The 144,128-nt window shown below is 42.0% G+C and overlaps 1 protein-coding gene across 1 annotated transcript; it reads left to right on the top strand.

The window, feature by feature from the left end:
- The first annotated feature begins 35,245 nt into the window (after nucleotides 1–35,245).
- Nucleotides 35,246–133,214, top strand: IMPG2 (interphotoreceptor matrix proteoglycan 2). Its single transcript, XM_040336602.1, has 20 exons — nucleotides 35,246–35,638; nucleotides 39,702–39,947; nucleotides 81,697–81,863; nucleotides 83,199–83,230; nucleotides 84,411–84,434; nucleotides 105,168–105,217; nucleotides 106,894–106,982; nucleotides 110,084–110,245; nucleotides 110,470–110,528; nucleotides 110,670–110,690; nucleotides 115,561–115,814; nucleotides 120,519–120,604; nucleotides 120,992–123,811; nucleotides 125,007–125,226; nucleotides 126,063–126,273; nucleotides 126,900–127,088; nucleotides 127,683–127,884; nucleotides 128,961–129,040; nucleotides 131,100–131,172; nucleotides 131,598–133,214. The coding sequence occupies exons 1-19, from the start codon at nucleotides 35,560–35,562 to the stop codon at nucleotides 131,137–131,139; spliced, it is 5,031 nt and encodes a 1,676-aa protein (XP_040192536.1). The 5' UTR covers nucleotides 35,246–35,559; the 3' UTR covers nucleotides 131,140–131,172; nucleotides 131,598–133,214.
- The last annotated feature ends 10,914 nt before the right edge of the window (nucleotides 133,215–144,128 follow it).

Genomic DNA, 144,128 nt, shown 5'->3' with positions numbered 1-144,128 from the left:
ATGAATGCCTGGACTGTGAGCATCTCTGGGTGTAGACAGTGCCCCAAATGTTAGCACTGCTTAGTGCACGGTCCACCCACAGTAGCTGACAGCCTCTGAGTTTTACAGACTGCTAGCAGCATGGCTGACAGTGTGCCTGTGCTTTCTGTCCCCACCTAAAAGCCAAGAGTCATGCATCAGGACTAAATGGCCAGTGTGCATGAGGCCTTAATGTGATGAATGGAGAACATAGTGTCAGTCAACCTGCTCTGCCACGTGTAATGATTGGGGAACATATACTGTACATTGCACTCACCAATTCTGTGGAAACCACTGTCTAAGACAGGGGTCTCAAACTCAAATTACCTGAGGGCCACAAGACAAGTTTTCATATGCCATGGGGGGCCGCATGCAAACTTTCAAACTTCAAAAACAACAGTACTGGTGTCAGCGAACACATTATTAACCCCCAGCACTGGTGTCAGTGAGCGCATTATTACCACCAGCACTGGTGTAAGTCAGGGTTTGACAAAATTGCTTGGAATCTAGGAGCCAGCTAAAAAAGTTAGGAGCCAGAAAACGCACCCCGTCCCGACGAGCTTGCGCGCAGAAGCGAACACATACGTGAGCAGCGCCCGCATATGTAAACGGTGTTCAAACCACACATGTGAGGTATCGCCGCAATTGGTAGAGCGAGAGCAATAATTCTAGCTCCTCTGTAACTTAAAACATGCAACCTGTAGATTTTTTTAAACGTCGCCTATGAAGATTTTAAAGGGTAAAAAAGTTTGTCCGCATTCCACAAGCGGACACAATTTTGAAGCGTGACATGTTGGGTATGAATTTACTCGGCGTAACATTATCTTTCATAATATAAAAAAAAAAAATGGGGATAACTTTACTGTTGTCTTATTTTTTAATTAAAAAAAAATGTGTAATTTTTTTCCCAAAAAAGTGCGCTTGTAAGACCGCTGCGCAAATGCGGCGTAACAGAAAGTATTGCAACGATCGCCATTTTATTCTCTAGGGTGTTAGGATAAAAAAAAATATAATGTTTGGGGGTTCTAATTAGAGGGAAGAATATGGCAGTGAAAATAGTGTAAAATGACATTAGAATTGCTGTTTAACTTGTAATACCAACGTCCACCACCAGATGGCGCCAGCTCACATCTGGTGGTAATAACTTGTAATACCAACGGCTCACCACCAGATGGCGCCAGCTTCCACCCTGCCTGCGGGCCATTTATAACTGGTCCGCGGGCCGCAAATGGCCCGCGGGCCGGTACTTTGAGACCACTGGTCTAAGACCCCATGCAGTTTGCAAAATATAATACATGGGTATAATGAAAAAAACAAACAAAAGTATAGTGAATGTAAAGAAATGCATCAGAAGTAACATGCATTTAAAAGTAGAAAACTGTACCTCATTAGTATAACACACACAAATGTACATACCGTATATACTCAAGTATAAGACCCAAATAGAAGCCGAAGCACCTAATTTTACCACAAAAAAAAAAAAAAAAATGGGAAAACGTATTGACTCGAGTATAAGCCTAGAGTGTCCATCTGCATGCCTCACTGTGCCCATGCCTAGACTTACGTTTAACATGGGAGTATATAGAAGGGGTGCCCCTTTTTGAAAAAAAATTAAAAAGTGCTTCCCGGCTATAGGTCCCCAAAGTCCAGGAGATTAGGCGCAAAAAAGGTGACTCGTGTATAAGCCGAGCGGGGCATTTTCAGCGCAAAAAAAAAAAGTGCCGAAAAACTCGGCTTATATTCGAGAAGGTAATACCTCCTTATACAGCTCAAAATAAATTGTTATCATCAACCCTCAAAAACGGGATAAAAAACTAAAATAAAATGGACATACCGTAGATGTTCGATTATGAGAAAGCTGCCAAATACAAACATTTACAAAATACTTTAATAAAGATTAGAAATGTATGCATATGTACCATGACCTGCCTGACACCTGCAAGTGTGTTGCAAGACGATTAATGGGGGTTAATGATTAATATGATGATGCTCACTGAGAACAAAGATACGGGCGGTCCCCTAGTTACAAACATCCGACTTACAAAACTAAGGGAGACAACAGGAAGTGAGAGGAAATCTACCCCATGGAAGGAAAATTCACTCCTGTAAGAGCTAGCATGGGAAAAGGGCAACTCCACTGAAGCTTCATCACCAATCCTGGTTTCCACAACAACCCAACATTTTCTAAATCCAGTGGTCATTGGGACAGAAAGTGAGGTGAAATCTTCTGAACAGGGGCACAGACAGCAAAACAAATGTTACAGGGGTGTTAACCCTTCCCTATGCCAAAAAAAAAACAGATTCAACTTAAAGCGGAGGTCCAGCTGTAAAACTTTTTTTTTTTTTTTAAGTCAGCAGCTACAAACTGTAGCTGCTGACTTTTAAGCACACTTACCCATCCAGGGTGCCTGCGATGTCGGCCGCCTGAGGCCGATCTGTCCATCAGATCGGGCCCCGAACCCCGCCATTCGAAATAAGGGAAACAGGCAGAAAAACTGGTCAGAAGACCATGCTTGCCCACCTGCATTGCCAGATCACTCGATTTTCAGAACGCCAAGTCGATTTACTTTATACTTTCTGTGAGAATGTTTGCACCACAAGGGGACAAAGACTCTAGGTGCTTATAAGAGGTATTTGAGCAAGCACTCTCTGAATCAATAATCGGCAGTTTGTCATCTGATACGATGCAGTCATGAGAATCATGGATGAACTGTGTATACAAGACGATCGACGCACAATGCCATAACTCCATCCAGTGTGTCCCGATTTCCAAGTGCCGCTTTTTGCTGCAAGGTGGCAGAACACAAAAAAAAAAAAAAAAAAAAAAAAAAAAAACACTTGCACACAAGTATGTTGAACAGGTGATCTATAGTTCTAAATGGATCTTGCTGCCCTCCAGGATGAGGGTTTCTTAGCAGTCAAAAAAGGAATAGAAAAGAGTTTGCACCAGCATTGTGCATGATCCTTAGATAAGTTTATTAAACAACATAAAAACTGCTCACAAGCATGTGAATGAAACCGCATTGTAAAAAGCCTTTAAAAATGGTGGCTCAGAGCCTCAAAGCTTCTGAGGAAGAAGATTATCCTTTAAAATGCATCAGCCAGCAGTGGTGCTTGCGTCCTCTCCATCATCTGGAGACTGGCCATCAGACCGATTGCCGTCATTTAAAGGCTTTTTACATTGCGGTTTCTGTCATATGCTTGTGAGTATTTTTTATATTATTTATTACACTTATCGAAGGACAATGTACAATGGACATCAGGCTCCTCCCACAGGAAACAATCTCTCAGATGCTGCCCTGAAAGACGCCTTGAGAAAAATAACTAATGAAAAATGCACACTTGGAAGTTTTATGGTGTGCACCAGGATTTTCTTCACAAGATTCACTTTGGTTATTTTTTTAGGGACTTTTGATCTTTTCTTTGGGACTATTTTTGGTTTATTATGCATTTATAATAATTTAATGCATTTGTTACTGCATGCACACTAGCAAAGAAAACAAAAACAAAACCCATTAGCAGCAGCTTTTGACCATTTTATTTTCTGCTTCTAAAAGCAAACACTTATCGTATATCTGTCCATGCACTCTATTTTAGTCTAGAGGTGCTTCAGCTTCTAGGAGTAGAATAAAAACATATTTTCTTTATCGTACATCACGGGACACAGAGTCTAGTAATTACTAATGGGTTATATTCCACCTTCAGGTGCTGGACACTGGTGTAATCAAGTAGACAGGAAGTTTCCTCACTATATAACCCCTCCCATGCTGGGAGCACCTCAGTTTTTTCGCCAGTGTCTAAGGTGTTGGTCACGCGTGAAGATGTCCACTGGAGGGATCCATGCTGGATTTAAATAGCCTCCATAAAGACCAGATCCATCCAAAGTGCCTTGGGCCAATGTGGATGGTACCTGGGGTACAAGGTTTTTTGAAGCACAAGGTTTTTGCCTGTAATGCCTCTCTTCGGAGGGCTGGATCCTGGGTTCCAGTACTTTGGTTATAACCACATACCAAAGATTTTCTGGCAGGATGCGGTACAGGTCCAGGGGAGTGGAAACCCCGTCTAGTATCCCGGTCCCTGAAGGTCTGTTGACTTAACCCGCCGTGATGGGTGAAGATTGGGTTTGTCTGTGCTCTCGTAGTCCCTAGTAGTCCGGGTCCACGGCGCTCCTTGGAGGATCTCTCTCTTCCCACGCCTTCACCATTTCCCTACGTGCGTGGGGGGCGCACTTTTGTAGGTGGAGGGACAATGTGGTTGCCGCTGGCGCACAAGCATATGCTTGCCGGCTCATGGTGCAGACGCAGGGCAGGCCCTTTAAAAAAGCCCAGACAACAGAGCTCTGTAAAGCCAGAGGGACACAGCAGCTTGGGGCACATAAACACCTCGTGTGTGTTGGATACAGACATACCGAAGACGCCTACTCAGCATCTAGCTGTGATTAGCAGGCATTGTTTTTTGCTAGACTAAGTTCAGCTGTTGATGCACCTGTGTTAAGTTCCTCTGCTTTTAGCTTAGGACTTTGTCTCCCTGTAGAAAAGGTTCAGGGACAGGAATAAAAAAGGGCACCAGGGTATTGCCACCTGAATCTGGTGGCCCTTATTATGCCTGCATGATACCATCCTCCCCTGTAGAGACTTGAGGCAGCCCACAGGTTGATGACGACTCCTGATGAAGTCACGCAACGAATGCAAGACACCAGAGGTGACGTGTGTGAGCATGCTGCTCGTTTTTTGCACTTTATTGTGAGTACCCTGATTTGTGTTTTTTTATCAATAAATATTTTAAACTACTACACCATTTGCGTATGCATCTCCCTTTGTGAGGATCACTGCTGATATATCAGACGGGGCCCCACAGGGAGACTCTGTTTAGAGTCCTATGTTAAACAGTATCAAGATACGCCTCACCAGGAAACGGCTGGAGTCTATGCCGCTTGTACCTAAAAAGATCTTTATATGCTGTTACCTTACAGCAGTAAGGTAGGGGACATCCTCACTAATCACAAGGGGAAAAGGAGCACTTTCCTATTTGATATCCACTTTGGAAACCTGACACCAGCACTGGCACTTTATGTTGTTGCTGTTTGCACATTAATACTGAAGTTTATACATTGTTGCAATATTGAAGATTTTTGGATACAACATTCTATTTGAGGACTTTTTTTTTCGTTATGCATGTTTTTTTGCACAATTGCACTCAGCACGTTAAATTTTTAAGGTTTATTTATTTTGACTTCATATTTGCTTGAGTGTTACATACTGTATGTATCATTTGTTTTAACATAGGTCTTACATTTGATTGACTGATCACCATTTAATACTAGTTATATTCACCTAGTCCTTTTCCACTCACCCTATACAGCGCATTTTTTTTTAGCCCACAGGTTGAGCCATCGGCCCTGTCAGGCATTGCAGCCTCCCCCAACATTGCAGCCACTCTGCAATGCAAAAAAATATGCATTGCATTTGTTGGACTATAAGAGGTTAACTTGCTATATTCACAGCATCCTCACAAGAAGCAGAAACCAGGGTGTGCCCCTTTCCCTGCTCTAAATCCTCAAACAAAGGGATTAAAAGACCCAAAGATGAAAGTTCACCGTCAGAGGACAGGGAACAGGTGCAGTCTAACAAGGCAGAGGTATCTAATTTTTTAGGGACTCAATGACAGGAATAGTACCATTGGATTGGCGCAGGGCCAATGTGGTGCCCATATTTAAAAAGGGAAGTCTTTACCAAGTAACTATATACCTGTTAGTTTAACTTCTATTGCTGGGAAGATCCTGGAGAGATTAATAAAAGACCACATAGAGGAGTTCTTGCTGGAAAAAAAAATGATTTAAGCAACAGACAGCATGGATTCCTGAAAGACAGAAGTTGTCAGACAAACCTGATTTTTTATGAAGAGGTAAGTATAACCTTGGACAGAGGTGTGGTTGTGGACGTGGTATACTTGGATTTTGCAAAAGCGTTCGATACAGTTCCGCACACACGGCTCATGTGTAAGGTAAAGTCTACAGGATTGGAAATATCAGTTTGTAAATGGATAGAAAACTGGCTAAAATACAGAATTCAGAGAGTCGTGGTTAATGATTCTTACTCTGAAGAGTCTAAGGTTATCAGTGGTGTACCCCAAGGTTCAGTGTTGGGACCCTTACTTTTTAATATATCTTTATAAATGATATTGGGTCTGGGATCAAAAGAAACATTTCTGTCTTTGCAGATGACACCAAGCTATGCAGTGGAATAACATCCTTACAGAATGTCTCCAATTTACAAGCCGACCAAGTGGCAGATGAGGTTTAATCACTTAAGGACCTTGGCTATTTTTCAGATTTGGCGTTTACAAGACTAAAAAAGTTGTTTTTGCTAGAAAATAACTTAAAACCCCCAAACATTATGGCCCAGATTCAGGTAACACTTACGCTGACGTATCTTGAGATACGCCGCGTAAGTGCACAGATGCACCGTCATATCTATGCGCCCGATTCTTAATGCAAGATACGCCTGAAATATGGCTTCTTCCGACCGACGTAAGTTCCCTACGCCATCGTATCTTGGGCGCATATTTACGCATATTTATGCGCCCGCTCGTGGAATGGCGTCAAACTTTTACCCTTAAAAATCTCCATAGGCGACGTTTAAAAATTTTTTATAGGTTGCATCTTTTGAGTTACAGAGGAGGTCTAGGGCTAGAATTATTGATCTTGCTCTATCGATCGCGGTGATACCTCACTTGTGTGGTTTGAATATGCGGGCACTACTCACGTATGCGTTCGCTTCTGCGCGTGAGCTCGTTGGGAAGGGGCGCTTTAAAAAAAAAAAAAAGTTTGGGGGTTTTCTTATTTCTTTTTTATTATTAATTTCTTTTTTTTTTTTTTTTTGTGTGTGTAAAAAGATCACTTTTATTCCTATTACAAGGAATGTAAACATCCCTTGTAATAGAAAAAAGCACGACAGGTCCTCTTAAATATGAGATCTGGGGTCAAAAATACCTCGGATCTCATATTTAGAATTAAATGCAAAAAAAAAAAAAAAAAGCATGGGCGGAAGTGATGTTTTGACATCACTTCCGCCCTGCTATGCTATGGGAACGGGTGGGGGCCATCTTGCCCTCATTCGTAGCCCAGGGGACAGCACCCAATCGCCCACGCCACTACCGACTGCTCCGGTGAGCGGCGGGAGGGGGGCCCTCTCCCGCCGCCGATAACGGTGATCTTGCGGTAAATTCGCCGCGGAGACCACCGTTATAGTTTACAGGACCTCTCACAGTAAAGATGGATACCTCGGTTGTGGCAGCAGCTGCTGCCGTTACCGAGATATTCATCTTTAAAGTACCGACGTATATGTACATGAGCGGGTCCTTAAGTGGTTAATGTTGATAAATGTAAAGTCATGCACTTGGGGGCTAAGAATATGCATGCATCATACATACTAGGGGGAGTACAACTGGAGGGATCCGTAGTGGAGAAGGATCTGGGGGTTTTGGTAGATCATAAGCTCAATAATGGCATGCAATGCCAAGCTGCGGTTTCCAAAGCGAGCAAAGTCAAGAAAGGAATGAAAAGAAAATTAATTTTGCCCCTGTACAAATCATTAGTAAGACCTCATCTGGAATATGCAGTTCAGTTTTGGGCCCCAGTTCTCAAAAAGGATATCAGGGAACTGGAGAAAGTGCAGAGAAGGGCAACCAAACTAATAGGAGGCATGGAGGAACTCAGCTATGAGGAAATATTAGAGGAACTGAATTTATTCACTTGGAGATTAAGGGGGGATATAATCAACATGTACAAATGTATAAGGGGTCCATATAGTGAACTTGGTGTTGAGTTATTCACTTTACAGTCAACACTGAGGACAAGGGGGCACTCTAAGTCTAGAGGAAAAGAAATTTCAGCTCCAAATACAGAAAGGTTTCTTCACAGTAATGCCGCGTACACACGGTCGTTTTTCGGCATGAAAAAAAATGACATTTTTAAAAACTTCATTTAAAATCATCGTTTTTCGGCTTTTGAAAAACGACAAAAAAATTATTTGAACATGCTGCATTTTTTGAATGTCGTTTTTCGGCTTGTAAAAAATGATCGTGTGTGGGCTAAAACGACGTTTTAAACCCGTGCATGCCCAGAAGCAAATTATGAGACGGGAGCGCTCGTTCTGGTAAAACTACCATTCATAATGGAGTAAGCACATTCATCATGCTGTAACAGACAAAAAAGCGCGAAACGTCTTTTACTAACAAGGAATCAGCTAAAAGCAGCCCAAAGGCGAATAGAACTTCCCCTTCAGAGTGCTGCCGTACGTGTTGTACGTCACAGCGCTTTGTTCATCATTTTTCAAAAACGATGGTGTGTGGGCAACGTCGTTTTTAATGATGAAGTTGGAAAAACATTGTTTTTTGGACATGCTGAAAATTTTCATTTTTTTTAATGCCGAAAAACGACCGTGTGTACACGGCATAAGAGCTGTGAAAATGTGGAATAGACTCCCTGCAGAGGTTGTTCTGGCCAGCTCAGTAGATTGCTTTAAGAAAGGCCTGGATTCTTTCCTAAATGTACATAATATAACTGGGTACTAACATGTATAGGTAAAGTTGATCTGGGAAACATCAAATTGCCTCATGGGGGGGGGGGGGGAAATCAGAAAGGAATTTTTCCCCTGCTGTAGCAAATTGGATCATGCTTTGCGGGGGGGGGGGGGGGGGGTTGCCTTCCTCTGGATCAACTTTGGGTATAGAATTGGGTATATGCGATTGGATGATATCTTATTTCTTATGGTTTACCTTGATGGACTTGTGTCTCTTTTCAACCTGACTAACTATGTATCAGAAGCCTCACAAGAGGAATTCTTGCTAGAAAAACCTCCACAGGGTCCTCATCCTGGTGCTGGCTTCAGGCTAACCAAATGCACAACTGTGGGACGCACAGTTGCTGGTACAAATTGCCAACGCACAGCAGCTATATCGCATGATTGCAGAAACGCATGTCTGCAGAGAACTTCCTCTTTACCAGTCCACATGATTGCATAAAATACATGAGTTTGGAATGTTCAAAATGCATGTGGGGAAAAAACAAGTAACAGAACATGTTTATTGTTGATCGCATAAAGCTACACGTTTGTTTGTATGGGTTTACATGTTTTTTACATAGTCGCATGAGGATGCTTGGTCACATTAAAGCTCTTAAGTCGCACAGAGAGGCTTATTTGCACAGAAATGCCAAAAAAAAAACGCATAAAGATGCTGGATCACACAAGGTTGCCTAATCACAGGAGTCCTTGATTACCCAAGGATACTTGGTCTCAGAGAGGCTTGTTTTCACAGAAGTGCCTAAAATCGCATAAAAATGCTTTATTGCATAAAGAGGCTGCATGATCACACAAGAGTCCTTGGTCACTAGGGTTGTCCCGATACCACTTTAAGACCGAGTACAAGTACCGATACTTCCCTTTCAAGTACTCGCCGATAGCTCCTACCGCCGCTCTCCATCCTGACAGAGGGGCCGAGGAGGACATGGAGGGGGACACAGAGCACGGAGGGGGGGAAGCGGCAGCACGGAGGGGGGACATGGAGGGGGAGAGCAGAACGGAGGACAGCAGCGGCACAGAGGGGGAGAGCAGAACAGCAGCGGCAACTGGAGGAGGATACAGGGAAAGTCAGATATCTGTAAAGTATCGGAGCATTTTCCCCTGAGTACAAGTACTCGGGGAAATGCTAGGTATCGGCCCCGATACCGATACTAGTATCGGTACAACCCTAATAATAATAATAATAATAATAATGTATTAATTATATAAAAACTCAAAAAAACTATTTATTAGAAAACTCCAGCGCTGTCTGATGGACTAGGGGGGAGAACTGCAGCAGCACCTGCAAATCTGATCCTAACAGAAAGGGTGATAATAATGTAAAGTATGGTAGCTGCGCTGTGGGGAAGGGAATGGAAAAGGGGGAGTGAGAGGTGGGAGGGATCGTGGGTGAACTCAGCAGTGAAAAAAAAAAAAAAAAAAAAATGTATGTATGTATACTGTACATACTAAAAACAATACAGATGAAGGTGAACGAACACCTATAATCCTGTGACGGTTTAGCAGTGAAAATACATAGTAAAATTGCTACTACATATACAAACACAAAAACTGGCGTAAATAATGAATTCGGTGGAACAAGTATTACATTGCCTGATGTCATATGTGTGACCAGACCTATCAGAGAAAAAGGATTGGCCATGTTGGACAAATTGGCAAGTCAAACATCCTCTTTTTGCACTGGAATATACCGGTTCTATTAAAATAGGACCCAATATCCATAACTTTATCTTTACTGGGATTTTTTAACTTGCTGGGAGCTAAGATGTTTTTCAAAGTCCGACTTCTTTTAAAAGTGACCTGTGGAGCTGGAGGTAAAACAGGTGCCAATCTCGGATCCATCTGCAAAATATGCCAGCGTTTGACAATACTTTGAATGGATCTATATATACACACACACACTATTATATTCAGTTATAAATCTAATGGTATTAACATCCGATTTTTTTCAGAGGTTTAACAGATGGTATATTTAATTTGAATTTGTCATGCGCTGCTTGTATTAACTCAGCCGGATAACCCTTTTGTCGAAATGTATTAGTGAGGGACACACTAACTCATATTCACTATCATTAGTGCAATATCTTCTCAACTTTTGAAACTGACCACTTGGGATGTTTTTGTCCAAGATGGATGGTGGCAACTGGTATAGTGCAAGTAGGAATTTCCACTAGTTGGTTTACAATAATTTTTTGTACAAATAGACCCACCATCATGGTATAGGGTCAGATCTTCTGGCGCCAGACTTTTTTTTGTTGTTTTCTTGGCTTCCATAGAGGCATATGGCTTTAACACTTGCCACATACACATATGGGGAGCCATTTGCATATGTGTTTATTTACATGGGACTGCAGAGGTTGTCTGCATTTCGCAGGGGAACAGCACCTTCTCCAGTTGGTGGTCTTGCAAGGCACAGTTCCTTACATTTGCCTTTTGCTTAAGGTGCTAGGGAAGATGGTGGCTTCATTCAAAGCAGTTCCCTATGCTCAGTTTCATTCAAGGCTGATAAACACATTCTGTCGGCCTGGAACGTTGATCCTAACCTAGCAGTATCCAAAGAGTCTGGCCCCAGGGATGCGCTGGAGTTTTAGTTGGTAGATTGACAGAAAGATCCTTTATGCCTGTTACCTGGGAGGTGGAGGCTACGAAGGCTGGCCTCTAGGGATGAAGGCAAGGCCTGGAAGAGACCACTTCCCAGGGTAAGTGGTCAAGCTGCAAGTGAACCTTATCCGTCAGCATTCTAGAGCTACAGATGGAGCATTTGGCTTAACCTCCCTGGCGGTATGATTCTGTCTGGAATTACGTACCAAAAGCGGTACAATTATTTGCAAGGAAATTTGGCGTTTTATACTGTAGGCCTGTAATTCTTAGGAATAACTCACTTAAATCTGACCAAACAAGAATCTAATAGGCATCCCGAGTATGACATTTTTTTAAAAACAAAATTATAAATTATAATATAATAAATAATTATAACAAATATTATAATTCTAATAAAAATTATTCAATAATGTAATCAAATCAAAATCACTGAAATTTTCTCAGTTGCAAAATTGTCGCTGTAATTTTTTTTTTTTTAATGACGAATTTCCCCACAAATCGCTATCGCACAATTCTGCAAGTGATTATAATTTATTATCGCTATTTTTTAGCTGATCTAAAACCATTTTTGACATAAAGGGACACTTTTGGTTGCTATGGACAATCTACAGTTTGCAGGGAGAAAGAACCGTTTTTATTATATAAAATGACATGTAGGGCACTGGGCAGACCACTAGGGACAAGGGGGGTGTGTTTTTTTACATACAGTATTGTAATCTATAAGATTACAGTATACTGTATGTATTGTGTTTGTTTACGTTTTTGAATTTGGCGCCGATCTCCGCTCCCGTGCGTCGTAACGTCGCAGGGAACGGAGATCGGCGGCACAGGAGGACGCTGTGTGAATCGAGCGAGGTCCCGCTCGCTCACACAGCGCGGTGGCATCGCTGGATCCAGGACAAGGTAAGCCAGCGCACGCTGCAAGCTCTGCATAGCTTACCCCGAGCGTGACTCAGGGTTACCGATTTCAGCATAAAAAACCCACCCCGAGTCACGCTCGGGGATACCGCCAGGGGGGTTAAGGGCCTGGATGTTTAGGTTGCAGGATTGTTCTGTCAGAGTACAATCAGACAATGCCACACCAGTGATTTACTTTGTTTACCAAGGAGGCACTAGAAGTCACACAGCCAGAGGAAAGTAAGCCATGTTCTGGCTTGGGCAGAGGAGCTTGTGCCTTGCCTATTGACAATCTTCATTTCATGGAATGCAGAATTGGCAGGCGGTTCTCTGGGGCCGTCAACAATTGTTCCTGGGAGAATGACCTCTACACCCCGACTTTTTTCTGACCAAATGCCAGAGAAAGGGTACCCTGTACATAAAATGTATTGGCGTCCAGGTCAACAAGAAGTTGGATAGCTTTGTGTCAAGGACAAAAGATCCACTCTCATTCGGGACAGATGCGTAAGTGACCCTGTGGGACCAGTTGTCACTGGTTTATGCGTTCCCTCCCCCCAGTGCCGTGACTTCTATGCAACATCAAAGGGGAATGGAAGCCGGCCTAATTGCTCCAGGAATAACCCAGACGACCTTACTGTGCAGGAATAGTAAGGGTGGTAGTAGAGGACCCAGGATCCCTTACATCTTGTCCAGGCCTACTTTGCAAGGGGGTATTCCATCTTGTCTTTCAAACATGGGAATTAATGGTCTGGCTGTTATAGCCCGCATTCTTGAGGATCGGGGCTTTCAGAATCAGCGGCAAAATTCCTTGATTCATACAGGAGAGCTGGCCTCCAGGACCATGTATCAAAGGATCTGGAAGGCCCATGTTCCTGGTGTGAAACCAAGGGCATTGGATAGAAAAAAGGTCTGGACTGCCGCACTCCTTAAAACGATGTCTTTATTATACAAAAAAAAAAATCCAAAAAACAACCAAAGCGATGCAGTCAAAATTAAGTGAACAAAAGGAAAAAGGTGGCTGACATGTTTCACATCATGTGATGCTTACTCGTAGCTGGGGTGGCATCCTTGGAAGTATGTCATATAAAATTCTTGCCTTCCTACATTAGGAAAGGAGATGGAGCTAGCCTTAAGTTCCATCAAGGACCTGATCTCGGCCTTGTCAGTATTTTCAAAGGTCGCTTGCTTCCCATTCTTTGATCCGGGCCTTTATACAAGGGATAACGTGTATAAGTCTGACAGTTTGGTCGCCCTTGTGCTCGAAGGATTAAGTCTAGTTTTGTCAGCACCTTGGGCCGATGCACCATATTTCCCTTCATCCTAACAAGGGAATTGGTGTTCTTTGTTGCGGTAGGCTCTGCAAGAGAGTTTCAGTATTGGCAACTTTCTTTGTATAGAGCCATACTTTAGTTATTCTTAAGGATAGGGTGATGTTAAATCCTCACCCAGCCTTATTTCCTAGAAGGATCTAGTTTTCATTTGAATCAAGATATTCTTGCCTTCCTTTTTTCCAGAACCTTGTTCTGCAGAATGAAAAGTTATTGCTTTACTCTCAATATAGATGAGAGCAGTTAAAAATAAATAAAAAAAACCCTATCTGAAGGTTTCAGATATAGGAAACTGACGTTTAGTTGTGCTGCCAGAAGACCCTAGAAATGGGCAGGCAGTGTTCAGATCAGCTATTAAAATGGTTACACTCCCTCGTTAGAGTAAGAAAAGGCAAGGCCTATCTGAAGCGGCTGCTCGGATACGGAAAACTGACGTTGTTGCGCTACCAGGAGGCCCCAGGAAAGGGCAGGCAGCGTCTAAATCAACTGTTTTCAATGCTGATTCATCAGGCTTGTGGTCTAAAGAGAGGGTTTCCCCCTGTTTCTTTTAGAGTGCACCCTACCAGGATAGTAAGCGCTTCATGCGTGGTGCATTACCAAGCCTTTGACTCAGATTTGCAAGGCCGCAACTTGGTCATCGGTGCTTATGTTCACCAATTTCTATCAGGTGAATGTAAGACGGCAAAAGGATGCCGCTTTTTGGCGCAGTATGCTGCAGGCAGCAGTATAGGTCCTCACGTCTGATGGCGCCACCTTACACACCTGTGAAACAGACGCTTGATGTCGGAAAGCCCAAGAAGCACCAATTGCCCTGGTCGAATGTGCTGTGACCGGAAAGGGGGCGCTCGCCCCTTAAGAGCATAGGTCTGTATGATGGTCTGCCTGATTCACCGAGAAATGGTGGCTGACAAGACCGCCAGGCCCTTATGTGGACCAGACACCGACACAAAAAAAAAATGAGTCAGACCTCCGGAACGGAGCCGTAGCAGACAGATACACTGCAAAGCACGTACCACGTCCAAAGTACAACCTCCTTAGGATGCGCCGGCCGAGGACACAAGGATGGAAGTACAATGTCCTCATTAAGGTGAAAAGCCGAAACCACCTTCGGAAGAAAGGAAGGTTGTGGGCGCAACACCGCTTTATCCTTATGGAGGACCAAGTATGGCGACTTGCAAGACAAGGCCGCCAATTCAGAAACACGTCTGACAGAAGTAATGGCCACTAAAAAGGCCACCTTCTGGGATAGAGTCGAGAGGAATCTCTCTCGTTTTCAAAGGGGGGTTCCTGAAGAACCGAGAGCACCAAATTCAGATCCCATGGAGGAAGAGGTGGTTTAAGAGGGGGAAGTATATGACGAACCCCCTGCACAAAATGGTACCCACCAGAGAATGGGCTACTGAAAGAACACAGCCAAAGCTGAAATCTGTCCCTTAATGGTGCTTAAGGCAAGTTTCTACTCCACGCTGTAAAAACAGCAGGACCCTGGAAACCGAATAGGTCCGTGGACGCCATTGCTTCACACAAAAAGATGTAGGCCTTCCAGGTGCGATGGTAGATCTTCCTGGAAGAACGCTTCCTTGCCCTCAGCATGGTTGAGATGACCGAGTCGGAAAGACCCCGGTCCCATAGAACCTGGCTTTCAATAGCCATGCTGTTAAAGCCAGCGACTGTAAAGCAGGATGAAGTATGGGACCTTGAGACAGAAGGTCCTCCCGCATTGACAGCCGCCAGGGTGCAGCCGCCACCAGGCGCATGAGATCGGCATACCAAGGATGCCGAGGTTAGTCTGGAGCGATTAGAATCATCGGGATCCCCTTGGCCTCCACTCTGCCGAGGAAGCAACTTGGGGGAAAGGCATAAATTAGCCGATACTGACCCCAAGGGGCCACCAACGCGTCTGGATCTCTGGACCTGGCCACAAACCGACACTTTGTGGTTGAGGCGAGAGGCCAGGTGATCCATGTTCGGTGTGCCCCACCTCCTGCAAAAGAAGTTGAAACACTTCCGGATGCAATGACCATTCCCCCTGGTCCAGCATCTGGCGACTCAGGTAGTCTGCCTGCCAGTTTTCTATGCCCGGAATGTAGACGGCCAATAGAGCCGGCACGCTTTCTGCCCACCGCAGGATGTGAGCGACCTCAGATGCTGCAGCCAAGCTCTGTGTTCTCCCCTGATGGTTGACATAAGCCACCGCTGTGGCATTGTCCGACTGAATCCTGATTGGGGGACCTTGCAACCTCCTCGACCACGAGGAGAGGCATAGCCTGATCGTTCCAGGACATTGATTGGCAGACAGGATTCCTGTAAAGTCCAGCGACCCTGGGCTGACTGGACCCCCCAGACGTCCCCCCCAACCTGTGAGGCTGGCGTCCGTCGTAACCACCGTCCACTGGAAGGGAAGAAACTACTTCCCAGACTGAAGAGCCGGGGGATCTCAGCCACCAATTCAGAGAGACTCTGACTAGGTGGCATACCTGAATCTGGCGATCCAGAGACGGTGGAGATTTGTTCCATTTGGACAGGATCTCCTTCTGCAATACTAGTGTGGAACTGGACATACGGTACTGCCTCGAAGGAGGCTACCATCAGACCCAGGATTCGAATGCAAAAAACAGAGAGACGACCATTTGCGTGATGCCAACAGCTTTACCGCAGACTGCAGAGTCTGCAATTTTTCCAGGGAAAGAAAGATTCTCGATTTTGGAGTCCAGAATCAATCCCAGGTACTCCAAACGCCGAGTCGGTACCAGGACCAACTTCTGGATGTTTAATACCCACCCAAATTCTCGCAGGGTCTGGCTGGCTATAGACACATCCACCTCTAATTCTGGGCCAGAAGCTGCTCTCAGAAGAAGATTGTCCAAGTAGCCCATGATGGCAATGCCTCCCCATCTCAAAGCTAGAATCGGGGCGAGCACCTTGGTGAAAACTCTTGGTGCTGACGCTAGGCCAAAGGGAAGGGCCACAAACTGATAGTGGTCTTCTATCGCAAAGCGCAGAAACCTCTGGTGACTTGCGCAAATTGGGACATGCAATTATGCGTCCTTGATGTCCAAGGACGCCAGAAAGTCCCCCAGATGGAGCGCAGCCACCACCGAGCGAATGGATTCCATACGGAACTTCCATACTCTTACAAAAGCATTTAGGGCTTTGAGGTCCAAGATTGGACGGACCCCATCCTTTCGGGACCACAAACAGATTCAAATAAAATCCCTGAAACCTCTCGTCCTGTGGAATAGGTAAAATTACCCCACAGCCCAGCAAGTCCTGCACTGCCCCAATAGGGCAGATAGACGAGCCGGCAGATAGACGAGCCGGAAAGGAGAGGAAGATTTGAGGGAAAGAATCTGTTTGGTGGACAGGAAAGAAACTCTTGTTCCCCGAAGAGATCACCTCGCAGGCCCACTGGTCGGAGAGCAGGGAGGTCCACCGAGCTGTGAACCTGCAAAGCTGTCCCCCCACCCATGAGTCGGGCAGGGGCAAAACATCATGCGGTGGCGGGTTTGAATGCTGGTTTGTTCGGCTTACGCACCCAGGGACATGTTTGTCCCCCAGCTGAGCCTTTGTCGGCCTAGGAGGGTCTTCCAGTGGGCCCTGACTGACGAAAATACCGCTTCTGCGTGGGAAATGAAGGACTTGGCTTACGCGGCTCCTTCCCTTTGGGGGACTGAGGGAGAAGAGTGCTCTTACCTCCAGTGACATCCAGCGAGGTACCAAGAAGTCTCCCACCTTTGAAGGGTAAATCTGCCAGGGCTTTTTTGGATGCTTGGTCAGCAGACCAGCATTTAAGCCAAATCAGGTGGCGCAAGACCACCGCCGAAACAGAGGCTCTGGATATCAAGTGGGCTGCATCCAGTGTAGCATCACAGACATATACAAGGCCCTGGACCAACTGGTCGGCCAGTCTAATAAATTCAGGAGGGAGCAGGTGCTCCTCCACAGTCTGGTGCAAAACTTTTGCCCATTTAGTGAGTGTCTAAGACACCAAGGTTGCAGCCACAATAGGCAGCAATGCAGACCCCAGCATGGTAAACATGGAGCGGGTCAGCGCCTCTTAACACCTATCAGTATGGTCCTTGAAAGCAGGGGTCCATTCTATAGGGAGAGTGGTTACCTTATTTAACCAGGCAACCGGAGGGTCAACTACCGAAGGAGAAGCCCGTTTTTTCAAAAGGCTATCCTCAAAAGGGTAACGGACCGCCAAGCGCTGAGGAACCACAAAGGACTTCTGCGGCTTTTCCCATTCCTCATCAATGAATCTGTCAAAAAAGAACACATAAGGAGATGGCTGGGGAGGGGGTGCTTTTTACCCCCCTTACGCCCGCATGCCGCTTCCACCCTGGCAACAAATGTTTCCAGGACTGTCGACAAAGTGTCCATGGGAACTGCAGGTGCAGGGGCACCAGCTGCCACCTCTGGCTTGTTAGGTGAGGAAGGGCCAGATACCGACTCCATAACCACAGACAGCTCTCAGGGACCTATTCAAGACCTGAAAAAAGTCCCCCCCCTTGCAGAGCTGACTGGGGGGGGGGGGGGTTTCCCAGGGGACTCACCAACCCAGCAAGAGGACTGCTCAGCGCCGCTGTCCACCCTCTGTACACAGCGTGTGTTGTGAGGAAAAAGCTGTGAGGTAAAGCCGTGAGGTAAAAATCTGGAGATATGTGCTGCGCGCCATTGAGAAAGCCAGCACTAGAGGCCAAAACCCCCACACAAAATGGCCGCCAGATGCCTCAGATAACAGGGCATGGCCACAGTAAAATGGCTGATCGCAATAACAAGCTGCGCCATAGCGCGACCACAAAATGTCCGCCAATGGGAAATTGCAATGTAAACAGCAGACTGCAAAAAATGGCGGGAAAACACTGCGATGTGGATAAGAAGGCCGAATGGGGCTTTCCTAAGGCAAAGCACACCCCACAGTTAAAAATGGGCCCAGACACCCCACAGTGCCCCGGTGGGCAATGGAGCCCCCCCACAGGTCCACCCCTGTAGCAGCGGTAAAGCAGCAGAGGGAAATGTGACAGAGCAGGAAAAGGGAGGATAGGAGGACCCCCTAACCCCAGGAATGCCCAGTCGTACCGACCCGCCAAGGCAGGAAGGACTGTACTTACCCGTCCATGCGAGGACCCGCTGGTGCATTCCTGACAGGCATACAACCGCGTTGGAGTAGCTGTTGGCCCAGTCCACTGTGAGTGAGACAACACCACAGCCCAGTCATGTGTGGACCCTGGAGCAACAATCTCACTGGCCATCCCCGGAGTCATGGCGTATGTCGTGGCAGACCCAGCCCTTAGCTACGGTGTGCTCACGCTCGCTGGCCGGACTGAGGAGACTACAAGGATCTATATATCCAGACTGTCACCCAGCCGGCAGTTGATAGAAGAATCTCAAATAAATAAAATAAAAAAAATTAAATTTCTTCAGAGAGCTGGGCCCAAAGGGCCCTCCTTCTCCTCTGGTAAGCAGGAAAAAAAAAAAAAACACACTGAGGCTGCATGCTGCAGGGAGGAGGGTTATATCCGGAGGGGCCGCCCCCTGGGCGGGGCTGTTCAACTGTGTTAAAGTAACATGTATTTAAATATCTAACATGTTCTGCCTAGTCCTCTATGAACAGGAACATAACCCATATGTCAAGACTTGTGAAAGCTGTGTCAGTCCATGGATGATAAGAGAAATTGAGGATTATGGAATGATCTAGTCAAAGGCCTGATTTGAATGGTCAAAAATTTCACAGAAAAGATGTCAGACTGATAAACAGTTATGCAAAATACCTTTAAGAAGTAATTTCTGCTAAAGTGGGCAATGCCAGCTCATGAGGCCAATGTGTTCTTACTTTGTTTACATTTTAGTGAATAAATAATTTTACTTGTATTTTTATTCCTGTATATCACTTATTTGCAGGTTTTAAACGCAGATCTATTACAAGCCTGTCCACATACAGTATGTTGAGAGAAAAAAAAAAAAAACAGCAGTCTATGGGATGTACTTTTTCACATGACTGTATGAAATACTTTTAGGCCTAGAACTATGTTGAGAGTCTTGCTGAGAAAGAATAATAATGCATAACCCAAAGTGCTACTATATGCTCTTCAGTTCTGGCCCACATATAGTTGCCAGGGGAGCGAGAAATAAGGGATACATAGCTGCTTATTCCATTACCCCTAGACAAAAATGAGCATTTGACCTTTGCAGCTGGAAGGAAGCCCTACTGCAAGAATTATTTTTAAATTTAACATAATTATACCATCTAATGTAGGGCCTCCCTTAGGCTTGATTTACACCTATGTATTTTTAGTGCTTTTTGCATATTTTCACTACAGTTCATTTACTATGGTTTCCTATGGAACACATTCTGTAGTGCAAGTCTAAGAGAAAAAAAAAAAAAACACAAAAAATAATAAAATGCATAGGTGTGAATCAGGCCTTATATTCCTCTCATCACTAACCGCTGTAATGTTAAGCCCCCTCATATTCAGACCCCCTTTCTCATGCAAAGCTCCCCTTATATTCATCACACAATTTAGACTCCTACACAAAGCTCCCTGATACACATGTTCAGTGTAGATTTCTCTATGACAGGGAGAATCTACACAAACCACATGTAATAAGCCACTTACAGTGACCACCAATGTAACAGAGGCATTTACAGTGACCACCAATATAACAGGAGTATTTACACAGTTGTAAGGTACCTGCTGTGAGGTAGATTCAGAAGTGGAGCTTAGGCTGAGGGTTGAGGCGTAAGCATAGTTAGGCAGGCTGGGTTAGCAACAATTCTGGCAGAAAGATATAAAATTAGGAACCAGAAAAACAGTCAAGGGCAGGTAGAGGTCATACACGTTCTAGCAGAATCATCAGGCAAAATTTCAAAACCAGTAGTTCAGCAGTTCACACAGGAAGGCAGACAGCTAGGCAACAAATCCACACAAACATGCACAAAGCACAGTGCTGCTATTTAAAGGCTGAGCTGATTGCACATTCACTGCAGGTGGAGCTATAGAGTCCAAGGGGCAGAATTACTAAGCAGAGTACATGCTGCAGAGACTCAGATCTTCCTGTGGCAGAATGAATAGAGCTATAGCACCTGGACCAGAGGGATCCAGGTTCAAAGCCATCCAGACACATGACAACAAACCAAAATGCCGCCAATTTAATGGAGGTTAGAGTATATCTGAATTACAATTGGTAGTCTGCTACTTTGGTGATCAGTGTAAATGCCCCCCATTAAATTGGTGGTCAGTATAAATTCCATGGTTAGATTGATGGACAGTGTCAATGCCATTGTTACATTGGTAGTCAACTGTAATCCCATGTTACATTTGTGGTCAGGGTATATTTCCCCAATACAGTGATGGTCAGTTTGAATTATACTGTTACATTGGTGGTCAGTGTAAATTGACTTGTTCATGACCAGTATTGATTCCCCTGCCTTACTGTGGTTTGGCAAAAATGCTTTCATTTTATTGGTGTTCAGATGAAGAAATGTGCTATTACATTGGTGTTCAGTGAAGTGTCCCCAGTTTTTTGAGAGGGGCATTTAACAAAGCAAAAAACATTTAAAAAAATGCTGCACTGTCGGGAGAGAGTGTCTTTTTAATGTGACTGAGTGTGACATGGGAAAAACACCAGTCCAATAAATTACATGTTAGGCAGATTCCTTTAAGCTGTATGTGGGGTTACATAATACTATTGTAGGGCTACCCCTGTAGGAGTTGCTGTCTAAGATGGGTCGTTTATTCTTTGCTGCGACCTTGCCAAGGGCACCAGGCTGAGTGTAAAGGCAAGTAAACACAGTGAAACACTAAAGTTTCAGCGCTATACCAACACCGGCAGCGAGCAGTGGTGAAACTTGATCTACCAATGCAGGGGTTACGCTGCCGATATGCACTAATGGTTGCTACAAAACTAACTGGGTAAGCGTTTTAAGGTTTGAACAATATAAACAAAAGAATAGAGTATAAGGAAAACCTGTAAGACCAATATTGGGGTCAGTCTTCACGGTTAATCTTCCGCCGGCTTACACTGAGACACTTTGAATGAGTGGCGGTGCACTTAAGATAGTCCGTCAACTCTGTGAGCAGTAAGATGACAACGGGTGCAGCTCAGTTCAATGCAGGGGTAGAATAATAGCAAGCCAAGGGGTAAGAAATATTGACGTAGCATGACCGCAACCCTCAATCGGTAATGGTGCAGTATGTGCTTAAAGGGGTTGTAAAGGATTTTTTTCCCTAAATAGCTTCCTCTACCTTAGTGCAGTCCTTCTTCACTTACCTCATCCTTCCATTTTTCTTTTAAATGTCCTTATTTCTTCTGAGAAATCCTCACTTCCTGTTCTGTCTGTAACTCCACACAGTAATGCAAGGCTTTCTCCCTGGTGTGGAGAAAGCCTCTTGAGGGGGGAGGGGGCGAACAGGAGTGTCAGGACGCCCACTAACACACAGCTCCTTTCTCTATCTGCAAAGTAGAGAGTGTCCTGACTTGCCTGCTCACCCCCTCCCCCCTCAAGAGGCTTTCTCCACACCACGGAGAAAGCCTTGCATTACGGTGGTGAGTTACAGACAGAAGAACAGGAAGTGAGCATTTCTCAGAAGAAATAAGGACATTTAAAAGCAAAATCGAAGGATGAGGTAAGTGAAGGAGGACTGCACTAAGGTAAAGGAAGCTATTTAGGAAAAATGTTTTTTTCCTGTACAACCCCTTTAAGTAACATAATACCAGATTGCTATGGCTGGATTTGGATTTGGTGCTATGATTGTCCTGTTCTCAGCTGCTTTTCTACTGCTAACAATAACAAGGTGGGCTGGCGGCACTTTCACCAACACCCTAATGTGACAATAGGCTTTTGTCATGGAAGGAGCCCCTTTTAGACAAGCTCTAGTGAGGCTGTAGCTTGAACAACAGAAGAAGCAGAGGGTCTGTTAAATGCAGAAACCTTGCAAGGTGTACTGGACTGACAACTACTGATCTCCAGTGGTCTCCTCTCCAGCACCAGGCTTTTTTTTTGGGCTACCTTGTTTTCCCCCACTGGGACAGACAGGTCTTGATGCGTTGGACTACTGTGGCGCCAAGACTAGGCTTTCCTGGACGATTCAATAAAAGCTCTTTCTGGCTCCTCCTGCTTACACAGATTCTTGTGGAACCTGTAGTTCAGAAAGCTGGCTAGGTCGATGCATGTTCCCCATGACTAAGCTCCAGGGGGCAGAACAAAACACTTTGGGGAAATGGCCTGGTTGGAGTCCAGGCTGAGGTTGCCACTCCACTCACCCTGTCATAATGTCATTGAATGTGCATCACTAGGAGACTCCCTTTCTTCTTTTGAACCACTACAGGGGCCAGGACGGACTCCATCCCCTGCTTGCACGCCTAGCAGCAGTCACGGAGGCAGGCACCTGTTTACATATCCCCTGTGTATCGAACCTGAGCGGCACACATCCAGAGCTAATGAGTCACAGTAGGTCAATGCATTGGTGCCGCCTTGAACTACAACACTCAGGGTTCCAGGCGTGCCACATTGATGTCTATGAGTTCACTGGACTTGGATCTCTCTGGCCAGAGGAGTGTTGTGCAGTTCAATGTTAGCAACACAAAAGGGGGGAATAAATAAAGAGCGATGTCTAATTCTCCATATTGTTGTAGTCCAATATCTTGCTACAGTACGATTTTCACAGACAGTCAGCAACACCACATCCTGGCATCACATATTTTGGATGTTTAATCGACTGTATACCTTTTATGTTTAGCTTGGATTAAAGGGGTTTTAAAGGTAAAAAAAAAAATCAGTAAATAGCTTCCTTTACCTTAGTGCAGTCCTCCTTCACTTACCTCATCCTTCGATTTTGCTTTTAAATGTCCTTATTTCTTCTGAGAAATCCTCACTTCCTGTTCTTCTGTCTGTAACTACACACAGTAATGCGACACTTTCTCCCTGGTGTGGAGAAAGTCTCTTGAGGGGGCGAGAAGGAGTGTCAGGATGCCCACTAACACACAGCTCCTTACCCTATCTGCAAGTAGAGAGCGTCCTGACCCTCCTGCTCACCCCCTCCCCCCTCAAGATGCTTTCTCCACACCAGGGAGAAAGAGTTGCATTACTGTATGTAGTTACAGACAGAATAACAGGAAGTGAGGATTTCTCAGAAGAAATAAGGACATTTAAAAGCAAAATCGAAGGATGAGGTAAGTGAAGGAGGACTGCACTAAGGTAAAGGAAGCTATTTACGGATTTGTTTTTACCTTTACAACCCCTTTAAAGTGGATGTAAACCCCCCCAATTTTTTTTTTAATTAAGACTCATATCTGTTACAGCAGAGGATTTTCATTTCATCTGTGCCCAGTCTTGCCACGAAGAGTTAATCCAGCTCTGAGCAATCCTTTTATCTTTTTTCAATAGGATAAAAACAGACACACAGAGAAAAAGATGTCTTCCCCCTTGCTGTGACTGACAGGTGATTTTATTATCTCATGCAGGAGTATAAGAGAGGCATTCTGTGTACTTCACATCCCTCCTCCATTCTTCACCGGCTGTCCCAGGATTGGCTGCTCCACACCTCAGCAAGATTGAGCACGCTGAAGTCATGTGGTGATTTTCTTGGGTTTTGACTGGATGTTAGTGATCATTGGGCATAATCCACGACACCAGCAGAAGTTCAGTGTAAGAAATAGGGGTGCAACAGATCGATCCGATCCGTGAGTTTTTTGATCCGTTGCACCCCTAGTAAGAAATATTGATGCCTGGCCAAGGGGAGTGTAGAGGTGGGTGGGAAGCCTACTGACATCACGACTCTGCCCACCGAGCCCTGGACAACTGACCCGCCCACAGAATCCAGAGTTTTGCATGGCTCCAAACAGCTAAAGGGGAGATATTTGACAGGTAAGGATACATGCAGGAGGCGTGTATATCCTTATGGATCAGCACTATGGAAGTAATTTAGAAATTATGCAAGTATGTTTACATCCACTTTAACCACTTAAGGACAGAGCCTCGGTTTGATATTTGGTGTTTACAAGTTTAAAACAGGCCTGTAATTATGCTGTGTGCTCTGGACAATGGTCTGAGCAGGCCTGTAGTGCTCTGGATGTTTGTCTCAGGCAGGTCTGAGGGATGGCCTGTAATGCACAGTGCCCTGGATGCTGGTGATCAGAGGTGGACTGTTGTAATGCTGTATAGTGCTGCATGGTGGTCTCAAGTCTGAGGGATGGCCTGTAATGCACAGTGCCCTGGATGCCACTGCCAGTGGTCAGAGGAGGCCTGTAATGCTGCACAGTGCCTAATTGTGGTCGTCTGAGGGATGGCCTGTAATGCACAGTGCCCTGGATGCCACTGCCAGTGGTCAGAGGACGAGGAGGCCTGTACTGTTTCACAGTGCTGGATGGTAGTCAGAGGAGGCCTGTAATGCTGCACAGTGCTCATACCTCCCAACAGTCCCGTATTCCACGGGACTGTCCCCAAAATTTTATGTAAGTCCCGGGTTCTCCCGAATGTGAGCTAATGTCCCGGAGCCCACTGCTGGAACAATTGCTCTACTCCGTGGTATATTCAGGGAGGATTCCTGCATTCCTGTGCTTTCTGCTTCTCCCCCTCTCCTTCATTCTTCTCAGTCATTGGTTACCAGGACCGCCGGTGTCCTGGCAACCAATGATGTGCTTTGCAGGCAGTTGTGTAAGTCGGAGGAAGCCAGGGTCAGAAAATAGTCCCGCTCTGTCCCGAGCCACATGTCCTGATGAATGACTCCTCCTTGAAGATGCTCTATGATTACCTCCTGGCAGGTGCATCTTTAACCGGTTAACGACCGACTCATGAACATATACATTGGCAGAATGGCATGGCTGGGCAAAGTGACGTATATATACATCACTTTAAATTCCCCTCCGTAACCGTGCCCGCGGGATCCGAGGACTCGATGTCCGCCGGTGTCCCGCGATCGGGTCACAGAGCTGCAGAACAGGGAGAGGCTAGTGTAAACAAGCATCTATCTGTTCTGCCTAGTGAAACTGACACTGATCGTCTGCTCCCTCTCATCGGGAGCAGCGATCAGTGACGTGTACTCGTAGCCACGCCCCTAACAGTTAGAATCACTCCCTAGGACACACTTAACCCCTTCCTAGCCCCCTAGTGGTTAACCCCTTTACTGTTAGTCACATTTATACAATAATCCGTGCATTTTATAGCACTGATCACTGTATAAATGTGAATGGTCCCAAAATAGCGTCAAAAGTGGGAGCCACAACACACGACCGCGCAATTGTCAGTTAGAGCGACGCAGTGCCGAATCGCAAAAAGTGGAACGGTCATTTGCCAGCCAAATGGTCCGGGGCTGAAGTGGTTAATCAGCAGCCCCCTAATATGAACAGCAGCCCTCACCCAGCAGGTCCTCGGTAGTGGGGCTGACTGCTTTATCGGCTCTCCTTGTTGGTCACCTGATCCTCGCAACACAATCCCTGCTCCAGTCTAGCACAGTTCCATCCGCCCTGGCTCTCCCCTTCCTCTCTGGTTCTATGAGCAGCTCTGTGTCTTTCCCAATGGCGGTTTCTCTCCTCACTGCTGACAGTCCCGGCTCTTTCCACCTCTCTGGCAAAGAGGTGCAGGCAGCAACATCCAGCGACATGTTTTACACATGTAAGTCAACAATTGCTTTATTAAAATTACCTTTTGGATGTAACTATTGTGTTATTGATCATTTTTGACAGCCACTACCGACAGGCTAAGAAGCAGTATGTGTGTGTGTATATCATGTTGTATGGGTCTTTATGTGTCTACATGGGAGTGTGTATATATGTGTGTATGAAGTTGCATGGGTCTGTATGTGAGTGTGTGTGAGAATGTCTGTGTGTCTTTCTGTATGTGTTGAGCTGTCAAATAATAAATAATGTGAGCTCACTATAAATGTATTAAATGCATAAATACATATAGTAATATACTGTAACTACTACCATAAACAATAAATACATTTAAAGTACAAAATTCATATAAAGGGAAGTGTAAGACCCCCCGTACACACGACAGAACATGTCTGCTGAAACTGGTCCGCGGACCGGTTTCAGCAGACATGTTTGGCCGTGTGTAGGCACGAGCAGACCATTTTCGGGCGGATCGGACAGGTTTCCAGCGGACAACTATTTCCTGGACTTGCTTTAAAACAGTCCGCTGGAAACCTGTCTGCCCGGACATGTACGGTCGTCTGTACAGACCTACCGTACATGTCCGAGCGCCCGCCGTCCCTCGCATGCCTCGAATGACTTTCACGCATGCGTGGAAGCATTTAAAAGGCAGGCCTGCCCACGTCACCGCCGCGTCGACGGCGCGGACACGCCCCGCGTATTGTTTACGCGCGGACTTCTGTTCGATGGTGTGTACAGCCATCGAACAGAAGTCCCCGGGCAGACATGTCCGATGAAAACGGTCCGTGGACCGGTTTCATCGGACATGTCTGCTCGTGAGTACAAGGCCTAATATAAAAATAAATCAATAAATAAGTGATTTGGAAAGCTCATAAAAAATAAAGAAATGCAAATAGGTGATTGAAGTTCATGAAAATTTTTAGATAATAAAAGAACCAAGTGCAGTACTGCATGAAACAAACATGCTCTAATTGTGCACCTTGCAACAATCACAGTGATCCCGTACCTCCAATCCTCACCACCACGCACACCACCAAAGGAGTATATTGAAGTCTCATCCCGGAAGCATAGACCTCTGTAACAGAAGGTCTGACAGCACTTTAGGGAGAAATCCCTTCTGGGATGGATCACCGCTCAGTTGTAGTCAGCCAACTAAAGCAGTCTATAATGTCACCACTCCTTATATCACCAACATACACCAAGCCCAATTCTGCAATAGATCAATCCATAAACCCACATATGAAAAGAAGGGGATCGCTCATGGTGCAGTATGTTAAAAGTAGGTTTATTTAAAACAAGACCTATACTCATATGTTACAGTATTGATGTCATCCTACCTGCCGGGACACTGAATGCAGTATACACAAAATACTTTGTTGTTGTTTTTTTTATGTGAGTATATGACTTAGAAGAAGGGGGCACAGTGACCAGGAAAGGGGGTGGAGGGGGCAGATAACACCTTCTAGCATAAATCTTCAGCATATCCAAAGACTGGGTTTTGTTTAACCATGCCTTTTAAAGCACCTCCGGCCTTTTTGCTGCGCAAATGTTAGTTCATAAGGGTAAACGTCCCTGCCTCACATTTTCATCCTGTTTTCGTTAGTTAACTAAAACGGATTTGATTTTCGTCATAGTTTTCTTCAGTGGACAAAAATGTGCTGTACTTTTCGTTTCGTTTCGTTTTCGTCGCTGTAAAAATGCTACTGAGGAAAAGTTTGACGAAAACTTTTTCATTGACAAAATTAACACTGGCAGGAATGCACTGCAATATACTGCATTAAACCTGCAATAATGCACTAAAATATACTGTGTTAAACCTGCAATAACGCACTGCAATATACTGCAGTAAACATGAAATAATGCACTGAAATATACTGCGGTAAACCTGCAATAACCCACTGAAAAATACTGCAGTAAACTTGCAGTAACGCACTGAAATATATTGCAGGAAACCTGCCAAAATAAAATGACACTGAAGTAAAAATGAACGGTCACATTACCACACTGAAATATGCTGCAGCAAACGTGCAATAACGCACTGAAATATACAGTGTTAAATGTGCAGTAACACACTACAATATACTGTGGTACACCTGCAATAATACACTGAAATATACTATGTTAATAGGGCACTAACGCACTGCAATATACTGCGGTAAACGTGCAATAACGCACTGAAATATACTGCGTTAAATGTGCACTAATGCACTGCAATATACTACAGTGAACCTGCAGTAACGCACGGAAATATACTGCATTAAACGTGCAGTAACGCACTGCAAGATACTGCAGTAAACGTGCAATAAAGCACTGAAATATACTACTTTAAATGTGCAGTAACGTGCTGCAATATACTGCGGTAAGCCTGCAATAACGCACTGAAATATACTGCGTTAAATGTGCACTGCAATATACTGCGGTAAACATGTAATAACGCACTGAAATATACTGCATAAATGTGCAGCAGTGCACCGCAATATACTGCGTTAAAAGTGAAGTACCACACTGCAATATACTGTGGTAAACCTGCAATAATACACAAAAATATTCTGCGTTAAGCGTGCATTAACATACAGTGGGGATCGAAAGTTTGGGCACCCCAGGTAAAAATTTGTATAAATGTGCATAACGAAGCCAAGGAAAGATGGAAAAATCTCCAAAAGGCATCAAATTACAGATTAGACATTCTTATAATATGTCAAAAAAAGTTAGATTTTATTTCCATCATTTACACTTTCAAAATTACAGAAAACCAAAAAATGGCGTCTTCAAAAGTTTGGGCACCCTGCAGAGTTAATATCTTGTACTGCCCCCTTTGGCAAGTATCACAGCTTGTAAACGCTTTTTGTAGCCAGAAAAGAGTCTTTCAATTCTTGTTTGAGGTATCTTTGCCCATTCTTCCTTACAAAAGTTTTCCAGTTCTTTGAGATTTCTGGTCTGTCTGTCACGCACTGCTCTTTTAAGGTCTATCCATAGATTTTCAATTATGTTGAGGTCAGGAGATTGTGAAGGCCATGACAAAACCTTCAGTTTACGCCTCTTGATGTAATCCCCCGTGGATTTTGAGGTGTGTTTAGGATCATTATCCATTTGTAGAAGCCACCCTCTCTTTAACTTCAGCTTTTTCACAGATGGCATCAAGTTACCATATAAAATGTGCTGAAATTTTATTGAATCCATTTTTCTTCTACTTGTAAAATGTTCCCTGTGCCACTGGCTGCAATACAACCCCAAAGCATGATTGATCCACCCCCATGCTTAACAGTTGGACAGAGGTTATTTTCATTAAATTCTGTGCCCTTTCTTCTCCAAACGTGCTCATTCCGGCCAAAAATTTCAACCTCATCGGTCCACGGAACTTGTTTCCAAAATGCATCAGGCTTGTCTATATGTTTATTTGCAAAGTTCAAACGCTGATTTTTGTGGTGAGGACATAGAAGAGGTTTTCTTTTGATGACTCTTCCATGAAGACCATGGGCTGGATTCAGCAAGAATTTAAAGCGGAGTTTCGGCCACAATTTCACTTTTTAAATTTAAATACTCCTGTAATACACAAGCTTAATGTATTCTAGTAAAGTTAGTCTGTAAACTAAGGTCCGTTTTGTTAGGTTGTTACATCATTTAGACACTTTATAAAATAGAAATTGACTGGGGCCATCTTAAGTGTGGGCATCATGAAGCCAGACTGTATGACTTCCTGGATTTCAGCCTTGTAGATCTCGCACATGCTCAGTGCTGCACAAGCAGTGTAATGGACCGTACAGGTGCTGAAACCTGATCTGAAACCTAAGTCACATGATTCTTCGAGAATGGGGAGTGCACAGACTCCTGGAAAGTTACACCCACTACATTCCCAGGAGTCTGTGCGGTGTAGGTTAGGAAGCTTAAGCACCTAGTTGCAGGAAGAGGGAAGATTAACTATTCTGCCTAGCAACAACACTTTGGGTGGAACTCCACTTTAAATTCAAAGCTGCGCCGGCGTATCTTTTTTCTGTATTCAGAAAGCAAGATACGCCGAAATTAGGCTAAGATCCGACTGGCGTAAGTCTCTCACGTCATCGTATCTTAGGGTGCATATTTACGCTGGCCACTAGGTGGCGCTTCTGTCGTTTTCGGGGTAGAATATGCAAATGACCTAGATACGCTGATTCACAAACGTGCGTGCGGCCGGCGAAATTTTTTTTTTACGTCATTTGCGTAAGGCTTTTCTGGCGTAACGTTGCTCCTGCTTCTATGAGGCGTATGCAGTGTTAAGTATGGACGTCGTTCCTGCGTCGAATTTTGAATTTTTTACGTTGTTTGCGTAAGTCGTTCGCGAATAGGGCTGGACCTAATTTACGTTTACGTCGAAACCAATACGTCCTTGCGGCGTACTTTGGAGCAATGCACACTGAGATATGTACACGGACGGCAAATGCGCCGTTCGTAAAAACGTCAATCACGTCGGGTCACCACCCATTTACATAAAACACGCCCCCCTCATCCTCATTTGAATTAGGCGCGCTTACGCCGGCCCCATTTACGCTACGCCGCCGTAACTTAGGAGGCAAGTGCTTTGTGAATACAGCACTTGCCTCACTTACTTACGGCGGCATAGCGTAAATACGATACACTACGGCGCCGTAACAATGCGCGATTCTACCTGAATCTAGCCCCATATTTGTATCTCTTTATAGTGGAATAGTGTACCACAACTCCAGTGTCTGCCAGATCTTTCTGGAGGGATTGTGCATTCAAACGTGGGTTTTCTCACAATCCTGCGAGCTGTTCTGTTCTGAAATTTTTCTTGGTCTTCCAGATCTTGCTTTAACTTCCACTGTTCCTGATGACTGCCATTTCTTAATTACATTCCGAACAGAGGATATTGACATCTGAAAACGCTTTGCTATCTTCTTATAGCCTTCTCCAGCTTTGTGAGCGTTAACTATTTTCAGTTTCAGTTTTCTAGACAACTGCTTAGAAGAACCCATGGTGCTGATTGTTGGGGCAAGGTCAGATGAGTCTGGGCATTTAAAACCTTTGAGATTGACATCACCTGGTCTTCCCAGACGATGATTGAGAACAATCCATGACACTGGCGGGTCTCAGCTTTGCAAAAGGGGCAGTGCATGCTATAAATTCTGCAGGGTGCCCAAACTTTTGCAGATGCCATTTTTTTGTTTTCTGTAATTTAGAAAGTGTAAATGATGGAAATAAAATCTATGGCCCAGATTCACGTAGAATCGCGGAGGCGTAACATATCGTAGATACGTTACACCGCCGCAAGTTTTCATCGCAAGTGCCTGATTCACAAAGCACTTGCGAGAAAACTTACGCTGGCGGCCTCCGGCGTAAGCCCGCATAATTCAAAGGGGCGTGTGCCATTTAAATTAGGCGCGCTCCCACGCTGGACCTACTGCGCATGCTCCGTTTTGAAATTCCCGCCGTGCTTTGCGAGAAGTGACGTCATTTTTTCGAATGGCGACGTGCATAGCGTACTTCCGTATTCCCGGACGTCTTACGCAAGAAGGAAAATTTTTAAATTTAGACGCGGGAACGACGGCCATACTTTATACAGCACATACGTGTGCTGTGTAAAGTTAGGGCACCAAAAACGACTACTAACTTTGCGACGGGAAACTAGACTAGCAGCGACGTAGCGAACGCGAAAAACCGTTGTGGATCGCCGTAACTACTAATTTGCATACCCGACGCTGGTTTACGGCGCAAACTCCCCCCAGCGGCGGCCGCGGTATTGCATCCTAAGATCCGACAGTGTAAAACAATTACACCTGTCGGATCTAAGGGCTATCAATGCGTAACTGATTCTATGAATCAGTCGCATAGATACTCTGAGAGATACGACGGAGTATCTGAGATACTCTGTCGTATCTGAGATACTCCGTCGTATCTCTGCTGTGAATCTGGCCCTAACTTTTTTTGACATTTTATAAGAATGTCTAATCTGTAATTTGATGCCTTTTGGAGATTTTTCCATCTTTCCTTGGCTTTGTTATGCACATTAATACAAATTTTTACCTGGGGTGCCCAAACTTTCGATCCCCACTGTACTGCAATGTACTGATGTAAACCTGCAATAAAGCACTGAAATATACTACGTTAAATGTGCACTGCAATATACTGCGGTAAACGTGCAATATCACATTACAATATACTGTGGTAAACATGCAATAACTCACTGAAATATACTGCGTTAAATGTGCAGGAACGCACTGCAATATACTGCGGTAAACAAGCACCAACTCACTGAAATATACTACATTAAACATGCTCTAACATACTGCAATATACTGCTGTAACCCTACGATAACACACTGAAATATACTGCATTAATAGTGCAGTACCACACTGCAATATGCTGCGGTAAACATGCAATGACGCACTGAATTATACTGCGTTAAAGGTCCACTAACACACTGCAACAACGCTCTGAAATATACTGCGTTACCATGAACTAACGCGCTGTAATCTACTGCGGTAAACCTGCAATAACGCACTGAAATATAATGCGTTAAATCTCCAGTAACACACTGCAATATACTGTGGTAAGCTTGCAATAACGCACAGAGATATACTGCGTTAAACATGCAGTAACGCACTACAATATACTGCGGTAAATGTGCAATAACGCACTGAAACAATACTGTGGTAAATCTGCAAAAATGCTCTGCAATCAAATAAAGACTAAAATTTAAAAAAAAAATTGTGGTACATGTACATAGTACAAAATCTTCCCAGAGTTCCTCTATCCAGACGAAAGCAAACTCTCAGCTACAAGCATATTCCTATTTATCAGGACAGGGAGGAAAACCAGGCTAAAAGTAGAGCAATTAACAAGTATTACACATGGATAGATACCAGGAAAAACCTTCAGTTGGCATGTGGACACTCAGGATCAGGTGGAAGTGGGAATTACATTGTTCTGTTGTTGTGTGTCAAAATGAATGGCACTGCATTGCACCAACACATGCAGGGCCGGACTTACCATTGGCCTTGACTGGGCTCAAGCCCAGGGGCCCCACCCAATAGGGGGCCCTCTTTAAAAAAAAAAAAAAAAAAAAAATTTTTTTTTTTTTTTTTTTTTTTTTTAGGGGTCCGGAGGTCCCCAGGGGCCCGGAGGCCCCCAGGGCCCCGGACGGCAACCCCCCTTTTTTTTATTTATTTTTTGTAAAAAAATGTTTTTTTTTATATATTTTTTATTTTTATATATATAATATTATATATATATATATATATATATATATATATATATATATTTTTTTTTTTTTATTATTATTATTAAAGGGCCCAGGGGTCTCCAGGGCCCCCGGATGGCAACCCACCTTTTTTATTTTTTTATAAAAAAAATTACATTTTTTTTATATATATATATATATATATTTTTTTTTTTTTTATTAAAGGGCTCAGAGGTCCCCAGGGCCCCATGTGGCAACCCCCCCTTTTTTATTTTTTTTATAAATGTTTATTTTTTTATTTTTGTTTATTTTTTTATTTTTTATTAAAAGGCCCAGAGGTTCCCAGGGGCCCAGAGGTCCCCAGGGCCCCCGGGTTTGGCAACCTCCCTTTTTTTATGTATTTTTTATAAATGTTTTTTTTTTATTATTAAAGGGCCCAGAGGTTTATTTTTTCTTTTTATTAAAAGGCCCAGAGGTCCCCAGGGCCCCGGATGGCTACATATATTTATATATATTTGTTTTCTTCTTTATTTCTTCTTTTTTTTGTAAAGGCCCCCCCGCTTCTCAATTTGCGGCAGCCCCCACGCTTCTCAATTTCAGGCGGCAGCACCCCCACCCCCCTAGGTTCTCTGCTTCAGGGGGCCCATGCCTTAAGCTGTGCAAGGGGCCCCAAAATTCCTGATGGCGGCCCTGCACATACCTCCCAACACGCACGGATTCTGTGGGACTTTCCCGCACAGACAGCTTCTTCCCGCAGTCCCGCGAAAGGGTTAATTTTCCCGCACTGCAAGAGGAGGCAGCACGGAAGCAGGAGGAACCGGAGTGGTGTGTGGAGGACTGTGGCTGCTGAAGGGAAGATAGCCGACAGCCGGGCTAATGACAGTCTGTGGCCCCGGCTGTTGGCACAGGTGAGAGGCACTCCCCCCCTCAACAACTGCAAAATCCCCCCCCGCTCAACAACTTTAATGCGCTTCCCCCCGCTCAACAACTTCAATTCGCCCCCCCCCCGCTCAACATCTTCGATCCCCCCCAATTCTCGGCTCCAGGGGGCCCCTTCAACACTCAAGCCCAGGGGCCCCCACCACCCTAAGTCCTGCCCTGAACACATGTAATGAGTATTGCCATCAGTGGTGGCTGGTGGTACATTTTTTTGGGGGGGCAAACAAACACCTGCCACCCCCCCCACACTGTTCGGTCATCGCTGGCTCATCTGCCCACCAGCCCCGCACTTACCCCATCTAGGACACGACAGCTTCGGCTCCTTCCTGTGTCTCCTCCTCGGTGGCTTCACAGCAGCTTCCTCTGCATTTCCTCCTCCTCTCGGGTTTCTCCTCGGCAGCCAATACGGTCGCTTCTCCTCTTAGAAAATCAGGTCTTAAGACACGCTTCCTGATTGGCCGGGAGGAGAATCAGGAAGACAAATGCAAATATTAAGTTGTTTTTGGCACACAACTGGGTGGGCTCAGGGCGCAGTGCTCTGCGCCCCGAGCCCACCCATTTTTGAAGCCAGTTAGAGCCTCAGGATCTACTTGTGCTTCCAAAAAAAAAACATTGAAATCAATGCGTCCGGTGTCCTGCATGTAGATTAGGGGCCGGATGCATTGATTAGGGGGGCTCTGCCCCTGCGTACCTTATGGACTGGCCACCACTGATTACTATAATTGTTGCATTATGGCAGGGCAATAATGTGACTGGGCCTTAAATATTGACTTATTTATGGTGCCTTCTGAACTTTATACCAGACAACACTGGGCAGCAGCACTCAGGTGAATATGTCAAAGAGATTATGGTCTTTGAAGATAAAAAATAGTGGGTGTTTGATATGCCCCTCGATTTATATTACACATGTGTCCCTATGTTGTTGCCTACATATATTTTAAATATCTGATGTTGACATAAAAATAAAACAAACCTCCCCAAAAAAAAACTTTTTTTTTACCAGCATCTAACCACTGGCTAATGATTATTGCCCGCTTTAGCATTTATTTGTTCTTGTCATCTGGGAATTGCTATTGCACAAACTGCTGCGACACTGAATGAACAATAAACAAGTTTAATTAGGTGTAAAATGCTCTTCCTATCAATGGGCTGTCTCTTTACAACTTGACAGGCTCTGCTAAAGAGCTTACCAGTGCAGATTAAGCCTTCTCTCCCATCTGTTAAGGAGTTGTCACTCGCCATTTAGCTGCCAGTCTAAACTAAGTTGGAAGACTGTTTTTTTTATATTTTGTACAATATTTTTTATCTTTATTCATACTTAGCCTTCATATAATTTTACCTTCATGGTAAAATAACAATACATTTATTGTTTTTGTTTCTTCTGTAACTATAGTGAGAAGAATGCTTAATTTTTTTTGGAAAATACTTTTGGGATTTTTCTTTGTGACGATATTGGAAGGACAGCTACAAACTTTAACAGGTAATGTTTGGATTTATAACAAAAACCTACCTATGGCAAGATATTGCATCGAACAAGTTATTTTATTATCAATTTAAATATTTATTTAGAATTGTTCTTTTTTTATGTTGTATCATACTACATGTATGTATATTTTATTTGCCAAAAATAGGGATGTATTTAATATAAATTGTGTTTACACTATTAATGATAGCACAGTACTTTATAGTCTAAATTTTTTACTAGTTCTCAACTACTTTTCACTAACTTGTCATGTAAACCTTTTGTCTTATGAATCCATAACCTCAATTAGGATGTTGTCTCCAAATGCTGATAACGTTGCCAGTTGGCATGGTATACTTTCAACAAATTTCTGCATTACTTATGTGAGCTTTACTTTAAAAAAGTTGTTAGATATAAAAGTACAAAATTAAAATATTGAAGTGTCCATTGAAAACCATTTGAATTTTTTTTTACATTCTCTTTTTTTGCTGTAAAGGACTCATCAAAAAAAACATGGATATAACATGGAAATCAAATAATTTCTGCTGCCAACATGATAACATATATACTGTATTTATTGGCGTATAACACTTACTTTTTTACCCTAAAAATAGAGGGTAAACTGTGCCTGCGTGTTATACGCAGGGGGCTGTGGATTTTTTTTTTCCTGAAACTTCCCACTTAAAGTTAGGGTGCGTGTTATACGCCTGTGCGTGTTATACGCCGATAAATACGGTAACTATGAAGTTTAAAAAGCCTTTCAAGCAGTAAAACGAAGAGGTTCCTCTTCTATATATTGTTCTCTTAGGCCGCGTACACATGATCGGTTAAACCGATGAGAATGGTCTGATGGACCGTTTTCATCGGTCCAAACCGATCGTGTGTGGGCGCCATCGGTTATTTAACCATCGGTTAAAAAAAGCCAACTTGTTTTAAATTTAACCGATGGATTCCTAACCGATGGGAAAAAAACGACCGTTAGTAGGCACAACCATCGGTTAAAAATCCACGCTTGCTCAGAATCAAGTCGACGCATGCTTGGAAGCATTGAACTTCGTTTTTTCAGCATGTCGTTGTGTTTTACGTCACCGTGTTCTGACACAATCGTTTTTTTAACCGAGGGTGTGTAGGCGTGACGGACCATCAGTCAGCTTCATCGGTTAACCGATGAAACCGGTCCATCGGTCCGTTCTCATCAGATGAACCGGTCGTGTGTACAGGGCTTTATAAATATGGCGCACCTCTGCATTACTAAAGCTAGTGAGACATGAAACCATTGCTGGTATTGGTAAGAGTTGTTTGCATTTATCTGTTGCATAATGGCAATACTACTATAAGCTATAGATCAGTTTGTGTGTGACTTTTGGTAAAAATGTTAAATCAATCAGAAACTGCAATGGCAGAAAGTTTGTAGAGTGGATTGAGTGAGTCTGCAATAATTTTAGGTGCTATATTATTGTATAGAAGATTTTAGCGAGTCATTGCTCAATACTAAAAGAGAGGATTTTAATGACATTCATAGGTAAATATGTAAAAATGTCTGAAATTTTTAATTTCACATTTACATAAGTGAGAATGTATATGAACTTAGTCCAAAAGGAATGACATAATTGTATAATCACAAGGCACTTTTGGCCATAAGAACATGGAACTTGCCTGGCTAGAGAATAAAACCTTAGAAAGGGAGTAACTGGTGTTGCCTCCAACAGCTAGGACATCCTGAATCTATTGGTTAACTTGTCCTACAGACCTACAATAATTAAGAAGAGGAGGTGTTGGTTGGCCGCATATCACTTTTCCACTCTTTAATTCACTCACAGGGTTTAATTATTTATTTTTAGGTACATTGGTTCTTTAAAGGGCAGCTTTTTGAAGAACAACAACACAATGATAATAATATTCAGCCAAACAGAACCAAAGAAACATGCTTATGTTATTAATTAAAATTTGGCACACTGTGTGAATTCAGAGGAAAGTGGCCAAAAATGCTGAACTCGTATTCCTTTGTCATACAGTCTCTAATAGACGGGTAAAGCATATTTAAAAATTCCTGACTCAGGCTGTTCTATCAATGGACCTTTTCCCCTAATATTACACAGTGAAAGAGAGTTTACTAGTGCATATTCATGACAGTTAGCGCAGTAAGTAATTTGACTGGTTACTTTAGATTATTTCCAATTAATACATCTGAGCAGCAATCTGGAAGTCTGGATTGTTAGTGGAACATGAGGACTAGGAGACCAAAGCATCGAGAACATCGAGGGGTCTCTGATAGAACTAATGCATTCTGAAACTTGCTGGTACATAACAATTTTGGTCTAGTATTAGCCTTTTAATTAAGTTAAGTTGTGTGTTATAAATAATAAATGCTTTTAGAGAGAGTATATTTAATTTAGGAAATAGTATGCAGGCATTTTTAAGCTTGAGCAAGTTTTATATATGTCTGCAACAGAATGTTGATTATTCTGATAATCTGACAAGTGACAATTGACATATTAAAGCATTTTTTTCTTCTTTTTGCACATTCATCTTCTATTTGATTTCGTTTTAAAGCAAAGCTGTCAGAAAGGAAATATGAGTGCTTCCCCTGCTGACATTTTTTTTTAAAAGCTGAGCTCCAGGCAAACAACTAAATACACAATGGAACACATGTAAGGAGCTGATTTACCTGCCAAATAATTTGTCCTGTGCATTAACTTTTACGTTTACACAGTTTTTCCATACAGCACAGCTCTATCTAATAGGGCAGGAGACTTGATTTGTTTTTCTCTACCGCTGTCAATTAGCCTCAAGTTGCCCTCAACCCCCCAACTTGTGACTAGACAGTGAAAGCAGAAGCAGCTGACTGATGAGCTCATCTCTCTATCACACAGCTCTCTCCTCCTACCAGCACGTCCAGCACGTTCCATCAACACATAAACATATGACTGCTTGGGCTTTCTTTTCCAGTCTAAGCTCTGCTGTAAAATGAACAGTAAGAAACTGATACTGGGTCAAATTCAGGTGCTTTACACTGCTTGCATTTACAAAATACATTTAATAATTTAGTGACCAACACAGGGCTGCATTAATTTATGTCTTCTATACCTGCCGGTTCGAAACTAACGTCATACTATAAACTTAGCTATTTCCCTCTTCCCTGATATTCTATAACCTAAGCCAACACTAAAGCCCCGTACACACGATCGGACCTTTGTCCGACCAAAATCACATCGGAATTCCGACGGAATTCCATCGGAGCAAAAGGGAACATGTTCTCTATCTAAACTCCGATGGAATTCATTGGAATTTCCGATAGAATTACTCCAAGTCAGTCAGTCTGACTTTTTTCATCGGAAATTCCGATCGTGTGTACAGGGCTTAAGACTGCCAGGAAGTGCGGAAATACTTATAATCGTGTTACTGGTAATTCACTGCTCCAAGGCCTGAGCCACAACTGGGGGAAGATAAATGAGCTGGCAGAAGTACTGAATAGAAGATCAGGCAAAGTCAGCCAAAGAATGCCTCTGCCAACACACAGATCTAAGTTTCAGATCAGACCCAGAAGCAGAGATCCACTAGTAAGCAGACAATCAAAGCTCCTAAAATTTATTTCTGCAGCTCCCATGGCTGTTAATGCCTATATCGAAGGTCAGCTTGGGAAAGGGAAATATCTACTGTGTATTTTCAATTTTACTTTAGATCTACTTTAAAGGTGCAAGACTGTCATGCTCATTCTTCCTTCATTGCTGAGTAATGGTCAGGAGCTTAGAAAGTAGCAAAGCTTTGATCAGAAAGACAACCCCAAGTCAGTAGTACCACCTCTGAAATCTTTATGGTCCCATTAGACCCGTGCTTCCCGTTATCCATACAATATCCTAAGTTGTTAAATAACTTTCTCTAGATGTTACATGAAGATCTATAACCATTTTTGACAAATATATAAAAATGTGTCCTGTGGTAGAGCAAGTGGTAATCTAAATTTTATTTCTCTACCACTACTGGTAAATATTGGTTGTATTGTATAATTTTTTTTCATTTAAGATTTACTTTACAGGTTTGAGGAGTTCATGATTTCCATTTTTGCCCCATCTTGTTGCAGATTCGGGAACACTTTCTGATGGTATTGTATATAGAGGACTTACAGACGTGCAGCATGAGCTGGAAGAAGGGAGTGGATTATTGCCAGAAAGCAATCCACCTATTGCTGAATCAGAAAGCCAACACTACAGGGGTTTCCTGAAGAGAAAAAAGAGGGCCATTTTATTTCCTAGTGGAGTCAAAGTGTGCCCTGAAGAAACATTTGATCAGGCCCTTGTCAATCATATGAATTTTTTTAAGCTTAGAGGTAAGCTACTTGTGTTCAATACAACAGAAATGTACAGAATCAAATGCTATTTTATAAAGACAGTTATAAAAAAAAAAAGCATGTCAAGTATGATTATTATAGTTCTGCAGTGAAATAGGTTGTGTATCAGGCAAGTTTCCAAAGCTCCAATGTATTAGTGACAGATAGCATTAATCAGCACTACAGGGATCTTTAGGGAGATTAATTCTGATGATGAACTCTGTATTAGGCGTATACCTTCTGTGGTTAGCTTCCATAAATAGCACCTGACACTGTCTAAACAAAATACTACTACTAAATATTAACGTAACTGTCATACATGTCAGACAGTTATACATGCGTAATACGTAATTAGTAAAAAAGTGAGTATGTGGTATTTCACTGAATGTCAGCCATAACTGTCTACTGTAACACACTGTAAATTGTCAATTTATTTTTTTTTTTGCTTAAGTATAGCATGTTCTTGAAGCACATGTGATATAATACAGTCTTTACGAAAATGTTTAAATATAATAGAAGGGACACACATTCTGGTGTTAAGTTCTAGGTTTTGCTAGAAATTAGGTCAATCCTTATAGTGTTTCTGTGTTGAAGACACAAGGTTAGCATGTGGGATTTTTGTTTGTTTGTGGGAGTTGGAGGTATGGCAAGGAAGAAAGGGGAAAAAGTGAGAAGGAAAAAGAGGGAACTCCAGGAAAGAGCTTCCCTCTGATTGTCCCTTGCCTGAGGTCCAGTCAGCAGAAATGTAAGCCAGGAGTTTCTTTGAATATCTGATTAAGTCCTAGTAATACGCTCAGGATGTGTTGCAAGAAGGGTTTCCTGTGTGAAACGGAAATAATTCCAGTAAAACCAGGTGCAAATAAATTTGTCTTCCCTATGAGTCAGTGGCAGTAAGACCTTCCATATGATTGATCTCATTAACTACTGAAATCCAGAGGCCTAAAGAAGGAGGTTCAGTACTCTACTTCTACTTCAGTGGTATGCATGATCTCGCTTTGTTGATAAGGTGAATGAGCGGGGATTTTTTTGTGCTGAGTCTTGGGTAGCACAGTCATGTATAGGAAAAGGGCCGTGGGGTCGTCCATGAGTACTATTCCTGTGAGTTTTTTGATTAGTCTTTGGATTTCTACCCAAAATGAATGCAGAAGTAGACATTTCCAACAAATGTGTATTAGAGTTCCCCTAGAGCCATTGTTGTTGGAGAGAAGGTAACAAACCCATCAGTGGTTCCTACTGGCAAAGGCACCTATTGGAATGGGTATTATGGTATGTCTAGGGATGAATTGAAGTCATTGTATTTTATGAACATCAAGATACTTTATTTAACAAAAAACATGTTTTGTGGCTTGAACTGGCCACTTTCTCAGTTTAAAGGTGACACACAGATGTCTATAGATACAATTACATAACTTCACCTTTATACTGAGGAAGTGGCGAGCTTAAGTTACAAAATGTATCTTTGGTGAAATAAAGTAACTTAATGTTTGTAAAATACGATGACTTAAATTCATCTCTAGACACACCAAAATGCACATGCCGATGGGCAGCTCTGCTGTACATCACCCTCCCAAAAACTGATTGACACGTAACCTTCCATGGAAACAAGTGGAGAATACCCCTGTCCCTGCCCAGAATAGTTAGTCACTCTTGATATAGAAACTTAACCATAAAACGCTACAGCGCTAACAGTGTGCCCATCCTGTAGTTGTAAGTTGTCATATAACAGATGATAGATTATTAAAGGGGAAGGGAAAAAAGTGCCAAACCGGCATAGTGTAGCAGAATTTATTAAGTAAAACAAAATATAAAACAAATTGCACCCACAAGCGGGTGAGAAGGAAAGAGAGAATGACAGGTCGCAGTGGATTTGTAGTCTGGTAGTAAGCTGGGAACTGTGTGATTGTCCATTCATCAGACTGATGAAAGAGGTGTGGCTAGCTTCGGAAACGCATTCCTATTGGCTCACACAGCGGATGAACTGACATCTCCTCTTACTACTCCTGCTGGACACATCGTCTCTGGGGGGGACATCCGATTTCTGGATCTACCATCAGGGCCACACAGGTAGCCCGACACCAGTCTCCCTGCATGGATTCCAGGCTCATCCCGCTCCCTACAATGCCGGCTTTCTTCTCCACCACAGACAATTACACAGATCCCAGCTTACTACCGGACTACAAATCCTCTGCGACCTGTCATCCTCTCTCTCCCCTCACCCACTTGTGAGTGCCATTTGTTTTATATTGTATTCTACTTAAGAAAATTGTGCTACACTATGCCAATTTGGCCCTTTCTTCCCTTCCCCCTAGTCCCTCTTGATGTCTAGGGGGCCCCTGTCCTAGGTCCCAGTAGGGACTTCAAGCTAATCTCCAGCTTTAGTTTCAGTTTAAATAGTTTGTTTGGGCCAAGCTGACCCAAAGGAACTTGTTCCTTCAACCAACATGTGTGGCCCACTGGGTATGCTGTATTAACTGTATGTAGTTCAGGCTACATACGATATACAACACAGTGCTCTGGGTACGGGACTACACCTTCCTGCCTCACACCCAGAACAAAATAGTGTCGGTTTGAGTGGTGCTCAGCCATTCATGGCAGCTTTGTATTCTATCAATGAATTCAAAACTCCCTCTGATTGGCTCAGAGTCAGAGATTGTGACATCAAAATTGGTAATGTCTGATCTTCATGACTTGCCAGTGCTTTAACGTAAATCATGAATAGCGAACAATTTGCGGTGTTTGAGGGGCAAATTTGAAAGCTGCGGAACACCCTTTAAAAGTCTATGGGAGAAATCAAAAGTTCTAATTTTAAAGGCATAAAAAGTGTTTGGGGACCTGGGTCCTGCCCCTGGGTACATGTATCAATGCAAAAAAAGTTTTAAAAAGCAGTTATTTTAATCATGCTTAAATTGAAACAATAAAAGTGAAATATTCCTTTAAATTTCGTACCTGGGGGTGTCTTTAGTATGCCTGTAAAGTTGCATATTTGTACCGTGTTTAGAACAGTCCCTGCAGCAAAATGACATTTCTAAAGGAAAAAAAGTAATTTAAAATGACTCGCGGCTGTAATGAATCTGCAATACAGATAAAATTCATTGAAAAAAGCAGCTTGTGTTCCCCCCAGTCCATTATCAGGCCCTTTGGGTCTGGTATGAATATTAAGGGAAACCCTAAACCAAAATTTAAAAAAAATTGCATGGAGGTCCCCCCAAATTCCATACCAGGCCCTTCAGGTCTGGTATGGATATTAAGGGGAACCCTGTGCCAAAAAAAAAAAAAATGGTGTAGGGGGCCTCCCAAAAATCCATACCAGACCCTTATCCGAGCATGCAACCTGGAAGGCCGCAGGAAAAGAGGGGGGGGGGGCGGGGGAGCCCCCCCCTCCTGAACCATGCCAGACCACATGTCCTCAACATGGGGAAGATGCTCACCTTCTCCCCATGTTGATGGGGACAAGTGCCTCATTCCCACAACCCTTGCCCGGTGGTTGTGGGGGTCTGCGGGCAGAGGGCTTATCGGAATCTGGAAGCCCCCTTTAACAAGGGGACCTCCAGATCACGGCCCTCGCCTATGTGAATTGGTAGCGGGGTACATTGTACCCCTACCATTTCACAAAAAAAAGTGTAAAAAAGACAAGAGCCAGCTTGGGACAAGTCCTTTATGAAAAAAAAATTATTTCCAGTGATGTAGATCCATTTAGAGTGGAAAAAAAGTGCCAAAACAACAGCTCTGTCTCCATGGGCTGCTCCCGCCGACTGACGCTACTCCCGCAGTGACAGCTGTTATATAGCTGAGGGCGAGGTCACCCGGTGACGTGTACGATTGACCCCGCCCCCTCTGACACCACTGGGTTTTCCCTGTGGCGTCAGAGGGGACAGGATCACCTGTATACATCACTGGGTGGCGCTGCGGCATTCCCCCATGTCGTCAGAGGGAGGCAGGGTTGCATGCTCAGATAAGGGTCTGGTATGGATTCTGAGGGGGACCCCTACGCTATTTTTTTAAAAACAATTGGCGCAGGGTTCCCCTTAATATCCATACCAGACCTGAAGGCCCTGGTATGGAATTTGGGGGACCCCCACGGAATTTTTTTTTATAAGTTTTGGTTCCGTTCTTTTTTTTAATGAATTTTATCTGTATTGCAGGGACCCGACAATTCATTACAGCCGCGATCAGTTTTAAATGACTTTTTTTCCTTTAGAAATGCAATTTTGCTGCAGGGACTGGAAAATCGACACTTTACTGGCATACTATAGACACCCCCCAGGTACGAAAATTAAAGGAATATTTCATGCCGGGTAACCCCTGTGTACGTCACCAGATGGCCCTGCGGCATTTCCCCGTGTCGTCAGAGGGAGGCAGGGTCACCTGTACATGTCACCGGGTGGCCCCGCCCTCAGCTATATAACAGCTGTCACGGCGGGAGTAGCGTCATACAGCGGGAGCCGCCCATGAAGGCATAGCTGTTGTTGCATCGCTTTGGGGTGGGGGGGTGCAGAGCCCTCCTTCCCAAAGCACCCATCTCCCATGTTGAGGGCATGTGGTCTGGTATGGTTCAGGAGGGGGGCACCCTCTTTTCCTGCGGCCTGCCAGGTGGCCTGCTTGGATAAAGGTCTGGTATGGATTTTTGGGGGACCACTACGCCATTTTTGTTATTTAGGTGCAAAGTTCCCCTTAAAATCCATACCAGACCTGAAGGCCCTGGTATGGAATTTGGGGGACCCCCACGCAATTTTTTATTAAAGTTTTGGTTACGGTTTTTTTTCAATGAATTTTATCTGTATTGCCGGGACCTGACAATTCATTACAGCCGTGATCAGTTTTAAATTACTTTTTTTCCTTTAGAAATTTTCTAAACACTAGAAAAATTAGACACTTTACTGGCATACTATAGACACCCCCCAGGTATGAAATTTAAAGGAATATTTACTTTTATTGTTTAACTTTAAGCATCATTAAAATCACTGCTTCCGAAAAAAATTCCATTTTAAGAAAATTTGCATTGATACATGTCCCCTGGGGCAGGACCCAGATCCCCAAATACTTATTATGACAATACCATGCATTTAAGCCTTTAAAATTAGCACTTTTGATTTTTCATGGTCGTGTCCCGTAGACTTTAACGGTATTCGCGTGTTCGAACAAATTTTTTGCCTGTTCGCATGTTAGGCCTCGTACAGACGAGGGGTTGTCCGATGGAAATGGTCCGCCGGACTGTTTCCATCGGACATTTCTCCTCCGGATTTAGATCCGATGGCTGTACACAGCATCGGATCAAAATCCGCGCAGAAAACATCCGCGGTGACGTATCCGCGCCATCGCCGCGACAATGACGCGGCGACGTGCGTGCCGCTGGAAGGTAAATACTTCCATGCATGCTTCAAATCATTCCGACGCATGCGAGGGATGGGGATCGGACGGACTTATCCGGTGAGTCTGTACAGACGACCGGATAAGTCCGCCGGACAGGATTCCAGCGGATAGATTTTGTAACATGCTACAAAATTTTTATCCGCTGGAATTCCGTCGGCTGGATTTTTATCCGCCGAAAATTGTCCGCTCGGGCCTACACACGACCGGATCTATCCGCTGGAACTGATCCGTGGATAAATCCCAGCGGATAGATCCGGTCGTGTGTACGGGGCCTTATGATGCGAACCGAACCGAGGGGTGTTCGGCTCATCACTAGTGACCACAAATGAATTTCTAACGTTTAGAAGAGACGGGTCATGGATAATGTTTTGTCATGGTATCTTTATTTTGGCGAGGAGGTTATAATGCTACATGGTGGTTTTTGCTGTCTGGTCTTAGTTGCGCATGAGAACTTTTTGCGTGTGAGAGTAAGCCTATTTCTGAAATTTGTTGCTTGCAAGTTCAAATATGTATTTTTTGCTAGAAAATTACTTAGAACCCCCATATATTATATATGTTTTTTAAGCAGAGAATCTAGGGAATAAAATGGTGATTGTTGCAATATTTTATGTCACACTGTATTTGTGCAGCAGCCTTTCAAATGCAATTCTTTAGGAAAAAATACACTTTCATGAATTAAAAAAAACTAAACAGTAAAGTTAGTTAAATTTTTTTGTATAATGTGAAAGATGATGTTACGCCAAGTAAATAGATACCCAACATGTCATTCTTTAATATTGCGAACACTTGTGGAATGGTGACAAGCTAAGGTACCTAAAAATCTCCATAGGCAGCGCTTTAAAAAATAATGATGATTACCAGGTTAGATTTACAGAGGAGGTCTAGTGCTAGAATTATTGCTCTCGCTCTGACGATCACGGTGATATCTCACATGTGTGATTTGAACACCATTTACATATGCAGGCGCGACTAACGTGTGCGTTTTCTTTTCTGCACAAGATCGTGGGGGCGGGGGCGCTTTACATTTTTTTTTTGTTACTCTAAAAAAAATGTGATCACTTTTATTGCTGTCACAAAGAATGTAAACATCCCCCGTGACAGTAATAAGTGGTGACAGGTACTCTTTATGGAGGGATGAGGGGTCTAAAAGACCCCACATCCCTCCTTTACACTTCAAAGTATTCAGATCGCCAAAAACTGTGATTCTGAATACTGTCACTTTTTTTAAAACTGCGCCATTGACAGCTGAGTTAACCGGAAGTGACCTAGAGACGTTGCGTCCATGTTTACAGAGAGAAGACTGGAATGAAGCCGTTTCCGGCTTCGTGCCAGTCTCTCTCTAGCCGGCGGAAGTGCCGGATCGCGGGCGGGTCTCCCAGGGGGACGGGAGGCCTGGTAAGAGCAGCGTAAAGCGGTGGATCGTGGGAATGTCCCCTCTCGCTCCTCCGGTATAACAGCCAAGCGGCTTTTAGCCACACCGGTTGTTATCCCTGAAGAGCCAACCGCCTGCTCTAAAAAACGCTACCAAGAGGATGCCTGCAACTGCAGGCATCATCCTGGTATAACCCCTGAAAGCCGAGGCCGCATGTATGCAAACGCTCTGCGGGAAGGGGGTATGGTGCAGTCCTTTAGGGGTTTTAAATAAAGAATAGCACCCAACTGGGACTATGTGAACAGTGCTCTGCCCATGAAGGGCAAAGCAACAAGTTTATTTTATTCCTGGCCCCAACACTTTAATTTTTCTCCCATTCTGACTTGTTCGATTGTAGGAGGAAATAAAAAAAAAGTCATGTGCAAGCTCTAAAATGTGTTGTGGAGCCTGCAAATGGCTGAAGACTGTCTTGCCCATGTCACAGCATTGGGTGCCTCTGTAGCTGCTAACCAAGCACCAGTACTGAACTACAGGCAAATGGCTTAAAATGGATGTAAACTCTCACATATACCCAGTGAAGTGAATAGCCTCAGATTATACACAGAGATGAAACTAATCTCCCTGTGTAAGTTTAACATGTATATTTGCTGTCTCCAGCTGTATATATCCTTTAGAAAGTGCTCTTCATGTTACAGATTTTCTCTTCCTGTTCACACACCGCCACTCCACATTCTCAAAGGAAGAAAGGAATGTGCAGAGCTGTGCTCTGAGATGGCAAGCTTTCTGCTTTTATATCAACTTCCCACGACACAACCTTCAGTTAAGAAATACAACTAGGTCATATACACTAAGAAAAGGAGTTCAAAGTAAAGAGAGAAAAAATAATATGGCTGACATGAAAAAGTGAAGAAAGGGGTTTGTAAATGGAAGACATTAAGCCTGGAGTTTGTATAGAGGTGGGTCTAGGTCAGTGGTTCCCAAGCTCAGTCCTCAAGTATCCCCAACAGGACAATTTGTGAGTGTTTCCCCTAGATAACATAGCTGTCAAGAATACAAAGCCATTGGCATTAATATAAAGCACCTGTGAAAGCTGAAGGAAACCCTGAAAACATGTTGGGGTACTTGAGGTCTACATTTGGCAATCACTGGTCGAGGGGCTGGGAATAAATTATAACATTAGAAGGGTTTAATCATCATGCTGAGGTTGAGAATACTCCACCTAAATTTGGTATGTTATCAAAAATGATCCCTGACCATTGTATATTTTCGACCCTTTTTATTTATTAGAATTTTCAGTAAATATATGTATAATTAAGATCCTTTCCTTCTGAGGTATAAGAAACGTGTTATTTGATCTACCATGGTTTTAAATGTTCTTTTATCATACAATTTCAAGATTGTTTAACACAAAACTTCTTTAAGAGTTCATTAAGGGTTGCTATTTGAAGATTTGACATCTGTATCTCCATGGGAGTAGTGTCGGCTGCTGATATGTTTATGTTTCCTAGAATCTGGCTGGGTTAGTGTCTTTTGTTGTCAAGGAGGAGGCAGCCTTAGTAACATCTACTGTACTGTATGTTTCCACCGAGGCGGTGGCCAATCCAAACATAATGATGAGAAGCATATCACCAGCTCTGTACTTCTGAAGAAGTTGTAAGATGCAACGTGTAGGGCAGAGCTACATGTGATGCAAACAAACTGGGTGGAGTTGTAGATTAACTCTTGTTGAATGAATGAATGAATGAATGAAAAAACGTATATAGCGCGGCACATGCGAACTGAATCGCCTCTGGGCGCTTGATGTTTCGTGTCTCATGACATCAAAAGAGCAGAGTTTTAATCTGTCTTCTAAAAGTCAGGTGGTTTTCCTCCAACCGAACGCTGGTTGGTAAAGCGTTCCATAGTCTCGGACCTTGAAAAGCAAACCTTCTTTCTCCTTTGGACTTGTATTTGGTTTTTGGCACCTTGACCAGATTTTGGTCAGTGGATCGCAGAACGCGATTAGAATTGTGAGGTTCTATCTTGTCGCAAAGATATTGCGGAGCCTTCCCATTGTTGATGCAGATCCAGTGCACAGACTTGCAAGTGTACAGCTTTTGAGCTTTTATAGATGTCTGCAACACGGAAAGCATTATGTATTTTCTTGTGTTCTACCTCTAAAGATAACCATACCTGGAATGAGCTGTTACCCCTGATCCAATATTTAAATAGCAGTGGGCAATGTGCTATAAAACCTTATTTGCACTATAAGGTCCATGTAAGAAGACAAGTTCTAGCCTATTTCTGTGTGAAGTGGGACACAGAGGTCTTTTTAAAATGGCACTTTAGCACGTGTGCGTGTGGCTTTGTTGCCCCGCAATCTGATGTAAGAACAGATTATAGAGTATTTATTTTTTCGCATTATACAGGTATTTGAAATTGTGAATAGACTTGTTAATGCACTAATTATCTATTTTATTATACTGAAATTAATTTCACTAATGTATTGTTTTCTTTGTTCAGCACTTAAGTTATATGTTTATATTCACACATGTTGTTATATACATTGCTTATTCTGTCATTATTTTAGGTGAATAACTCATTAAATGTGTTGTCAGCTATTTAGAGGGTGTGTGTGGGTATTAGGAGCATGGAAGAATCTCTGTGTGTCTTTTGATTCTTTAGTTTATGTTGTGTTTTTGTGTGCTAATAAGTAGTTCTATGTAAGTGCTCCAGATGTTGGTTCTTTGCAGCTCTACACTCCAATCTGTCTTCCAGGATGCTTTTGATTTACAATGTCCAGAACAAACCACTTTATCATTAACCAAACAACCAAATGACCAAACCAAACCAAAAGGTGGTCCCCTTGGAACCCTTGAACCACCTTAGCATTCTGATTTTTTTTCCAAATATATATATTTTTTGGTTCTAACACACACATTTGGGTGCTTTCTTTTATACAGCTAAAACAATTAAAACCTGACTGAGGTTTCCACCCTATTAAAATCAACAACAAAACAAAAAAAGTCTATAGTTTATTCGTTTTTACGCTGATGTTTTAAATCTTTTATTATGCATGTAAAATATTTTTTTTTACAATAATATAAATATCCATCCATATCACTGGTTTTGCAGAATGTTATGAGTTTTTTAGAGAGAGATTAGTAGGTGACTGAGGGGGAGATGCTTCCTCAGAAGAAATTCTGTCCATCTGTCTCGCTCTAAAGCTCCTGCCCTGCCTGTTAAAGTGGGTTGGGGAACTTCCTTTGCATCATAATATGAGCTGGATATTCCTCATAGACTATCCTGACCTACCACTACATACTGTTACTGACTAACCTGCCACTACCTACTGCTCCCTAACTGCCCTGCCACTAAATACTGCTTACTGCACCGACCATCCTGCCATTAAATACTGCTTACTGACTGCCAAATACTTGCATACTGCTCACTGACTGCCTGCCACTACATACTGCCCTATCCTGCCACTACATGCTGTTTGCTGACCATCCTGACTCTACCTACTGCTGACTAGCTGACTGCTCCACCACTATATACTGCCCTAAATACTGCTCACTGACCACTGTGCCCCTACATACTGCTCTACCACTATATATTGCTCTTTGCCCTGCCACTACATAATGATCACTGACTACCCTACCACCATACACTGTTCTCTGCCCTGCCACTACATATTGCTCACAAACCACTCTGCAGCAACATACTGCTCACTGACCTCCCAGACACAATATTCTGCTAAATGACTGCCGAGCCACTACATTCTGCTCACTGACTGTTCTACCAATGCATACTGCTCACTGAAACCCTTACCATTACATACTGTTCCCTGACAGCCCTGCCACTACATACTGCTCACTGACTGCCCTGCCACAATCTACTGTTCCCTGACAGCCCTGCCATTACATACTACGCACTAACTGCCCTGCCACAATCTACTGGCCACTGACTGCCCTGCCACTACATACTTAACTGCCCACTGCCTTGAACCTTCCTACTGTTACATACCATACACTCCCCCGCTTCACTATGGGGCCCTATGATTCCAAAGGCAGCCCTTCTTTTAGATCAGCAACTAATGACACCAATATTTTGTTTCAGCAATCGGTAAACCCATCCAAAGATGATGCAATTTTCTTTCCTGCAACCACGGTTTGCTCTATTCCCCCATCAACACAGTTAGTGACATTACTAGTGGTGGCCCGTTCATTAGGGGTACCTGGGTCCGCTCCCTCTCTCCACGCTACTCCCCTATATGTAATGGATAGATTTATCCATAACATGAATCTATCCACGGCCGCCGGGTCCACCTCCTATTCATGCGTCCGGCCCCTTTTAGGGCATGGGCGCATGAATTACAGTGGCAGGATTTTTTTTCGAAGCACCTGATTAGAGCCAGAGGCTCTAATAGGCTTCAAAATAGGGTGGGCTCAGGTCACATAGGATGTTCTCAATCCCATCCAGGTGTGTTGCAACAGTGAATGGATATTTGCTGTTGCAACACTGATCCTCCTTTCGGCCAATCGGGAAACAGGTATGAAACCCGTTTTCCAATTGGCCAAAACGTCAGGCTATTGGACACGTAACGCAGAACCTGCTTAAGGAAAAGGACACCAGAGAAGCTTTCCCCAAGCCTGCCATGCTTAAGGACAGGGACAGGAAGATGGCCACATCCAGGGTAAGGACTGACACGACAGCGGGTTGGTGGATTTCCTGGGGGTGTTTGTGCCGCGCAACAGGGGGGTTTGCTGGGGGTGTTGGTGTTGTGCCGCAAGGGTGGGGGGAAGGGGCAGTTGTGCTAGTGCTGCTTGATTCTTACTTTTTAATATTTTTATAATACACAAGCTTAATGTATTCTAGTAAAGTTAGTCTGTAAACTAAGGTCCGTTTTGTTAGGTTGTTACAGCATTTAGACACTTTATAAAATAGAAATTGACTGGGGCCATCTTAAGTGTGGGCATCATGAAGCCAGACTGTATGACTTCCTGGATTTCAGCCTTGCAGATCTCGCACATGCTCAGTGCTGCACAAGCAGTGTCAGATCAGGTTTCAGCACCTGTGCTGTCCAAGTCACATGATTCTTTGAGACTGGGGAGTGCACAGACTTCTGGAAAGTTACACCCACTACATTCCCAGGAGTCTGTGCGGTGTAGGTTAGGAAGCATTAAGCACCTAGGTGCAGGAAGTGGGAAGATTAACTATTCTGCCTAGCAACAACACTTTGAAGGCATCTAAAAAAAAAAAAAAAATTCGTAAAGGACTAATGACATTTTTTAAAAACTACTGATGTAATGTTATATTTATGGGTGGAACTCCACTTTAAGGTCATCACAGAGGACAAGGGAGCACTCTTTAGGTCTGGAGGAAAAGACATTTAACCGTCAAATACGGAAAGACTTCTTCACAGAGCTGTGAAAATGTGGAATAAACTCCTTCAAGATCTAGTTCTGGCCAGCTCAGTAGTTAGTTTTAACAAAGGCCTGGATTTATTCCTAAATGCACAAAATATAACTGGATACTAATATTTATAGGTAAAGTTTATACAGGAAAAATCCAATTGCCTCTTGGAGGATTAGGAAGGTTTTTTCCCCTGTAGCAAATTGGATCATGCTTTATTGTTTTTTTGCCTTCCTCTGGATCAACTGTGAATATAGGATTGTGTACATGGAGGTTCTGGAATTGTGTGTTGGGTTTTTGTTTTCTGTGGGTGGAACTGGATGGACTTGTGTATTTTTCTAACCAGACAAACTACCGTATATACTCGAGTATAAGCCAAGTTTTTCAGCCCTTTTTTTAGGGCTGAAAATACCCCCCTCAGCTTATACTCGAGTCAGTGTACCTGAATTCTTGACAGGCATCCATTTTTTTAAAAAGTCACGGCTTCCTCTTGGCTTTCCGTTCCGTGATAGGCATTTGACACGGAACGTAGGTCCTCTCATCCTCGGACAGTTTCCCAGCAGACACTGTGTTCAGTGTTCCGCCAATCATGGACGTCCTCTTATCCGAGGATGAAAGAATGTCTGTGATTGATAGAACACTGAACACAGTGTCTGCTGGGAAACTGAGTCCGAGGATGAGAGGACCTCCGTGATAGGCGGAACACAGTGTCAAATGCCTATCACGGAACGGAACGCTAGGAGGAAGCCACGACAAGAATTCAGGTACTCGGGCACAGTGAAACTGCAATGGGCACAGTGAGGTATAGCACAGTGAGGTATGGCACAGTGAGACTGCAACGGGCACAGTGAGGTATGGCACTGTGAGGTATGGCACAGTGAGACTGCAATGGGCACAGTGAGGTATGGTACAGTGAGACTGCAATGGGAACAGTGAGGTTTCAATGGGCACAGTTAGGTTGCAAATGGGCACAGTGAGGCATGCAAATGGACATTGGTGACCCTCTTTTCCGCCTTACAGTAGCTGCTGCATTCTCACCCTAGGCTTATATTCGAGTCAACAAGTTTTCTCAGTTTTTTTGTGGTAAAATTAGGTCCTTGGCTTATACTCGGGTCGCCTTATACTCGAGTATATACGGTATGTAACTCTGATGTAAATTTAAATGCTGTCACTGCTCTCTAGCTCTCTGGCTGCCATACTCACCCTCCTGCTTCACTTAGCCTCTGACCACCTTATTTAGTGAGGCAAAGAAGTTGGTAATTACAGAGCCCATATTTCCACCATGAAGGTTCACTTCAAGTTAAAGATCAGGTAAAATTTCTAAGCGCACGTTGTAGTATCTTAACGTTGGTCTTTAATTAATTGGATTAATGTATCTCACTGGTTCATGACTTGACATGACATGGTGCCTGGCATTCTGGCTCTCTATTTCTAACTACATAGAACAGGGATACAATCCTTAAGAAGCATTACATAACTCTGGGATACTGTCTCCTTGTAACAACTCTTGCCATGCTACTTACTTGAACTCATGTTGGAAACATGTGATGCTTAAGGAAAACATGTGCATTTTGCCACGTGGCTATCCTTCTGCTACTTTGGGGCCATATGAACACTGTGCATTATCTGATTGTCTTAAAGTAAAATCTGTCATTGCTTTCATCGCCCTGGCCTTTGTGTGGTGTTGAAATCAATGTTGGATTTTTTTTCTACAACACAACAAACACAAAAGCATATAAAACAAAGAAGAAAAAATGTGTGTCTAATGCCGCTTACACATGACCGTTTTTCGCGATGTGAAAAATTACAAAAAATGTTAATGTAATTAAAAACGATCGAGTGTGGGCGCCAGGGCATTTTTTCGCGATGTTAAAAATGGCCTTTAAAAATTTAGAACATGCTCTAAATTTTTGCATAGTTTTTAACGTTGTCGGTTTTAACGTTATAAAAAATGGTCCTGTGTGGGCTTTAACGACGTAAAAATAACGCGCATGCTCAGAAGCAAGTTATGAGACGGGAACGCTCGTTCTGGTAAAACCAGCGTTCGTAATGGAGATAGCACATTCATCACGCTGTAACAGACTGAAAAGCGCGAATCGTCTCTCACCAAAGTTTTACTAACACAAAATCATGAAAAGCAGCCCCAAGGGTGGCGCCATCTGAATGGTAATTCCCCTTTATAGTGCCGTCGTACGTGTTGTACATCACCGCGCTTTGCTAGAGCATTTTTTTTTTCACGATCGTGTGTAGGCAAGGCCGGCTTAACAATAATCGGGTTGAAAAAACATAGTTTTTTCTAGACCAATAAAAATGGTCGTGTGTACGTGGCATAAGGGTGGCCATACATGTATAGACTGTTGTCTGTTTGCACAGTGAACAACTGACTATTCATCGCTCAAAAGTGAATTGTGCACTAACTGATAGAATAAACTTGTGTCCATGATCGAAAGTGATCAGTCGATAACAATAATAATATATATAATTTTTTCGAATGATTACCAAAAATGAAGGTATGGACGTTTGTGACCCTTATATTGTATATTGTAATTCTGGTAATATATACCCACTGTATTCACATATACACAGATATCAGACTTTGATTGTTTTCGGATATACATCTCATGATAGTGTATAGGAACAAGCATAGTTTACAAACGCACATCCTTATATTCTCAGATCCTTTTTCTGGTTCACCTATATTTCAAGGACAAGACAGAGGATTTTTTCATTTCATATATAACAAACGCATATAGACTTTGGTTGAAACGGTAAAAGTTTTCGCTTTGCATCCATCGACATTAGCCAGGCCTACTTTCCAAATCGACTCTAAAGCTAGGTCCAATAACGGCACCAATGTCAAACGATCTTTTTGAAAACTACCAGTTTCAGACAAAATTCTATGCGCATATGGCCTTCATTAGGGAGCAATTTTTTAACCTCAGGCTAAGCTCAAATCATCAAACTTAGTATCACTCTAGGGGGAGACTATACAGTGCTCACCAGCCCGATGGGTGACCAGACCCCCAATGGGATCCTTCTATTCTCTCACTAAAAACACTGCAAACATTCAGGACACCCTCCTGAAGTCTGTTTTTTATTTAGGTAGCCTTATTACAAAAATAACATGGCTTACAATGCACCGTTTCTACAGCTGGGCACAATACACCCTTGTTTGGGCTGATAATCATATGGATTCTATCCATCCTTCTATCCATATGTTTTAAGCAGAAGTACACTACATCTGAGCACAGAAAACCTTTTTTATTTTTAATATTCAAAGCAAACTCCCCCATCCATCCATGTCTCTGTGCATTATTTTGCTGAGAAATCACTTTGAAAAACACCCACCTAGCATTTCTGTCTGTGGCCATTTTGAGTATGGGCAGATGATTCACGTAGTACTTGCTTCCTGGAATCCATCTGCCTTTTTCTCACCATGCAAGCAGGAGGGTGTGCTTAGCTGAGAAAACCCCTCCTCTCCATCTGAAGTCTCCTTGGGTATATGATATCATTTGCCTAGGCCTGGAAACCAGGAACTAACTTAAAGGAATTGTAAAGGCAGATTTATTTTTTATCTTAATGCATTAAGATAAAAAGCCTTCTGTGTGCAGCAGCCCCCCTCAGCCCCCCTAATACTTACCTGAGGTCCCTCTAGCTCCAGTGATGTTATAGGAACGTCTCCACCATCCGGGACTCCCCTCCTCATTGGCTGAGACAGTAGTATGGCACCATTGGCTCCCACTGCTGTCAATCAAAGTCAGTCAGCCAATGAGAATTAAAAAAGGGGGCAGAGCCTGTGTGTGCATGGACAACATGGACTAACATAAAGGAACATTTAGGGACAGAAAAAAACGCCTGTAAAATGGGCATTTGAGTTGAGTTGAGTGGCATCTTGATATAGCGCGGTCATTTACCCTGTAAGATCCTGACGCGCTTGATGCTAGGGCCAATTTAGACAGAGCCAATTAACCTACCAGCACGTCTTCGGAGTGTAGGAGGGATTTGACAGCTGCAGTGTGCATGAAGCCTAATCAAATATTTGTTATGTGAATGCCACAAATAGAGAATTTCCTGTTTACACAGCGGCCTATGTAAAAGGAAGTCCTGTCTCCTGTGCTGCCATTGGATGACTGTTCTGTTCTGTCCATCATAGGAGGTGGGACTTTGTATTAAAGAGGCCGCCAAGAAAACAGGAATTTCTCCTGTATGTAATCTGTTGGCGCTCGTCCTGACTCACCTGCAGACCCTGTGTTTGCATGTAAATAACTGTCATTCATATATAAATAGCGACGGGATTCATATGTAAATAGCTGAGGTTGACAGCATTCATATGTAAATAAAGGCGGCATTCATATGTATATCATTCCCCTCTGACATCAAAAATTTGAGAGCTGGTTCTCAAATTTTCAGAAGGGAAAAGTTATTGTCGGAAATTCCGATTATCTGTATGCAATTCCGATGCATAAAAATCCTACGCATGCTCGCAATCATTGAACTTAATTTTTCTTGGCTCATCGTAATGTTGTACGTGACCACGTTCTTGACGTTCGGAATTTCCAACAACATTTGTGTGACCGTGTGTATGCAACACAAGTTTGAGCCAACAGTCCGTCTGAAAAAAATCCACGGTTTTCTTGTCGGAAATTCCGATCGTGTGTACGCGGCATAAGAGGTCTCTGTCAGGCTGGCTGGCTTTTTGTGAGTAAATATCACAGAACATATTTTTAATAACATTTTACAGTGTTAACGTACTACAGAGGTCCATTGCGCTTGGTGTTTCTATTCAGAATGTGCAGTGTAAGCCATAAAATTGTTGCAATATAGCTAGTTGCAGTTAGTTAAATTCAACTGGACTTGTTCTATAATGCTGAAGACATTTTGTAGCTTATCTAAGCCACATGTTTTAGTTCTTATGAGTGATAACAACATATCCCAGCTATCCACTCATCATGGAATGCCAGAATGCAGATGTTAATTGCCAAAAAACAGTGTAAGGCCTAGTACACACGAGAGGATTTATCCGCGGATACGGTCCACCGGACCGTATCCGCGGATAAATCCTCTCGAGGATTTCCACGGATTTGGATCCGATGGAGTGTACTCACCATCGGAACGAAATCCGCGCCAAAATCCCCTCGCGATGACGTGTCGCGCCGTCGCCGCGATGATGACGTGGCGACGTGCGTGACGCTGTCATAAAAGGAATTCCACGCATGCGTCGAATCATTACGACGCATGCGGGGGATCCCTTCGGACGGATCGATCCGGTGAGTCTGTACAGACCACCGGATCGATCCGCGGGAGCCAATTCAAGCGGATAGATTTGTAGACATGTCTACAAATTTTTATCTGCTGGAATTGGGAAATTTCCGCGGATAAATATCCACAGGAATGTACACACCATAGAATCTATCCGCTGAAACCGATACGCTGAGATTTTTCAGCGGATGGATTCTATCGTGTGTACGGGGCCTAAGGTGTGAAAGTTGTGGAACCAACTTGTTCTAGGTACAAAATTTCATATGACTAACTACTACTAGCTATACCATGATCTGAATAAATACGATGATTTGAGATAATTTGGGCTAGATAGTGGACAATGGATAGCCCGAAAGCAATTTTCCAGACTTTAAAATGACCAAAGTATCTGTAAAAAACAAAAAACAAAAACAAAAGTATTAAAATACTAAAGGCTAATAGGCAAGCACATTTTACCCCAGAGCATAATGAATGTGGTGACCTTTCACTTTGCAAGGAATTCCCAAACATCTGCAAGGAAAAGGAAACAAAGGGCCAGATTCACGTATATTCCAGGGGGAGCGTAGCGTAAGCTATTTACACTACGCCGCCACAACTTAGTGGAGCAAGTGCCGTATTCTCAAAGCACTTGCTCCGTAATTTGCGGCGGCGGCGTGTAAATGGGCCGGCGTATCCCCGCGTAATTCAAAGGGGGCGGCTTGTATTTAAATTAAGCGCGCCCCCGTGCCGAACGAACTGCGCATGCGCCGGCCTTAAACGTAGCCCAGTGCGCATGCCCTGTAGTACGCCGCAAATACATTGGTTTCAACGTGAACGTAATTAACGCACAGCCCTATTCTTGACGAGTTACATAAACGACGTAAACAGACGCTGTCCCGACAGCCATACTTAACATGGCATACGGCGGACCGACGTAAGGTTACCCCTCATATAGCAGGGGTAACCTTACGCTTACGGAAATGACGTAAACGTTCGGGAATCGGCGTATCGGCTCATTTGCATATGCAACGCTGAAATCGACGTAAAAGCCACCTAGCGGCCAGCGTAGTATTGCATTTAGGATCCGACGGTGTAAGTGACTTACACCAGTCGGATCCTAGCCTAATTCTGGCGTATCTTGCTTTGAGAATACAAAACAATGATACGCCGGCGGGATTTTCGAATTACGCCGGTGTATCTGTAGATACACCGGCGTAATTCTTTTGAGAATCTGGCCCATTAAAACTAAATTTTTGCTTGCACATAATCGTATGATGAAAGTCAGCAGAGTTTCATCTCATTCACTAAACTCTAGGACAACTTCCCTTGCAGAGAACAGTCTATTTGCCTTCGGTAAATCCACCCTGAAAACTTCATGAAATTCTATTTACATTCAGAAAGGGAGGCCCGGAGCAAAAAGACAGCAAGAATAGCAGAGGGCCGGGCATGACAGTGTGTCTAGTGACACAGGCAGGTTTAGGCATCGTGGATGGGGGAGGTGTGAGGAGCAGGATTGGTTGGGAGAGGGATGTGGTGCTAGGTGGAGCAGGATTGGCTAATAGTTGAGTGGGGGAGCTAGGAGAGCAGGATTGGGCACAAGAGGCAGGGGAGTGGCAATATAAAAGAGCGGGGCGGGGCCAGCGAGGTCAGTTGCAGCTTGGAGAGCACAGAGGAATCAGCTTTTCCTCCTGCTCCCGGAATCCAAGATGGCGGCCGTGGACCTCGTGCTGGCGCGTTTGCGTGCGGAAGCTGCGACTCGGGGTGCAGATTGGTTGGAGAGGAGAGCAGCGGAGTGGGTCTCTGAGCAGGCGAGCGGTTCGGGCGGCGGTGAGTTGACCCCACGCGGGCGGAGGTCGCGGCCTCCGCCCCGCTATTCGCCGGGGCCTTCAACAAGGGCTGGGAAGGGGGCGCGGAGCCCACCGGGGGGGGCGGTCGGCCCCCCCGCCGAAGCGGGTGACTCGGAGCGAAGCGGAGGGGACCGAGCAGGACACACGCCGCCGACCTCCGTCGGTGGGCGGGGCCACGGGCCGTTTTGGTGCCGCTTCCTCGACTGCGGGCGGTGGGGGGGGGACGCCTTCTAGCTCCACTGCGGGAACGGGGGCTGCGAAGGGAAAACAGAAGGCCTCAGATCCACCAGGCACGGCTGCGGGGGCCCTCTTCACGTGGGGTCGGCGGTTCCGCTGGTGGGCGGGGCGCGGCGCAGAAAAAATCGGGCGGTGGAGATCGGATGGGGGTCACAGAGACGGCGTCGGGTGGTCTGCCTGCTGCAACAACGCGGGGCAGAGGAGCAGTGAAGGGCCGGCTGGAACGGAGGGAAGACTCCGCGGCCTCCAGGTCACCTTCGCCTGGGGGTCTGTCGGCCGCACCGATCCCAGTCGGGGAGGACAGGTCGGGGGGCGAGTTATCGGATGACGAGGAGGAAGGAGATGAGCCGGAGCGTGAGCCAGCGGTGGAGGTCCGGTCTACGGCAGCGGGAGCGTCTCCCGGCAGGCCTGGTAAGTCCACTACATTACAGGTATCTTCTTTAACTGACGCATTATTTGATCTGTTGGGGGTGGGGAGGGGGGGGGTGTCTGCACCTCCGCCGCCGGTGGCGGTGGCTGCACCGGTGGTGGCGGGCGTCGCGCCTGCCGCCTCCGGGTCCGACGCCTTGTTGAACGAGCTGGTGGGGGGCCTCAGGGAGCTTTTGGGCCGGGTGGCTGCGGTACAGGGCCCTTCGCCGCAGGTGGCCCCGTGGGCACCTGTGGCTGCGGGCGTGACTGGGGGGGATGCTCTGGCCGGGGGGGGGGGGGGGGGGGTCTCCGCAGCTCCCCCCGGTGGCCCCTGCAGCGGGTCAGGTGGTAACGGAGAAGGCAAAGGCAGGGGGGGCCCCGGAGGTGGTGACTCGTTCCGATCTGGTACGTATTGCGGACGCGGCGAGGGGCGAGGTGTATATCTGCTATGAGTGTCCGTTGGGGGCCCATTTGAAACAGGAGGTCAAGGACAAAATTTACAAGAGCGAATACGTAGAGATCTTCTCCCTGTTGCCGTTGGAGAAATTCAACCTCGACAGGGTGAAGCCGGATGATTCTAAAAAAGAGGATGAGGAGAAGAGGCGGTATAGGCTGATTCCGCGCACTTTCGTTAACTGGCTTCAGGCGTTCGCCATTATGGCTAGCGTCGTCGGCGAGAAGAACCCCGAGCATTGCTCGGCGTTGTTCGGGTACATGGATTCCATCGGGGAGGCGCACCGGGTGTACGGGGGGTCGGCTTGGCTCAGGTACGATGAGCAGTTCCGTCAGCGGCGGGCGGTTAGGCCCTCTCTTCGCTGGGATCAGAAGGACATCAGCCTCTGGATGCGGCTCATGGCGGCGGCTAAGGCCCCGGCGCAGTCTTTTCACGGGGGGGGCCGGGGGTGCGACCTCCTCAGGACCGTCGGCCGGAAAAAAGTGGGGAGTTTGCTGGCAGTTCAATGAGAACGCCTGCAAATTCGGAGGATCGTGCAAATTCAAACACGAGTGCTCAGGGTGTGGGGGATCCCACCCCGCGGCCAAGTGTTTTAAAAAAGGTAAGCGGGCCGGTGACGCTGCTCAAAAAAGGGACGACTCCGGTGAGGGAGGAAAGGATGCGTCCTTTTCTAAATAGGTACCCGGATAGGGCGGCGGCGGAACTATTGTCCTCGGGGTTCAGGGACGGTTTCAAGATACCGTGTTCACTGGCGGTGGTGCCGCCGGTGCCGCGGAATTTGAAATCGGCTCTCCTTCATCCTGGGGTGGTGGGGGAAAAGTTGGGCAAGGAAGTAGCACTAGGCCGGATGGGCGGCCTGTTTGCGGCCCCGCCCTTGCCGGAGCTGGTGGTATCTCCGTTGGGGGTGGTGCCTAAGAGGGAACCGAACAAATTCCGTCTTATTCACCACCTGTCATTCCCGAAAGGGGGCTCGGTCAATGACTTTATCGATCCGGAAGCGTGCACGGTGTCCTACACGTCATTTGATGCGGCGGTCCGGTGGGTGCGGCGGTACGGACGTGGGGCTCTCATGGCCAAGGCGGACATCGAATCCGCATTTCGGTTGTTGCCGGTGCATCCCGACTGTTTTAGGCTGTTGGGATGTTGCTGGCAGGGCCAGTATTATGTTGACCAGTGTCTACCCATGGGCTGCTCCGTCTCCTGTGCGCTGTTTGAGACCTTCAGCTCCTTTTTGGAATGGGTGGTCAGGGATGTATCGGGCCTGGACTCGATCATTCACTATCTGGATGACTATCTTTGCGTGGGGCCGCCTTCCTCTGGTGTGTGTGCGACTCTACTGTCAACGTTGCAGCACATTGCGGGACGTTTTGGCGTGCCATTGGCGGCCGACAAGACGGAAGGCCCCACGACGGAGATTAGTTTCCTGGGTATAGTGATCGATTCGGAGGCAATGGAGTGTCGCCTTCCCAGGGATAAGCTCGAGGCCATGAAAACGGAAGTCAGGGCGTTTCAGGGCTTGCGTAAGGTGCAGCTTAGGGCCTTGCAGTCTCTGCTGGGCAAACTAAATTTCGCCTGTAGGATTATTCCCATGGGCAGAATATTTTGCCGACGGCTGTCGGCGGCTACGGCGGGGGCAAAGGCCCCCACTCATTTCATTCGCTTGTCTAAGGATCACCGGGAGGACTTGAAGGTATGGTATGAGTTCCTGACGTCCTACAATGGCAGGTCGATGTGGCAGTCCGGTCCGGTGAGTAATTTCGACGTGGAACTGGTGACGGATGCGGCAGGGTCTACAGGCTATGGGGCTTTCTTCAAGGGGCAGTGGAGCGCGGAACCTTGGCCTCAGTCTTGGGTGGAGGCAGGCTTTCTCCGGAACCTAGTGCTGCTGGAACTCTTTCCAGTGGTGTTGGCTATTGAGCTTTGGGGGGAGGCCTGCAGCAACCTTAAACTGAGGCTAAATTGTGACAACATGGGAGTGGTCCAGGTGGTGAACCGCATGTCCGCGTCATCACAACCGGTCATTCGGCTCATGTGGCAGTTAGTGTTGAGGTGTTTGCAACTGAACATTTTCATTTATGCCGTGCATATCCCGGGCGTGGAGAACACGCTGGCTGACTCCTTGTCTCGTTTTCAGTGGGACAAGTTCAGAGAACTGGCCCCGGCCGCGGAGGCTGTCGGGGTCCCGTGCCCGGGCTGGATTTGGGAGCTGGCGCTGGAATAGCCGCCTCGTGGATAAAGCAGTCAGTTAGCTCAGCCACATGGTCGGCATACGTCAAGGTATGGAAGGAATGGTTGGAGTTGAGTGCCGAAGCTGGGGTCTCTAGCGGGGGGCCGGATGATCGTTTACAGGTAATTTACTTGGTAGCCAGGAACATGGAACGAAGGGTGTCCGTGTCCGCCATTGAGAAGAAATTGGCGGGTTTGGCGTTCTTTTTCAAGCTGGTGGGGGGGGTGGATTGGACTAAGGACTTCTGGGTGAAACAGGCTTTGAAAGGCTACAGAAAAGGGCGCAAGGTGCAGGATAACAGGAGGCCGGTCTCTTTTTCCAATTTGGTAGGTATCAGGGAGGTCCTGGACGGGGTTTGTACTGGGCGCTATGAATGCCTACTATTCGCGGCGGCTTTTTCGCTGGCGTTCTACGGGGCGTTCCGCATCAGTGAATTGGTTAGCCCCTCTCGCCTGAGGGCCGGGGGGCTGATGAAGGAAGACGTGTGGATAGCGGAAGACAAGGTGGGTATTCGGCTGCGCCGATCAAAAACCGATCAGAGGGGCAGAGGGGTGAACGTGGTTCTTTTTTCCTTGCCGGGGGCCAGAGTGTGCCCAGTGGCAGCGGTTAAGGCCTTTTTGGAAGTCAGGCCAGAAGGGGGCGGGCCGTTTCTTAGGCACGAGGATGGGTCCTTTTTGTCCAAGTTCCAATTTGTGGCGGTTTTTCGCAGGTGCTTGCAAAGACTAGGCTTGGACGGTTCCGGGTTTTCGTCTCACTCTTTCCGAATCGGGGCGGCTACCGAAGCTGCCAGGTGCGGGATGAACGAGGCGGCAGTGCGGAAGATCGGGAGGTGGGAGTCTCGGAGGTTCCGTTTGTACGTGCGGCCACAGTTAGTGGTCGGTTAATGGGAGGGGGTGAGCTAACAGGTGGGGGGGGGGGGCTTTCGCCTTATCAGGTGTTTGGTTTCATTGGTGAGCAGTGTGGCTTGTTTGTTTCATTTCAGATGGAGGGACTGCATGCCTCGTCTGGATTGTTGGACATTCGTATGTTTGCTGGGGGGCAAGGAGGGCGGATGAGAAGCCGGACGGCAGGCAGCTGGGTATTTCCAGGAGGGAGGCGGTGTTGCGGTGGCTGGGGATACCGGGGATGATGTGGGGTAGGGTGCTCCCGGAGGTCGAGAGGTACGCCCGACTAGACAGGCCCCCTGATGTGCTGGTGATACACGCAGGGGGGAATGATTTTGGGGTCCGTAAAATCAGGGCTCTGATCACGGACATCAAAGCAGACATGGAGCGGCTGCGAGCGGCCTTTCCGGGGACAGTGCTGGTGTGGTCGGACATTGTTGCCCGCACACAATGGCGCAAGGCTCGGTCCGTGACCAAGCTCAATAGAGCCAGGACGCGGGTTAACCGGGTGGTAGGAAAATTTGTGGCACGCCTTGGGGGGCTGGTGGTACGCCATCAGGAACTGGAGACCAACGTGGGCATGTATCTGAGGAGGGACGGGGTTCATCTGACGGATGTGGGGATCGCTCTTTGGTCTATGGGGATACAAGAAGGGATTCAGAGAGCGCTGAGGGTGTGTGGGGGCCCTTAAAGGTGGAGGTGTCATCCTTTCGGGCTGTGGCGGTTATTTCTGTTGGTCTTTTATGGTGGCAGTAGAAAACGTGTGAAAACGGGGGTGTGGGGCTCATCAGTATGATGGGCCCCTTAGGTGTATTCCAGCGAAAGGTTAGTTGGAATATGGTAATGTTTGCACTGCGGGCGGGGGTTGTCTCCGAGCGCACTACACGGACTGGAGGCCTAAGTTTAATGTTTGCTCGCAGTGCATTGTTCATACTGTTATATAGTGTAAAATGTGGAGACCGGGGGGCTGCCAGAAAAGACCAACAGAGTGGGGTTATTGTATGTGATTGATGTGTTGGATATTTATGTTTCATTTAATTTGGAGTTTTGGATATTGATTATGTTTTAATAAAATAGGCTGTTGTGGCCAGTTTACTCCAAAGCAAAGGTGTGGTCTCTTTACTATATAGTTAAGTGGGGGACAATTAAGGGGTGGAGTATCATGGGGTCTCAACGGTCTAGGTATTGGGTCACATCTGGGCTACACTAGTCAAGGGAGGCCCGGAGCAAAAAGACAGCAAGAATAGCAGAGGGCCGGGCATGACAGTGTGTCTAGTGACACAGGCAGGTTTAGGCATCGTGGATGGGGGAGGTGTGAGGAGCAGGATTGGTTGGGAGAGGGGTGTGGTGCTAGGTGGAGCAGGATTGGCTAATAGTTGAGTGGGGGAGCTAGGAGAGCAGGATTGGGCACAAGAGGCAGGGGAGTGGCAATATAAAAGAGCGGGGCGGGGCCAGCGAGGTCAGTTGCAGCTTGGAGAGCACAGAGGAATCAGCTTTTCCCACCCACCCTCCCTTATTGCATTACCAGTTGTTGTCGGTGTCTTTTTCTTTTGCAGGTACGGTTGGACGGTCGTCACGACAGCTGGGTTGGCGGTTATTTCTGTTGGTCTTTTATGGTGGCAGTAGAAAACGTGTAAAAACGGGGGTGTGGGGCTCATCAGTATGATGGGCCCCTTAGGTGTATTCCAGCGAAAGGTTAGTTGGAATATGGTAATGTTTGCACTGCGGGCGGGGGTTGTCTCCGAGCGCACTACACGGACTGGAGGCCTAAGTTTAATGTTTGCTCGCAGTGCATTGTTCATACTGTTATATAGTGTAAAATGTGGAGACCGGGGGGCTGCCAGAAAAGACCAACAGAGTGGGGTTATTGTATGTGATTGATGTGTTGGATATTTATGTTTCATTTAATTTGGAGTTTTGGATATTGATTATGTTTTAATAAAATAGGCTGTTGTGGCCAGTTTACTCCAAAGCAAAGGTGTGGTCTCTTTACTATATAGTTAAGTGGGGGACAATTAAGGGGTGGAGTATCATGGGGTCTCAACGGTCTAGGTATTGGGTCACATCTGGGCTACACTAGTCATGAATAAAATAACATTTAAAACAGAACATTTAAAAAATTAAAGGCTAAGTTCACCTTTTTTTTTTCTAATTTCCTGCTTCCCTGTGTACCAATATATCATTATTTTACCTCTGTTGCTGAAAGAAAAGTCTTTCTCTATATTCTTTTGCAGGGATTAACTCAGCCTCCAGTTTCTTGTATAGAAAACGCTTCCATTACTTCCCGCTATCCATCCCTTAGGATGGGAAAACTTAAAGGGTCACTAAAGGAATTTTTTTTTTTAGCTAAATTTACCTTACTGCAGTCCTGGTTTCATGTCCTCATTGTTCGTTTTTGCTCTGATGTTGCTGTAATTCCTCTCTGTTCTGGACACTTCCTGGTTGTCTGTTTCCTGAGGACCACAGTATTGGGAGATTCTAGTTTCATGTTCCAAACCATCACTGCTCTATGGCAAAAACGAAACTAGATGCAAAAACTAAACTAAAAAACTACAGGTACATTATATGATTGATTTTTATCTATTTTTAATTGTTTTTAAAAGGAATCAGTTAACTATTATGTCTCTATACCCTGTAAACAGTCATTTCAGCAAAAAAAAACTATTTCCTTTACAACTGCTTTAATAGAGTCAGGAAGTACTTCAGTAGCTGACCTCATTAATACACACCTACTGTAGCGCCTGCCCTCTCCCTCCGGAAGAATTCTCCTGCCCATCTCTGTAGTTACATGCAATAATTGTTAGCGAGTACTGTTCTCCCTAAATACATGGCCAGTGTCTTCCTCTGCTGATCGATCATTTTTTACCTTACCTTCTTCTTGCATAAACTGTTCATTTGGCAGAGCATGTAGAAGCTGAGCGATCACATAACAGCCTAAGAGAAAGAGATCAGTAGTATGTGTGTCCATGAAGTCGGAAAAAGCTCATCATACACTATACAATCTGATTGTACAATCTCCTTTAGATCTATCATCAACTATGTTGTGCAAGGGCTTGCTTGATTGAATACATAGTGATTGGAAAGATGGGTGTGTCCTTTTATTACATAGTTTTGGGTAAATCTAAAGGTGATTGTACAGATATTGAGTAAAAGATTGTATAGTGTATGGCCACTTTTATACTCCTAAAATTAACTAGTCATTTTTTTTTTTAGTTGTTATTGACACTTCAAACATGGAAGCAAACACAGTTCTTGCTGTGTGAAAAAAATATGCGACAAATGTGGCAAACTCATTTTTTAAATGCTGTTTTATAAATTTTGAATACAATCTGGATAAATTAGAATCTTCACAGACATGTTGCAATAAAACAACTGAATGAAAAAAAAAGAAAGCATGCAGAGCCTCAAATATGAAAATGATGTCAAGTACACATTTGACCTTGCTTTTAGTCTTTTTACTGCAGTTGTTGGCTGCAGCTTAGTACATGGTTAGTTGACCTTACTTTTCACTTGTAAGAAAACTGAAGTTGCATAAGTTTGTGGAAACTTGACTGCCAATTAAGTAAATGTGGAAATCAGCTTCACAGTAAGTTCCCCTCTTACACGACAGACGTTATCAGGGACATAGGGCCAGATCCACAAAAGGGATACGACGGCGTATCTGCTGATACGCCATCGTATCCCTGTTTCTATCTATGGAACTGATCCACAGAATCAGTTACGCATAGATAGGCAGAAGATCCGACAGGTGTAATAGTTTTACACTGTCGGATCTTAGGATGCAGTACCACGGCCACCGCTGGGGGGATTTTGCGTCGTAAACCAGCGTCGGGTATGCAAATTAGCAGTTAGGGCGATCGACAAAATGTTTTCCCGTCGTTACATCGCCGCAAGTGTTAGTTTGCCGTCGCAAAGATAGGGCTGCTTTTACAAAGTGTAAACTTAGTACACCATGTAAAAGTATACCTGTCTTTCCCGCGTCGCTTTCAAATTTTTTTTAAATATTTTTTTTTCCCGGCGCAAGTCTTTTTTACCCGTCGTGATTCACAAAACGTTGGCGCGTCGTAACTTCGCGCAAAGCACGTCGGGAAATTTGCGACGGGAGCATGCGCAGTACGTACGGCGCGGGAGCGCGCCTAATTTAAATGGGACTCGCCCCATTTGAATTGGCCCGCCTTGCGCCGGACGGATTTAGGATACACAGCCGCAAATTTCCAGGTAAGTGCTTTGTGGATCGGGCACTTAGCCCGAAAATTTGCGGTGGTGTAACCTAAATCGGTTACGTTACGCTGCGCCGCCTGGCTGTGGATCTGGCCCATAATGCTTATAGAGATGTGTAGGCAGGTGCGGGTTTCCTTCCATCCAGTAGGTGGCACTGTGTCATAATTACAGATGTCTGGTGAGGGAATTGTCCCCTCATGGACTCGGTCAGTTCTCAGAGAGAGGTCAGCTGTCCAATTGAATGCTGTACTCTTCTGAGATCTCAGGCGGTGATCTTGGTGTGAGACCTTATATAATAGGTTGCCTGCATCATTTGGGTATGCCTGGAGTGAGTGGTAGGTGAGGTACAGATAGCCCGCTAGTGAGGAAAAGTGCATAAGCCAGGGAAAGGCTCCTGGTGTGTAGGGTCAGCTCAGAGACATGGCCTTTCTTGAGGAAACATCCTGGTCTTTGGACCAGTAAGGGGGCTTTCGGCAGCATTACAGTCCCAGTACACCACAAACCACCAACCCACCAGCGGAATCCATCCCCTGGTAATACAGGCCCAAGTCTAATGACACTGTATAAATACCAACTGCTGTATAAAAGCTGTATTTATTAATTATCAATAAACTGTATACAATCTACAAAGGGTTTCGACAAACCCCGGGCGCCAGCCAGGTCGCATTTGCGACTAGAATTAGCAACCTGGCGCCTGGGGCGGCAAATCTGGGGTATCCTGTCCTGTCTCTCCGTACGCACCCCACCCGGCAGGATCGCATTGGGCAGCGCTGGGCGGTAATTGAGGCCGCGGCTTTGCGGCCTTCTGCAGTCCTATGTTTCTCTGGCGCTCTCTTGTGGTCGTCGTTGGTATGACAAGACAACCAGCAATGCTAATGGAGCTTCCCCTGCCTGTTTTTCACTGCCCGCCCACCTCCTTCCCTTTACTTAGAACCCCCAAACATTATATATATTTTTTATTCTAACACCCTAGAGAATAAAATGGACGTCGTGGTTGGCGGTTTTTTTTAATTAAAAAATAAGACAACAGTAAAGTTAGCCTATTTTTTTTTATAAGATAATGTTACATTGAGTAAATTGATACCCAACATGTCACGCTTCAAAATTGCATCCACTCATGGAATGGCTACAAACTTTTGCCCTTTAAAATCGAGGTTTAAAAAATTCTACAGGTTGCATGTTTTGAGTTAGAGGGCAAGAATTATTGCTCTCGCTCTAACGATCACGGAGATACCTCACATGTGTGGTTTAAACACCGCTTTCATATGCGGGCGCTTCTGCACGCGAGCTCAGTGGGATGGGGCATGTTCCTGGCTCCTAACTTTTTTAGCTGGCTCCTAGATTCCAAGCAAATTTGTCAAGCACTGATCTACAAGATAAATTACAGCATCGGGAACTGTATGTGTAGTCTCTCCCTGATTGGGTGTCCTGGACCTAGTCCCAACCTATAGATGAATTAAGAAAAAAAAGCCCAGATCTGTTTCGCTTACTCCTGTTCACTTGCATTTGGATCACACTCACTAATGAAGAAACCAGAAATCTGTGTGTTTCCTGTTCCATTTGTTACTCAGATTAGTGAGGATACTAGTGTCCAATATTCCGCAGTAGAGATGGCCTGGCGGTTCGCCCCGGCGGTCGTTTTGCGGCAAACTTTGCTTGTTCGCGGTCCACCAAACCGGCGGACATCTGGCGATGTTCGCGGCGGTCTGCAATTTTATACGGAGAAGAACTTTGACCTATGACACATCCATCAGGTGGTGCAGAACAGCCAATTGAGACATTTCAGAACATGGACATACCCCCTACCTTATAAATTGACCTGATCTGGCGGCCATCTTACATTCTGCTTTTTGTCAGTGTAGGGAGAGGATGGTGTTTGGAGCAGGGACAGGCTGTATTTAATCAAATAGCTATCTAAAAGGTCCACAAAAGTCCTTTTAAGGACTGGTATAGGTGTGCTACTTGCTGTGCAGTACATAGGTGTGTAATACATTCATATACTTTTTGTCAGTGTAGGGACAGGTTGCTGTTTCCAGCAGGGACAGACTGTAGTGACACAAATCGTTACCTAACAGGTCCACAAAAGTCCTTTCAAGCACTGGTATAGGTGTGCTACTTGCTCTGCAGTATATAGGTGTAATATACACTTATAATATACTTTCAAATATAGAAAGCATATTATAGTGGATTTGTATTGTGCAGCATTGTGACTGGCGGTGTATTTGGTTACTGCTCAATTTTTGCCTCTTTCGCTGCGTTACCTCTGCTACACACGTTGACAAAATTTCATGAAAAAAAGGTTTCAAAGCTGGTGCGATAAACCAGTGGCCCCCCAAAACAACAGATTAAAGCGGGGTGTAATCTAAATATATACTTTCATAATAGTGTATTTGTGTACTGCAGAATTGTTGTCGCTTTCGCTGCTTTACTTCTGTTACACATAGTGACAAAATTTCCTGAAAAAAAAGTTTCACAACTGTGGCCCCCCAAAATGACAGATTTTGTTATATACCTTATTCCACATTTACTGCGCTTCTCTAGAGACTTTTGTCACAGGGTCATTTAAAAAATGACAGGCAGAGGAAGAGGCAGGCACTTTCCGCAGGGGTGGTAGGGGTAGGGCAGAAGCACCAGGCCGGAGCCAAAGTGGGAAGTGGCACAATGTTCATTCGATTACGTCAAAGGACGCACCAGACTTGGTTGACTGGCTCACCACCAACACCACCACCATATACCCTCCGCTTGAGTCACAGGAATTATTTTTCGATCCATCAGAAGACATTTCTGATGCGCAGCCATTCTTGGCATTGAATCAGGAAGAGGAGGTAGCAACAGCCGGCACTCAGCAGTCTGACGACAGTACTCAGATCAGCCCAAGGAGGTTGGTGCCCGCTGTTGCTGCCTACACGAGATCTCTATTGTTAGTGATGGGGAAGGTGACGTCGATGATGACGTGTCTACAGACATCACGTGGGTTCCCAAAAGAGAGGAAGAGGAGGGGAGTTCAGAGGGAGCATACAAAAAAGGGGAGGGTGTTATCCCATGGGTAAACCAAGAGATGGTATCCCAAGGGGTAACCAAGGGGCTACCAAGGTAGTGACGGACAAAAATATAGATATAAAATTAAAAGTTTAATGAATATTGCAAAATTACACTTCTATACATAATATGATATCAAGAATTGCTACCAAATGAGTTCAGAGGGAGAGATGGATCAGCAGATAGGGAGGAGAAGCAGGCCAAACTTACATTGCACAGGAGGGACAAACCAGGCTCCTAATGTATCAAGAGCGAGCCATCAACCATGTACGGTCACATCTGGCGCTCCCAGGATGCCGGCCCATGGCTCCGCAGTGTGGGCTTTTTTTAACATGTCCGCTGCAGACAATAGTGTTGCCATCTGCAACCTTTGCAGTCAGCGCATAAGTCGCGGTAAGCCCAACACTCACCTAGGGGCGACCGCCTTAAGAAGGCACCTGGCCTCCCATCACCGATCCCAGTGGGAGCAACGCCATCAGAACCCACAAAGCCACACTCCAGGCTCTCACCGTCCATTCTCTTCTCCTTCTCCTTCCCCTGTATGCTCACAATTGGCCTCCACTCCACCTTCCATCATGCTGTCCTCATGTTTTACTGCAAAAAGGCAGGCTTCCGTGGCCCAAATGTTCGATCGTAAAAAAACGATGACGCCGGCTATATGTACTCTCAAAGTACCTGAGCTATATTGCCGCTCATACGCAATTAATACTTGTTACTATAAATACTATATGTACTCTCAAAGTACCTGAGATATATTGCCTCTCATATGCAATTAATACTTGTTACTACTAATACTATATGTACTCTCAAAGTATCTGAGCTATATTGCCTCTCATACGCAATTAATACTTGTTACTACAAATACTATATGTACTCTCAAAGTACCTGAGCTATATTGCCTCTCATATGCAATTAATATTTGTTACTACTAATACTATATGTACTCTCAAAGTACCTGAGCTATATTGCCTCTCATACCTTTCTATTAGTTGCCAGTACAACTTGTGTATTATACGTGTATCCTCAAAGTACCTGAGCTACACTATCTCTCGTATGCAATTAATACTTGTTACTACAAATACAATTTACTACGTGCTTGACAGAAGTATAAAATACTTATAGGCCTTGTCCCAATTGTTGAACATGTTCGCTCTAACTTTTCTATGCTAGGGGTTGATGCTATTTCATAGCATCTCCCCTAGTGGCCTAAATACATCTCTGCATGCTAAGGTTGATATGATGAAGAGAACCCCCAAACTCCTGTTGCTAGGAGTGACGCCTGGGGTCCCTTACTGATAATCACCTGCATGTAGTGATGTATTGGGATATTGACCTTGAACTAATTTTAAATGCTAAGCCTTGGTCGCATGTTGTAATGCGTCCATGCTTAGTAGCTCAACGCCTTTCTTTATGTGACACAGAGATGATGTATAGATCCCCCAAACTCCTGTTGCGAGGAGTGACGCCTGGGGCCTAATACTGAGTTGTCGCATAGAGAATCGCATTGAATTCCTTGCTAACCGCAGTTGTGGTTCACTCCGTTCACCAGTTACAATGCCTAATGTACCACCAGCCACAGAATACAAGGTTGTTTTCTGTCAGGTGAACGCCTGTGGCCGTGGGCTAATTTTTGGGGCCTGTAATGGCTGACACTTACTTCTGTATCTGGTGAATTCCTAATGTACCACCAGCCACAGAATACAAGGTTGTTTGCTGTCAGGTGAATGTTTGTGGGCTAATTTTTGGGGCCTGTAATGGCCGACACTTACTTCTGTATCCGGTGAATAGCTTAATGTACCTCCAGCCACAGAATACAAAGTTGTTTGCTGTCAGGTGAACGCCTGTCATCTAATTTTTGGGGCTTGTAATGGCCGGCACTTACTTATGTATCCGGTTTTTCACTTAATACTTCTGGTAGGTCAGTTTCCATGTTGTGGGACTATTTGTGCACAGCTAGTAAGTATTTTGTGGCTGCAAATATGACCTACAGGTTTTTAATATTCGCCTGCCATTAAAGTCAATGGGGCCCGACGCGAACTTGCGGTTCGCGAACATTTGCGAAAGTTTGCGGTTAGCGTTCGCCAACTGTCCCGTCAGATGTTCGTCCATCACTATTCTGCAGTACAAGACCTCAGACTAACGAACTGCACATGCGCTGTCCGTAAACTTTCCCAGCGTGCATTGCTCCAAATGACGTCGCAAGGACGTCATTGGTTTAGACGTGAGCATAACTTACGTCCAGCTTTTTCCTGAATCGACTTACGCAAACGACGTAAAATTTCAAAATTCGACACGGGAACGACGGCCATACTTAACATTGGCAACGCCTCATAGACCCAGGGGTAACTATATGCCGGAAAAAGCCGAACGCAAACGACGTAAAAAAATGCGCCGGGCGGTCGTTCGTTTCTGAATCGGCAGAAATCCTCATTTGCATATTTGTTGCGTAAAAAAAACGAAATGCCACCTAGCGGCCGGCCTGGAATTGCAGCCTAAGACACTTACACCTGGCGGATCTTAGGAATATCTATGCGTAACTGATTCTCTGAATCAGTCGCATAGATACGACTGGCAGAACTCAGAGATACGACGGTGTATCAGGAGATACACCGTTGTATCTCTTTGTGAATCTGGCCCAGTAAGTCAAGATATAAATAAATAAATAACAAAGGTTCCTGTGTAAATAAATACGGACTATTCCTGTGCAAATAAATTCCTGTGCAAATAAATATTCAGATAAATACCAATTGATCCTATGCAAATAAATATTAAATGCTCTTAATGCATGTAAACAAATGCAGATAGGTGCAAATAAATTATAGTACTAATAAGTTTCCTTCAGTGCAAATAAGCAAATGCAAATTAAGTGCAAAATCAGGCAGAAAAAAAGTGCAGCAATGATGTGCAAAATAAAAAAATAATAAATAAAGTAATAACTATTCATGTGCAATAAAAAAGTTCATGTGCAATAAAAAAAGTCCAGTGTTACACAGTCTCATGTGCAAGCAAGCAATTTTCCCAAAAAAGTGCCAAAAAAATTCTCTGTGCTGGAAAACTTCTACAACAGTCCAAATGATGTGCATAAAAAATCCAAGGGCAAAATTTGCAACCAATTTGAAAGAAACTATTCTCCAAATACCAAGAAACCATGCAAAATGCTTCAATCCTGTGCAGGTGCCCTTGTTTCCCCCAGCCTCTCACCTCATCTGGCTTAAAATTCAGCCTTTCTGCTAATCTCCTACAGCTGAGCGATCCGTTTTTCCTGTTCAAATGCCCACGATCAGGTTTCCCGTTTTAGGTACTCAAGTACTCAGGTGACAAAAAGAGGTAAAGGGGGGACTCCATAGTGTAGTATTTTCAAGTAGACATTTATTATAAAAAAAAAAAAAATGTTCCTACCTCCAAACTTCACTGTTGGTATGGGGGTGTTTTTGTGCAGTACAGTTTGACCTCCAAACATGGTGTGTATTCTGGCATCCAAAGAGTTAAATTTTGGTCATATCTGAGTGGACTATATACGCCCAGTATTTCATAGGCTTGTCTAAATGTTGTACAGCAAACGTCAAACGAGCTTCAACATGCTTTTTCTTCAGCAATGGAGTTTTGCGTGGTGAGTGTGCATACAGGCCATGGCGGTTACGTGCCTGCTAATTTCAGGTCTTTCTGAAGCTCTCCACAAGTGGTCCTTGGCTCTTGGACTACTCTATTTATACTTCTTTTCAGTCCTCTGTCAGATATATTTATAGGAGCACCTGGTCGTAGCCGGAATATGGTAAAATGATGTTCTTTTCACTTCTGGATTATGGCCCCAACAGTGCTCACTGGAACCTTCAGAAGTTTAGAAGTCCTTATGTAACCAATGCCATCAGTATGTTTCACAACAATAAGGTTGCAAAGGTCTCGAGAGAGCTCTTTGCTTTTACCCATCATGAGATGTTTCTTGTGTGACACCTTGGTAATGAGACATCTTTTTATAGGCCATCAGTTAAGAATGAACCAGCTGATATCAATTTTCTCTGACAAGGGACAGAATTGCTTTCTAATTACTGATAGATTTCAGCTGTCTTTTTATGCCTTTTTGCACCTCCCTTTCCTCACGTGTTCAATAATTTTTCTCTGTGTCATTCCATTTTATTACACATAACTTAATTTCTAAACTTATTTGTTTTGGTTGCTTTGTATATGTGGATTGAATGAGTTTTTAACAACATGTGGTAAAAAAAATTAGTACCTAATATGCACCTAAAATATATTTACCTAGAAATATAGTGACGTGTTCAATACTTACTTTAGCTGCTTCATACTGTTTTTTTTCCCCAAGGACAAACAAGGCTTTCTTTTTGTGATATTGTCCGGCAAAGATTTTTTATTTTTTTTTGCAATTCTCAGACAATAAAACGTATAAAAACCAAACAAGACACACTTTTCGTTATTGACCAGTGCTAGTTTAAAAATAGTGTTACTGCAGATAGAAAGTACACATGCAATTAACCCATTGTGATAAGGTGATTCTGTGGCCACATGTATTGAGAGGAGACCTAAGCTCTTAGTGTTTTTAAGACTATAGCATATTCTTAAACTAAGCTGGATAAAGAACTCTCTTGGCCATCGATGGAAGAAGCAGGATTTACAACTGATTATTTAAAGCGTTAAACAGCGGGACATTGGTTATATAACATTTTATAACCTTGGTGAGATTGAGTAAACAATACACAAAAAGTTTATGTTTGGGTCTTGTGTTAATAAAAAAAAAAACATGGAGGGGATTTACTAAAACTGGAGCACACACATTCTGGTGCAGCTCTACATAGTAACCAATCAGATTCTAGTTTTTTTTGTAAAAGCTTAATTGAACCAGAAGCTGATTAATTATTATTATGCACAGCTGCACTAGATTCAGTGTGCTCCAGTTTAAGTAACTCCCCAATTGTGTTTCAACCATGTCAGTTGTCTCAGATTTTGCAGGGCCTCCAGTAGGATTGTAACATACCTGGAACACCTTTGGGTGCTCCAAAGAGAATAGTAATGCAGTGTGCATGGTGCCCCCTCACCCTCCTGTCAGTCCCTGTTCTGAGTCACATTCTTCTCTGAATATTGTGTCTGGGTTTAAGGTGGACTGAAACCTGGACACGTGATTCAAAACCCGGACTGTTTGTGTGAATCCTGTACAGGTGGCAACCCTAGCCTCCAGTTAAAGTGATACTAAAGTCTCAGTTTATTTAATTTAAAAATAACAAACATGTCATACTTACCTACTGCGGTTTTGCACAGAGGAGCCCAGATCCTCCTCCGCCTTGCCAGTGCTCCTGACCCCTCCCTCCTGCTGAGTGCCTCCACAATAAGCAGCTTGCTATGGGGGCACCTAGGCCGAGCCGCCGCTCTGTGTGTCATTCAGACACAGAGCCTGCTCCTGTGTCTGAATGAGGGCCGGCTAAGGCGCGTCACGCTTCCCGAAAATAGCCGAAATAGGACTTGGCTCTTCACGGCGCCTGCGCAGTCAGCTCCTAGTCTGTGCGCAGGCGCCGTATAGCGCCGTATAGCGCTGTGAAGAGCCGAGTCCTACTCGGGCTATTTTCGGGAAGCGTGACGCGCCATAGCCGGCCGTCAATCATGTTCCCCTCTGCATAGGAATGCCCATTCCCCGCGGGGAGTCTGAAACTTAACTACGGGATTAAACTGTGAGTACGGCGCAAAAAAAAAAATAAAGGCATACTGTAGCTCACGCTAGTATGCTGGATTTCATGGTAGAAACATGTTTTTTAGGGTGAACCACCGCTTTAACCTCCCTGGCGGTATGATTCTTTCAGAAAAAACATGCTGAAAGCGGTACCATTATTTGCAAGGAAATTTGGCGTTTTATATTGTAGGTCTGTAATTTTTAGAAATAACTCACTTAAATCTGACCAAACCAAAGTTTAAGAGGCATCCCGGGTATGACATTTTTTTAAAAACAAAATTATAAATGATAATATAATAAATAATTATAAATAATTATAACAAATAATAATATAATTATAATACAAATTATTCAATAATGTAATCAAATCAAAATCACAGAAATTTGCTCAGTTGCAGAATTGTTGCTGTCATTTTTTTTTTTTTTTTTTATGACGAATTTCCCCACAAATCGCTATCGCACAATTCTGCAAGTGATTATAATTTATTATCGCTGTTTTTTAGCTGATCTAAAACTATTTTTGACATAAAGGGACACTTTTGGTTGCTATGGACAATCTACAGTTTGCAGGGAGAAAGAAACGTTTTTATTATATAAAATGACATGCATGACACAGGACAGACCACTAGGGACAAGGGGGGTGTGTTTTTTTTACATACAGTACTGTAATCTATAAGATTACAGTATACTGTATGTATAGTGTTTGTTTACTTTTTTGAATTTGGCGCCGTTCTCCGTCCCCGTGCGTCGTAACGTCGCAGGGAACGGAGATCGGCGTCACACAGAGACACTGTGTGAATCGAGCGAGGTCCCGCTCGCTCACACAGCGCGGTGGCATCGCTGGATCCAGGACAAGGTAAGTAAACACTCCCTGTGGATCTAGCGAGGCAAGCCCGAGTCTGATTCGGGGTTACCGCTCGCAGCAGGAAAATCTAACCCCGAGTCAGACTCGGGAACACCGCCAGGCAGGTTAAAATGAACAGCGCATGCGCCGTCCCGTGGACGCATCCCAGTGCGCATGCTCAGAATCACGTCGGATCAACTGCCTAAGAAACGTCGAATCACTGTCTACGACGTGAACGTAACCTACGCCTAGCCATATTCACGCACTACGTAAACTACGTAAAATACGACGGCTGTGTTCCCTGGTCCATACCTTTGCATGGGTTGCGCCTCCTATATGGGGAATAACTTTACGCCGGATGCACGACTTACGCAAACCACGTATATTATGCGCCGGGCGCAAGTACGTTCGTGAATCGACGTATCTCCCTCATTTCCATATTTGAATAGGAAATCAATGGGAGCGCAAAGGGAAGTTACGTCGGTCGGATGAAGCCTATTTTCAGGCGTATCTTAGTTCTGTGAGCACGGCGCACAGATACGACGGCGCATATTTACACTTACGCGGCGTATCTCGAGATACGTCGGCGTAAGTGCTTTGTGAATCCGGGCCTATGACTTTAAGGGCTTGTTGTCCAACACAGTCCTAATGCAAGAAAAAGGCAATATGCCGTATGTCCTTTTAGGCTAGTTCACACCAACACACTGCATTGGTATGTGCTTAGGAGAGTAGGGATGTTACAATTTTAAGCAAAAAAAAGGGGAAATGCATTACAGTGCACAATAGTGTGTACACACCAGCACACATGCATTATGTGCTATGTGTTGCACAATGTGGGGTGTGAAGGGACCTTCACTGTTATTCAGTACTGTTCTCTGCAGGGTGTTACTCTATAATTAAAAAAATAATAATATTTGACAAGAACCTTTTTATGTGACAGCATGCTTTCAAGCTTTCTTTAGCTTGCCTCAATATGTTTGTCTTTTCAATAGAAATTCTTTTGTTATCCCTCGGTTCCTTAACTGATCTCCTTGTAAATGGAATACTGTGTTATCATAAGTGCACATAGATTATTGCTTCTCTGTCTATGGGACTTTGGGCACCTGAAAGGGTACTTGTAAATACCCCTTTATACTGTAGGTTAATGCTTAAACACATTTCATGGACATTTTCAGCAATATCAGTCCAAGTAGGTCAGTATTATGTCATTGGCTCTGAAAGTAGTCAGATCAATTGCTGGTAACCTGGTCATCACAGCTTAGAGGGAGGCTGAATATCTTTGGCAGCCCTCCAATCAGAGTGAAAGCCTGAACTGAGTAGTGCAATGGATCACAACATCGGATGCAGCGATGGCAGGTTTTAATGGAAGAGAAGGTAGCATCGATAATGATCAGCAGCTCTCCTTACTATTTGGTGGACTTACACTATTTGATATTCGAAAGCAATGTAACAGAAAGCCATGTAGGAGTTTACAGTGTTTACTCATGTTTAAAAAATCGCTGTTGACAAATGACCATTGACTTTAAAGTTTTTTCAATTTTTACAGCCAAATTGAAATAACACCTACTTTATATTTGATACGTGTTAACATATCATAACTTAAAAAATATAAAACAATTGCTGGTAATCTTTAAAGTGCTTTTTACTTGATTGAAAACCCTTACATGCTCTCCCTGCTTTGTAAGGTGCACACAATCGGATTTCCATTAGACAAAGCCATGGAATTTTGTGCGAAGGGCGTTGGCCGGGAACTTGTTCTGCATACAAACTGCAAAACTTTATCAGCTAACAAACAGAAACTACGTGTTTTTTCTGCTCTTTAGCGCCACCCTTTGGGCAACTTCTGCTAATGTTTTCTTATGGTTAGCATTGCTTCTGAGCATGCGTGTTTGTACTTTGGATTTTTTTCCGACTGACTTCTGTACACACGAACGGATAATCCGACATCACACATTTTTTGTTTTTAAAATTTTAAAGCATGCTATCCCACATTTGTTGTCGAAAATAATAAATGATACCGCTTAATTATAACAGTACATTTTCAATAGCAGCAGATTCTCATTCTCCCTCTTAGCTGTGTAAAAAAAACATGGAATTGTGGGTAAATCGTATACACTTAAAAACATGTTTTTTCCTTGTAGTTAAAGAGGGCTGGTCTGGAAGGGAGCATTTGTCTTTTAGACACATGCCCCCTTATATGCACTGCAGTGAGAGGCCTCCACGGCCTCCACTGCAGCATTTTTATTGGACAGCTTGGGCCAATGGTACTTTATGCATCAAGCTCAGTGCCTCTGAGAAGAAGTGAGGTGAGGCACTGTGAGCTCATCCTGTTAGTCTGCTGCAAACAGAGTGTGCCAGCTTGTATTTAAACTGGCTGCTCTTTATGTAGCTTCTGACAGGTTGCCGAAGCTCGATCTTTTTTTTTTTAATGTTCATGTCTTTGCCTCACCTGCCTTCCCTGACTGAATGTCCCTGATACAATCTCATCTGCACCTGATTTGTAAATTAAGCCTTTATGGGGTCCTATATCAAGTGTCTAAGAAAAATCTAGATGCATAACGTTCACAGTAGTGCTGTGCGTTAAACGCGATATTAACGGCGTTAACGCAAACCCATGTTAACGGCGTAAATTTTTTTATCACGCGATTAACGCTCGGGGTGGACGTGCAGAGTGTGCAGCGGCACGGCTTACCTTCTCGCTGGATTCACAGGCAAGTTACTCACCTTGTCCCTGGATCCAGCGATGCCACCCCGCTGTGTGATCGAGCGGGTCCTCCTCGCTCGATTCACAGTGTCTGTGTCCCGCCGATCTCCGTTCCCTGCGACGTTACGACGCACGGGAGCGGAGAACGGCGCCAAATTCAAAAAAGTAAACAAACACAATACACACAGTATACTGTAATCTTATAGATTACAGTACTGTATGTAAAAAATACACCCCCCCCTTGTCCCTAGTGGTCTGCCCAGTGCCCTACATGTACTTTTATAAAATAAAAACTATTCTTTCTGCCTGAAAACTGTAGATTGTCCAAAAGTGTCCCTTTATGCCAAAAATGGTTTTAGATCAGCTAGAAAACAGCGATCAAAATTTATGACAAATTAATCGTGAGTTAACTATGACATTAATGCGATTAATCGCGATTAAAAATTTTAATCGTTTGACAGCACTAGTTCACAGGCCTTCCTCTATTCAAATTACAGCTCATCTCCTCATAGAATGTTAAGAGGTTTGTCTGGCAGGAACAATTTTTCATGAATCCATGTTGGTTACTAATAATACTATTTTTATCTTTGATCAGCATTCTCTGCATTAAGGTGAAAAACTGTTCAGCTTCCTCCCTAAATACTTACCCGAGCTTGATCTCGATCCAGCACAATGCCAGAGAGCAGCGGCTCTTTCTTCTCTCTCTCTGCAAGGTACATGGAGGCAGCAGCGGGAGCCATTGGCTGATGCTGCTGTCAATCACATTGTGTTAGGAGGGAGCAGGGGGTGGGGCCAAGCTGTGCTGTGTTTGTCTATGGACACACAGAATATGGCTCGGAATCGAGCGTGCACGAGCGCCCACATAACAAGAGGCTTGAAGGAGTCAGGAGCACTGGCGGGGGGCCCCAGAAGAGGAGGATTGGGGCTGATCTGTGCAAAACCATTGCACAGAGCAGGTAAGTATAACATGTTTGTTAATTTTTAAAAAAATATTTACAATCACTATAAGTTTTTCTTGTCTTTTTTGAACACTGGGCTTTGTCACCTATAAGAGTACATTCCATGTCATATTTTTTAATCTTACTGTCTTGTAAATTGCGCTCTTGCACTTCTTATTACATTCCTTGTAGTTTTGGAATGCCAGTGGTGACCCTTCAGCCTTTTTTCCTAAAGGACCCTTTTTTCCCCTCATGAATATGCCTGTTTGCGATAGTGTTTAGCCACCCAGGTTTAACATTTGTTCTTTTATATGTTTTGCCCATTGGAATGCACTGACATTGTTTAATACATATTTAATGCACTCCCACTTTTCGTCAGTGTTCTTTGTTGCAAGAATTGTATTTTATTTAGTGTCATGTAGTATGAAGCACAGTTTATTAAAGTTGGCTATTTTGAAATGTAGTGTTCTTGTCCTACCCTTCTTGTCTCCTTTTACCTATAATGTATGGCTAACATAATTACTCTGTAATCACTTTTTCCCAAGTTATCCCTTACTTCCGCATCTGCAGTCAGTTCTGTATTGTTTGTAATTGTAGGTTCAGCAGAGCATTATTTCTAGGATCATTATATTCTGATCTCAGGATACCCTTGAACTAGCCATAAACTAGCCATAAAACCATAAAATACCAACACTCATGTATTTTGTATTTGTTTTTGCATAAAAGTAAATATAACACCATTGCGCATAAAGACAAGCACTATTATTTATTGTGTTGGCAGTTTACTAACATGCATCAGCCACAATGTGTATGCAAAATTTTTTATATATACATAAATATTTATTTTTATAATGTATTCAAACAAACATGCATTTTTGTTGATTTATTGGAACAGTGTGCCAAGAAACTGTCTGGGAAGTGTTCAAGATCTTCTGGGACCGACTTCCGGACCAAGCTGAATATCAGCACTGGATGCATTTATGTGAAGAAGGCACCATGCCAGTGTTTGATATAGGGGAGAATTTCAGCAAGTCTGAAGACCATCACAAGTTGGTCAAACAGGTACACTACCATAGTACAGAGGCATTTTTTTTATCAAGTAGTTATAATAATTTCCTCATGCAGCAAGAAGTAGCTTTTATTTACCCTTACCAGGATATTTTTCAGATTTTAGTGCTGTGATAGTTTTACTGGCAATCACTCCGTCATGCAACACTGTACCTAAATGAATGCTATATTGTTTGTTTTTTTGAGGCAGATAGAGCTTTCTTTTGGTGGTATCAAAAGTTTTGAAAGAAAGGTTTTCCCTTACTGTCTGTTAGAAACATATCAAATAAAAATGCTCGGACAGTACAGACACCTCCAAGATGAGGCCTTTTTTTGGAAAGAAGAGACCCTGGAGGTGAACTCATTTTTGTCACAATTTTTTGAATATGAAGGAACATGCTGGTATTGAGGTGGCTAAAACATAGAGTTTGGTAATGGTACATTAGATACAGCACATCATTAATTTACACATAGGAGGAGGAAATGTCATAGACAGATGGAGGAGGAGAAGGGGTTACAGGTCACATACAGTGGGGGAATGAAGATGAATGGTTAATTTGTAAGATAATGGAGGTGACAGTATTAATATACAGGCACTACAGAGACAGAATAGAGCTGAGATGTATGTTGGAATGTGAGAGAAAGGGTTAAAAAAAACCTATTCCACAATAACAGTTATTAACTCCCCCTCTACCTTGAATCTGCTGCTGCCTTATGATTCCTTCAGCCATAAAATTCTCCTTCCTCTCTTTCTTCTGTTGTGATAGAAAGGAGAAGGCTCTCAAATGTAAGCACTGAAAATGTTAACATTTATGGTCACTGTGATTGGCCATCACAGTGATCACAAGGCACAGAGCCCCTTGGATTGGCTCAGTACATTTAGCTTGTGATCTAAACAAAGCGCAGTCACAGGCATTGTGTGTATGGTGTGAGCACCATTTAAAATGGTGCTCCATAAATACATGAAAATCAACTCACTGGTTTAAAACAAGTTAAGATGAGCAGACTTTCACCTTTTGTTTTAAGATAAGTGAATACTCTTTATCAAGTAAATCAAGCCATCTGTTCTGTGTTTGCAGTGCTGCTCAGGACATGGTATTTTTGTACTTTGAGTTAAGACACCCTTGTGCTCATGTAGCCCCAATAAATGTTTTCACCTATATTATCAATTTAAATTAATAGTACTAATTTAGTGCTAATTAGCAGTCTTAACTTCTGTGGATTACAACAACAGCATTGCCAATGCAATAATAATTTTGTAAATGTTTAAATAGTGGGCAATTGTTTTGTTACACTTTTTTTGTTCATGTTGTTAATAAGCCTTGAGTGATTATTATTATTTTCTTGCAGAAACTGGCTCTCACGAAACATGCAGAAAGCACGTAAGTTACAGTTAATAACATTTAAAGAACAAGTAAACTTTTCCCTTAATAAGATTACCACCACTTGAATTTTATCTTAATATTCTATACTGTATATGCTCAGTGGTCCAAGCTCATATAGCCAGATTCAGAGAGAGTTACGCCGGCGTATCAGTAGATACGCCGACGTAACTCGGAATCTGCGCCGTCGTAAGTTTAAGTGTATGCTCAAACTGAGATACACTTAAACCTAGCTAAGATACGACAGCCTGCGCCGTCGTATCTTAGGGTGCAATTTTTACGCTGGCCGCTAGGTGGCGCTTCCGTTGAATTCGGCGTAGAATATGTAAATGCCTAGATACACCGATTCACAAACTCACGTGCGCCCGTCGCAGTAAAGATACGCCGTTTACGTAAGGCGTTTTTCGGTGTAAAGTTATTCCAACAAATAGCTGGCCTAGCCAATGTTAAGTATGGCCGTTGTTCCCACGTCGAAATTTGAAAATTTTACAGCGTTTGCATAAGTCGTCCGTGAATGGGGCTGGATGTAATTTACGTTCACGTCAAAACCAATACGTCCTTGCGGCGTACTTTGGAGCAATGCACACTGGGATATGTACACGGACGGCGCATGCGACGTTTAAAAAATGTCAATCACGTCGGGTCACCAAACATTTACATAAAACACGCCCCCCCATCCTCATTTGAATTAGGCGCGCTTACGCCGGCCCCATTTACGCTACGCCGCCGTAAGTTAGGAGGCAAGTGCTTTGTGAATACAGTACTTGCCTCTCTGACTTAAGACGGCGTATCGTAAATACGATACGCTACGCCGCCTTAAAGATGCGACGCCCTACCTGAATCTAGCTATGAGTCTCCAGTGGAACTTCGTTGGTGATGATCATGATGAATATTGTCCAGCCTGCATATATATTCCAACATTGGGCAAGTATCACTATGGAGATACAAATGTGTGGGGATTAGACATTGTGAAGGGACCAGGGATTATCCTGCAGAACGGGCACAGAATTACATTTACCGATTTGCTGGAAATTGTCAATCTGTTTCAAGCCACTTTATTTTGGTAAACGTACACTTATTTATTAATAATAATTTTTAATTTGCTAAACATTATCCGTTATTTTAACAGCTTCTGATTCAATGTTATTTATTAGTTATATATATTTTTTTATATTTTAAGTTCTTGCACTGACTGGACATGTGGGTAAGTACTTAGCTTATCAATTAACTCAGCTCTGCACTCTTTTTTGTTGTCAGTTTGTCAAGGATGAATATGCATCAGTTATGTTTTTGGTAAATTGGTTAGTTCTCAGAATTTTGAATTGAGGGAGGCAGTTTGACCTTTACTCTGGTTTATGTGGGGTTTGAGTCATATAAGCCATGCATGCATGATGATGTGTACTGCAACACGTTTCCATTGACCAACACTGCACTGGCAAAGATATTGGATTTAGATTTTTGTGTCTCTTGACCTTCTCAGTTATTACATTTAAATTCTTTAACGTTGCTAAAGTACTATCGTGTATTTTAAGAGGGTAGATTTTTGGAGTCAGTACTGATAATGCCATTTTTTTTCATTTCAATCAACTCTGTTGCTGGTCTCAAGAATGTAGAAAAAGTAGAATCTGCAAAAGAAGGTACTCACCTGTCCTACTGTCTGCCATTCCTTTGGTTTCTTGCAAAGAAAATCCTCTTTACTGGCAGGGACTGTCAGATGTCTTTCCCTTCATTGTGCACAGTGGTTCCTCATGCCAGGCCCTGCATCCCTATAGGACACAGTAGTGAGGTAGGGGTCAGCAGTAGAAAGCACAGCTCGCAGCAGGGGAGTAGTAGCTTTGGAGTGAAGATCGGAGGAATGGGCATTGGAACAATTTAGTATAATGCCTCTTCTTTTGTAGGTTTTATATGTGTACATTTCTTTAACTTAGCAACAGAGTCACTTTAAGATTAATATACACACAGTAAGCTTGCTCTATCATATTTCTATTATTGTATTGTATCTGAATTTTACCATAATTCACCTGGGGTTCATCAACAACTACAAACATAAAATATTAGGCACACTTTAATTTATTGTTAGTTATACCTAACAGATAGTCTTGCAATAAGAAAAAAGAAAACAAGTACAACCAGACATGTTTATTATTATACAGGATTTACAGTATGTAGCACAGTGTGTGCAGCGCTTTACAATATAATGGGAGACAGTATAGCAACAATACAATTCAATACAAGAGGGTTAGGAGGGCCCTGCTCCTGTGAGCTTACAATCTAATAGGGAGGGGGCTGGTGAAACAAAAGGTAGTGACTGTGAGGAATGAACTGATGAGGGAAGTCTGCCTGAAGAGATGAGTTTTCAGGGATCACCTAAAAGTAGACAGAGTAGGAGATAACCGGACAGATTGAGGTAGTGATTTCCAGAGGATGGGAGAGGCTTGGAGATGAGCATGATAAGAGGAGACAAGGGAACTAGAGTGCAGAAGGTCATTGGAGGAGTGGAGAGGATGATTTGGATGATATATGGAGACAAGATTGGTGATGTAGCTCAGTGCACAGTTGTAAATGACTTTGTATGTTATTGTTAGTGTTTTGAATTTTATTCATTGGGCAATGGGAAGCCAGTGGAGGAATTGGCAAAGAGGGGTGGCAGACACTAAGCAGTTGGTAAGGTGGATTAGTCTGGCAGCAGCATTCATAATAGACTGAAGAAGGGATAGCTTGCGGAGAGATAAGCCAATGGTTTCAATGGATAGAAAGGAGAATTTTGGAGATGTTACGGGTAGTCTGAAAGATATAGACAGCAATTAAGTTTGGGGCTGAAATTAGTCCAGGATTTCACCTAGCACCCTGGTATATGGGGAGGGACTGATGGTTGTATTATTGATCTTGATGGAAAAGTCATGGTAGGATGAATGGGCTGGAGGAAAAATTATGAGCTCAGTTTTAGAAAGATTGAGTTTGAGGAAGTGGTGTGCCCCCCAAGTATGTTTTTGTATTTGGTTTGTTTTTGTATGTTGAGGAAGTGGTGTGACATCCATGCTGCTATGTCAGATAGTGAGTTAGTAATATGAGAGGAGACTGATGGAGGGAAGTCAGGAGTAGAGAGATTGTATAGAGATGGTACTGGAAGCCATGAGACAGAACCTTGAGGTACCCCTACAGAAAAAGGAAGGAGAGAGGAGGAAACAGAGTTAGGTAACACTGAAGGAGCATTGTGACAGGTAGGAGGAGAACCAGGAGAGAGCGGATTCTTAAATGCCAAGAGAGTGGATATTTTTTTTTAGGAGGGGATGGTCAACAGTATCAAAGGCTGCAGAGAGGTCTAGTAGTATGAGTATAGAGATGAGGTTATTCGTTTTAGCAGTTAATAGATCATTAGTGAGTTTTTATATTAATGTATATTAAGGTCATCACATCCCTACCTACCCAACCTGATACATCCGAAAGAGAGCTTGTTCTGTTACAAAACTGACTTACTGGCTAGATCAGTGTTCAACTCCAGTTCTAGAAGGCACCCCAACTGGTCATGTTTTCAGGATTTCCCTCAGATGAATCACCAGTGCAAAATAATGGAAAGGCTGAAAAAATTACTTGTTGGGGTGCCTTGAGGACTGGAGTTGAGAAACACTGGGCTAGATCACCAGATAAAAATAAAGGAGGGAAAGCCTTAAAACTGTAGTAAGAGCTAGACATTTTTTTACCTTGATGCATTCTCTGCATTAAGATAAAAATGGCCCAGTATTTGCACCCCCCCCCCCGAGTCCTCACTCTATCCAGCACTATGCTATGCCTGTCTGTAGTGGCTCTCCCCTCTCTCTCCTTGCATTCGCAGGGCAGAGGAAGCAGTGGGAACCATTGGCTCCTGCTGCTGTCAATCAAATCCTGTGAAGAGTAAGTAGGGGCAGGGCCAGCCACGCTGTGTGTGTCAATGGTCGCACACAACCTGCCTCAGAAGCGAGACTGCAGGTGAACTACCTTAGGAAGTGGCTTCCTATGGTGGCACAGAAAGAAGAGGAGAAGCTCCAGTGGGAAACCCCAGAAGAGGAGGTTTAGGGTCACTCTGTGCAATAATATTACACAGGGCAGATAAGTATACCATGTTTATTGTTAAAAAATAAATAAATGTAGCCCAACCTTGATGCTATCCCTTTTTAACATTCATTTTCCAAATGACACAATTGCTGTCCTGGCCATGATTTGCTTCCATTGCTCTCCAAAAGACCACCCGCTCCTCATTGTAGTCAGCACAGTATAAAACTTTTTTTGGTTTACGTACAGTATTTGCTTCTCATAGAAAGTAAAGTAAAGAAAAATGTAGGAGTTTTTCAAACTGTGTATGATGTTTTGTCTTTAGACAATTTTTTTTTTAAATGGTCAATTCCCAAACATAAATCTTCTTATGACATGCAGTCATTTTTTCCTTGCATGAAATATGTAATTTAACCCTAAATGCCTCATACATTGTTATTAAATCAGCAAAAAAAAAAAAAAAAATACTGTAGCTATTTTTATTATGTCCAGTTTTTGCCAGCCTTAGTCCAACAGTTTATTTTTAAAAGTAACCTGTGAGATGGCCCTTGTAAAAATATGAATAGATTTTAAAAAAATACAACACAAATAAAATTCTTACATATTGTAAGTTTATCTAATCCATACAAATAAGTAATTTAATTAGTGTAAATGGAAGCAACTGTATTTGCACAAAAATGCAGATGGTTACTTTGTCCGATAATAGTTGCATAAGTAATGGAGTTACCCAGGATCTCTGAAAAATGTTTTTGAAGCAGCTGAAAGGGAGTTTGAACATGAAAACATGAACATGAAAATGTGACGTGTTTTTTTTTTTACAAGATTTAATGAAATGTCTCAGTAGAGTATATTTACAAAAAAAATTCCCACTAGCATGTAAATATGTTGCACATGGTTTTGCTGAGAACAAAGTTGTCCTAAACCCAGTCATCTATACCCTGTCTCCTGCATCCTCCCTATGATGAAGATGAAATATGCTGGGAGAAGATAGTGTTAACCACATTTGGAGCTTGATTCACCACATAGTCTGAATGGCGGTGGCATTAAAGTGGTTAATGTTATTATTTATTACTGATGAATCCCATATCTAAAGCCACTATCTGGAGTAATGCCTGGTACCAGGCCAGGACTGGGACAAAAAATAGGCCCGGGCATTTTAGACTGAGCAGCCCGGGTGGGGGGGGGGGGGGGGGGGGGGCATTGCGGCTGCACTTTGCGGCGGTTAATCATAAGATGTGGGGTTCCAGCACCCTGCACCTCTGGACCCTTTACATTACACAACACCCTGGACCCCTTTACATTACACAGCGCCCTGCACCTCTGGACCCTTTACATTACACAGCACCCTGCACCTCTGGACCCTTTACATTACATAGCACCGCTCCTCTGGACCCTTTTACATTACACAGCACCCTACACCTCTGGGTTCCTTTACATTACACAGCCCCCTGCACCTCTGGGCCCCTTTACATTACATAGCCCACAGTTTGTTACACAGACACCCCCCTAACAGTTCTGGACTCCCTGCATGTTACACAGACCTCCCTACAATGCAGACCCCCTCCCTACAGTGCAGACCCCCCTACAGTACAGACCCCCTCCCTACAGTACAAAGCCCCCACAATACAGACCCCCCCTACAATACAGCCCCCCCCCCTACATTTCAGACTCCCCTTACAATACAAAACCCCCCCCTACATTTCAGACCACCCCTACAATACAGAACCCCCCCCCACAATACAGAAACCCCCCTACAATACAGACCCTCCCTTCAGACCCATAATGTACCTAATATCCGTGCGCGACTGCATGTCGGGTTCCCTCCCCCTGTGTAGACATAAAGGAGGCGACTTCACTCTGCGGCTCCGACTCGCAGCTGAGAGTGCACTGGGGGGCAGTGGTGTATTTAGGTTTTGTGCTGCCCTTGGCCTGACTAAACGTGTGCACCCCCTAATTTAAATATGACCTACCCCTTTCTGTCAATGCCACGCCCCTTCATGTTTAAAACCTGCCATATCACGGTCACCTGTAAATCACACCTCTTCCTCTTAAGGATCCACCTTGATGGCGCTATATAAGTACGTGAAATGAAATAAATGAATAACTAGTACAGTGATAGGGCATATTTTTACCACTGATCACTGTATTACTGTCACTGGTCCCAAAAAAAGTGACAGTGTCTGATGTATCCACCACAATGGCCCAGTCCCACCATGTACATGAAAGAGTAAAGCCCAGGTATCCATAGTGTATTCATATAGTAGGAAGCGCTTGTAGCTTGGGAACAAGCAGTTTTATATGTGAGTAGCAGCTACTTGTAATGGGAGCAAGTGCTTTGTGAATACTGTTCCTGCCTCTCAATGTTACATCGGCGTAGCGCATATGAGATGTGCTACGCCCGCACAAATATACGACGCTCTACGTGAGTCCGGGCCATGGTGTTTTTATCATCAAAGAGATAGGTGACAGGCAGGGACAGAAGCTATCAGACCCAGTAGCAGCTGGTGCTCAAAATTTTTGGAGGGGCGCAAACAAACTGAAAAATACTGAAAAAAAATCATCAATTGCAGCCTCACTGTGCCCATCAAATGCAGCCTCACTGTGCCCATCACATGCAGCCACTGTGCCCATCAAATGCAGCCACTGCGCCCATCAAATGCAGCCACTGCGCCCATCAAATGCAGCCACTGCGCCCATCAAATGAAGCCACTGCACCCATCAAATGAAGCCACTGCACCCATCAAATGCAGCCACTGTACCCATTAAATGCAGCCACTGTGCCCATCAAATGCAGCCACTGCGCCCATCAAATGCAGCCACTGCACCCATCAAATGCAGCCACTGTACCCATCAAATGCAGCCACTGTGCCCGTCAAATGCAGCCACTGTGCCCGTCAAATGCAGCCACTGTGCCCGTCAAATGCAGCCACTGTGCCCATCAAATGCAGCCCCTGTGCCCATCAAATGCAGCCACTGTGCCCATCAAATGCAGCCATTGTGCCCGTCAAATACAGCCACTTGTGCCCCGTCTAATACAGCCACTTGTCCCCATCTAATACAGCCACTTGTGCCCCATTTAATACAGCCATTTGTGCCCAATCAAATGCAGCCACTCCTGCCCATCAAATGCCACCACTTGTACCCCGTCTAATGAAATCACTCATGCCCATCAAATGCTGCCAGCTGTGCCCATCAAATGCTGCTACTGTGGCCCCTGCCTGCCCGGCACTTACTCCATCTCAGGTAGTGGGTGACGGTGTCGAGCTGTGGGACAGCTCCTGTGTCCTCCATTCTTTCCCCTCCTCTGTTGTTCCATTGCATCCAATAGGAGCCAATCAGGTAACGGGTATTAGACCCACGCTACCTGATTGGCGGAGAGGCGGTTCAGTGTTAGAAAAGCAAATATTAATTTGCTTTTCTAACACATCTGGGTGGACTGCAAGAACAATGCTTTGTGCTTGCAGTCCTCCTTTTTGAAGCCTGTTAGAGCCTACGGCTCTAATCAGGTGCTTCAAAAAAACACCCCTGCTGCTGTAATTCAGACGCCCGGCATCGGATAAGAGGCCGGACGCATGAATAGGGGGTGGCAGCGGCAGCCATGGATAGATTCATGCAATGCATGAATCTATCCATTCTACATAGAGGGGGTGGCTGTAGAGAGGGGGCAGTGCCCATGTACCCTTAATGGACGGGACACCTCAGACCCATGTGGCATTTAATTGCAGCTTTTGTCCATGTCTGCACCAACAGGGACATTGCTGGAGCCATGTGTTTGCTGGGGACAGACCTATACAGCATGGATTGGAGCCATAGGAAGTGCTCTTAAAATCCTCCTCAGCTCTGTGCTAGCTACACAGGTCTGACTGACAGGAGGTGGACAGAGACAGGAGCCAACAGCTAGGGTACATCAAGCAGTGGAACTAGCACTTACATTTAGGAGGAGGATGCAATAGTGCTTTGCTTGCTGGACGTGCAGGTCTGCATGTAAGTTCCCCTCACTCTCTCATCCAGTCCACAGAGCCCAGGCAGGAATAATGGTGCAGAGGAAGGTGGGCGGAGTATTAGGCTCTGCCTCCGGCAATTGTGGTGAGTGCGGCCAGCCTGGACAATCACCGCCCAAGTTTTTTACACGGGGTACGGCTGTAAGACACAGCACTGCTGGGGGGGGGGGAGACATGCCATGCCGCCGAGGGCCGTCGCGGGCCACTCGCGGCCCGCGGGCTGCCACGGCCCACCAGGCATATGCCCGGTATGCCCTATGGCCAGTCCGGGCCTGCCTGGTACACACTATCATTTTTTTTTGTTCAAACCAGAGCAGCAGGCTACATGAAAAAAAAAAAAAAAAATTAAGAGCTCAAAAGGAGCTGCTGTACCAACTATTCAATGTTAGTACAACAATCTCCCCACTGAGCTACTGTGTTCTGACAAAGAACACACCGGTCAGTGCCCTCAGCCATTGGTTGAGAGCACTGATTGGAGGCAGATCGACAGACCTTTTTCAGTTATGCCCCTTTGACAGTTATGCCCCTTTGACAGTTATGCCCCTTAGACATTCAGCCAGCTTCTGTCGGACTGGCTGCTGTACACACGGGCCACATGTCAGACGGTTTCTATTGAACCAGCCAATACCGCCCGATATTCGGCCTGTGCATATGGGGCTTAACACTGTAGAATGTTAATTAATCGCTTGCCGACCAGCCGCCATCATTATACTACAGCAGGTCGGCTTGTTTCCCGCTAATTGCCCGCACATCGCCGTAGCTATACAGAGATGCTGATGTGCATGGTTTTGATGGCCACCCGCGATCCCTCCACAGAGAGCCAGAACGGGGATCTGTCAATGTAAACAAACAGATCCCCATTCTGACAGGGAAGTACCTTCAGTCCGTTTTCATCGGTTTTGACCGATTGTGTGTACGCGGCCATAGACATTTTATAAATGTCACTGGTCCCAAGAAAGTGTCCGATCTGTCTGCCCCAATGTCGCAGTTCCGCTAAAAATCTCTGATCACCCCCATTACTAGTAAAAAAAATAATTTATAATAAAAATGCCATAAATATATTCCCTATTTTATAGACGCTATAACTTTTCCCCAAACCAATCAATATACACTTATTGCAATTTTTTTTACCAAAAATATGTAGAATACATATTGGCCTAAAATGATGAAGACATTTTTTGTTTGAATTTTTTTGGGGGATATTTATTATAGCAAAAAGATAAAAATATCGTTTTAAAAAAAAATAAATGTGGCCTTTTTTTGATTATAGCTCAAAAAGGTGATCAAATACCACCACAGGAAAATCTCTATTTGTGGGGAAAAAAGGACATACATTTTTCTTGGGTACAGTGTTGCACGACCGCGCAATTGTCAGTTGAAGCGATGCAGTACTGTATTGCAAAAAATTGCCTGGTCATTAAGGGGGAAAATCTTCCGGAGCTGAAGTGGTTAACATGTATGTAAAGCCAAATCATATTCTTTTAGATATGGAAAGGTTAAAGCTCCTAACAAGTTATGTTTTTTGTCTTTGTCCTGCTTGGGAGGATTCCCTTCTCTTTCTGTTCTAGAGACAGAAAATGAGAGGCATGATCTTCAAAATTTACAGAACTCGCATCTAATGCCGCGTACACACGATCACTTTTCGGCATGAAAAAAACGTTGTTTTTAAAAAATGTCATTTAAAATGATCGTGTGTGGGCTTCACATCATTTTTCGGGTTCTGAAAAACGACAATTTTTTCCCCCGAGCATGCTGCATTTTTTAACAACGTTTTAAACAATGAAGTTTTTCGGGTTGTAAAAAATGATCGTGTGTGGGCTAAAACGACGTTAAAAACCTGCGCATGCTCAGAAGCAAGTTATGAGACAGGAGCGCTCGTTCTGGTAAAACTACCATTCGTAATGGAGTAAGCACATTCATCACGCTGTAACAGGCAGAAAAGCGCGAATCGTCTTTTACTAACACAGAAAATCAGCTAAAGCAGCCCCAAGGGTGGCGTCATCCGCATGGAACTTCCCCTTTATAGTGCCGTCGTACGTGTTGTACGTCACCGCGCTTTGCTAGAGCATTTTTTAAAACGATGGTGTGTGGGCAATGTCGTTTTAATGATGAAGTTGGAAAAACTTCATTTTTTCTACATGCCGAAAAACATTGTTTTTTTTTTCATGCCGAAAAATGATCGTGTGTACGCAGCATTAGAGTTTTAAGAAATGTGTAACATTTGGAGACTTTTCCTTGACCTTTTGCTGTTGTGAAAACTAAAAAAAAATGGATTTTACCAAGACAATTTTAGGGCTAAATCTACCTAGCAGGGGCAAAGTTATGGAAAGGGTTTAGGGGCATCCCCACCGTGCCCCCAAAGAGAATAAATGGACTGACTCAGACAGAAATAAAAACTTGACAAAAATCTGACCTCCTATTACTCTTGATTTTTGAATTGTTTGCATTTAGCAAGAATATAGAATAAATTATTTTGTGCATACCATTATCAGTACAGGTTTGCTGTAAATCTGAATAATATTTGTTGAAGTATGTTGTTTTAACCCAGCATTGCTCGATGTGTGCCCATCTCCTTGTTTGAACGTGAAATAATGATGCTTTGCAGTACACCCTGTTTAAATAGGGATATGAGTTACCAGTAAAAGCAAGCTCTAAACAACATTCTAATTATGCTTCATGAAGCCACATTCAGTTAATCCATGTAAGCAGAAATTAGTCTAATTGACTGAGTAAATATCTTTAGGTTAAATGCTATTTGCTTGTCAAAAAGATGTAATCCCATGCTAAATAACCCACCAGCTGTTGTATAGTATAAATGCTAGGACCCTTTACAATGGTCTACATTGATATAGAAAATCGTAATACACAGATCACTAATGTGGCACCACATTCATAAACTTTAGGCAAAAACAAAAATAGTAGAAACAGGACTTTTAACGTGCCATACTTAACCCCAAGAAAGAGAGTACCCGACTATGCAAAATTCCAGCTTATTCACAGCATAGTTCCTTTAAAAATTCATATATATATATATATATATATATATATATATATATATATATATATATTTCAACACAGTCTGGCCTAATATATTTGTTGAAACCAGCGCCTAATCTCTGCAGTCTGGCCTTATATATTTGTTGCAGACCGAATACTATATACAGTATATATAAATATCTATTAGCTATGGCTCTATGGCTTTTTTACAATTTTAAAGGGAATTATGTTGTGAATAAACTTCTGAACTTTAACTAGTTGAGTACTAACTTCCCTGGAGTTAAGTGTGGCACCTTAAAAGTCTTGCTTTTCCTATTTTTGTACAAAAAAAATCCCTAATGGTCTACATTGTAAAAAGCCTGAACCTTCACAGTACATATTGCCTACATAAGCTGAGTATAGATAATAAATTGTAGCTTGATTGGCCCGTGCTCTCAGAATAATTTGTGTTACACAAAATGTCTTTGTTTTTGCATATCTTCTCCTTACTGTAACTGATATAATTGAGAAAAAAATAAATAAAATCTTTTTAGATGATTAACAAAAAGCTGATGGCACATCAGTAAGCAGGCTCAGTGAGATACAACTGAAAGCAGAGAAGATTTCTCCAAAGTGAGGGGAAATCTCTGCTTTGACAGATGCCATTAGAACAAGTATCCCTGCAACAGCAGACTATTGACCATTCTTCTTATTTCGCTTTCCCGTAATTTCAGCATGTTTATTGTGCACTGCAGCTAGAGCCACCTCAAGAAATCATAGGGCACCATACAACCTTCCTGATAGGGCCCCACACACCCTCATATCCATGTTCTCCTTACAGAGTAAACTGTGGCAGTAAATCCAGTTTGCACTTGCTAGATGGGACAGCTCCACTTTGAGGATTGTCGTACAGGGCAAGCAGCCGCCATTCCCATATTCCATCACCATATTGGTCACCTTTTGGTTACCCTCAAACTGCAAGCTGCCATGCCTCATATTGTAAGGGCCCCACATTGGTGGTCCTGGCAACCACCAAGGGAGTGGACAAGTCTCTGTGTGGGCCACTTTGCTTTTTGATTGGCATGCAGACTCTAGTGAGCTTGTATGAGCTCCACCCACACATCCATTCTCTGTGGTCAATGAACCATGTAAAGGACAATCATGGAGACATGGACTATAGAAGATCAGGCACTTACCTCCTGACCTTATGGGGCCTGAGTCCAGTACGTGAGGACTGCCCATTCCCCCCTATAGGAAGCCATGACTGCACTACACCTTTTTGACTCAGAGTCCTGGAACTCCTGTTCTATTTAATTTGACTAGAGTTCAGCTTTAACCAAGCTTATTCCTACTTAAAGCAACCATACTACACTTACTTATTGTAAAAAAAAAAAAAAGGTGTGGTGCTTTAAATATTTTAGATGTTTGGAAACTTGGAAAATGCAGAACAAATAAAAAGCCTTGATCTTTGTGCTTTCTGCATTGAATAAGGACGTCCCCAATCCTTGTACCTATCCTGTATTGAGGATATATATTTGTTCTGTCTTTTTTGTGCAACATGTAATAAATTAAATATACTACATGTGTATAATAGAGAGAATGCCTAATTTATGATTGTTTTTCAAAGGGCTTGAGTTTAGGCGCTATGCTGATGCTTACATTATTTATTCAGTATATGCAGTATATTTGTTTTAAATTACATTCATGCCAACTGACCTACAAAGTGGACTCATTTTGAAGTTTAATTTAGAGTTTGACTTTTGTTAATTTTTGGTACTTGCCTTTTTTTTTTAAAATATCACTCATTCAGTGGCAGATTAATTTTATTTAATGACAACCAAGTATCTCACTGCATGTAAGTTTTATGCTGGTGATATTTTTACTGCAGCCTAATATTTAAGATGTTAAAAGCTGTTAGAGACTGTTATACATTTAACATCCATGTATTGTTGTTATACTGAATACTCATTGCTACACCTTCAAGTTTAGCCCTCTCTGCTTTATTCTAACCAATGTTCAGCAAAGGTTTTGCTCCATGGGTCCACGGGTGCAGGTAAGCAGGACCTTTAGTTATCAGAAGTAACTATATACAGTCAGATTTTAGAGTGCTTTTAGCAAGAACATTTTGGGTCTCATTCACACAGGCATGCATTTGATGCACTGTTAATGTATATCTGATAGCATAAAACTCTACTCAAATTACAGTACATTACATATTTGTCCCTTCTGTGTTATTAGCATACTGTATTTCTGAAGCTGAAATTCTTCCCAGTGCATCATAAATGTTCCAACCAACAGTGCAAAACCAGTGCATTTGTTTTTGTATGCTTTTCTCATATGTGTGAATGAGCCTCTTGCTTACCATAGACTGTAAATATTGATACCATTACTTTGTACAGTCCTTGGAAATATCTATGCAAAAATCACAATGTGTTAACATAGTTAAGGATTTTCAGGCCAGTGGAGTGCTATGCTGTATAAGGCGCCCATAGACATTAGATGTTGGTTGTTCAATAGCTGTGATTCTGGAATGTTCAGATGATACTTGGACTGTTGCCACTACTGCAGCCTAAACAGCAGGAGGCAACAATGGTTTTCAGACGCTTTAACATTTAGACGCTTTTTTTCATGCTGGAACTCGGTATGCACTTTTACACATATGGGGTGTATGTACTGTATATCATTATGCATTTAGAGTGGTGTTGCCAGCAAAATGTTTGCACTAAAGGATAACTGTACTTTTAAAACACAGTAAAACGTTTAATATATACAGGAGTACCAACTAAATCCAAATATAACCTATTACCTCCGACTTTTCTTTTCTGTTCTTTGAGAGCCCATTCCAGTGTAACAATTCAGTTTGTCTGCAGCATGCACTGTCTCTGCATAAAAGTAAGGCATGTACTACCTACCAGTTTCATTCAATGTCCTAACTGACTGGAACCATAAATGAAGGTGTCCATGCTGTAATGCACTCATTGGCAATCACAAAATACTAGATGTGGGCATGCCAGTCCATTCCTAAGTTATGTGTTATACAAGAGAGTCAAAGGTGCAAGCATAATGCATGTCTAGAGTGAACCCTCAATTCTTTGTTCTCTTCACTCCTGGTATGGAGAATATGTGCTCATAGCTCTCAACTGTCTTTCATTTGGGGGAGACTGTTCCTCTTTTGAGACCAAACCCCCCTTTCTATTGTGCGGCCTCAGATGTCCCTCTTTTTGGTCTGATTTATACATCTCTATACAAAATGTACTATTTTATTACCAAAAGTGTTATTCTGCACTAAACTTTTTTACCCAAACTCTAGTTTACTACATTTGTTATTTTAAAAGGCCAATTTAAAGGAAAAAGAAAAGTAAAAAAAGCACTTGTTTGGTTTAGTCAATAACTTTCTTCATATTACATTCTTGTGCTCCTTACACTGTAGTGGGATATTTACAGGTGCTGCCCATTTTTTGTCATTTGTAATTTCAAGTGATTACATGATTTCATTGCAACAAATAAATATTTGATGGCTTTTGGCAGCAAAGGCTTTGAGAAAAATTTACTAAAGATGTTGAAAATCTTCACAATAAATTGAAGTTAAAACCCCCAAAAACACCCACCTGCAACAAAAAGCCTTGCCGCAAAATAATGTTTCCTGTGGATGGGACAGCAGCTAAACTAGTTAATATAGCCCTCAATAATAGTAATAATATAAATAAGAAGAACAACAAAAAATGTATGTCTCCCTATGAAGTTAGTCAACTTGCCCTATTCTTTCCATACAGCCATGCAGTACCTTATGGCAGCCTGCAGATTTTCCACTCGCCTATTCGCATTTTGCAAGTGGAAAATGAGGACTGGCAAGCATAGGTTGTCTCGGAGGAGAGGGGGGCGAGCACCGCCGGAAGGCGGGGTTGAACGGAAGCCAATCTCCCAGCCAGGGGAAAAGAGGAGAGGAAGAGTCGAGCTGGCCAATCATCAAAGAGCGGGGATTGCCCGCTGTAACAGCTTTCATTTGAATTGCTGGGTTCCCGGCGCCACTCATGTCACACAATCCGAACTCCTTGCCCAGTGCATTTGATAGACAGAACACCGGTCCAATGCTGAAAGGCGCCGGGCGAGGAGGAGGGACTGTGTGATGTGAGCAGTGCCGGGAACAGGTAAAGGCTGTATTGATGGGCACAGGTGAGGCTGTATTGATGAGCACAGGTGAGACTGTACTGACAGTTATAGGTGAGACTGAACTGATGGGCACAGGTGAGGTTGTATTGATGGGCACTGGTGAGGCTGTGCTGAGGGGCACTTATAAAGTTGTTGTTAATATTTATTTTTGTAACTTAAATTTGCATAAAACATTTAAGTGTAATTTCATGGGATCATTTATGAGGGCGTGTTTGGGGGCAGAATTAGGGACCGGGCATGGTTGGGGTTGGGTGGGGCAACTGGTGGCAAGTAACCATCAAGGCCTGGTTAGTAGCTCTGCACTTGAAATTTGGAGCCCTGTGTATATATTTTTTTACTAGTAATGGCAGCGATCAGCAACTCTTAACAGGACTGCAATATTGCAGTGGCCATTCTGACACTAATTGACACTTTTTGGGTCCAGTGACACTAATAGAGTGAACCAGGAAGTGACAGATCACATACTACATACGTGAATCGGTGCAGCAGTACCACCTTGCCACCATATATTTAAGTTATACAGACGGCAAGTGGTTAAAGGCAATAAAAAACAAATAAACAAACAAACATGTCATACTTACCTGCTCTAATCCTCCAGCCAATGAGGAGGGAGAGTCCCCGGAGAGCCGGGGCTGGAACATGATGGAGCTCAGGTAACTATTGGGGCAGGGCTCTGCACAAAGAAGGTTTTTTACCTTTACCCATACCTTAAGCCTTCAGAACCACTTTAACCCCATAGTGTTTATACTTTACTTTGTATACATTCAATTCTCCTATTATTTAGATAAAACATATGACTAATACGTTTAATGTCTTCTGTCCAAACAAGCTTTTAAAAGCTACATAAGAGCCCTTTCACACTGGTACGTTTTTGCCGCGTTTTTGCCGTAAAAATAGCGCTATTAAAACGCTCCAAAAACGCCCCTCTCCATTGAAATGAATTGAAAACGCTGTAAAAACGCGGTTTTACTGCTATTTTAACGCTCCGCTATAGGCGTTTCCAGTGTGAAAGGGGTCTTAATAACCACATTAATAACTAACAAGCATGCACGTTATGTCAGCAACCAGATTTGTTCTCAGTGTCTTATATCTATGGGTTGTCACTTATTAAAGGATGCCATGCAGAGTTGCTCTAGCCCTAGTAAAATTACACTGCTTATCCACATTATTTATCCAGATTCCCTATTTAGTTAAAACAAGCAAATATGATTTACTTTCCTATCTATTTACTAATGCTAGCAACATAATAGGGATTAAAAATAGTCAATATCAATGTTTACTTTAATGTATAGTAAAACCTTGGTTTGAGAGTAACTTGGTTTGAGAGCAACAACAGAATGGGGAAAAGGGGAAGCACTCACATTGCCACATCCGTAAATTTGGAAGACGAAAAAAGAAAAATTACTCGAAAAACGGTAATTAATGTTCGGACTTTGGAGACAAGACAGGAATATCAAAAAATAATAATTTTATTACGTTAATAGAAAATTTACAAAACAGATCAATAAAAACCATACAGGATATAAGGTATGGAAAATATCCTCTGTGCATCGTTGGGCTTCCTCAGGACGAGCAGAAGAAAGTAATAGTAGAAAAAATAATTTCACTATCTTAGAATAGTCCGGATCATATGAATATATGTCGGGAAGATCATAGATAGAGGAGTTCCATATACAGTAGAAAGTGGCCAGAAATATCTCCAAAAACTCCAAAGAAGCTCCCTCTACCCAGAATATCGGTTGTAGCACAGGCTATCCCCCGCGGCACACGGTGTGACACGCTTTGCAGTATTACTCTGGCTGCATTGTCTTTGAGGGTCCCTTAGTACACAAGTATCTTGATCCAGGTTTGGTGTACCTGGTTGTACTACATTGGATTCTTATTTGCCTCCGTTGTTCCCTCCTTGGACTGCCCCGGAATTAATGTTCTTATATCCTTGAGCCAATGGAACTGGCTTGGTTTATTGAATACATGGTGCCCCCCTACAACCGATATTCTGGGTAGAGGGAGCTTCTTTGGAGTTTTTGAAAATATTTCTGCCCACTTTCTACTTCATATCGGACTCCTCTATCTATGATTTTCCCGACATATATTCATATGATCCGGACTATTCTTTTTTTTAATCTTTAATAACATCTTTATTGTTGTTTGCATATCAAAGGTAAAAGAAACAGTACACCATCGTGCATAATAAATACACAACCATACTTTTTTCTCTTTTTCCCCTTTTCTTTTCTTCCCCTTTTCTTTATAACATTGTGAATAAATGAGAAGCCTCTCGGTTCCAAATTGTCTTCCCTCGTTTCCTCCCACCCCCTTACCCACCCCTCTAACCCTCACCCACCCAAACCCCCTCCCTTGCCGCACACCATGAACCAGTTTTTGAAGTTAATATACTTCATTAGTTAAATCTTCCCTAAGAAGGGATGCCCGATAGCGGGTAAGATATGTATTGAATTTGAGGGCCGACTATCATCTTCTTATATAAGACATCCTGTTTCGTCTAGCCAAGGTTTCCACATCCTCACAAACTTTCTATAATTGCCCTGTCTGGTGAGTGTCACTCTCTCGCTCCAAATCATTGAGTTAATGGTTTCAACCCAAGATTTGACAGTGGGTGGCGTCTGGGCCTGCCACCTCCACGCAATTAGCTTTCTTGCCTGGAAGATGCATCTCAGCACCACCTCAAGGGAGCCGGCTGGCACTCTATCTTCCTCTATACTGCCTAGTAGGCATGTCTTGGACTCAGCTTCTAACTTAGTTTTAAAAGTTTTATTTATTGTGTCTACCACCTCCTCCCAGTATCTAAATAGCTTTGGGCATTTCCATAGCATGTGGATGAGATTGCCTGTCGATCTGCACCTTGGACATTCGTCAGTGCTTCTCCACCCGCGATTAAACATCCTCCTGGGGGTGTAGTATACTCTGTGCAAGAGGAACAAGTGTGATACGTTCTGAGATGGGGAGATCGAGACCAATACCCCCCTCCTCAAGATCGCACTCCACTGTTCCGTGGTCATTTGACCTAAGTCTCTCTCCCATCCTATCCTGCTCTTGATGGGCCCTGCCCTACTTATTATTTTAGCTCTTATTCTGGAGTACAACTCGGAGATCAGGCCTTTAGTTGTGTTTGAAGAAATTATTTTCAGGAGGGTAGGGGCCGGGGACCATACAATTGGTTGTGACCCAAACTGGGCTTGGATGGCATGTCGAATCTGGAGGTATTTGTAAAATGTATTATTTGCTACATTAAATTCCTGTCGCAAGTCTGAGAAGGATTTCATCTGTTCTCCATCGTACAATTGAGTTAAACGGCTTATCCCTTGTCTCTCCCATTCTTTACATCTCTCAATTTCTTTTAATTCCTTTAAGTTTTGATTGCACCAGAGAGGGGCAAAAATTGTTATTCCCCTGTAGCCCATCAGTACTTTTGTTGTTTGCCACACTTTACGGATGAGTTTTATAGTTGGACATCTATGGATAAACGAACCAGCCTCAAGTGCCTCCGGACTATTCTAAGATAGTGAAATGTATTTTTCTACTATTACTTTCTTCTGCTCGTCCTGAGGAAGCCCAATGGCGAAACGCGTAGACGATGCACAGAGGATATTTTCCATACCTTATATTCTATATGGTTTTTATTGATATGTTTTGTAAATTTTCTATTTTTTGTAATAAAATTATTATTTTTTGATATTCCTGTCTTGCCTCCAAAGTCCGAACATTAATTACCGTTTTTCGAGTAATTTTTATTTTTTCGTCTAAGTATGTAGGCATCCGGGGTAAAGCTGTCCGCATAAACCATCCTCCTCGCCGCCATCAGTGTCATCCCTGTTATATATGGACAGCTTTACCCCGGATGCCTACATACTTAGATGTGCCTGTTTTAATCATCAACCATGTGAGTTGCTAAATGTTGTACCTTCATTAAATGTAACCATATTGCTACACTTAGAGATGCTTCTCTTCTATTTTATAATCAGTTGTGACATGACGCTACTTGTATATCAAGACAACGCTTGCATATCAAAATGTATTAAAACATTTTGCTTGTCTAGCAAAATGCACTCAAACCAAGATGAAAAAATAAAAATTACTCGAAAAACGGTAATTAATGTAAGGACTTTGGAGGCAAGACAGGAATATCAAAAAATAATAATTTTATTACAAAAAATAGAAAATTTACAAAACACATCAATAAAAACCATACAGGATATAAGGTATGGAAAATATCCTCTGTGTATCGTCTACGCGTTTCACCGTTGGGCTTCTTCAGGACGAGCAGAAGAAAGTAATAGTAGAAAAATACATTTCACTATCTTAGAATTGTCCGGATAATATGAATATATGTCAGGAAGATCTCTTCTCTTTTATACTCTGTAGCTCCTGCTGGATTTTGCTTCTAATCCCCTTGTGGAGGCTACCATTTGTAGATGTACATTTTATGATTACACAACCTATCACATTGCTATAATCGTTTTATACGGACTATAAACTGAAGGACCTATGAATAAAAGGTTATGAAACAAATCATTTGAGTTTCCATTGTTTCTTATGGGGAAATTCGCTTTGATATACAAGTGTTTTGGATTACAAACATGTTTCTGGAACTAATTATGCTAGCAATCCAAGGTTTTACTGTAGTTGGTTTAGCATGTCCAAAAAGGAAGCATGCTTTGATAATTTGCTTTTAATGGCTTAAAGGCTTATGCTTGTTTAGATTTCTGAAGATCTTTATAGATCTTTATAGAACAATTACTGCTTAGACCCCGTAGAAGGGGGTATACCTCGAAAGCTTGTCCTGAAACTTTGAATGTTGTTGCATGTGAAAAAGTATTACAGACATTACTCAATTGTTCTTGTTGCAATTGAACTAATACGGCTACAATCACCTCAAGAAGGAAGATCTTTATATAAGCCCTCTGTTCCGAAAATACTTCTCACAAAGCATATTTCCAGCTGAAAATACTTAAAGAATACTGAACTAAAACTATATTCTATACATCTGTATGGGTATAAAGTGTATATGAATAGTTATTATTTCCCATATTCCAAAGTGTACATTTTACATTTAATCTTTAAAATCTACAATATGATTAATTTTGTTTTTTAATAATTTTTTTTGTATTAGTCTTTTTTTGATGTCTAAGATTATATAGGCTTTCCTCCTATTTATTATGTATTTCAAACCCTGTCTCAAAAAAAAAAGTACAATGCATAGTAGACATAAAGGATTTTAATTTAGTTACTTATTTTTAGTGGTGCTCCTATTTATAATAATTCCATGATCACTACTTATTGTTAAGATGTGTAAGGTTTTTGTTAACGTGGTGTACGATTTTAGACTACAAAAAATACATCAGATATTGGCCAAAGCATTTACAAGTTTTGCATTGGGTTTTTAAGATTTTTTTTTGTCCGAAGAAATACATAAACTATACCCTAAAAGCCGGTTCACACAGGGGCAACGCAACTTTGTGCACGACTTTGTGAGGCAACCTCAGCGCGACTTGAGCGTGAACCACAGCGCGACTTGGAGCGACTTGAAGTCGCCTCCAGGACAGGGGACTTTGCCAGTGGCCAATCAAAGAGTAATCAGCTCTGTTGGAGGGAGGGGTTAACCGAGAAAACTATTTTTACTTCCTGGAAAGTTGCTTCAGTTAAGGTAGGGGATCCGACTTGGAGGCAACTTCCATTGAAATCTATAGGTACAAGTCACCTAGAAGTCGGATTGAAGTAGTACAGAAACCTTTTCTGAGTCGGAGTAGTGTACATTAAGACGGCTCCCATTCACTTCAATGTAATTTGACATGTCGCGCGACTTGGGACGACTTGTGGGGGGACTTTAAGTCGGATCCCAAGTCACCCCTGTGTGAACCGGCTCAAAGCTAGAGGGGAAGCCAAAACAAACCCCTCCTACTTCATTAAACAATCATATTCATATTTCTTTTAAATGTTTCCAATTTAATAGGTGTCCTTTTTTTCCGTCCTTAAAAAATATATGTCCGCAAAGATCTGTAGATATAGAAAGTGTCCTGATTCCTAAATTCAGTAGTCTACAGCTCCCATCCAGAAGTTATCTTGCCCTGGTCTAATATTACTAGAGTGGATTTTTACTGGTTGCTACCTACCAACAGTTTCAGTATAATGGATAATTTCTGCATTATCCAGAAGGCCATTCTCATTTTGGAGGGGCTTATTGTGCTATGCATGTAACTGAATATTCAGGCCCTATGCAACCTAGTAAAGTCAAATAAATATTGCAGTGGAGTGGAGTTGTTCAAATGGAATGAGCATTTAATTATTGAAAGACCAAATTTATCATAAATCAGTATTTTACTTGGAGTCATTATTTTGCCTTCCGCCTTAATCAGCTCAATTTTCTTCTTCCTGAAAAAAACTGTAATTTGTTAAAATCGGCTTTTATCTACAAAATAACACTAACATCAATAACAAAACATGCCCTTAAAAATTCAGCAGATCTGTGTTATAAAACCTTTGATCAAATAAAAATTCTGATAGAATAGTTAGCCCCTAACCCGAAGGAATAAATATGTACGTATGCGCATGTGTTATGCTTCTGGGAATTCACTTTTTATTGTATTATTTTGTTATTTTTTTACAGTATCATTATGGTGTCATTGTTATATTTTTATGGCAATACATTATTGTAATAGTATCATACTTTATTACTCTTACTTATAAGGACTGATTCATTCTTATGTTTATTTTTCATGACAAATTTCTTACATGTTTTTCAGTTCAGATGAAATATCAGTGACTTCAACACCAGAAACTACCACTTTTCGAGGTATTTTATAGTGTTATAGCAGAATATATAGCATAGTAGTTGTATAAAGTAGAGTTATGTTATGACATCATCTACAATTTCTGTTAATGAAGGTCTAATCTGACACTGTTTTTAAATACAAAATGATTTGCATTTACTAAGATGTACAAGAGACAAAGGGCCAGATTCACAAAAGGGATACGACGGCGTATCTGCTGATACGCCGTCGTATCCCTGTTTCTATCTATGCGACTGATTCATAGAATCAGTTACACATAGATATCCCTAAGATCTGACAGGTGTAATAGTTTTACACTGTCGGATCTTAGGATGCAGTACCGCGGCCGCCGCTGGGGGGATTTTGTGTCGTAAACCAGCGTCGGGTATGCAAATTAGCAGTTACAGCGATTTACGATTTTTTTTCCCGTCGTTACGTCGCCGCAAGTGTTAGTTTGCCGTCGCAAACATAGGGTACCTTTTACAAAGTGTAAACTTAGTACACCATGTAAAAGTATACCCGTCTTTCCCGCGTCGCTTTCGATTTTTTTTTAATTTTTTTATTTTTCCCGGCGCAAGTCTTTTTTACCCGTCGCGATTCACAAAACTTCGCGCAAAGCACGTCGGGAAATTTGCGACGGGAGCATGCGCAGTACGTCCGGCGCGGGAGCGCGCCTAATTTAAATGGGACTCGCCCCATTCGGTTGGGCCCGCCTTGCGCCGGACGGATTTAGGATACACCGCTGCAAATTTCCAGGTAAGTGCTTTGTGGATCGGGCACAGCATCAGCCAGAAAATTTGCGGCAGTGTAACCTAAATCGGTTACGTTACGCTGCGCCGCCTGGCTGTGAATCTGGCCCAAAGCTCCTTGTTTGTAGGTAGGTAGGACAGGAGAAGGTAGAGTGCCCAAGCTCTTCTATGAGCTCCAAAAGCTTATCAGCGAGCAGTTTATGGGTAGGTCTCAGAATCGGAGAGTATCACACAGCCTTCTCTAGAGTTCAGATACCAAAAAATAGGGGGGGGTGAAGTGTTACTCCATTCCAGCTCTTTGACTCTAGCACAGCTATTCAGGCCACACGATCTCCATGTGCAAAACCTGCACAGAGGTCCTGGGGCCTTTCTCCAAGTACACTACTTACAGAAGTGGCTAACCCTCTAGGCCCTAAGGCCTCACTGCAGACACAAAGATGTTCACAGGGGAACCCCCCTTCATCTAAGAGACCTCTCCCTCAAAAGGGGGAGGTAAAAAGACCCTTCTAGAACAGTACCATCCTGTTTTGTCAAAGCATGGTTGGACCCTCTGATAACACAATCACCAAGGGTTGGCCAATTGACAGTTCACACAGAACTGTCTGTACAGGGCTCCTGTTGAAGGATTTTAAAGCCTTTCCAACAGAGGCTAATAGGTCATGTGATATATATTGTCTCTAGAAACTGTTGTACAAAAGCCCTAAAATACTCAACAAACACTACTAACCAAACCTCCTGGCACGAAATGTAGTGCATTCTATTACATTGCCAAAACAAAAATTGTTGATATAAAGAATTACATTAGGATCTGTGTGAATGGATTTCCCCTTGCATTTAAAAATTACTGACTTACAGTTTTATCATAAAGTTTATTAGATTCAAATATGTATTGATTGTCATCATTTTGGGTTATTAAGAATGTTTGTGTTTGTGTTTATTTGGTTTGGAAGATGCGGCGGCCAATGTACCACTGTCATATGAAATATCTGTTGAAGAGATTTCACCAACTGTTTTTCTGAAGCAAGCGGAGACTGAAGAAGTAAGTAAACATATTTTTTAAATTTTTTTTGTATAATTATAAAAAGGAACATGATTTTGGTACAGTATATAGAATCATACATTATTTCCTGGGGATCCATCTATACATTACAAAATTTAAATATATGGAATAGACGTGCACTGATTCATACTGGTTGCTGTACCCAAACAAAATTGATGTCTTTTTTCCCCCCCACAAATAGAGCTTTCTTTTGGTGGTATTTGATCACCTCAATTTTTTTTACTCTATAAACAAATAAATAGCGACAATTAAAAAAAAAATACATTATTTTTTACTTTCTCCTATAATACATATCCCCCCAAAAATATTAAAACAAATGTATTCATCAGTTTAGGCCAATATGTATTCTTCTACTTATTTTTGATAAAAAAATCACAATAAGCGTATATTGATTAGTTTGCACAAAAGTTATAGCATCTACAAACTATGGTATAGATTTATGGACTTTTATTATTTTTTAATTGTTTTCTCTGCTAATGGCGGCGATCTGTGATTTTTAACGGGACTGCGACATTGGGGCGGACAAATCTGACCCCTAGTGATGCTTTTTGGGGACCCTGGCTGGAAACACCAGGGGCAATCAAGGGGTTAACTGTGTTCCCTGGGTGTGTTCTAACTGTGTGGGGGATGGGCTTACTAGGACAACACAGAGATCGCTATTCCTGATCTGTAGGAACAGCAGATCTCAGTATTCTCCCCTGTCAAAACGGGGATCCGCCTTGTTTACATAGGCAGATCCCCATTCTGCCTCTCTCCTCGAGTCCGCCGGACCCGTGGGAGCACACCCGCGGTGCACGCCCACTGTATCTCATGCACAGACCGACGTACGGGCCGTGTACAGACGACGGACCGTTTTCACCGTACATGTCTGGCCGGGGATTTCTGTACGATGGCTGTACTAACCATCGTACAGAAATCCGCGCATAAACACTATGCGGGGCGTGTCCGCGGCGTCGCCGCGACGATGACGCGGCGACGTGGGCAGGCCTGCCAGTTAAATGCTTCCACACATGCGTCGAAGTCATTCGACGCATGCGAGGGATGGCGGGCGCTCGGACATGCACTGTAGGTCTGTACAGACGAACAGTTCCAGCAGACATGTTTGGTCGTGTGTACGGGGCCTAACAGTTACAGCAACAGTTTTTTTTTTCTTTTTGGAATAAAGATTTTACAAAAAAGATGACCATTGTGTTAAAGGGTTTGTATCAACCTTTTAACTGCTACCTTTGCTGGACAGCGTGTTATGTTAAAGGGAGACTCGCTGGCCAGATCACCAGGTAATAAACTATGCAGAGCTGCACCAGATTTTGCACTCTCCAGATTTAGTAAATCAACCTCGCTGTGCCATGCGCTTCACTGAAGATGGTTGGGAATCACTAGAAAACAATATGTTTGTGCTGTTTGTATCCAAATACAGACAGATTCTAATCTATTAGTCATATTAGTAGCACAATGGTACATAAGCATTAATTTTCTTTAATGATAAACATTTGGAGGTTAAGGGATATGATTTATTGGCCTACTGATGTTATTAAAGATGTACGCTTTCAAGACCTATTTTGTTCCTTCCTACTGAAGAAGGAACCTAGTCGGTCCTAAAAGATATATATATATTTTTTTTACTTCAGTTAGCCAATAATGTAATATACAAAGAAAAAAGCGACGCGCTCTAAGCGCAGCAGTAAAACAGTTTAATGCAAAATCATATGTAATAAGAAACACACTCACAAACAAGCGATAAAAGTAGGCATATCTGGTAATGTCATCAACCGCGCTGTCCCGGGGGCTGCTTGTTGCTTAGAACGCATGCACCTCCCTGCTGACCCTGTACCCGGAAGTGACGTCATCGCTGCTTTGTTCCTGTGAATACTGTCTCCCGTCCTCGTTTGCCGAGAAGCGGCAAGAAAGGAGAAGGACACCCGAACACCACCAACATCTGGCAACAAGCAGCCCCTGGGACAGCGCGGACGATGGCATTACCAGATATGCCCACTTTTAGCGCTCGTTTGTGAGTGTGTTTCTTATTACATATGATTTTGCATTAAACTGTTTTACTGCTACGCTTAGAGCATAGGTGTGCACAGTCTATTGCATTAGGGTGTGCACCCCAAAGCTCAAACACATATGCGTGTGAGCATGTGTATATATACTGACAGCATCAGTAGGGCAGGGGATTGGTGCCAGTAGGGCAGTGGACAAAGTCAGTAGTTTTTATTTTTATTATTTAATTTTTTTCTTATTATTTTGTACAATTTTATTTTCTTTATTCATTTTTAAACATTTTTAGGAGACCTGTTAGTGGCTGTAATGAAATATCAGGGATCCAAATGGGGAATGTGCGCCACACGGGGTGATTAGGGTCACGTTTGTCTTTGTATGTTTCATATCACCTTCTATCTGCAAGCTGGCAGCCATCCTGTGATTAGCAATTCTTTTAGCAATCTTTTTAGCACTCATATTGGCTAATTGCCATGGACAAATACAGGGGCAGACTGACAACTCATGGGGTCCGCGGGCAATATGAGATTATGGGGCCCCCAGGCAATAGCAGATTATGGGGCCACACAGTATACACACACATACAGTATACACACAAACACACAATATATACACAGTATACATACACACAAAATACACATACACACACTAAAAAGGTACTGGAGAGGCGGGGCAGCTATAATCCTGGGATTAAAAAAAAAAAACACAGATTTTTAGATACTGTCCCTGTTTTTACTGAGGCTGGCAACCCTGATGGGGCCCCCTAGTGGCATGGGGCCCTCGGGCAGTGCACGAGTGCCCAAATTGTCAGTCCGCCACTGGACAAATATACTGAAGACTGATCCCTCTTGCCTATATATAGTTTCATGCATCCTTACCCAAAGTGCCCTTAATTAACCCTTATGTTCTGTAAGCCAAATAATGTAATGCATCACTTACTCTCCAAATGTAATCAAATTTAAATTTCCCAAAACTGAAATAGGTATGCTTGGAGTTACAGGATTGGGTATTTCCTGCTTTGCTGTAATGGATAAAATAAGTGACAAACTGTTCTTCTCCTAACTGGTAATGTATTTCTTCAGCAGTTGGACAATGAAATTTTCAGGGTTACAGAAGAACCAAAGGGATCAGCAGACAAAATGGTTGAATTTATTATCCTTATTCTTAATGAGCAGTACAGCCCTGAACTAAGTGATTTGTCCACAGACCAGCATAAAGAGTTCACTGGGAAGTTTGTTACTGAGGTATCTATCTATCTATCTATCTATCTATCTATCTATCTATCTATCTATCTATCTATCTATCTATCTATCTATCTATCTATCTATCTATCTGTTTTTGTCAACCCATTTGTTTATCTATTAACCAAAAAGAAAGAATATCTATATATTAAAGTTGATTTTGAATATTTTTTACTTAAAGATATAAATTCTGATAAATTAATCAAACAGTTCCTTTGCTTTTACAGATGAAAAGTGTATTCCATGCTTTGCCAGGCTATAAAGGCATAAGAGTACTGAAAATAAGGTATGACTTGGTCAATTTGTCAATATACCCTTTGTTAATGCTTGTATTTTATAATTTTATAAAATAAAAATATGTTTTACTTGTTTAATATAACTGTATTTTCAATTTATATATTTATAATGTACAACTATTTTTTTTCAGCCCTTCCCTACTGGATGACAGGTATTGTGGCTGCGTTAACATTAATTTTTTAAGTAGTTTTATAGACTAAAAAAAAATCCCCATGTGTTATTGTGCCCAGGATCCACTTAGATAAGATCTCATTTGCCCAGTGGTAGAAAAGTCTTGACAGGTGACACACCATTCTAGCACTGTAAAGTTTTAACCACTTTGCCTTTCTTTCTACCTACATATCTTTACCCCTAGTGTTAAGCCCTGTACACACGATCGGATTTCTGATGGAATCTGATCCGATGGATTTTTTCTTCGGATATCCGATGAAGCTGACTTTCATCAGTCTTGCTTACACACTATGGGCCAGATTCAGGTAGAAGTGCGGCGGCGTAAGGTCCGCGCCGGACCTACTGCGCATGCTCCCTTTTGAATTACCCGCCGTGCTTTGCGCGACGTGACGTCATTTTTTCGAACGGCGACGAGCGTAGCGTAATTCCGTATTCCCGGACGGCTTACGCAAACGACGTTAATTTTAAAATTTCGACGGGGGAACGAGGGCCATACTTTAACATGGGCTGTGTAAAGTTAAGGCACCCAAAATGACGACTAACTTTGCGACGGGAAACTAGACTAGCGGCGACGTAGCGAACGCGAAAATCCGTCGTGGATCGCCGTAACTCCTAATTTGCATACCCGACGCTGGTTTACGACGCGAACTCCCCCCAGCGGCGGCCGCGGTACTGCATCCTAAGATCCGACAGTGTAAAACAATTACACCTGTCGGATCTTAGGGATATCTATGCGTAACTGATTCTATGAATCAGTCACATAGATACTCTGAGAGATACGACGGAGTATCAGAGATACTCCGTCGTATCTCCTTTGTGAATCTGGGCCTATCAGACTAAATTCCGACCGTGCCAAAATGCGGTGACGTAAAACACTACGACGAGCAGAAAAAATGAAGTTCAATGCTTCCGAGCATGCGCCGACTTGATTCTGAGCATGCGTGGATCTTTCTCCAATGGAGTTCCACACTGACGATCAGATTTTTCTATCAGTTTTTTATCCATAGGAAAAATGTAAAACATGTTCTATTTTTTAACAGCGATGGAAAACAAACCGATGGGGTCCACACACACGATCGGTTTGTCCGATGAAAACGGTCTGTTTTCATCGGACAAACCGATCGTGTGTACACGGCTTAAGTGTGCAAAGTCTTCATTAATGTTACCTCCAGAAGAAAAAATAGGTTTATTATCATTGCCTCTAACTGCAAGGAAGCACCATGTTTATACTGCCTTTGGCTACCCCTTTTTTTTGCTTGTTGAAAAATAGTAGTTATTACCCACTTTACCTCAGGCCATTTTTTGAGATATGGAAATGTGTTAATTTAACTGCCAATTGCACGGTCATGCAACGATCTACCCAAATAAAATGTATGTAATATTTTTTCCAATATCCAATAGAAGAAAAAAATCTTCATAAATGTTGGCCAATTCTGAGACATATTTTTGGTAAAACAAAATCCCAATAAGCGTATATTGATTGGTTTGCGCAAAAGATATAGTGTCTACAAACTATGGTATATATATATACTAGATTTTTTATTCATTTTTTATACTAGCAATGATGGACACTAACTGACACTTTTGACACTTTGTGGGAACCAGTGACACTAATACAGTGATCGGTGCTAAAAATTTGCTAAATGTGCTAAAAATATGCATTGTCACTGTACTAATAACACTGGCTGGGAAGGGGTTAAACATATTTTTACATAGGCAGAGCTCCATTCTGTGTCTCTGTCCAATGATCGGCAGGTGCTGGTGGACATCCATTGCCTAGCACCCGCCGATCGGCTTCTGTAGTGAGTAGAAACCCCTAGGTGGCAGTGCAGAATCACTTATATATATATATAAGGGCCGCCCTGTAACGGTATATCTGCTATAGGGCGGTCCAGAAGTGGTTAAACTATGGCACCTAGATCTAGTAAATCTGTAATTTATTAGCTGATGCTGGAGCTCAAGGGAGTTCTATTTTGTTTCCATGCACACTATTCAAAATCCTTGATAAGAGATTTTAAGACAAATCCTTCATGCGGTTGCCTTACAGACCTAAATAATATGAAAATGTACTATACAGTATATGCACTTTTGCTGGTATATAGCAGGCTTTGCTGTCAAGTATTATTAAAATGTAATGTTGTACTTTGCTTATGTTAGAAGATGAAGTATGACATTTTTGTCACAGCTGTTGTTATATACAATTTACTGGGCTATGATATATTTCTGGAGGATTTTAAACTTTTCACAGAGCATAATTCTTTGATAAAGTAGTTGTGAACATTCAATGTTATAGACACTTTTGAATAAAGTTATTCTTGCTTTTAGAAATGATCTTTCTTTACTTTTTTAAAAAGTTAAAATGTTCTGTCCTGTGACCATGCATCTGTTCTTCCTAATACTGAGGGGTTGGGTTGCAGGAAGCTGTGCAGACACACAGTATGCCTGTATTCCACAGTATGTTCAGTCTGAGTCAAAAAGCAGACTGTACTTGAGCATGGGATGTGTTTAAGAGGCAGGCTGTAATTGGAGGGGGTGTGCCAGAGACAGGCTGTGATTGGTTGGGGGGCATGGTGGATGAACAAGATACCCAATACAGGAATGGTGTGTGTCCTGTAACTCTGAATAGCCAATCAAAGGACGGAAACTGACCATGCTAACACAGATCAGCTTCTGTACTTTGTGTGATCAGTGAGGAACAAGGTAGATAGGTGACTTGCAGGATCAACCAGGTACTTCAGATGGAACAAGTACATAAAAATGATAAAGGCTATAATTTAAAAAATACACATATATGAACACACACATAGAAAAAAAATATTTAGGGTAACAAAGTCCAACTCTTTCTTTTTATAAAATGCAACATTATGAGCTCAGTCTGATAAATGTTTTTTTATCAAAATAGATTTTTGTTGTTTTCAATGATCTAATTAAATATATCCATGTTATCATTAGCACAGAGTTATGCAAGGCATCTGCTGATGTAAAAGTTAATGAACAACACTTGACAATTGTGTCTATGTATTCTCTGTGGTAAAGCACTAAATTTAAACATTTCACACCAGAAATAAAAGCATTGCAGGTGCCATAAAACAATATAGATAATATAACAAATTACTGTGATAATTATATGGTGTAAATTCACCAGTTTTCATGCAGTATCAAATATGTCAGATAAGGCAACAGTGACCATGTTGCTACAAAAATGTAACTTGCAAAAAAAAAAATTCAGTACTGTAATATATACCGATGGGGAAAGCTACAACTCCAATCTTCTATATGGATGGCTGCCACTTGTGTGAGAGATACCGCATTTTCTGCAGCGTCCCTCTCTGCTTCATCATTACAGGACATGGAGGGTGTTGCAGTATCCAACACATCTGGAAGTTTCAGATCTCAAAATTATAAAAATTATGATAGAGATAGATGTTAAAGATATGCACCTTAAATAACAACCTTTGATTGGTGTCACTTAGGGAGTTATTTACTAAAGGCAAATCCACTTTGCACTAAAAGTGCAAAGTGCTCTTGAAATTGCACTTAAAATTGCACTTGGAAGTGCAGTCGCTGTAGATCCGAGGGCAACATGCAAGGAAAATAAAAAACAGTATTTTAGCTTGCACATAATTGGATGATAAAATCAGCAGAGCTTCCCCTCATTTTAGATCTACCCCTTTAGATTTACAGCGACTGCACCTCAAAGTGTACTTTCAGTGCAATTTCAAGTGTAGTTTGCACTTGTAGTGCAAAGTAGATTTGCCTTTAGTAAATTACCCCCTTAGTCTCACTATGGGATGCTGGTAAAGCTCAAGTTCAAAATCTCATGAGAATGCACTTCTGCATTGTGCATTCTCATGAGATTTAGGATCCTTAAAGGGGTTGTAAAGGTACAATTCTTTTTCCTAAATAGCTTCCTTTACCTTAGTGCAGTCCTCCTTCACTTACCTCATCCTTCCATTTTGCTTTTAAATGTCCTTATTTCTTCTGAGAAATCCTGTTTACTTCCTGTTCTTCTGTCTGTAACTCCACACAGTAATGCAAAGGTTTTCTCCCTGGTGTGGAGTGTCGTGCTCGCCCCCTCCTTTGGACTACAGGAGAGTCAGGACGCTTTCTACGTTGCAGATAGAGAAAGGAGCTGTGTGTTAGTGGGCGTCCTGACTCTCCTGTAGTCCAAGGGAGGGGGCGAGCACGACAAAAAAAATTGTACCTTTACAACCCCTTTAAGTTTAAATGCTTTTTTATGTGCAGTATGTGTAGTTTAAATGTTTATTTAGCTCTGTGCCTAGAATGTAGCATTAACGAACAGTGTATGTGATAATATAGAAATGTTAGGTACACAGTGTTGTGAAATATGGTAGTACTTCAGTATGAGGTTAGGTAATGCAGACCTAAACTTAAAGCTTCAATCTACTCTAATGTAAAAACCTACCTGTAATTGCAAAAAGCAGCTCTCATGGTGCACTACTCCCAGGTGACATGGCCCAAAGCACTGAGAAGTGAATAAAGACTGCTGATATCAAAATTAACAATACAAGACCCCAGCAGGTTGGGAGACCCAGGATTCAGGAGGGCAATGCCAGCTGCTTTTTTTTTTTAACTGGGATGTTTTTAATATTTAGGAACCCTCAACCTATCATTGCTAATGCCTTACTAATGTTTAAAGCAGTCTTCAATTTCAAGTTTAGGTCCGCTTTTATATATATATATATATATATATATATATATATATATATATATATATATATATATATATATATATATATATTTAATATGTTTTCTTCAGTTTAAAATTTTGGAGAACTGTTGTCTTATATTTTGTCTAGAAATCTATTTATACATTTTGTTAATTGCAGACTTGCTATGGAAGTTCAGTATGCTGTCATTTTTGAGGGGGATTCCGATGCCATAAACCATGCTACTTTGGATCTTATGAATCTACATTCCAATAAAATTGAAGACACTTCCCTTCATTATATTGAGGATAATCCAACAGCGGTTTATACTGTCAGTAGCTTTAGAAATTTTATATTAGATGGTCTGAACAAACGGATATATACAGGGGAAAACACACTTGATTTTGACCCAGATTCTCTCCAGCTTGTCAATGGTAAGAAAGTATAAATTATTTTAAAATATTATTATTACTATTATTATTATTACCCATTATTGTTACCATGGTATAACATTAAGAATAATATCACCATAAAAGGTAAACAAATATAACAATATTATATAAACATAATGGCATGTACTATATATTTTATAATAATTTTCTTAAATTATAAAATAATTTTTAATCATAATTGGTTTAGAAACAGTGCTGGTGCATAATATAATTAATAACAATCAAAAATAAAAATTATGCAGATTTTCTAAATTGATTTTACAAAAAATTGATATATACAAAAAACAAAACCCCTTTTAAAAACAGATTCCCATACATCAGCAAGACCCTATCTAACTAATACATGATCCTAATTGTCATGTTGATCAGAGACCAACATTATAAAATTCTTCAAAAAGTACTTCTATTTCTAGAGATTTAAAAAAGCCTCTCGTTTTAGTCCATCTAATGGTATATATACAGTATATCTATAAAAAAAAAAAAACTTTTATTGAGGTAGATGTTTAATAGAAGTATGAATGAGCTGCATCTTTCTAGCATTCATTTCGACTGACACAGAATCAAAATGAAAATAACTTTACAAGGCATCATGGCTCAAAAAATGTAAGCTGTGTGCATAACGTGCAAACAAAACCATAGCAACATATGAAATGTAAGCATGTCCATCTACACAAACAGGCACGTCAGCTGATATTATATAGCACAATATATCAAGTGATATAGCGTGCTCAAATCATTGTGTCCACGTAGTTATCAGTTAACAACATGATTGGATAGAAAAGAGTTCAAATGGCCTTGTAAAAAGCATCAAAGCTTGAAGTAGCAAAAGCAATATGCATAAAAAGATCAAACAAAGCAGTTGTAGCATAAAACAAAATGTGGTATACAGTATAACCATGTCCATCAGCTCCCCCACACATATCCTGAAATATACAGTAGTAACTGATGTCACGTGGTGTAGCATGCAACAATATTTTCAACTCATTGGATAGTATGTACATAAAGGAGGCTGAGATCCAATGTGATTACAAAAGTAAGTATCGTATCATGTCATGATCTTGTCCACATGTTGAGGTAAATGGCCCCAATCACAAGAATGCTACTAATAACAGATAAATTGTCCTGCTTTTAGCACCATACTGGAAACTCTGATCAAAGCTAGCATCCAGGCATCATAAGATAAGGGTATATAACCTTAGAATAAGAATGGCAGCATGGGGCAAATCGATGGTTCCATCTCTCCTTGATTAAATAGATTGCCTGACACAGCTGCAGATAGCTAGCAGAACTAATCAGTAAAGTCAAGCAACAGTGGTTTTATTTTCTAACGGCAAATAGACTGTACACTTTGCTGGTGTAGTTGCACATTTTCATGAGAATTTAGTAATTGTGGTATGGCTTCACTTTTTTAAGAATACCCAAATAGGTGCAAGGGAAATAAAAACACAGCATTTTTGCTTGTACTTGATTGGATGATGGAAATCAGCAGAGCTTTGCCACGTTTTCTAAGCTCTGGGGAAAATGATTGCAACTGCACTTGCAAAGTGTACAGTCTATTTGACAATATTAAATCTACCACAATTTGTCCATCTGATGTGAGATCATGCAACAGGGCTTATTGTTACCATCACCATGTAATGTACGTGGCTCTATTCCATCTCTGAACGCCTTACATAGTTATATAGTAGGTGAGGTTGAAAAAAGACACAAGTCCATCAAGTCCATCCTATGTGCGTGATTATATGTCAGTAGTACATTGTATATCCCTGCATGTTGTGGTCATTCAGGTGCTTATCTAAAGCCACGGACACGCGTTCGGACCTTTGTCCGACCAAAATCACATCGGAATTCTTACGGAATTCCATCGGAGTTAAAGAGAACATGTTCTCTATCTAAACTCCGGCGTAATTCCTTGGAATTTCTGATGGAAATAATCCGATGGGGCATACACACGGTCGGAATTTTCGATGGAAAAAGTCCGTCTGACTTGAAGGGCCCACTGCTGAAGACTTTATTCATTACTGATCAGTTCCACTATATATCTGCAGCTATCTGAGTTAATCACATATTGTATATACTCAAGGAAAGATGGAACTCTCTATCTATCGAATTTTCTATTTAATTTGTATTTTGAGACTGAACCACTGGGATATGAAGGATATAATGAATATTATTCTTGTCTTATATGTATATATTTGTTTATGTCACAGCAGGAGGGAAAAATTCATTTTAGAAATTATGTTTATCTTGATTATAACTATAGCTTACCATTAAAAGAATATGTTTTGAAAGACTTATTTATAAATGCATCTGCAACTTATAGACCAACAATTACCTGTTGGGCTTGCCAGAGAAGTCCCCCTAATGATGTGATGGTGTGGCAATAGGGTTACCACGTCATCCCCTTAAACCCAAACACATATTATTTATGCAGGTTCTGAGACTAATTTAATGCAGATAAGGCACCAAGTGAGTTTAATTACCACCTTAATCAGTCACAGAACCTGTGTAATTATTATGTGTTCGGTTTTAGAGCCCTTTCACTCTGAGGCACTTAACTGCCCATAAAACACCAAGCGCTTTTCAAGCACTTTTGATTCGTTACCGGTGCACTTTTTTGAAGGTCACGTGATGCAAAAACTGCTTCAAGAACCATTTTGAGGAGCTTTTGAAACGCTTTTGAGGCGCTTCCCATTAATTTCAATGGAGAGGGGCACTTTTATTAGCGTTCCAAACATGCTCCAACAATGCTGCTTTTCAGGAGTTTTTTCACCTCCCCTCCAGCACAAAGTCCCAGTGTGAAAGCATCCATTGATTTTATTGGGAAGCAGTTTTCGTGAGCTTTTGAGATGCTTTTTTTAATACCAAAACTCCTCAGTGTGAAAGTGACCTTAACCTCCTTATCGGTAATCCCGAGTTTGGCTCGGGGTGAATTCTTTATACCAAAAGCGGTATCCCCGAGCCAGACTCGGGGTTGCATTGCAGGATACAGGGGGAAGTTACTTACCTTGTCCCTGGATCCTGCGATGTGTCCCCGCTGTGTGTGCGGGCTCCTTCGTTGTGTCTCCTCGCTCAATTCACAGTGCCGCCGAGCTCCGTTCCCTGTGACGTTATGACGCACAGGGACGGAGTTCGGCGCCAAATTCAAAAAGTGAAAAACACAATACACATACAGTACAGTACTGTATGAAATAAATACACACACCCTTTGTCCCTAGCGGACTTCCCAGTGTTCTGCATGCAGTTTTATATAATAAAAACTGTTCTTTCTGCCTGGAAACTGGAGATTGTCCATAGCAACCAAAAAGTGTCCCTTTACATCAAAAGTGCTTTTAGAGCAGCTAGAAAACAGTGATAATAAATTAGAATCACTTGCAGAATTAAGCGATAGCGATTTGTGGGGAAATTCGTCATCAAACAATAAAAATAATGACAGCGACAATTCTGCAACTGAGAAAATTTCAGTGTTTTTGATTTGATTACATTATTAAATCATTTTTAGTATAATTACATTATTATTTGTTATAATTATTTATAGTTATTTATTATATTATAATTTATGATTTTGTGTTTCAAACTTTATCATACCCGGGATGTTTACTAGACTCTTGTTCGGACAGATTTAAGTGAGTTATTCCTAAGAATTGCAGGCCTACAATATAAAACGACAAATTTCCATGCAAAAAATGGTACCGCTTTTGGTACAAAATTCCAGACATAATCATAATGCCAGGGAGGTTTAAGGGATGAGGTAGCACCCCTATGTGGCAATGATGCTGCACTGCTCATAAACTCAGAGCAGCATTGCCACTCTCATGTAGGCTGTGCCAGCTTGCACTACAGTGGGATAATAAAATTGCAGGGGACACGGCTGTTAGCATTGTCACTGCTGATTCACAAGCTTGTAGCTTGTTAGTCATCACCCGGCCATACCTACTCCTGCCCACTGCTTTCTGGATTGAAATCATCTGGATTGCTCCTGTTTGCTGAAATTCTCCCACTGTCTAGGATGGGGAACAGATGAGACACAGATAAAGGAGGATTTGGCTCAGTCAGGGAATGTAAAAAAAAAAAATATTTTATGAGGCTTGTGCATCACAGTGACTGGATTTGATATTTTTTTAGACGGCCGTACAGAAACCTTTAGTGGCACTTTAATGATAAGTTCGCCCTTTAAGGGCTTTCATAAACATAGATAATACAATGCAAAATAAAAAACACATAGGAGAGGAAATGTATTTGGTACACTAAGAATTTATACCACGATCAAATTATTTATGTCAATATTTTTGAAGTTATTGTAGGTTAGTCTTGACATTTTGTGGTTATAGGGAAGTTGTCTTATATACAAATATTGATAGGAATCCAGTGGTGACGTGCCTGCATTTGGAACCCATGTGCATAAGATAATCTTTAGACAACCACATATGCTGCTCTATGTGCTGTCAGGCCCCCACTCTATCAATGCAATCCTGTGTGCCAAAAATGAGAATAAATGTATTGTCTTTATTTATTCATACATAATAATACGGCAGCTATTTAAGAACACTGCAATCATTACAGAAAAATAAATGAATAGCATTTAACATACTGTACATTTATCTTGTAAACAGAATTTATAGGTAACAGTGTAATAATCACTGACATGCATTTATGTTTTACAAATTTTTTCTCTTATGTCTTTAGTTAAAACTGTTCCATCACATATTTACAAAGAATGGACATTAGTCACTGAGAAACCAGCCTTTCCAATTCCTTCTACAGCAGATGTTGTAAGTATGTTACCTGTTGATTTGTGATACAACTACAGTTCTAAAAATGCAGTGCATGACTTGCTAGTTCTACACATCTGCTTAAAAAAAAAAAACTTTTAAAATATCTAACAGAAAGGATGCAAAATAACAGTTTTAGTGCACCAATATTCTCACAAAATTGCACCTTCCCTAATTTTAGAGATATGATCTGTTGCTGTGAACAGTAGTCAATTTTAATTCCCACAGTTCTCTTTAATAAAGATAGAGAAGGCTGGTAAAATGTAAGATTTTGTCCTTCCTTACTTTTTACTGTTCATGTCTGTAACAATCCCATGTTATCACTTTATTATTTTAGTATAGTTATGTTTTTCACACTCCTTTAACATGTCATCCATGTGATTATAGAATAATGCACTGCAAGCTGAATGGCTCCCCACTGATTTTTCAACTATAAGGAGAACTTATCCAGTGGAAGAAATTCATGACAAGTTGGCTTCACAAACCCAGAATGCGTTGGAAGCAGAAATCCCTGTTGTTACAGAAGATTTTGTTTTTAAAGATCACTCTTCTACAAGTCCTGAGTATATGCTTACTACGCAAGCAACTGCTTCAGACTTTGTGCAAAGTACATCTCTCCGCTCAGAGGAATCTTTATCATATCTAGTTACTGCTTCAGTACAAGACTCAGACATTCAAGAAGAATCTGGGGATAATGATATGTTATTGTATAGTCCTACTACTATAGGCACCTCATATTCATCTGTGTTTGAAGATATATCATTGTCTAAGGAGGACGATTCTATTACCACCACCCATCTTCCACCAACTGTTACTATTCCATCAGCTGTAGAGCACTATTCAGACATTGTGACATCTGCAGTAGCTGCAGAAGAGCCTGCATTAAGTGAACCTACTTTGAGTAGTTTAGCAATTTATTCTGAAAGCACTGAAGAAAATAGTGGCCACTTAGTTACTGCAACAAATAGTGACAACGTATTATCCCAAGTAACTGAAACAAATAGTGACAACTTATTATCCGAAGTAACTGCAACAAATAGTGACAACTTATTATCTCAAGTAACTGCAGCAAATAGTGACAACATATTATTCCAAGTAACTGCAGCAAATAGCGACAATGTATTATTCCAAGTAACTGCAGCAAATAGCGACAATGTATTATCCCAAGTAACTGCAGCAAATAGTGACAATGTATTATCCCAAGTAACTGCAGCAAATAGTGACAATGTATTATCCCAAGTAACTGCAGCAAATAGTGACAATGTATTATCCCAAGTAACTGCAGCAAATAGTGACAATGTATTATCCCAAGTAACTGCAGCAAATAGTGACAATGTATTATCCCAAGTAACTGCAGCAAATAGTGTCAATGTATTATCCCAAGTAACTGCAGCAAATAGTGACAATGTATTATCCCAAGTAACTGCAGCAAATAGTGACAATGTATTATCCCAAGTAACTGCAGCAAATAGTGTCAATGTATTATCCCAAGTAACTGCAGCAAATAGTGACAACTTATCACAAGTAACTGCAGCAAATAATGACAACTTATTATCACAAGTAACTGAAGTAAATAGTGACAACTTATTATCACAAGTAACTGAAGTAAATAGTGACAACTTATTATCACAAGTAACTGAAGTAAATAGTGACAACTTATTATCACAAGTAACTGAAGTAAATAGTGACAACTTATTATCACAAGTAACTGAAGTAAATAGTGACAACTTATTATCACAAGTAACTGAAGTAAATAGTGACAACTTATCCCAAGTAATTGCAGCAAATGGTGACCACTTTTTATCACCAGTAACTGCAGAAAACAGTGACAGCTTTTTATCACCTGTAACTGTAGCAAACATTGACAACTTAATACCACAAATAACTGCTGAAAGCAAGATGGACATTCTGGTGGAAGATAATTTACTGCCTACAAAATTAATCACTGAAAATAGTATTACCCCTGATGATGGTTCAGGCTCAGGATATGGTGGGTTGTCCAAAGAGGAAAAACCTGTGACATGGGCACGGACAAAAACAACAGTGGAACCCCCTAAACCCTTAAATGAACAATCAATAGATGTCGATTTAATGGAGGTAACAAGAAGTTATGAAGATCTTATTGTAGAACCTTTTACTGATAAATCAGTTGATCAGTATATAAGTTTGGCTACCACGGAGGTACTCTCTACTTTGATCCAGGGCTCAGAAAACATTGAGATTTCTCCTAGTATAGTTGTTGCAGAAGGAATTAAAGATCAGCCTGTCCTGTTGGCGACTGCAGCAAATCTTTCACCTGTATTGTCAACTCCAGTATATTTGAATGTTCAACTATCTATGCAAACACCACAACCTTCAGTTACAAATGGGAATACAATTACCGAAGTAGACAGCCTCTTTGATAACTCATTGGAAAATTTATCTCCACGTATTGAAGACACTACTAGTAATGCTCAAACAGCAGAACCACCATCCCATACAGACCTTATAATGAACTATGATGCTATCATTACAAAAAGTACTATTTCTAATGAAATAGAACCATTACAACCATATATCCCTGTTCAAAACCTTAGTTCAGTCCCAACATCTAATGAAAATAGCAACCAAACTATAACCAGTTCTGACAAAAATGATGTTTCGATGTCAACAACTGATCTTAATAATGACAGTTACTTTTATTTTACTTCAGTGCCACCAAGTAAACCACAGGATGAGCTGTTAAATACCATACCTAGCTTGGATATAACAAAGACACATCCAGACAGTGACTCTGAATCTGTAGGTGAAGTCAATATACCTAACATTATTCCTACGATAGATAGAGGAGAAGTCATTTCAGATCTAGTGCAGTCTGAGTCACGTCCAAGTGGAGCATCTGTAGTCCCAACAAGTCTACTGATACAAGATGCAGGGGTCACAGTTGATGTACAGGACATTTCCTTGGAGTTAGATTACACAAGTACAGTTTATTTTCACCCAGACATGAGTCCTGAAGAGAGAAGCATGGTGGCAAAGAAGGGGGACTCTACAGACTTGTCAGGTGTAATCTTCTCTACTCATGAGAGTGGCATGAATGTTTCTACACAGAGACGAGCACTTGTGGTGTTTTTTAGTTTGCGTGTGACTAATATGATTTTTTCTGAAGATTTGTTTAATAAACACTCTCCTGAATATAAATCTTTGGAACAAAGATTTCTAGAACTGGTAAGTTTTAACTCTAGATTATATATTACGTGATTGTGATTTATAAATGTTGAAATACATTTATAAAAAGATGTAGTTTAGAAATTACGCATTTTCTCTAAACTGATATTCTGAAAGAGTATTTAATAACATTTTTGGGATCAGAATGTAATTGTTTTGGAATATTAATTGAACTAAAGATATTTAAAATTAGCGCAGTAATTTCAATTTGTTTTATATTTAAAATTAAGGTAGAGTGAGGGAGTATGGTATTACCCAACACACAGCTTACTTCCTGTACTCAACAGATTTAGGTGCACAGACACTACCATCTTTTGCTTAATTTGTTTTAGAACTGCAATACCATGCATTTAAGTTTTTGTACATTGTTTATGAAATTTTCTGAAATGTTATTAATTGCTCCTTCACATAATGCTCATTTTTATCACAAAAATAGCTGTCCTTTTAGAAGCTTTTTTTGCAGTTCTAGAAATGTTTAAAGTGTAATATCTCCAAAAATAGGATTGATTATTTGGACATTAATTAAGCTTAATCTAAGGCCTTTAAGCCTGCATTTATTTTTACTTTTCATGTTTGCTTTAAATTTCATCTTTTGGACAAACTGAATAGAAGTTTCTTTTGTTGCCTATTTCTATTTTGGGATGTTTCTCTGCCTGTACCTATCAAGATATTTCCCTTCAACCTGTCTTTGCTAGATATAGGCCCCCCAGTGATGTATTTTGTTATAGTATTTGCAAGCTGTAGCAGCAGAGTGGAATTATAAAAAAAAGTATATTACGTATAATACTTTTCTTTTACAGAATAATAGCTTTTGTTGGGACACATTTATAAGATATAATAAGATTCTTACCTGAAAGCCCCTAAATGTAATTGTAAATGTAGATCTCTTTCAAATATGGAGCTACTGAATGATGTCCTTATTCTCGTGTATCTCTTACTTTGTGCATTTTTGGCAGTGCATGTTAAATGTTTGTTTTTGTCTCCAAGACAGAAGCTGGTAGGAATCTAGAGTTTATTTTTTACTAGTTTTAGTAGATTAATCTAGTTTGTGTGCTTTGATATAAAGCCTCTGCTTACTATGTCTTGAAAAAAACATATGCTAACCTAGTCTCCTGCAGCTATGCAGTTCACAAATGTAGAAGAAAAGTTAAAAAGTTTGTTGTACAGACTACTTTTTTTGTATTCTTTGTTTCAGCTGGTTCCCTATCTGCAGTCCAACTTAACTGGGTTTCAGAACCTTGAAATAATGAATTTTAGAAATGGCAGCATCATTATAAACAGTAGAATGAAGTTTGCAAAACCTGTTCCACGCAATGTTACAAATGCTGTTTACATTATTCTTGAGGACTTCTGCAACACGGCTTACCATACTATGAACCTAGCCATCGATAAGTACTCATTGGATGTTGAATCAGGTATTGTCACAATGATCACAAAGTGACTGATAAGCTGTAACTTCATTTAATACTTGCAGAATCACCAGTTCCCATTATTCCAGCAGAAGTTTCTAATGCCACTTCTCTCTGTCCCTATATAAGAGAGTCGCAGGGAAAAGACAAATGGGTCTGGGGTAGCGGTTGACTGTAAATATCTCACATGACCAATCTCTAGTTTTATGTGGGTGTATTTAGACATACAGATTGCCATTTAATCTTTGCGTAGAACCTAGTAATGATTTTTGTGTGGTAGGTGTCATTAATTATAAGCCGTTTTCTTTTTTTTTCTCTAATAATTCCTCCGTCTATGTCTACCAGAATCTGAACTGTCAGCGTTAGTTTGACTGACCTTTTAAATCATTCCTCTAAGGCTCATCAGAATGGAATATTTTTGGTGATATTAATAGATTACTGTATACATGGTGATTTTTTTATTTATTTTTTGCTAATCTGTGATTTGGTGTAGCTCAAAGGGCACTGACTGATTAAAATATGTACAAATACAATGTTTCTGCTGAGAGACCAACTCTAGCCAAAACTTATTTAGATTTTTGGATAGTGTAGGCAAAATCTCAAATTTTCTGTCCCTGTGATTTTAGAACAAGATATGAGGGAAAATAAGTGTTATTGGGACAAGATGGGTAGTAATTAAAACCTGAAAAAGGTTATCACTCATTTTACTGAAAACATTTATTTTTTGCTGTTTCCCCTCATCAGTGGGAAGTGAGTGGGAATTTTCAACAATAGGCACATGCTTAAACTATGTGAAACTCATTAAAACCGAAATGTATGCTTTCTCTCCTTTGCATAATCAGGAGATGTAGCTGACACTTGCAAATTTCAAGCATGCAATGAATACTCTGAATGTCTCATTAACAAATGGACTGGTGAAGGCGAATGTGTTTGCAACCCAGGATATGTAAGCGTTGATGGCTTGCCTTGTCAGAGCATTTGTGATCTGGAAATAGACTTTTGTCAGAATGATGGCAAATGTGATATTATTCCTGGACAAGGAGCTATTTGCAGGTAACATCCTAGATTAGAAATAAAACATTCAATACAGTTTATAGTTTCTTAGGTAGACCAGTAACAGTAGTTTTTAATTCATTACATTTCCAAATCCACCATATTTAAAGCTGAACTCCAGGCACACAGCTAAAAAAAAAGTTGTTTCACATGTCAAAAAAAATTGTATATCTTTTTATCCAGTTTTGAAATTAACACAACACAGTCCTGTATGGCAGGACAGAAGACCTTAATTTTTTATGCATGATATTTCTACCAGCTTGCTCCCTGTTGGGACATGAGTACTGCAGCTCTCCAGATCGACTCCTTGTGCTCCTTTTCCCTCTGCCAGTCTAAGATCTGCTGTACAGGGACCGTGAAGCTGGCATTTGTAAATGACCTCATTGTGACCTCAATTAAGCTCATCTGAGTGAAAAAGTGAAGTTTACAGTAATAGTGCACCAACAATATTCTTTTGTATGTGAACTTTATTAATAATAATAGGAGCAAGGACTGCTAAATTGAAGGACGTTGAATGCTCAAAGTTAGTATTTTTTCAAGTTTGTCTTGGTTTCCTTTTAAAAATGAACACACACACATCCATGTATTTTATGGACTGTAAACACAACTGTTACCTTTCGTTTCAGGTGTCGTGTTGGAGAAAACTGGTGGTACCGAGGAGAACACTGTGAGGAATATGTCTCAGAACCTCTTGTGGTTGGCATTGCCATTGCTTCAGTAGCAGGGTTTCTTCTTGTGGCTTCAGCTATTATATTTTTCTTAGCAAGAACACTTCGAGTTCAAAGTACAAAAGGAGATTCTGAGGAATCTGGCGGGTGAGACTGTTTAATCAATTGCTTCTCATACTCAGGATTCCTTATGTGAAGCATTAATCCAGATGCTGGCAGACATGGCAGATGTACTGTATATATTTATTGCATCTGACCTCAAGAATTCTTTAGACTAACACTCGGGACACCATGTCTGATACCCTTGTAACCATTTTTACATAGAAATTTCTTGGTGAGTTTTTTATGGTAGGTCTCAAGGTCTTTCCTCAACCTAACCCAATTTCTTGGGTGGCTTGGGACTGGCATGTAAAATGGGATAACATGTGTGCATAGCCAAATCATACATACATACTGTGGCCAGTTTCCCTACCTACATGTCTCTGGAGCATGGAAGGAAATTTAAATAAACTCACATAAACACATGGGACATTTACAAACTCTATGCAGATAGTGTCCTGGCTAAGATTTAAACCAAGGACCCAAACCAATGTGCTGCCTGCTTGGCAAATACATTCTGATTATATGATTGGAGAGCTGCTGCATGCCCAAATAACTTTAAGTAACACAATAACAATACAAATAAGACCATTGCAATTTTTATATCTGTAAAATAATGATTGTATATTTTCTAATCCTCAGGAGACAGACTGATAGCTTGTCATCTATTGAGAACGCTGTGAAATATAACCCTATGTATGAGAGTGACACCACAGGTTATAGTCACTATTATAAGCGATACCCACAGCTTCCATCGACCAGTTCTACCAGTCCAGAGACTTCTGCAGACTTCAGCAGTGAAGAGATCAGACATATCTATGAAAACAGTGAACTCACAAAAGAGGTATATTGTATGGCAAAAATGACTTTGTTTAGTGCCTTCTTTGCGAGCAACTTGTTATTATGTATATTTGTGTAAAGACAAAGAATTGGCCTGCTTAAATCAGTTGTACCCTCACTGGAGTTTACTAGAAGAACACTTAGAGAAACACTGTCAACTTTTCCATTCAGGACAAAGTGACAGTGTCTTTGTATAATGGTCTCTCCTCGACCTCCTATACTCCTTGCCAGCACACCTCTGCTGCTCCTTCCTCTGCTTTAGCCAGTGACAATTCTGTTTTTTCTGGGTATGCGGGAGGATGTGTCCTTTTCTCATAAATTAGTGCACAAGCAGCCAATTTCTAGGCTCAAGCACTTTGACATGATAGAGGGAGTGACATTTTCATTCCCATTGTGTTCCTATAACTGACACTGGTGATTTAAATGCTGGTTGCAACAAAAGGAAAGAGTGGCGGAGTAGCATTGACAAGATGATCATCAGTGGCTTGGGATGCTCTTTGCAAAGACACTGTCACTTTTCCCTGAATGAGCAAGTTGACACTGTCTCTTTAAAGGAGAACCATACATACTCACCTTACCTTAATGATGCAGCATTCCTGTAATGTTGCAGCTATCCTCTGCCGGTCTTTAAGATAGAGAACTAAGTGCTCACATGTCCACTGATCGCTCAGTTCTCTAGCTTGTCAGAGCAGAGAGCAGTGACTGTCAGTCACTGCTCTCTGCTCTGTCCCTGCAGTGCTCACTGGAGTTCTGGGCCAGAGAGGGGGCAGGGGCAGCTGGCTTTGGCTTTCAGTCAAGTGTTGTGAGTCAAAGCCAGCTGTCAATCAGGCATCTGAGTGGATCCAGACACTATGGTTGGAAACCTTAGCCATACTTCTCTTTTTTTAAAATGATTAAACTATAGGTTTAGCAAAGAAAAATTAATAAGTGCCATGTGAACTGATTTCAAATCCATGCATAGAAAAGTTGTTCATGACTATCTTATCCTATTCATTAATAAGTATTTCACAGTAATCACAGTGGTCCAGCAGTAAATTGTGCCAAAATTAACCCTACTAATTTTTTACTAAATATTTATAGGAAATACAGGACCGGATAAGAATAATAGAGCTCTACGCAAAAGACCGACAGTTTGCTGAGTTTGTGAGGCAGCATCAAATGTAAGCTATTGATCTCATCATTTGAAATATGTCTGTAAATGTGTTTTTAAACTTTCTATGTTTGATTTAATTTTTGTGAGTTTATGTAAAAAAAAAAAAAAAAAAAAAAAAAAAAGGATTGCTTAGGCCTTTGCACCATACAATATACAATGTAGAACATGCCAACATTTATACCCCAGAAGAAGAAAAAATAAAATGTGTTCTGGGTAGTCATTAGAAAGTAGCCTCATATAATTGTCAGTAAGTCAGTTAGTTATTTGTTGTATTCTGGCAGTCCCATGAGTTTTCAATATACTGGTTGTCCACCACATGTTCCAGGTCAGGAGGAATTTGAGCCATAGACAGGCAACTAACATTTTCGGAGGTAAGCAGTTGCAACCTACATATTCCTCGCAGTATAGGGTTCCTTTAAACTTGCAGTAACCCATTGGCCTCATGATTACCATTTGGTTCTGCCATAACACACTCTTTTCAAAAAACATAAAGAATGCCAAAGAATCAAGATTGTTAAAGATATTAGATAGCAATAGTTTATATGCTAAATCAAACAGGTACATACATACCTATACATAAATGATTAAATATATTGTGAATATTTCAAATTTTAATCCACTTCAAATGATCTAATGCAATGTCCTGTGCTCAAAGACACAATACATAATCTGCAGTATAAGTGCTAATTGAAAAACCATGCTGCTCTTTTCATAATCTGGCCTAAATATCAGTTCTTTTGTGTGACAAGAATGGCCCGGATTCACATACATTGGCGCATATTTATGCCGGCGTAGCGTATCAAATATACGCTACGCCGACGCAACGCACAGAGGCAAGCACAGTATTCACAAAGCACTCGCCCCCAGTCGCTCTCAAATCTACGCTGGGTTTCCTCAGCGTAAGCCAGCATAGGTGGAAGTGGGCGTGAGCCATGCAAATGAGGCGTGACCCCATGTAAATGAAGGACTGAGCGTCATAAAGTTCCGAATAACGTACGGCGCATGCGCCGTCCCGTGGACGCATCCCAGTGCGCATGCTCAGAATCACGTCGAAACAACTGCCTAAGATACGTCGAATCACTGCCTACGACGTGAACGTAACCTACGCCTAGCCCTATTCACGTACTACGTTAACAACATAAAATACAATGGCTGTGTTCCCTGGTCCATACCTTTGCATGACTTGCGCCTCCTATATGGGAAATAACTTTACGCTGGACGTAGGACTTACGCAAAGCGCGTATATTATGCGCCGGGCGCAAGTACGTTCGTGAATCGGCGTATCTCCCTCATTTGCATAGGTGCATAGGAAATCAATGGGAGTACCACTTGCGACCAGCGTAAATATGCGCCAACGATACGCCGGCGTAGGAAAGTTACATTGGTCGGATGAAGCCTATTTTCAGGCGTATCTAGTTTTGTGGGCATGGCGCACAGATACGATGGCGCATATTTACACTTACGCGGCGTATCTCGAGATACGTCGGCGTAAGTGTTTTATGAATCCGGGCCAATGTGTTTGCTTTGTTCCTATTACAGAGTGACCATAAACCATAAATGAATGATTGAATATAACTAGATAGCAATAGTTTGTTTAGGAAATTATTTTGTTGCAAAAAGGTCTTTTTTTAGCAGATGCACATAGCTATACATATACAGGCATACCCCACTTTTAAGTACACAGTGGGGTTTATTTATTATCGCTGGAGAGTGCAAAATCAGGCTCACTTCTGTATAGAAACCAATGAGCTTCTAACCCCAGCTTGTTCAATTAAGTGAGCGAGAGTAAATAAACCCCATTGTGTACTTAAAAGTCGGGTATGCCTGTATGCTTGCTTCTTTTTATTCAAACTATTATTGACTGTAGAAAGAAGATATTGAACAACAACTATGGTACTAAAATCCACAGCGACACAAAACTTTGGCTATATGTCCTTCAGCTGCTATTGGGATGTATTGCATCAACAGAGTTACGCCTAATATTACAATACAATCTGTATTAATATAATATTATAACTAGTAAGTCTAAATCCATTGTAATCTGCTTTTTTTTTTTTAATTACCAGGTCTGTGGATAATGTCAAAAAAGCCAATCCAACGAGTTAACTACTCATATTTCCTCATCTTACAGAAAAAAAGGTAATATTTTGTTGGGGTAAAATAGATTTTCTTACATCCAGACACATATTCTTTTTTTTATATACTGTATGAGCCCAGTGTTCCATGTAATGCATGCATGACAGTGAGTAAAGGGTGTATTTTTTTAATTTAGCTAGTAATTCAGAAAGCATTGCAGATAACATTTAATACAAGTAACCGTCTCAATCACCTAACCTTTTTTTAATAATCATAAGACAGCATTAACATTAAATGGACATGTAACACAGCAGTAACTTAATCCTATGATTAATTTCTGCTTATTTTTTTAATAGTTAATCAACAGTAAATTTACTTTATAAAATGGACTGTGTGCTGAATTCAAACCATGCTGCTCTTTTCAAAATCTGGCCCAAATATCAGTTCTTTTGTGTGGCAAGAATGTGATTGCTTTGTTCCTATTACAGAGTGAAGTGGAACGCTATGAGGACCGGAGGAAAACATTTTGCCATTACATTAGAAATGTGTTACCTCATGTTGTATTCAGAAGACATTTCTTTCCAACTGTACATACTGTAGTTCTAAAATAGGACATTTTGAAGACTGTTTCAGATTACTTGATTACTATGAAGATTGTGAAGAAAATTATTATTGTTGAGTTTTTTTTTTAAACAACATTGTTTTACTATCAACTTTTGTATATTTTATTTTCTTGTATTGTGTAGTTGTTTTTGCAACCACAGTACAGAACCTCAACATTTCTCCAATAAGTTATAAGTAACTTTATGCAGAAACGGATGATCGAGAGGTCTGCTGCAGTCAAGATTGAATCCTGAGATTGATTTAAGTGTGGTTGGTAGCAAGTTTAACTGCATTCTGGTTAATATCTTGGGGTCTCCAGTGGCAAGAAATCCCCACCTGAATTGCCAGTGCTGTGATCATGATATTCCCCATTGCTTGGGCACTTTTCAGGTCTATTGCAACATGACTGACAATGACTGAATCATAAAAGCTGAAGAAAAGAGGATTGGCGCAGTAACCCAATACAGTTAATCAGAATGACTGATTATGGAATTATATTTGCTTACTTTATGTAAAACAGCTGAAATGTATGTGTTCAGATAAAGTGTTAATTCTGATTGAATGACTAATTGTAGAATTTCTAGAGATATTTTTGTAAGGTTCAATGACTGTTTTAAGCTAATAATTGATTTTAAATAATTTTAGGTTTTGGAAAATGATACATAAAACAAATCAGGGAAAGCATTGTTAAATACACATCTCTAGGCAAAACCTTTTTAATTTGTTTAAAAATGGGTGAAAGGTTTAAAGCTTTTGTCAGTTCTTTTTTTTCCCATCTGGGTCCCCATTGGAGAGCTTTTCTTCCACTTTCTGCCAAGACAGAAAATAGTGACTAAGCTCCCTAATCAGGATGCAGGCCAAAAAGAATAAGGAAGGGTTAGATTTTTTTTCCACTGTTTTAATTGCATTCTATGCCTTTCTATCCCGAGGACAACTGCTTCTCCCATTTCTTGTATACATGTCACAGAGATACAGTAAGTGAGGGAAAATTTCCCAAGGGGCATATACAGAATTATAAATACAGCAGAAACTGTAACATTTTCCCAGTCCATTCAAAACAAAATTTGATTTTTTGTTGGAGTTGGGCTTTAATAGTTCCAAGACCATAAACAGTGAATGGTGGCAATTAATACTCACACTAAAAAGACTTGAAGATATTGAATTTGCTTCACCCTGCTGTGGGTCAGTACTTGTCCCCCATATATACTTCATCAAAAGCTGTCAGTTTGGAGTTCATTTATTAAAGGCGTAAAGGCTGTTCACTTTGTATGTGCATTTGCACTCTGCAGGGGATTTATCCCCAGAGCTTAGTGATTGAGCTGAAGCTCTGCTGATTTCCATCACCCAATCATATGCAAGCAAAAGTTCATTGTTTTGTTTTATTTTTATTTTATTTTTGCAAAGTGTAGCTTTATTACATTCATACTGTAAGCTCCTTGAGGGCAGGGACTGATATAAATGTACAATATATATGTAAAGCACTATGTAAATTGATGACGCTATACAAGTACCTGCAATAAAATAAATAAAATAAAAATACATTTACTGAGCTCTGGGGAAAATTTGCTTGCAGAGTGCAACTTCACATTCAAAGTGAACAGAATATTCGCCTTTAATAAATCATCCCCTTTGTTGGAACGGGGGCGGAACATAGTGCATATAATGCAGGGTGCATAATATGTTGCCTGTTTTACAAGAGACTTCATACAGAATAATGAGCTCATTTAGCCATGGCATTTCATGGCAAGCAAAACCCCTGACATAAAGAAAGTGGTTGTGCCACACTTTATTAATGTTGACATGTTGGAATGCATTCTCTGTAATGAAAATTTGAGTTGGAAGACCTGATACTCTCATACACAAGGATGTGAAATATATATTAAAGAATGAAGAATATTGAGATAGAAAAATGTAGGCAATGACAATTTAATGGCAAAACTTTGGAATATTAAACTACAGAATGTTCTCTTGAAATATATTTGTCTATAAGAATGTATAGTATTGTTTTTTTGTTGCATACTTGTCACTTAATTTCAGCGGCTATTGCGTTGTGTTCTCTCAGCAGCTAGGACCTTCTTTCTCTTCACTCTCTTTCTGCCCAACCCGATTTGTATTTTTTAATATTTAGTTTTTTTTTCTTTAAAATGCCCTTGCAGTGTTCCAGTATAGGCAAATAATATCTATAACTCTGACCCTTATAGTGATAGAAGATGCTGCTGATGGCAATTCCCTTATCTGCCTTTAAAGGATAAGTGCACTTTACAACCAGTAATTCTTTGGGGCCCCTCCCAGTGCAGATCATTTTGCTAAGAGCATATAATGAACTAAACCATAAGGCTCTGGTGATTTTTCTGTATGACCTACCTGCCACACACAACTTCTTCTTCAAATCTGTTCAGCCACCCAGTGTGCTCATTGCGCTAAGGCACTGTGGGCTCCCCCACTTACGAACAGCACTATGAGAAAATGCACCTTTACCACTAAAATAAATAGAGGTCACAGAGTACATGCAAAGTTTTTAAGATGAGGCTGTGGAAGTAAAGCGAAGATCACTGGAGCCCTGTAGTTCAGATAAGCATAAGCTTTTAGCAAAATGCTCAGCAAGAGGAAGACATAATAGTGTACTTATGTTATTAGCAGAACTAAAGCTGAAACAAATTCTTAGGGGTACATTTTTTTTTGTAGAAGGGACTTTGGGGTTGATTTACTAAAGGTGTATAGACTTAATTTTGCAAATGCAATTGCATTCTGCAAAATAATTTTACCCAAAGCTTAGTGAATAAGGTGAAACTCTAATTGACTTCCATTATTCTATCACGTGTAAGTAAAATTTAGTTTTTTTATTTTCCTTACTTGTGATTGGGTATTCTCTGCGAAGTAGAGTTTCTTTATAATTTTAATGTTTTGTGGAAAATGTCCTTTCAAAATGTACCCTCCATTTCAAAGTGAATAGCCTATTTGCCTTTAATAAATCAACACTTTTTCCATTCTGTCAAAAGAAAATATACTTTTCCTATTTTTTTAAATCAATTATATTTGCATGTACACTGCTTGAACTGTATGTGCAGCGTGCACTCTCCTCACACTCTTAGCATCTGTGAGAGTGGGAGGAGGTTGATGGGGTAACTCCAGCATTTATGTGTGGAACGTGCATCATTAGTAGCTGCTCAATGCCCGAAGAAGGACACCAGTTTAGAAGAACAAGAAGATGGAAGGGGCTGTTAGCACTTGAGAAGGGCAAACTGAGAGAAAAGTCATAATGCACCCCAGCACAGTAATCTTCATTAGGTTCAACTAGGATCTATCTCTTCTGTTCTACTATGGTGCTACTTTTTTGGATTCAAAGAACATACAAGATACTTTTGAATATATATAGGGCCAGATCCACAAAAGGGATACGCAGGCGTATCTACTGATACGCCGTCGTATCCCTGTTTCTATCTATGCGACTGATTCATAGAATCAGTTACGCATAGATATTCCTAAGATCCGGCAGGTGTAATAGTTTTACACTGTCGGATCTTAAGATGCAGTACCGCGGCCGCCGCTGGGGGCATTTCTCGTCGAAATTCCGCGTCGGGTATGCAAATTAGCACTTACGGAGATCCACGAAGCTTTTTCCCTTCGTTTTTTTCCCGTAAGTGTTAGTTTGCTGTCACAAAATTAGGGCTGCTTTTACAAAGTGTAAACTTAGTACACCATGTAAAAGTAGACCCTTCTTTCCCGCGTCGCTGTCAAATTTTTTTTTAATTTTTTTTTTCCGCCGCAACTCTTTTTTTTTCTTTTACACCCGTCGTGATTCTCAAAACTCGGCGCAACGTAATTTCGCGCAAGGCATGTCGGGAAAATAGCGTCGGGAGCATGCGCAGTACGTCCGGCGCGGGAGCGTGCCTAATTTAAATGGGACTCGCCCCATTTGAATTGGCCCGCCTTGCGCCGGCCGGATTTAAGTTACACCGCTGCAAATTTCCAGGTAAGTGCTTTGTGGATCGGGCACTAACTTGGACAATTTGTGGCAGTGTAACTTAAATGGGAAAAGTTAAGTTACGCCCGCTATTTGTGGATCTGGCCCTCAGTTCCTAAACTCCCTTAGCTCTGTGCTGTCTAGCTTGACGAGGGGTGCAAGTTTTTATGGCAGAGCTCATGCATTATTTATCACTTTAATCAGGAGAGAAGAGTACAAAGGAAGTGGACACAATGAAGCTTAAAGTATAACTAAAGGCACTTTTTTTCTTTTTGGATAGATTGGAGAGGGATTAGAACACCTGTCCATTTTTATTGATGTCTGAGCCCCCATTAAGGATATTCACTCTCAATATTTGTTCTGTTTACCATTATCATTGAAAGTGAAATGAAAAGAAAATCACAAATTTTCGGCTGTCCCCAAAAAAGTAAAACAGGGGAGATCTTCCAATGGGGACACTAGTTCTCATGACCTGGCAGGCCCGAAGGAATTCCTTTATTTGCAGGCATTTCTTCTCACTTCCTGTTTGGCTATGAGACAGGAGGTGATGAAAAATCTCCTCAATGGGACCCAGATGGTGAAAAATAATAAAGAGTTGTAACCCTCCATAGCTCTATCCAAAATGAAAAAGAAAGTTTTGCCTATAGTTCTTCTTTAAGCAAACATTATTCATCCCAAGACACAGACTATTTTAAACTAGGGAGTTGTCCACAGAATTGTACCATTCACAGTTACCATTCCCTGAAATGTGAGGTGAAGGACAGGGGGTTGTTACTGAATAGAATTAGAGGTTTATACATTTCACTTTTAAAAATAGGGTGAACTTGAGGAGATTTTGATTGAGGACCTGATTAAAAGTGTATGGAAATGGATAAAATTAAGGTTCTGACTCTAGAAGGGGAAAAAAAATATTACCAACTGGAGCGAAGTGATAAGTAACCCTTAAGGTGTGCCTTCTGCATTGGTAAACATCTCTTTTGTTTTGTATATATAGAGAGTGCACTTTATCAGGATCTTTCATTTGCAATATATTAGAATCTAATATGGGACTTTCTACCACAATTAACTCTCCACAACACATGCAGATGATAATTTGTTTTATACTCCTGGTTTTATGAAAACTAAAAACAATGAGATAGCTGCTGAACACTGACTTTAAAGTACTCACCAAGCTGTTAGCCCTGCGGTTATACCCCATGTTGCCCACGGTAATAGACTCTGACCAGACGGGGTTCATGCCCAGAAGGTCTACGGACGTTAATCTCCGGAGGCTTTTCACTAACATTCATACCCGACACATTAATACCGGAACGAGGACTGTGGCCTCATTGGATGTGGAAAAGGCCTTTGACACGGTCGAGTGGCCTTTCCTATGGGAGACTTTGCGCCGGATGGGATTTCCCTTACTTTTCATAACTTGGTTACAGGTAATATATAGGGCCCCCACTTTGTCGGTACGCCTAGGCGGTGGTGTTTCCGCCCCCTTTCAGCTTTCCCGTGGCACTAGGCAAGGCTGCCCTCTTTCCCCGGCCTTATTTGCCCTTGCCATTGAACCAGTAGCAGAGGCTTTACGTACATCTCGTCACATTAAGGGACTTAGGGTGGGTCTGCTGGAGGAGAGGGTGGCCTTATACGCTGACGACATGTTGCTTTTCCTAAACGATGCTGGCCCCTCCCTGCAGGGCGCTCTGTCTGTACTGGACACATTCGCCCTGGTCACTGGACTCAGAGTGAACTGGTCCAAATCTCTCCTATTCCCGATAGACCAGGCTGCCAGATCTACCTCCCCCAGGACAACCCCCTATGCTGGGTGGACACGTTTAAATACTTGGGAGTGCAGGTTTCTACCTCGGCCTCTGACTTTATCCCCCTTAATCTTTCCCCTGTTTTGGTAGACGCCCAATCCAAATTCAAGGCATGGGGCAACCTTCCTCTGTCGGTATGGGGGAGGGTGAATCTTCTTAAAATGAAAATAGTCCCCAGACTTCTTTACCTCTTCCGCCATTCGCCGCAGTGGGTGCCTAAGTCCTTTTTTGCTAAATTAAATCGACTTTTTTCCTCCTTTATCTGGGGGACCTCTCCGCCAAGGTATAAACTCTCTACCTTAATGAGGTCACGAACGCAGGGTGGAATGGCATTTCCTGATTGCCACAAGTACTACCTCGCCGCCCAGCTGGTAACGGCGGCCTGGTGGCTGAAGCCGGATGGTACAAACACCTCCACTGCTCTTGAGGCCTCGGTGGTTGGCTCGTTGGAGGCCCTTCAGCTTTTGCTTTTCAGGGGCCCCCGCGCGCCATACTCTCTGACCCCCTCTATGACCACCACCCTGCGGGCGTGGCGAACCGGCCTGGCCATTGAAAAATGTAAGCCCACTGAAATTTCACCCAACGCCCCGATCTGGAAAAACCCTACTTTGGACCATTTTTACAGACTGATAGATCCCCTTGCGTGGTCAAAGTACGGCGTGAAACTGATATCACATATTATTTCGCAGAACGCGCTGAAAACCTTTACCGAGCTTTCGTCTGAATTTAATCTGCCCTCTCACTATCGTTTTAGGTACTTCCAACTATCGCACGCTTTCTCGGCGCAGTTTCCTTTGTCCTCCTGTATTGTGGCCCAGTCGGAGTTGGAGAGGACGCTTAGATTTGATTGTGGCGTGAAGCCCACCTCGCACTTATACTCCTTCCTACTCTTTGTGTCCCTCCCTCCCCTTGACGGGCTGCGAGCCAGGTGGCAAACGGACATCCCCACATTAGATACAGACGACTGGGATGACATATGGGACCTTCCCTCCTCTACGTTGGTGTCAGTTCGTGACAGACTGGTGCAATACAAAATAGTGCATAGGGCATACTTTACCCCCCACAGGTTACACAAAATGAACCCCACACACTCACAGGAGTGCTGGCGCTGTGGCGCCTCCCCAGGCGATTTCTCACACATTTTCTGGCGATGCCCAGAGGTGGTGCATTATTGGGAGGCTGTGTTGGAACTGACCAACAAAATTGCTGGGACTCACTTGCCCTTAACTATGGAGATATGCCTTCTGGGCATTGTAGACAACGTTGTCCGAACCTCAGCCAAACGCACACTAGTAAGCATACTGCTCTTCTATGCCCGTAAAAATGTAGCCATGCATTGGAAAAAACCCTCAACCCCATCTCTGGTACAGTGGCGGCGCCTGGTGAACACCAGCCTTCCCTTATATACAGACACATATGCCAATCGCGGATGTCCGCAGAAATATGATAAGATATGGCGGGTCTGGGTGGAGGAGCCGGAGACTGCTGGCTAAGACAAAAATTTTTTTTTTTTTTTTTTTTTGTCTGATATGACATTCCCCTTCCCCCCCCCCACCTCCTTCCTTGAATATGTCGGTTGCTACGGACCTCAGTCTGCTACCATGTCTATTTTGCGAGGGTTACTGTCTCTCTGATGTATCAGCTGCCTCTCATGAAGAATTGTAAGACTTTGAGCTGTCTATGTCTTGTCTTGTCTAAATGTACTATGTATTGTGTTTGAAATTCTTCAATAAAAATATTTTTAAAAAAAAAACAATGAGATAGAATTTTACCTTCAGCTCCAGCAGCCAGAAAGCCTGAGATCAAATTGCATTCTTTGGTAATGTAGGCACTACCATATCTGTTAAGATGGACTTCAGTCCATCAAGCAATGTATATAACAGTGGCATGAAGTTCCCACTGCCTTTGCAAAGGGGACTTTAGGGTAAAGCCTGATGTTAGTATAAACGTTGTTCTAAACCATCTGATTAGGGACAGTTGTTTTATAAATTTATGATTTTGGTTATACAATGTAATCATTTGTTGTTGGGTTGGCTTTCATTAGTGGATTCATATACAGTATTTCTAGTTTATTTGGTATCCTTTATTATCAGTATGATAACTGCTGCTGTTGTACAGTAACCCAGAGTATTGATACATATATTAGATTTGAGTAGTCTAGTGGAATTAACAAACTGTTAATGGGCAGGCTAAATGTACCAAGTTCAGTGATCGATCAACTTGGGTACAACCAGCCTGCTGGATTCTCTTGCAATTATCGTTAGCGGCTGCTTTTGCTGCTAGCAATAATCACTGTCTTCTCCCGGTATGGCTTCCCCTGCCCACACTCACTGGGAGAAGACAATTGCTGATTCCCCTTTCAACACCGTCTGTGTTGATAAGGGAATAGTGCATATTTCTTTCCTGCAACCTGTGATTGCAGGAAATAAATTCACACCATGTATGGCCTGCTTTTATGCTTTTTAAGGCTGAGTTATCATTGGTTGCTTTTGTTTTATTTCTTTCATTGTATTGCATTTACACTCATATCTAAAGCATTTAAATGCCATAATTCAAAGGAAATGTTATTTTTATATTTAGTATGTCAGCTAAACATCCAGGCCTACACATATTTAAATACATAATCATGACATACAATAGATACTGTATATAATTTTAGTGTAAATGATGGCAAGCCAACCAGATCCTGCAACTACTTGATGAATGTCACCCAATGGCTTATTCAATAGCAATGTTTTCTGATGTCTTGTTACAAGGTTGTTTCAATATGTATCTACAACATGCTGAATTGTTTCTGTTTTTGTATTTTGATATTTGTTTCAAATATATTTACTTACTAGGAAATTGTGTGTGTTTCAGTTTGTACAACTAATTGAGCATTCTGACTTGTATTTAAACAGAGGTAAAAGCTGTAATATATACTACATAATTAACACAAATGTATTAATTTAAATACATCTTGTATTTAAGGTAAGAGGCTAAGCAAAGGCAAAAATAAAGAGCGAGCGAATATCAGTTAAACAAATACGACACATTCTTTTTAACAGCAAAAAACATTTCACCACATTTATCGTTTTTTCCATGGCTCAGCCAGTTTTGCGTAAAGGAGATTACACAAAGCCAGTTGAAATAGATTACTGGATCTATAGGAAGCATGGTGGCAATTTAAGCATATTACATCAGACAGACAGATGACCCATAATTGAACTGCAGAACTGCAACCTGTGAAATGTTAATTGATGGTGTCATTAATCTTCTAACAAACAAAGCTATTTGGTATTGCCCTTGAATAACCTTTTCTTTACCTATATGCTATGATTTATACCTCAAGATATTATAGCGTTCATGAATTTGCACAGCGTTTTTCTGAAATTAAACACATCCGTTAGAGCAGTACTGTATTAAGTTGCAAAAGGCAGCATTTGAAAACAATACCCATCCACACAAGCCCTAACAGCAAATATGACAATTCTGTGTACATATGTAATTACAGACTGTACAATGTCAATTAAACCAGGCTTTTACATTCACTTTTACGGTTAAATTAAAAATGTTCATTCAATTCACTTGTATGTTTAAAAAGCTTTAAACATAGACTATACATTGTTTTTAGAAAGTATTTATGACTACAAATTATATAATAGCAAAACATTATGCTTATTGTAAAGACCAATTGGCTACCAGTTAAGTAATTATTATTAGAATGGAATAAATATCTAAACACTTCAAATATGTGCCACAGTAAGAACTTCCTAGTAAGTCGTTCAAAGAACATTACAGGAGTGCATTTTTCTGGGGTCTCAACTTCCCAGCTTTTCTGATAATCATCGAGGGGTGGTGATATCATCCTTACCTCTCAAAAGTGTCAGAAGCCTGGGCCAACATATTTTTTAGGCTATATGTACTTGATGACTAGGGGTTGTCAATAAAGTCTACTCAACCTTTTATTAGAACATTTGCTTTATATGGTCATTGCCGGATTAACAAATAGGCAGAGCGGACATCGGCCTATGGGTCCCACCTCATTTAAGGGCCCTGTGACAATGGATAAAAATAATATTGATCTAATCTTGAAAGAAAATTACAATGAAACTTTCTAAAAGTGTTTACAAAAGATAAAAAATAATCAATGCAAAGAAACAAAACTTCTACATTAAAGACTCATCTTAAATGCTCATCTTATTTCAGCTATCAGTTTGTAACAAGTTTTGGCGTAACCTACGTCCATGTAATGTACAGCATTGATGGTCATCTCCATCTAATGGCCAATGTTCACACTACTTAGTTCAATATTATCTAACTGGAGCACCTGCATGAGAAACCTTCAGGAACCTGTGAGGGGGACCCCAAGGTTTCGTCTGCCTAGGGATCTCCACAGAGTTTTAACCGCCACTGTACTTAAAGCATTTTTTTAATATATATTTTCTAAAATACAATACATAGTAAATGAATACTTGTTGTAATGAACTGCAGAACGAATATCAACTCAACTATGGTTTTACATTTTATGCATTCTAAATTGTAATTTTTAAGTCTCACAACAATTACCTGGAAACTTTCCACCATATAATTTTGATGTGGCTGAGTGTCCCTGTTTAGAATATCAAGGCTGTTGACTTAATTTAATAAAGAGTACTAATTTTTGAGTGCTGTAAACCTAAACAACCAATAATGTTGTTCCAGGTTCCTGAACTCAAAGTGGACCTTTATTGCATGCTTTTCTGTATGTGTAACTTTTACAGGCATTATTACCTTTCGCAGAGATCACAGTACTCTCCCCTTGAGGCTTGCTGCAAGGTTGCAATGTTGTTTACTGATCAGGGGAAACAGCAAAAGTTTCCTGTGTCTGCAGCAGATTGATGACATCATCTTAGCTTAGGAAAAGTCAGCCAGAAGACGCTTAAAGGGTCACTAAAGGAAAAAAATATTTTGCCTAAAATTAATGTCTGCAAGGAAGACAGACAGAAAGTGTAATGATTCTGTTAAAAAACGAGTAAATACCTATTAAATTCCTTCATCTATATCACCTCCGGCATTCTAGTTTCTGTTCTCTCATTCACTTCCTGGTTTGCATCGTTTGTTCATGTAAGAACTACATTTCCCAGTATGAATTGCGGCACGCCCAGTAATTCACATCTCCTTAAAGTCTCTAACACGTAGAGAGCGTCCTGCCGCACAGATGTAGTTCCCAGGAGGGGGTGAGCATGTTACTGACCACCGCAGTAAAGCCTCCCTTCACGGTGGTCAGTAAAATCAGACAAGCAGGAAGTGAACAGAACAGAGAGGAAATAGAGCGACTTCTGAGCAAAAACGAACAATGAGGAAGTGAAAAGAGGAATGTCTGCAGGTAAAGGATGCTTATTATGAATAAAATGTTTTTCCTTTACAACCCCTTTAATATGTGATTTTTAAAGGTAAAAGACACATCTTCTGTAAGAATTATATTTTTGCTGTACATTGTGACGTCAAGAACTTGTTTTTGAAGCTTTGTACAGCTACTGAAAGATCTACTTTAAGTATTAGTACTTAAGAATGAGCACTCTTTATGGAATAAGACCATATGTTCACAGGACAGTACAATTATGGTTTAAATCCATTTAGTAAAAAAGTATAATTGCATTGTCTCTAAGAGATTGCTGTTTCCCATCAGAAGGATAATCGAATTTCCCTAATTAGCATCAATCCTATATATAGGCAACTGATGTGTGGACAGCAATCCTCCTAAGTGTAAGAATGCAAAGCACATGTGTCAGTGAGGTCTGAGCAGAGCATTAGTTAATAGGATGAGCTTCCTTATAGATTCCTGTTCAGAGCTTTCTAGGTTTTTACTAATAGTAACTGAAAAAAGATTGCACACTTATGAAGCTCAGGGTTGTATGAGTTAAAATGTATCGTAATATCTAATTTAAATAGTTAGATTTATTTATTTTTATTTATTTATCTTATATAATGTTCTACCAGGACTTATGCCGCGTACACAACATCACTTTATGTGATGAAAAAAAATGACGTTTTTAAAAACGTCACTTTAAATGACCGTGTGTGGGGGAAAACGTTGTTTTATGTCTTGTAAAAAACGACAAAAAAGAATTGAAGCATGCTTCAATTTTATGTGTCATTTTTCAAAACGTCATTTTTTACTTCACAGAAATTGACCGTGTGTAGCAAAAAACGTTGTTTAAAACAACGTTTTTTCACCCGCGCATGCCCAGAAGCTACTTAAGAAGCGAGCTTCAATGCAAAAACGTGGTGAACGTAACCTCGCTTTGCTAGAACATTGTGAGAAAAATGATGGTGTGTAGGCAACTTCGTCTTTGAAAATTTAAGTTTCAAAAACGTCATTTTTTACTTCACAGAAAATTTCGGGTTTTTTCATCACATAAAGTAATGGTGTGTACGGGGCATCAGAGTCAGCACTATTTCATAAAAATGAAGGTAGTAGTTAGGTGCTGATAGGTGTAGTTCAACTGTACTAACATACTGGAATAAATGAGGACAGAATAGAGAGAAATATGTGGATTTTTCAAAGGGTAATAAGACCCAAATTCCAACTTTGACTTGGAACACATCTGCCACACTTGAAGTACTGACAATTGACTTTCTTACACTTGATTTGTCATAAGATTGATACCATTATGTTTTAGTCA

The sequence above is a fragment of the Rana temporaria genome, chromosome 2 (genome assembly GCF_905171775.1).
Source record: "Rana temporaria chromosome 2, aRanTem1.1, whole genome shotgun sequence".
Lineage (NCBI taxonomy): Eukaryota > Metazoa > Chordata > Amphibia > Anura > Ranidae > Rana > Rana temporaria.
The sequence above is the reverse complement of the archived record's forward strand: the minus strand, read 5'-3'. Positions and strand labels throughout refer to the sequence as shown.

Coding starts and splice junctions, on each gene's coding strand:
- IMPG2 (XM_040336602.1), top strand. CDS start 35,560: ATGCTTAATTTTTTTTGGAAAATACTTTTGGGATTTTTCTTTGTGACG. Junction 105,218..106,893: donor AGAAACTACCACTTTTCGAG/GTATTTTATAGT, acceptor TTGGTTTGGAAG/ATGCGGCGGCCAATGTACCA. Junction 110,529..110,669: donor ATAAGAGTACTGAAAATAAG/GTATGACTTGGT, acceptor ATTTTTTTTCAG/CCCTTCCCTACTGGATGACA.